The following is a 144,179-nucleotide window of genomic DNA, read 5'->3' on the forward strand; positions in this document are numbered from 1 at the left end:
TATCAACCATGGTAAATGCTGCACCTGATGTGAAAATTGCCCGAAAATAGGAGAAATAGGGCAGGAACAACACGTGCTATATAGCACAAACCGTAGAAGACTATAAGGCACGTGTTGTGCAGAAAACAGCACTGACAGAAACTCTGCACAAAATGATGAAATAGCCTGTGCAGAACTGCCTGTAGTGGAAACAGAGGCCGAAATGAGCCCAAATCAAAAATCTGCGAATGCTCGCCAAAGCTCACTAAATCAGAGAAAGTGAGCAGGCATGTGCTGGAGCAGCTAGCGACTAAACCTAGGAGGACGTAACCTGCTTTGATACCAATTGTTGGAATTAGGGTTGCAGAGAAACGCACACAGCTTAGAGAAGACGAAGGAAGCTTAAGGCACACAATAGAGAGTATGTTACTTAGTGTGCAATGGAAAGATAGATAGCCCTAGAGTGATGGGCGTATATACAATGCACGGGGGAAAAAACCTCCTAAAGAGGGAAAAAATTCCCCAGCGGTCCTAGTGTGTTCACACACATCACTACCACATGCATATGGTAACACCTCTTGCAAGCTCAGAGATCATGAGAAGAATTATTTGACTCATGATCTAGAACTTCTCGCTGTCATCCATGCATTGAAGCTATGGAGAAATTATCTTTTGAGTCACAAATTTCAGCTAGTTACCGACCACAAGAGCTTAAAGTGGATCTTTATGCAACCCAACCTCAACATGAGACAGAGGAGGTGGATTGAACTTCTTCAAGAGTACAATTTTGATATCAAGTATCGACTTGGGAAGGACAATGTAGTTGCAGATAGACTTAGTTGTAAGCCTTTCCTTAGTGCTATCTCTATACCCAATAATCCTATTTTGGAAAGGATTAGTGAAGCTTCTTCAAATGACCTAGAATATCAGCGACTATTAGCACAGATTCAACAAGGCAAAGGATCTAAAGTAACGTCTAGACCGGCTAAAGACTATTCTCATCAAGGGGAATTTCTTTATCTTGGTCAAAGACTTTATGTACCTAAGGAACTAGCATTAAAGAAAGCAATTTTATTTGAGGCTCATGATAGCCCAGCTTTTGGACATCCATGGTATGCAAAGACCTTGAACGCAGTCAGAAGAAGTTATTTTTGGCCAACAATGAAAGGTGATGTTCTTCGTTACGTAAAGCAGTGTTTACCTTGTCAGCGAATTAAAGCCGAATGAATCAAGCTTCCCGAGCAACTCAAACCTCCTGATATACCTCAAATAAAATGGGAGTGTATCAGTATGGATTTTGTCACCGGATTACCTTTTGTTGGAGGCTACATGTCTGTATTTGTGGTTGTCGATATGCTCACTAAGGTGGCTCACTTGATACCTACCAAGACAACCTATAGTGCTTCTAACATCAGTAGGGTTTTCATCAAGGAAATCTTTGAACTTCACAAGTTATCGAGAAGAATCGTCAGTGATAGAGATGTGAAGTTTACTTCGAAGTTTTGGACTTCTCTTTTTCAAGCAATTGGAACTGAGCTATGCTTCAATACATCATATCATCCTCAAAAATCGACGGGCATACTGAAAGGGTAAACCAAGTAATCGAGGATATTCTTAGAGCTTACTGTTCACAAGAGCGAAGGAAATGGATTCAACATCTTCCTTTAGTAGAGTATGCTTATAATTATTTTGATCATAGAAGCATAGGAATTTCACCATTCAAGGCACTCTATGGAAAAGTGTATAGCTCCACTGAACTTTTCTGACCCAACTATTAAAGTGGAGGCCTCAAAGCAAATGTTAGAAGACATGGAAGCGTAGACTAAAGCAATTCACAAGGATATTCAAGCAACTCAGGATAGACAGAAGAATTATGCAGACAAGAAGAGATCTAAAAGAACTTTTAAGTTAGGGGATAAGGTATTTCTTAGGGTTAAACCAAAGTGAAGTATCTATCCTTGGGAAAATTCAAGAATCTTAGCCCAAGATATTGTGGACCTTATGAGATTGTAAAGGTTGTAAGTGACCAAGCTTACAAGTTGCAGTTACCCGCAAACCTTAAAGTTCATGACGTTTTTCACGTGAGTTTGCTTAAACCCTATATTCTCAATCCCGATCATCTTGTAGATGCAGAACAAGTCGTTATTCCTACTCAAGGCGTTCTCGAGCTACAACCTGATTACATCCTTGAGACGCGGGAAAGAAAACTAAGGAATAGGAACATCATCGAACATCTAGTCAAGTGGAAGGATTTTTCAAAACAAGACGCAACGTGGGAAGATCAACTAACGCTTCAGAGGGATTACGCAGACTTACCCTTGAGATGAGGGCATCTCAATTCTTTCACTTTCGGTACAATGTAAGGTTTCCATCTTTCTTGCAAAAGGAATCCCTATGTAAAGTTTTGGATCCAAGTTTTTGAATCGCAAAAGTTGCTATTTTTAGCAGTTTCTAGTGATCAAATATTATTTTTGTATTGAAATTCTTATTGAACTTTTAATTTCGATCAAATTCATTTTTTGTGAAAATTTTCCATAAATAGAACGATTTTGACCACCATTCTGGTCTAGGACCGGCTAGTCAAACTATGCACCGACAGGTTTCCTTAAAAATAGGATCCGGACATCAGAGGCTGCTATTTATGGTAGGTAGTCGTATCTATTACCTGCAGGTCTATCTTGAGTTAACAAGTTTCATTGAATTTGGGTTAGTATAAGTCTAGTTAACCTAAGGTTAGCATTTTCTAAGGTATGTAGGGCATGTATGTGGATGTGCATGCATGGGTATGGATGGGCATGGATGTTCATGCATGGTCATGGGTATGCATGGGCATGTGTCCCCATCATGTATGGCCATGGTTCATGTGCATAGCTAGTCTTATGACAAGTGATACGTTAGGCATGGAGAGTGTAGCATGGAGGCTAAGCATGACCTAGATAAGGTGGAACATGGGTCAAGAGTGAGGTGTGGCATAGTATGGGCAATGAGGCATGGACTTAGGCCACCACACCCCCTCAAGATAGAAAAGAGCTAGCTCTTACCCCCCTTGTGGAACTCGATTTGTATGTTTGTGTGTGTGTGTGTGTGTGTGTGTGTGTGTGTGTGTGTGTGTGTGTGTGTGTGTGTGTGTGTGTGTGTGTGTGTGTGTGTGTGTGTGTGTGTGTGTGTGTGTGTGTGTGTGTGTGTGTGTGTGTGTGTGTGTGTGTGTGTGTGAGAGAGAGAGAGAGAGAGAGAGAGAGAGAGAGAGAGAGAGAGAGAGAGTGACACACACACACACAGAGAGAGAGAGAGAGAGAGAGAGAGAGAGAGAGAGTGAGAATAGGTAAGTGAGATGGGCAAGTGAGGACACCTCACTAGGGAACCCCACACCTGGCATGGCACTTGGAGGTGTGTGTGAGTGTGTGTGTGTATGGACTCTCTAGTTCCATTTTTAGCAAGGCAAAACGAACCTCCTTGAGGGGGATGCCTATATAAGAGTAGCTTCAACCCTCTCTAGTGGAAACACAATCTCCAAGACAGTGCAAGGAAGTGTTGCTGCTAGAGTGAATTTTTGTGAAGCCTTTTCTACATCATATAGTACACAAAGGATATCTTAACCAAGGGTAATTAAATTATGTTTATGCTAATCCTATTGCTCCATAGCCTCTTTTCTCTAGAGGATTCCTATGTTGAGCCTAATTATGTTAGCTGGCTACATCATTAAGCAATATATTCCCTATTATAATCCATGTGAGGTATTGTCAGTGGTTTCCATCCGTTGATTGTATTTCCATTTTTGGATTAAGGAGCACCTTGCTTCTTGAGGATATCTAATTTTTCTTAATCGAGCATAAGTTTATGCACATAATTATCATTGCTAGTTGAGCATGTTGTGGAGCTCTTTCACCTATGATTCTCTAAGATATGGCGAATCATTTTTCCTCTTTGTTATGTACCCAAATTGAAGTATAATTAAGGTGATTAAACCCTTGATTTGCCCATGAAATTACGGCATAATTATGAGACTTACTGTACACTAAAAGATGCATAGTTAGGGTGTTGTTTTGCACTAGCAAATTTTGCATAATCTATGTATGATTGTGTGGAAATTAATCATCTATTATGGTTGGTATTCGCATGGTTATAGTCTATCATTGTGTGTTATATTGATGCATCTAGTTAGTGCAATAATCTTGATCTCATATTGCATATGGGAGAAGTTTTGGTTATGATAATCTTAGGAAAAGTTTATGAGTAATTAGGACATAATCATCTCGTTGTATTATTGAGTTAGCTTGCACACTTATAGTTGTGAAAGCTTTGTAAATTAGCTTAGTATTTGTGTAAGATTAAGGCTATCCTTGTCAAGTTTTTTCATTGGTTTTTGTGGGAATTTTTGTACCACACATAGTCTCTTCGTTTTTCCAAAAGGATTAATCCTAGTAGTGAGAAATGGCTCCCAAAAGAACTCGATTTGGTGGTGCTAATGACCGCGAGGCAAGAACTAGCAACATGCTGACCAACGGTAAAGAGCCAATGAGAGAGGGAAATCCAGCCATCTCACAAAGCAACGAGGAGGAAATTCATGAGCTAGGATGGATTTTATTTTGTACCTTACATAAGCATTGCATTACGATAACTTTAGGAATGTCTAAACTTCCCCGAAATATGTTGGAAATCCAACTGACATAACGGCATAAGTACTTTAATGGTTTTATCTAAATTTAACTTTAAAGTAAATAGGAAAGAAATGCTTTATGGAAAGAGTGTTTTGAGGTAGGAAAGAATGGTTGTTAGGAAAAACTATCTCAACCAAATTTCATTCACTATTCCAATGTCGAGTTAGTTTGAACCCTATTGATCACAGGGCAGTAGCTCGCGAAGTTATCGCAGGAGCTAAATCCACGACTTGCTTTTTATACGGTGGATATGTCCATGGCTTGCTTTTGGTGCGGTGAATATATGATTTTACCCAGAGAGTTACTCTAGGAATTGGGTGGATCATGGACTGGTTGTATGGGCGGCCAGTTGACAACGGGTGGAGTTAACACTCGCTAGAGGTCCTTAGGACTCCAGGACATTGCAATTTTTAATGAAGTATTGTATTGTTGAGTACTTTTTCCTAGGAATGATATGTTTTGGTGCCGATTTTTCTTGATTGAAGGGATTGTCTTAAGGAACTTGTGTCGAGGAAATATAAAGAAGGAATCATAAGTGTTGAACAACAATGTTTTAGTAATTGGGCCACACAAGGATTTTGTGTGAGTGCGGGGTGGAAAGTGGGGGCTTGGCTCGGTGTGTCAAAGCCTACGAGACGGGTGGTCCCGATCAGTCGGGAACTCTCTACCCTGTGTGATAGAGTACAAAATTAGATATCTTATTATGCTAGAGCGGCAAGAACTCGGTGTACGTGCCTCTGAAAGGTACGGGGAAAAAGGCACCGAGGTTTCTTCTCCTCCTAGAAGATGAGATGAGGACCGATAGTACGTAATTATGCTTCCCCTATGGGACGGAGCTAGATTCCTTTCACTGGTGGCTTGGACTCAACTCACTAAGTGATGAGAGACCATCCACTGGTTTTCTTCTTAGCCAATTTTTGTTTGCTTCCGCATAGGATGTAGCGATCGTCAGGTGTCCTCCTGTTCCGTCAAGGTGAGACAGAGAGGTATATCATACTCAACCTATTCCTTGAAGATCTACAAGAGCAAGTAGACCTCCATAAAGGTTTATTCCTTCCTTCAACCATCTCTTGATCTCAGATTTTGGAGAGCCGAAATCATAGAGGAAGCTATGTAACACGAATCCAAAGAAGAATGGATAAATAGCATGCAAATGGAGATGGAGTCATTACATCACAACCAAACATGGGAGTTGGTTGAGTTGCCTAAAGGTAAGCGGGCACTTCATAACAAATGGGTATACAAGCTGAAGGAAGAAGAATGTGGGAAAAAAAGGTACAAGTCTAGGCTTGGTAAATGGGTTTTTTCAAAAGAAAGATATTGATTTCATATTTTCTCTTGTTGTAAAAATGCACTCAATTAGGCTTGTCTTAAGCCTTGTGGCTGCTCATGATTTAAATCTAGAGAAAATGGATGTAAATACGGCATTCCCTCACAGTGACTTAGAGGAGGAAATTTACATGCTTCAACCAAAGGGGTATGAAGTAAGTGGTAAGGAGAAAATGGTTTGCAGATTAAAGAAGAGCTTGTATGGTTAAAGAAAGCATAAAGACAGTGGTACTTGAAGTTTGATCGATGGATGCTGGATCATGGATTCAGAAGGTGCAACTCAGATCATTGTGTCTACACGAAGAATTTGGGCAATGGGAAGTTCATCATCCTAATTTGTAGGTTGATGACATGCTGATTGCAAGTGCTAAGATGCATGACATCAAAGACCTATGGTAGGTGACAAAGATAGTCGAAGGAGCACTACTGACTATGTCTTCACGGTTGGAGGCGCAGTAGTAAGCTGGGCTTCAGGCTGCAAAAAGTGGTCTCACTTTCTACCACGGAAGAAAAGTGTGTAGCAATGACAGAGGTAAGCAAAGAAATTTTGTGGCTTCACAAATTCTTAGAAGAGCTTGGATTCAAACAAGACAATTGTGTCTTGTACAGTGATAGCTAAAGCGCTATCTATCTTGCAAGGAACTCAACCTTTCATTCAAGGACAAAGCACATGAGGTGATATATCACTTCATATGCACACTTTTGGAAGAGAGACAGCTAAAGCTAGGAAAGGTGCATACAAGTGAAAATCCTACAGATATGTTTACAAAGGTAGTCAAGAAGGAGAAGTTGAGCTTTTGCTCATCTTCAATTGGCATTCAAGGATAAGCAGCCAAGATGGAAAGCAATCACAGGTTTGGTTTGGAGATCAATCTCCAAGTGGGACATTGTTAAGTATGGAGCTTGATTTACCCCTTGTAATTTTTTGTATTGAAAACACACATTTGTAAGGCCCTCGTTATGAGAAGAAGCCATCGTGCGTGAAGAAAAATCACTCGCCAAAAACCAAAATTTTGATGGCTAGTCTCGAGCATATTCCTTTTCGTCGGAATATTATGGTCGGATTGCAGCTGGAAAATTTGGTCAAAAAACGGTCGGTCGTTGACCGGTTGGCCGGTAGTTAATGGCCGGTGGTTGAAACTCAATGGCCGGTGGCCGATTTCAAAGGCGGACTTGTCTTCTCAAGGGTGCCCACACATGGGTAGATTGGAGGGTTCGTTTGGACTGGTCTACACAAGGGTGGCTACACACGGCTGCCTCTCATTAGAGAAGGCAACCCTTTTGGCCTATAAAAGGAGGCCATTTCTACACACATTTTGGAGTGTGAAGTTGATGAAACAAGGTGGGTGTGAGGTGGTCAGAGTGAAGCAAGGCTGGAGCTCTATTAAGAGTATAATCCCTTTGTAACCTACTTCTTGTTTGAAGTACTAAAGCCATTGAGTGACTGCTTTTCTGTGGATGTAACCCACATTGGGTGAACCACATATATCATGTGCTCTCTCTCTCTCTCTCTCTCTCTCTCTCTCTCTCTCTCTCTCTCTCTCTCTCTCTCTCTCTCTCTCTCTCTCTCTCTCTCTCTCTCTCTCTCTCTAATCTCTTGTGTATGATAATTTTTTTCTCTTTCCATTAAGTAGGCTACTCAAATATCTATCTAGCTACGTTCTATTTCCTAACAACTACCACATGTATATGGTGACAAATCCCCCTTGGGAGTGATGCGGTGAACGGATTTGATTTTCCTGCGAGCTTTCTTTGGCAAGATTTTTCAAGAAATGAATCTTTTTTGCAAGCTTCCCCAATATTGAGGAAATTTCTATTTTTATAAATAGAATACCACTATCAAGACGTCCATAAATCATGAAGGAAAAACTATAATTGACGGTTTATACTAGCCTATCAAAAGTATGGTTGGGTGATGCTCAAGTTCTAAAATCCACTCCCTATCAATAGAGACAAGATAATTGCATGAATTATTTCATGATTTTGGTTCAGGAAGACATTGCATGTTCTAGTCTTTCTTAGAAATCAAACATCTTTATATCAAGCCATGCTAAAGAAGACCCTTGAGACAAAAAATGCAAATTACATAGCTAGACTCATCATTGGGATCATGTAATTATTAAATACATGTTTGAAGGATAAATAAATTTACCAGGGATTCTAGTTTAGTACATTTTTTGTGTGATCCATGCAAAGTCCATTTTTTCCAACAATTATTATTTTTGGAGCATTACATAATGAACTACTCAAAGAGTTACATGTACTTACAAAAAAGGCTATTTAATAGAACTCCATAGCCATTGCCTCTCAATCAATATTTATGGAATCTTAAATATGGGCACAAAATTCTTTCTTTCGAGGATGTGGCAACGTATTTGACACATCGTTTTGTGACAATGTCCGTTGGCCAGTGTATGAGCATATCCTCATTCTTATGTAAGCCTGATACCCGCAAGTATTCAAAATAGAGATGTTTACATGCAAGGTAAGGCTTCCATTTATCTTCTCTCTGCATGAAATTTGGACATGTACACCAAGGTTCTACCTTGATGTGCACAAAATATTCCTCTCCACTCTCACATGCCAAGTGAAAAATAGAGTATGGTGGGGGATCCATTGCACTCTCATTGTGACTGTTGCTATCATAGAATTAGCAGTACAAACCCTATTCCTTTCCTCCTGGGGTATTCCATGATGCCACTTGGTTGACCTCATTTTTTTTATGGTAGCATCTTTGTCCCTCTTGTCACTCTCCATTTGGCTTGCTGCTTATTTAGAGGATTCCCCTACTCCTGCCAAAAAAGGTAGATCATGTCATAAAATCTAATATCTAACCAACCTAAATGAATTTATCATATTAAACTGATCATTTAATGTGGGAGAATAAACGGGAACAAGGGTCCAAATGAGAGATGTTCTGTCAAAGAGCAAGGCTAGCTAAGGGAGCTTAAAGACCTTAGGGTTAGCTTCATTCAAGAACTCCAAAGGTTAGTGAAGCTACATCATGTAGCTATGAACTTCCACAAGTCTACTTGTCAATGGTGGGCTAGCCTTCATGGAAACAACGAGGCCCAAAAGACATGGAAACACTATGAGTTTCCATCATGAAGCAATTTCTTGCAAGTGATGCAAATGACAAAGTGCTTACCGAATGGTGGAGCTTGAAGCTTCTCTCCAATGAGTCTATCCACAAATACGTGCACAAGTTTTGGGATTTACATGATATCAAGGCTACTGTCTTTCAAAAGATATACTTTGCCAAGCAAAAGCAACAATTTTGTGCGGATTACCTGAAGAGATGGCCGAGTACGTCAACTCCCAACGGCTTGGTTCTATCACCGAAGTAATCCACCACACTATGGTTGATTCGTGCATCAATTTCCAACAAGGGGCTAGAAGGAATGCCAAGCCCATGGAAAGCAAAGACAACAGTGATGCAAAGGGGAAAACCAATGCCCAAAATTCTTCTCAAGGAAACTTAACAACAACAACAGCAATTGGTCCAAGGATAAGGGAGTTTACAAAGGTAAAAATAAACTCTCTCTAGAAGAGCTTGAAGATTTTTGTAAGGACCACAAATGTTTTAAGTGTGGGGAGAAAGGACATGGCTATTCTTCTTGCCCCAAGAGAAATGCCCGCAGTGAGATTCCTAGAGCTTCCACGATTGAAGCTCCAAAAGAGGATGCTCATTGCAAAGGATCACCTCTCTCCTATGCTTGGGGAAAAGTAAGGGAGCATGATGCATTCATCTTGTTTGACCCTGGATCTACTCACAAGTTCATATCAATGGAGTTGGCCACTAAGTTGGGCATTCAAGCTTTCGAGATGGGAGATACTGTAACTACCGATGCATCTTTCAAAGGATAGCAAGTCTTTGTTACTCCCTTGATTGGGAAGTTGAGGCTTCATATCCAAAGCTACGTCAACAAAGAAGACTTTTTCATCTCTCCTCTCCAACATGAGGATGTTATCCTAGGGGCACCATGGTTCAACCGCATGGCTTCCAACATGAAGTTCCCTGAAAGGAGAATCCTCTTCACCTATAGGAAAAAGAGCATGTATAGAGATGCTAGTGAGTATGGTCATACTATACCACTTGTAAATTCTTGTGCTTTTGAAAAAAATCAATAAAAATATGAGTTTTTGCATACATAATGTTTGTAAAAGAGTCCCTAAAAGGTCCTAATATTTCATCAAATGTAAATGGTAGGAATCAAGAAGAGTTAGATTTGTCTAATTTTCTAAATGGATTCCAAGATGTGTTCATCGATGATATCCCTATGGACTTACCTCCAAATTGAGGGGATGATGACCATCAAATTGAGATCCTACCAGGAAACTTACCGCCTAACAAGCCTCCTTATCGAGATTCCCCATCTCAACAAGAGGAGATCATAAGGCAAGAATTGGTATACAAATGAATGGTGAGGCCTAGCTCCTCTCCCTTTTGTTCACCAATCCTTTTAGTACAGAAGAAAGATGGTACATACCACATGTGTGTGGACTATTGAGCACTAAACCATATCACTATCAAAAACAAATTCCCGTACCGTGGGTAGAAGATCTGTTTGATAAGCTACAAGGCTCTACCAACTTCAGTAGGATTGACCTTAAAAGTGGCTATCATCAAATAAGGATAGTGAATGAAGATATTCTAAAGACCGCATTCGGAGGCACTGTTTTCCCTTCTCCAAGTTTTGACCTTCCGCTCCAACCCTCTTGGGGGGCTAGCACACATACTGAGTACATTCTCTCCAAACCTCGCCCCTGCAGCCTTATGGCTCACAGGGTCCTTTGTTGTGGGATGGCAATTCTCAAAAGCAAAGCAGTGTGCAAACTTTGCAGTGATCTCCCCATAAGATGAAGAGGCTTGGTATACCTTATGGAACAAGAACCTGCAATCTTCAACTAGTCTCGATTGCACATGATTCAAGTAAACCTTCACATTCTTCTAGTAGTGTTGCTTGAAAACAGTTATCCATTGGTCATCAGGGAGGTCTTCTTCCATAAGATCCTTTGGAAGAACACCCTCCATGCTCAGACCATACTCCTTACGCAGCTCTTCAAGTTTATAGCAAAACTTGGTCAGAAGAGGGTATTCCTCCATTTTGTTTTTGCCTGCAATGTGGAAACGCAACAGAGAGATTCTCAACTACTCTTTAGCACATGGATGACCTTGCCAATGCAAACGGACGCCACCCGTCATCTATTAAGAAGCCTCGTCCTATGCAAAGTGGTAGTAATCTTTGTACAGAGGTAGACCCCCCACATAGTCACGTAGAGACACTTGACTATGTTACATACCTAGAAATTATTCTTGAGAGAGTGCAAAACATGTGCAGCTGCATCCGCTAAGTTGAAAGAGTTTAAATCATCTCTACAGCAGAACAAGGAAACTTTGTTGAGAGCGGAGGATTCTAATGTCATTGCAAAGTGAAAGCTTCACCAAATTTAAACAATGAGAACATGAAGAAGCTTGAGAAGGAAGTTGATCTCCAACAAGTAATTCTTCACATCCATGCCTTGAGAAAGTGATTTTGGTATTTTTGGTAGATTTCTAATAACTTATATTTGCTTCTACCTTGATAGTTCTAATACATTTGGTAGTTTGTGGCAGTTTCTGATACTTCAATTTAGTTTTTCAGTATTGGTAGATTCTGGCAAGTCTAGCAGTTTTGAAATCCTTTGTAGTTTGTCGTACTTGTGAAATTTCTTAGTATTTCTTGGTATCTGTAAATCCTACTTTGGTAGGCTTGTCAGTGTCTGGTCCTCTTGCTTCTGTATGGTATTTGCATATTTTAGGTAGATTGGTAGCTTCATGTAGATTTTTTAAATTTTGTTTATGCTATTTTGGTAGTTTCTATTCATACCGGTATCTTTTTGGTCTTTCTAGCTCTACTTTATTGTTTTGGTATCTTCTATCATATGTTGTTATTAGATGTTTGGTAGTCTGGTAATTTTGTTGTTTTGGTAGTTTTAAATGTGCTGCTAGTACCACTAAACCCTTACTATATGCTTTTGGTAGTTTTTGGTCACGCTTTGGTAGTTTATGGAGTGGATCTAACAAGGCTGTTTTGGTTATGTTTGAATAGTATATTTTTGTCATGGGTGTATTCATAATGCTTTTGGTACTAATTGGAAGCTAAATTTGGTACTAATTGGTAGCTCATGGTTCTAAATTTGTTCAATTCTTAGGACATGGTTGTCTTCTGTCATTGATGACTTGGTAGTTTTGGTAGTTTTTTGGTACTATTTGGTAGATGCCTTGAGGATTGGCCGTTAGCTTTTGGTACTAACGAAAAGCTTTTGGTAGAAAAAATTTTCCCCCTTTGGTGGTTTATGGTTTCTTTCTATCAATGGTGTTTTGGTGGTATTGGTAGTTTTAGGTAGTTATGGTAGCTTTTGACAATGTTGTTTGGTGGCTGTTACGGTTTTTTTTTCCCTGCTTATGTTTCAACTACTAATTTTGGTAGCTCATGGTTTTGATTTGCTTCTATTTTTTATAGTGTCTTTTGTCATTGATGACTTGTGTGCGCGTTTGTCGCACGTGTCAATGCAAGGAACTTGCCAATACACTGTGTGTGAGCCACAAATGGCTCCAAGCACACAACAAGCCTAAACTAGTAAGCTCAAAGATGGCGTTGGTGTCACTCACCACTCTACGCTTCTTGTCGTGGAGGATTCCTCGCTGCGAAGAAGAGGGAGATGCTGCTATGCCGCGCTCAACCACCTCGCCGCCATCGTGCCGCCGCAATTCTCAACCTCACACTCCCTCTCTCTCTCACACACACATACACACACAAAGAGATGAAGAAGAAGAAGATGGAGATGGAGCAAGAGAACTCTTCAATCGCACACTCCCTCTCTCTCTCTCACTCATACACACACACACAAGGAGATGAAGAAGAAGAAGATGGAGATGGAGCAAGAGCACTCTTCAATTGCACAAATGAGAGAATGAGTAATTTTTAGGTTTAGTTGACTTTTATATGAGCTCGCCCCATTCACACTTGGGCGCCCATGCTTAGCCAACTAATCCCTTGAATGTTCCAGTTAGAGTGAGCCTCTCATCGGCGATCACTCTTACCCTTTTCCTATTGGACCGACAAGCCCGGTACCTGACTCTACCAAATAAATAATACAACATCCGTCGTAGGTGATAGGAATGTGCGTGAGGGTTAATATGCCCCGCTTCTTGATGTAGATTCCATCCTCGGAAGCTATTGAGTTGAAGCTCGTTCGTTGAGGTGGAAGAGCATTTGAGATGAATGTCTTCATTCACTACAAAATCAAACAACATTGGCACGTGCGACAATGTGCGAGAGAGAGTGTGTGATTGAGCATTGAGGCGGCACGACGGTGGCGAGGCGGTTGAGCGCGGCATAGCGGCATCTCCCTCTTCTTCGCAGCAGGGAATCCTCCACGATAGGAAGCGTAGAGCCGTGAGTGACACACCAACACCATCTTTGAGCTTACCATATTAGGCTTGTTGTGTGGTTGGAGCCATTTGTGGCTCGTACACAGTGTATCGGCAAGTTCCTTGCATTGACACATGCGACATACGCGCACATTTTTGGCACCGTTGCCGGGGAATGCCATACGCTAAGCTTGAATGGCACTCTGTGCTTCTTTTGTGGTGAAATTTCAATTGTAGGAAGGGTAGGGAAGGAAGGTGTGTGTGTTGAGAAGAAGGATTTTGTGTTGCTACTGTGTGCGAGCCTCTTAATTTTCCTCGGCAGTGGCACCAAAAATGTGCGCGTTTGTTGCACGTATCAATGCAAGGAACTTGCCGATACACTCTGTGCGAGCCACAAATGGCTCCAAGCACACAACAAGACTAAACTAGTAAGCTCAAAGATGGTGTTGGTGTGTCACTCACCGCCCTATGCTTCTTGTCATGAAGGATTCCTCGCCGCGAAGAAGAGGGAGACGCCACTATGCCGCGCTCAACCGCCTCGCCGCCGTCGTGCCGCCCCAATGCTCGATCTCACACTCTCTCTCTCTCTCTCTCTCTCTCTCTCTCTCTCTATCTCTCACGCATACAAACACACACAAGGAGATGAAGAAGAAGAACATGAAGATGGAGCAAGAGCACTCTTCAATTCCACAAATGAGATAATGAGTGATTTTTAGGTTTAGTTGACTTTTATAGAGCTCTCCCATTCACACTTGGGCGCCCATGCTTAGCCAACTAATCCCTTGAATGTTCCAGTTAGAGTGCGTCTCTCATCGGCGATCACTCTTACCCTTTTCCTATTGAACCGACAAGCCCGGTACTTGACTCTACCAAATAAATAATACAGCGTCCGTCGTAGGTGATAGGAATGTGCGTGAGGGTTAACATGTGCGCATTTGTCACACGTGTCAATGCAAGGAACTTTTCGATACACTATGTGCGAGCCACAAATGGCTCCAAGCACACAACAAGCCTAAACTATTAAGCTCAAAGATGGCATTGGTGTGTCACTCACCGCTCTACGCTCCCTATTGTGGAGGATTCCTCGCCGCAAAGAAGAGAGAGAGACGCTGCTACGCCACGCTCAATCACCTCGCCGCCGTTGTGCCATCGCAATGCTCGATTGCTCTCTCTCTCTCTCTCTCTCTCTCTCTCTCTCTCTCTCTCACGCATACACACACACAAGGAGATGAAGAAGAAGAAGATGGAGATGGAGCAAGAGCACTCTTCAATTGCACAAATGAGAGAATGAGTGATTTTTAGGTTTACTTGACTTTTATATGATCTTGCCTCATTCACACTTGGGTGCCCATGCTTAGCCAACTAATCCCTTGAATATTCCAATTAGAGTGCGCCTCTCATCGGCGATCACTCTTACCCTTTTCCTATTGGACCGACAAGCCCGGTACCTGACTCTACCAAATAAATAATATAGCATCTGTCGTAGGTGATAGGAATGTGCATGAGGGTTAACATGCCCCCCTTCCTGATGTAGATTCCGTCCTCGAAAGCTATTGATTTGAAGCTCGTTTGTTGAGGTGGAAGAGCATTTGAGATGAATGTCTTCATTCACTGCAAAATCAAACAACATTGGCATAGTAATTGCATTCTCATAAGCAATTAAAAAGCATATGCAGTTGTAGGCAGACAATTTGATTGGTAACAGAATTTTAAACCATTTTTCAACAAAATAAACATTAAATTGCAATATAATCAAACGCATAAACAGCTGTAAAGGTAAAAAAATTAAACAAGTCTGGGGTCGCTAACTTAACGGGGGTCGAAAGGCACTAAAGATCCACTATTAATACCATGGGTAAGCTTCTTAATTTTCTCTGGTCAATTAAGTTGTTTAATCGCGAGATCCAAGTATTTCATGTTCGAGGACTGACTAGAGGCTATACCTAGAAGACCTTGTAGTTAAGCTACGATAAAAGGAATTTCTCATGAAATCATCGCCTGACTGATTACCTTTTCTTTGACCCCCCAAAGTCTTTTCACAGTGATTCAATTTTGATGTGTGTGCTTATTTTGTATGCCTTGGGTTTTTTGTTTTTCAAGGAAAAGCGCCCACACTGGGAACCTCTAGGGCTCTAGTACCATACGCGATACATGTAAGTGAAGTACCAATTGAAGCTGAGATTTCTCTTCCAGCTTAAGATTTTACATTGTGGCACTTTGATTTTTTTTAATAAATTTTTTTTGTTTGTTCGTTTTCAGCATTTTAATTTTGTAACTTTGGGGGGTCATATAACATTGTTACACCTCCCCAGGCTCATCACACCAGTAAACTCCCTTTATAATACTTAAGCTAAAGGTCAATAGGGTCAATCCCACTAGAAAGCCCTAGTACATTTCACACAATGCTGCCTAAATCGGATTAAGAACCTAAGTAACCATTGATTATTAGGAAGGCATTCCCCATGGTATTAAGAGAAGATCTCTAACGCCTAGCTTGGTGAAACTAGCTTAGGCGGACTGCTTGATTTTTAAACCTAAACAAGTGATTATGACAAAAATTACATTGAATTTAATGTTTGATACTAAACAAAGGCACTGAATATTATGCTACCAATCACAATCAAAGCAGACAAACATGGATGCAAAAAAGATAAGGGCCACTGCTAATGGACAAGAAACACCTGTTTGTGTTGATGGTTGCGCTTGATTTGAAGTGTGAACGAGAGAAAGATCCCATGAAGGTCCAAATCCTAACCACAGCAACACGTTCCTGTACACACTAGGAAACACAAAGAATACCTCTAGGAGGCACATCAGTGGGAAAAGGTACCAACACTTATTGAACACAATTAAAAAACATAAGGCACCCTAACCTAATTATTTGCACTCTCCCTAGAGAGTCAAGGGAATAGGATATTGTAGAGATTGGGGAGAAACCCTAAGGCTAAACCCCTATCCTCATCGTCGAAATAAACAAAGTCATCATCCATGAGACCATATGTGCCATCCATGACTACATCCGTGTAGTCATGTAAATCTTCTTCTTCATCATAGGTACCCATGTTTACTAAGAAGGTCACTAGACGCCTATAGTCATCTTGGTCAAAAGGGTAGGCTTGTGCAATGGGAGATACACTCTCTACTAAGTATGGATCAGTCATGGTCAAGAGACGTATCAGCCATTCTAACTCCTCAAAATTCCTCTCACATGCTAGCGTACCTACCAAATCCCATTCACAGTCAAGCACCGAAAAGACCACGTGAAACATTTGTGAAAAGTAACAAGGATACCTCTCATCCAAGGCAGGAGTGGATGACTCTAGCGTACTAGTCATATCTGTACATACAAATAGATGATAGTTAGAGTGCAAATATTACAAGGGTCATGTTCTTGTGAATAATGTGTTTTTATAATTTTGTGTTATGGCTCTTGCTCTTTTACTTTTTTATCTTTTTTTGTGAGTATAAGGCTTTATATATACATTCCCTAAGATTGGGGATTAAGAGGTCAGGGAGGAAGGTTGAGAGGGAAGCAAGTGAATGATGGATGTCAGCAAACACTCTCCCCTTCCTCGGGGAGATCATACCTTTTGGAATGATGTTGAGGCGGTCCGGGGCGGGCAACAAGAAGAGCAACCTCTAGACACCCTTCAAGGCTCCCGTGCTGCTCAATGGGGCTGGGGCACAACACAACACAAACCAAAACAACAAACCCACAGCCAAATCCCAACTACACAAGGGGCACCACCTAGTTTAAGAGTGAACTAGGACGCAAAAGAGGAGAATCGTTAGAGCAACCCACAAACAAACAAGGAATTTACACTAACCCTAACACCAATGGAACACTCTCGCACACTAAAACACGAGAGAGAGAGAGAGAGAGAGAGAGAGAGAGAGAGAGAGAGAGAGAGAGAGAGAGAGAGAGAGAGAGAGAGAGATAGTGCTCGGGCTTCTTTGAAACGTATCGGCAATGATCAAGCAAACACAACTATATATTTAAGAAAGAGAGAGAAAGGGGGAGGGGGTGCTTGTTGCATTAATACCTTCTTACAAATCTGTCATGACAAATCAAAGTGAGATTATTATTTTTTCAACATAGCTTGCGTAAATTTCACCACAACACATCACAAGAAAAGCCACCCCAATCACTATCTTAAAGCCAGGGGAGTCCTCTCCACCCTGTCGCCCTCTTACAGTATGTGGGATTTATGGCTAGATTGATGACAACACCAGAGACAAGCTATCAAGAACTTAACAAAAAACACCAAGACACTTACGCATCATTGTTGTCCATTACTTCACGTTGGAAGGGAGACAAAGTATCCAAGCTTAGTCCAAATCCACCCTCCTTGATTCAGCAAATGTTGGGCTTACACTAGTAGGAGAAATGATAGATTTCCTACTCTCAATTGAATGATCACTCTCTCTCTTACAATGGCATAGAGTTCCCTTGCTAATTCCCTATTACAACACATGTACATTCATAAGACAATGAGCTTCCACTCAAGAGCTCCTTCTAGAGAGGTTGAGCTATAGCATAGTGCTCTTGCTTATGGCTCTCCCTTTTGTGCTAGCTACACCCTCCTTTTATAGCAATTTTGAAGGCTAGGGTTACTCCTCTAACCATGGTTGGGTTAGATTTTCAGCAATTTATCTAATTTCTTTTGCTTGGAATTATCAAGAAGTTGGTGGGGAAAGAGAGAGGAGAGAAATGGAGGTGATAGGACTTTTCATAGTGGGTTAGTGTTAGTAGAGTTAGTATTAATTTACAAATGGAATTGGATATTTACAATGGGAGTATCCATGTAGGATACAAATAAGGAAGAAAAACTCTTAAGAGGTAAGAAAAGGTGGATTTCTTACAAGGTTGATGCTCCAAGTGTCTTGAGTAGGGCCAATTTTGACGCTTGTTGACGGTCCACTAGCTTTGACGGTACATTTTTTCTCCACTCTTGACCTTCCTTGAGAGACAAGGTAATTGAAGCTGAGTAATCAACCACCATGATGCTGTCTTTTAAGAGAAGAGGCTGAATTTTGTGGTTTTTTTGATAGATATGGGTAAATTGGAGGAGGAAAAATGAGACTAGGTGGTCAATTTTGGAATGGAATTGTGTGTGAGAGGTATGAGTTCACCATGGTTTCTCTTATTCTTCAAGGTTGAGGAGAAGGTGAGTAGGGTGCAGAGAGGAGTGGTGAGAGAGGTGGGGATGATGAGTGGAGAAGTGTGTGTGAAAGAGGAAAATGATAAAGTGGAAGAGAGAGTGTGGCTGCATAGCATGGGAAAACTGGGGTCCACTAATAAAATCATAGCTCACAGCTCGTAGCTCAAAAAAATATGAAAAAATTTGAGGCTAAAGTTCAGCCCACGAGCTACAACTTTTGTTTGTATCACCTTTTCAAATTCGGAGAGCAAGTGAACTTTAAAAATTCAGCAAAACCGATCATTTTTTTCCACTGCACAAGGTCCTTGTGGGGTCCTTCTTTGGATGATTCTTTTGAATACCTCCAAGAGTGAGCCCTCCATAGTGCATGCCACCTACCCTTGACCTTATTTGGTAGGTCTATAATTGAAGATAGTGTTGAGATTATGATATAAGTGAATAGTACAACTAAGAAAATCAAATATTGAGGGGTCTAAAAAATATGTACATGTCAAATATAAATAATATAAGTGGAAAAAAATATAAAGGGGTCAAAAGAAATCTCTCTTATTATGAAGCTACCATAAAAAGATAAATATTTTTGGTGTTCTAATTTTTTAGAAAAAAAAAACAAAATAGATGTAGGAAGGGAAAAATCACAATAGTGAAAAAATATACACATAAATAAAACTAGTTTTTTTGGATTTTTGTTGGGATGGAGTTACACCAAAAATAAGAGAAGCTTACATGAAATTATTTCTATATGGAATAAAGAGTATGAAAAATGGTAAGAAAAATTGTGGTAATGGTGAGGCAATGTACAGAGCATAAATAACACACACCTAGGTAGAAATATTTAAATAAATACCAAAATAATTATGAAAAAATCTTTTATTTAGGCCCTATATACAAAGAAATATTTACATACGCATGGGCCATAATATACTTATTTTTATTTTTTTTATTTTTTTTGTGGCTCAACTAGCCCAATGACTAGCTAATTGAGGGTTTTTTATTTCAGTAAGGAGATATGGGAAAAGTCCTCTAACTCACACGCACCTATATACAGTGAAATGGTAGGGATAGCCACAGTGTTTGGGTGATTTTGGTAGGGTGAGGTAACTCACTGTGGAAATTACAAAGAGCCGAAAAACGGCTATCAATGTCATCACCTTTTGAAACCAATTGTTTCAAGTTGTTATGGGTGAAGGCTTTAACCAATATTTTTTGACCGCCCTATGTGTCTCATCTAGTTGCAAGGGTGGTAAGGTACTCTCCCATGATTTTATTTGCAACATTGTTGTAGGTGGTGAACTTACAACGGGAGGTGCAAACTATTTCTTGCTTGTATGGATATGTACAATGGTAGGTGGAGGTTGTGTTGAAGCTTCTATTTCCGTATAGGATCTACATGAAGAGCAAGAAGCTTCATTTGATTTCGTTGTTCCTGAGCTAGGTGGAACAAATCGTTCTTTCTTTGGTACCCAAACTAGCTCTAGAGCAGGTGTGTAGCATTCCATGATTTTTTCCTTTCCACGATCTTCAATTTGTTTCGGAGCCACAGGATTGAGCTTACATGGGCCCGGTGACAAGTAAGAGCACAATTTACGTTTTGGCACCCAGATTTGATCATTTCCTTTATAGTAGCCTTGGGCTTCCAGTAATTTTTTAGGAATCTAGTGCAACTTTTCTTTATATTTCTTGGGGCAAATGGGATGTCTCTTACCAGGCTCCTGTCGTTTAGCACTAGATATGGTCGCTAAAGAAGCTTTAGGGACCCACTTGTATGTTTTCTTTGTTATATGGGGATGAGTCTTATCAAAAGCTATATGCATTGCTTGTACCATATTTAGAGGTACGGGCATTTCATCCCCCTCAGGTGTTACCCAGGCCGTGCCCTTGTTTCCCCAAGTGTCTATGGTTGTTTCTGCTAGGTGGACCCAATCCACATTGTCCGACTCAGTCGTCCCAGGTAGTACATCCATATAAGGAGAATCTCTCCAACATCAATGTCCGCTTTACACGTGTAACAATACTGCAATGGGACCGAGTGAACTGTGCTGTCAGATATATGATCAATTATAAACCTGTTTCCTAGAGGATGTGCTCGACCAGTTACAAGATCCACTCGAATGACAGAATCTTGGAACTACAAGTAGACATGGTTTTTAGACCAATCATGCACCATTTTTGCTTCCCTCATAAAAGGACGTCCTAAGATCATCTCCAATTCCATAGTGTGCTTGGAGAAATCCATAACAATGAAGGTAACTCTTATTTTATGTCCAAAGACCTTGATCTTGAGATCTTCTAGCATCCCAATAGGTTTAACAATTGACCCATTGGCAGGTGAGGTCTTCCCATAGTTTCCCAGCAATTTTTAGTCACAATGCTAACCCCAGCTCCACCATCAAGGATTCCCTTCACAGTTAATCCCTTAGTAGTAATTGGTATGGTCGCATTGGATTCATCACCCTTAAAATATTGTCCCAACTTGTTAACAGGTATTTCTATAACAAGGTTCTCATCTAGGTTGGGTTGTGGATCTAAGTGTTCCTCCTCTATTGGAATCTCCCCAGCTCCATCCATCTGTGCAAATTGTGGTAGCCCAAACTTTAATTCTCCATTGAGGAGGGCTCGAAGAGCTGAGACTAGCTTAGGGTCTTTATATATTTTGGACATGATGGTGGTTCTAACTTCTAAAGACATGAAATCCATCAATTTGGCAATGTTTAACGGCGCCTTTTAGACTTTAGTCCCTTGATGTGGGGAAGATGGGATCTCCATTTCTTCGATAGGATCAGGTAGTCCCACTGTAAACATTCTTTCCATCAAGAAGTGAGTACGCTCACTTTCCCATGACTTTAAGTCACTTTCTTCTTGGATGACACTAGGTATGGCTAAGGGTCTATGGACTTGGTGAGGTTGTTGTTGCGTAGAGAACATAGTGTCTGTATTCTGGATCTGCCTAGGTGCTGGTTCTAGATCCCTTTGGGTATCTTCTACCAAAATCCTTAATTGCTTGACTCGCTCGATCTTCTCTGTAGGGTTTGGATAAGTTCCTATCTTCTTCTTGGATCCTGGCCATTGTGGCTCATGAAGATCTTCCTTGTTGGTTTCTATCTTAGTGGTCATTTTGGTCTCCATGGTTTCACGTGAATAAGAATCCTCTTCAGCATCGTTCATATATACAGGGTCTCCACCAGTCCCTATGTTGGTCTTTGAACTGGGGTCTGACTTTGCTGCTTTTTGCGATCTCTTCCTTCGTGTTTTCTTCTTTTTCAGAGATTGGTCAATTGATGTCGTGTCTCTTTCCTCAAGGATATAATTTTGTTTTTGGAGCATCGATCATGTGAGTACGTTTACTTGTACCACAGGTGTACTTTGTGATGGATCCTCGGTAACTCCAATCAAGTTTAATGGCGTGATCTTTGGTGCATTTGGATTATTTGGACATTGGGCAATCAAATGATCTACGCCACATTGATTACACATGAGTATTGGCATTGTAGACGTGCTCTCTTGATTGGTTTGCATTAGTGTGGCATTCTTTTGTGGCCTAATAGGACACTCGGCTACATGATGTGGACCTCCACACTCATAGCATTGAAGAGGTGGTCTCTTAGCAGTGTAATTGATATTTTGGCCTCTTGCCGCAAGAGCAACTACTTGATAGACTAGTTTGACTTGTTCACAATAGTCCTCCATGTAGTATTGTGGACTTTCTTCAAGCACATCCATTCCATAGGCAATATTAGGGTCCATATCTTCCTCACAGCCTTCCAAACAAGCAATAGATGACTCACAACCCACTTGATTCACAGAAGTGATCCTCAGATGTGGTGGTTGCGGTCCTAGCACTGGAGGTGGTAAGGCTGTTGTTTGAACAACATTTTGGACCCTAGGGACCATGTGTTGTGATGTTTGTTAAAGAGGTGGGGCCGGCATCAATGCAGGCACATGAGGTGTATCTGTCCATGCTAAGGTTGGTCTATTGTCCATCACGTGCGCTTAAATACTATGCAATCCTTAGCTTGATGACCATACCTCCCACAGGCATTGCAGTTCCCATTGAATTTTACTCTAAAAGTAGGGCATTCATTGGTACTATGCGGTCCATAGCATACTGATCACCATTGTTGCTCCCTTCTTGGATACATATGATTGTTTTGTGGAGCACGATTGTCTCTAAGACTCTCTTCAATAGCCTTGGTGAGATCTTCTAAAGTCATCTCAGATATCTTTGGCTCCTTAGCAATAGGCTTTAGGGTCATTGGTTGATGCCCTGATGCTTGCAAGATAATAGATTTAGGCTCAATAGACACTCTTCCTCCTTGAATCAAATTAAATTATACTCCAATTGGATCGCATTGGTGGTGACTGCTTCCCAAGTGGTGATACCTCTAATGACTAGGCCATTGTAGATATCCTCATGTCGTAATCCCCTAATGAATCTATCAAGCAATTGATTATTATTGAAGCACTCATTTGGAATACAACGAGAATTCAAATGGTTCAAGCGACTAATAAAGTCTCTCACCGACTCTCCTTCCTCTCATTGGGCTTTTTGGAGCTGAGAGGCTACACCCCAAAGCACTCACTCTCGTGTGCATTCTTTCAAGAACAGTCTCCTAAGAGTAGGGTAAATCGTTTTTTCTTCCACCCTCAGGGTTCTATACCAATCCCCTACCTTCCCACTTAAGGTTAGGCTTAAAGCATTACTCTTATGTAGGTCATTGTGTTCTCCTAGAGAATCGCATATTTGTTCAGACACTTTGATATGCTTTCTCACATCTCTGTCTGCACTAAATATTTGTGTGAGCTTGGCTATTTGTACTGCCTTACTTCTAGGCTCTCTATCAGGCGTGTTACGCATATTCTCAGCAATAGATCGACCAATAGCTTGAGCAAATGTTGCCAAGTCACCTAAGTGAGCAGGCACCGTGGGTGGAGGTGCTCCAGAGACTACATGTGGAGTAGGTATTGGCATCGGGCTTGGCGCATAGGAAGCCCTTGGGTTCCACATTGGGTACGATGTTGTGCCATGTGGTGGTCCATAGTTCATATGTGTGGCCCTAGGCATAGTAGACGTCGGATGTGACATGCTAATGCTAGCCGGTATGGTCCCATGGAAATAAGACAAGGTGCTATTATAGACAAGAAAGAGATAACCCCAATCATACACTCTACTCAAAAACATGTGTGTGAGCTACATATACTCTCACCAGGTTAGGGCAATTAAGTTTGGCATCCACTTGCTAGATGCCACAACCAATACATACTATCTTCCCCCCAAGATCTAAGAGTCCATCTACCATGCTATAACCTATGAGGTAGCATGATGGCATTTACTTTTTATATGAGTCATATTTTTCCTCTGTAATAGCAATCTCAAAATTTCTAGCTTTTCTTATCAAATATTTAGTGATATTGTTCATTTCCCTTTCTCATGGCTTCAAGATTTGACTTGTTCTAGCTTACTGTCAACTACCATAGCGCTGGTCTATTTTGGCATCATGGTTAATCAAGTTGGTCTCTTTTTCTTGGTTATACAAAATAAGTGCAATTTTACATCCTCATTGGATTTTTTATACACTCTCTCCTTCTTTGTCAAATGGTTGTGAAGCATGCAAAATAAAATTTATATGTTAACTGCTATATAGTAAAGGTACACTCAGGTACTTCATCAATTGCTCAAAGTTCATGCTATATATCATGCATCCTATATAGAAAACCTTTAACATTTATCCATAGTTCATATAGGACACACAATTAAATCCATCATAGATAATCAAGCCTGCACAGCATGCATTATATGATAGCAACACTATAATATAGTGTATTGATAATGATATATACCATGCACCATATAGCATATATATCACAGTTTAGCAATATACCATATAGCATGCACCATGTAAGCTTTCTATAGTATTTATGGATAGTTAATAATTCATGCACAAAAATATTAAAGTTTTTCTATGCCTATAGTGCATGCATGGAGCTACAATAGTTTATCAACTTCTAAAACTACACTAATATCCAAGCTATCATGCTTCACATGACAAACTTGTAGCACACACCATGAAATGCAAGCATAAAAACCTTTATGCACATAGTAGAGTGGCCCAGCAATAGCACACACGTTCTACTATATAGCACATATTATCTGCTATATACCACATACTATCTACACATACTCCATGCAATGGCACATATTATATGCTATATGGCATATATTATATGCTATATAGCACATACTATCTACACATACTCCATGCAATGGAACATGGAATGTGCTCATCAATGATACATACTCCATGCAATTCAAACCATCACGCAATACTTCACATAACTGAATGTAGAATGATGCATACATTGTATGATAAATAGTGCATCAATAGCACATAATATCTTTCAAACAACAAACATACTATCTACCCATACTCCATGCAATGGCACATGCAATGTGTTCATCCATGCCCAATTGATGCCTCAATGATAGTCTAGTTATTGTGCAAAAAAATAAAATAAAAATACACACTAAAATGAGGCAATATAAACACCTAAATTGAAAGACAAATCACTCGTGAATTAATTCAATATTGATTCATTGAGCATTGGAAATGAGTCCAATTGACTCAATTTGTAGACACGAGGTCGCATTCACGTATTCTTTCAAGGGGAGAAACATAGGTAGATGCCAATGTTAGCCTTAAATCTAATTCTTAAATCTAGCAAGTCTACAAGAGCGGTCTCATAGGTCGCACACACTCATGATTTTTTATTGCATCCATGCAAAGAAAACACCTATCAAATCTAATATTTGGGCAAAATTTGGCTCCACAAGCAGCCAATCCCACAAGTTCTTTCTTTTCCACTATCTTCAAAGGCTTCTCCCAAGCCCTTTAAGGTCCATGCCTACAAGAATACCCTCAACCTCCCAAGGGCTATACTCCATAGAGGATCCTCTCACTCCAACAAAAAATATAAAAGGGGAGGGATTCCACATGCGACGGACCAAGCTATGGGAATACCTCATGAGGAAACAACTATGGATTGTTGTCAACAATCAAGCCATTCACTTATAATGTCACCCTCCACAAGCAGCCAATCCCACAAGTTCTTTCTTTTCCACTATCTTCAAAGGCTTCTCCCAAGCCCTTTAAGGTCCATGCCTACAAGAATACCCTCAACCTCCCAAGGGCTATACTCCATAGAGGATCCTCTCACTGCAACAAAAAATATAAAAGGGGAGGGATTCCACATGCGACGGACCAAGCTATGGGAATACCTCATGAGGAAACAACTATGGATTGTTGTCAACAATCAAGCCATTCACTTATAATGTCACCCTCACTAGAGCTCAAATTGCACAATCACATGCAAAAGATGAACAAGCTCTAGATATAACCATCACTTCTCTACATGATAACTATATACACTTCACAAATAATTGCACCATAGCATTTTTAGCATGGATAATCCTCGAGGAAAAATTTGGTCCTAAGCAAAATCAAAGTAAAATGAAAATTATTTACAAGCTAACTATGCTTCAAGGGGAGGACCTCTCTAGCCTAGTAAATAAGTTAAGGATCATAATCATGCAACTCACTTATTACATTGAGTGCTAGGTCCCAAAACAAGACAAATTAGTTGTGCTTTTGAGTTCTCTACTTGATAACGTATGACAACATAGTCACGGTTCTAGAGCAAAAGGATCCCACACCTTCACTATAACAAGTCATAAGTGCAATTCATTTTAAGAATAAAAGAAGAAAGCAAAGAAGACCACATCAAATGGAGGAGCATATCTTCCATCATCATCCAAGGCATCATAATCATCTAGGTCAAATAACAATAAGAAGAAGTGTTACGAGTGTGAAAAGCTTGGAAAATTTTCCAAGGAGAGCTACACGTATAAGTATTGTAGCAATTGTGGTATCAAAGGTCATCCATCATCAAAATCCAAGGGATGTAGTCTACCTTGAATCTTTAGTCTTTCAACCTTGACCTTTTGACATGAAAGGCATTGCTTGACATAGTGAAGGATGTTACCCTTTTGCGCTTGCCAATAATAAATTTTGTGAACAACGTGGAAGGATTTGGCATAACCTAGGTGTCTTGAAGTTGGGCCATCATGTGCTTCATATAAGATAGTATTCCATAAGGTGGAATCTTTAGATATGCATAAGTGATTCCTATACTAAATCCATTTGTCTTCAAGAGTATAATGTGTTGGGGTAAAGGTGGTGTGCCTTACCCTATGTTGGATACTGGATCTGACTACCCACACTTCATCCTTATTGCTTGTACATATACAAACTATAAGGATAACTCTCACTACCACTTTTGTACAGAGGCTGATCCACCCACACAGTGCCATCTTTCCCCTTCCCCTTCTCACTCGACACAGTTACGCATTGCGCACCTCAGAACTGGTATCAAAGCAAAGGTGTAGGAACCTTCTCTTTGTTTTCAACATTACTCTCTTCTTGATGAGCTATGGATTGCCTTCTTTGCAAGGTCTCGGAGCTTCCATGGAAATGGAAGTGTAATGAGGATCGGTGAGAAAGGAAGTGAGCTTGTGTGATGAGCTTGAGCATTGGTTGCAACATATTTTTTCGATGGTGTGTGCACGAGATCTTGTAGGAGAGTGAGGATCTCTCTTTGAGCTTAAGAAATCTTGGCTCAAAGTTTAGAGGAGTGGAAAATTGTAGCATGTAAATAGAAGTTGAATGGGAGGTTCTTTTTTCTAAATCTTGGACAATCGAAAGCCTCGCAAATAAGAAAAGAAGTTCTGAAATTTTCAAAAATTTGCAAGGCCAGTGCTAGAGATCATGGAGCAGTACAATTTGAGGAGGGAGAATTGTGGAGGGTATGGTAGCACTGAATTCTAGCTCAATCAAACCATTGCACTGCAAAAGGGAAACATAACAAGAAGATCTGAGGCCTTTTTAGTGGTGAGGTTGGATTTAACCTTAGCATTGCAAAAGCTCATCAAGTAGCACTTCTACTAAAAGCAAGTAGCATTGGAGGATCTTGAAGCAAAGCAATGGGGGAACTGATCTACAATATTTTAACACTATTGCAAAAAAATGTTGGTAGATATGTGTATCTCTCTCTAACACACACACACACACACACACACTATAATACGTCTCTCAAGTATGGATACCTTACTGATCACTCACATGGTTGTCCACCATATCTATTCTTACACCCTTTGCAAGAATCATTAATTTTCATATGATTGATGAGAGGTTGACAACCTTCTCCATGGTGGGAATTCTTGTGTCTTATGAGCGCATGCGTACACACATACACACACACACACACACACATACACACACATTTAAACCAACTTACCTTTCAAACTCTGACAATTACAATAGAAAGTGTTTCAAATAAGCTCTTTTCCTAGGTTGGAATGATATTTTTTATAAAGAAGACACACATTTCTTTGTTTTTAAGTTGCTTGTAATCTGCCAGTCTCGATACATAATATGTATACTATAAGAGGAGGGATATTCCCCACATTAATGCGGACAAGATATTGCTTATAGTTTTTCCCGCTTCAAAATGAGTCGGTATCTTGACCATTTGCACTGTTCGATCTAAAAACCTTGAATTAATTAATCTTTGCAATTGCTAACTGGATCGTATCCTGGCTTACCACATGAAAAGGCTTTAATCACAGTTGATACCCACTATGGTTGGCAAACCGTGAACCTACCCTGGAAATTCTCAATGCCAGATTGCATAAACTGAATCTTTTGATAATCTATTCTAAGTACAAGCAAGATGCTATTTGATTTTGGCTAAGCTAATGATACGGTCTTTTTACATACTGAGAGTCTTCTTACTTTGATTTAAGCTAGTTTTAAAAAAAATTCTTATATCAAAAGTACATTAAGCCTGAATCAGCTGGTAGATTCTTTCTTGACTGCATAAGTTAAAAAAACTTAAAGATTGAGATGTACACATAAGCCTTTGTTAATTTGATACTAATTGTACAATCCTCCTATTGAGGGCCTCAAGGGTGGTTGAGTTCATAAGGTTTTTTGGATTCTATTTGTAGCAAAATGATATCTCAAAAATTCTTAGATCTGATTGATTTTTTGAAAAACAATGTCTTTTGGAACAAAAGAAACATATTGAGAGGTCTTACTGGATGGTTGATTTAGAATTACACATTGTTCTCAAACTTTTTGGTATAGTGAAGCACATTGGATAAACTAAATGATAATGCTGTTTTCCTATGAATGCATGATTACTTAAAGTTGTTTACATTGCTTAAACGCCTTAAACCTCCTGTGAGGGTCTCCAGAGGGATGGCAATTACTGGGGTTTTTTTACAAATTCTTCGAAATACAAACAAGATGCTACCTAATTTTTGGCTCTTATGTTACATGCGACATATGATAGTCCGTAGGGTAAACTGCAAACTAATTCTGCAGGTGTGACATGGATAACAACTGGACCTATTTCTGACACCTGCAATACACACAAGTATAACCAGTTCCAATTGAATGCTTTTGTATGGATGCAGGTAAGAGAGCTGGATCCTTCTCCTCGTAGGATTGGTGGAGGTTTTTCTCTAAGGATTGTATATCCTTTAAGTGGATCACATCAATAATAATACTTGAAGATAGGAGGTTATACATCCAAACAATTTTTCATTCATTGGTATTTCAAGCTATTGTAAACTAATATGGTAAACAAATGACATGATGCTATATACATGGACTTACCTTTCTATATAATTTCAGTGTCCATAGGTCATTACCTTTGTACATATATCAACTTTGATCTACTCCATTGTATGGTTCAATAGTTTGTATAATCAAACTATTGTTAGATTTTTCATTTCAAACACACACTTTTGTTTCTAGCTAGCTTTTGGTCGGGCTAGCACCATACAATGGTAGTAGATCAGTTACATTAATATTAACTTGACCCACCTAATCCAAAGGGAGTGGTTGGGGCTCTTCATCTCCTAAATTGGTCAAGCACCTATACAAGTTTACGTACAATCAATGGCCACCAACTGACAGGAATCAAAATCTAATTGATTTTTGTCTTGCAGCATCGGAGTATATTACAATGGCCTAGATGATGACATATGGGTCACAAATTGGGTTGAAAAACCGACCAAAAACATGGATTCCAAGTAGTATGTATACCTTATTTTACCACATTTTCCTCCTTGGAGGACTCCCTTGTTGGACATTAATTTGATACTCTCGTATCAAACCACTTGCAATACATTACAGATGAGTGATGTATAAAATTTGGACCTTTCTTAAGATTCAAGTACTACAATTGGTGGGGGATAGGTCCACTTGGTGGACTATCCTCCACCAATTGGACCTCTCTGGGATGGGGGAGGGCCACACACACACACACACTATAACACGGCTCTCAAGTATGGATACCTTAGTCACTCACATGGTTGTCCACCATATCTATTCTTACACCCTTTGGAAGGATCATTAATTTTCATATTATTGATGAGAGGTTGACAACCTTCTCTATGGTGCGAATTCTTGTGTCTTATGAGCGCATGCGTATGCACATACACACACACACACACACACACACATTTAAACCAACTTATCTTTCAAAGTTTGACAATTACAATAGTAAGTGTTTCAAATAAGCTCTTTTCCCAGGTTGGAATGATATTTTTTATAAAGCAGACACACATTTCTTTGTTTTTAAGTTGCTTGTAACCTGCCAGTCGATACATAATATGTACCCTATAAGAGGAGGGATGTTCCCCATTCTGATGCAGGCAAGATTTTGCTAATAGGTTTTCCCGCTTCTAAATGAGTCGGTATCTTGACCAATTTGCATTGTTCAATCTAAAAACCTTGAATTAATTAATCTTTGCAATTGCTAATTGGATTGTATCCTGGCTTACCAAATGAAAAAACTTCATTGAATCGTGACCAAATAAGAAAAAATGGGGCATGTTCAATAAATGAGCATTACCCATGTTATTACTTATCAATGCACCGAATGATGATATTTCCTACTTCTTATATAGAATTTTTCTCTATCTGCTCGATCGTTCTGCACATATGAATGCACACACACACACACACACACCCTTGCCAAAATCTTGTCGCGCACACTCTTGTTCTGTGTGGTTTCGACTGAATCATAGGACTTGCATTGTTTTCTAAGCTTGTTAGAATAGAACATAATATTCTTCTTGCGTGGCCTGGTTTGGTCGCTTTCTGCTTGCTCGCATGAGGTATCTCCTTTGCTAGGCCCAAGCCTACTCACTCCCATGAATTGAAATTCTCTCTCTCTCTCTCTCACTCTCTCTCTCTCTCTCTCTCTCTCTCTCTCTCTCTCTCTCTCTCTCTCTCTCTCTCTCTCTCTCTCTCTCTCTCTCTCTCTCACACACACACTCGCATCTTGCAGAGCATCTGTAGAGATACCGGTTTGCAACATCAAGCAAGAACAAGCTGTGACATATACATACTATCATCTTTATGGAGTATTCAAGGATCACAAAATTGGGCATAGATTACTGCATCAATAGCAACACTCAGGTAGGTGTCGTTTTCACCTACTTAGAATTCAGTTATGGTTACATGATTTTTCAATGGTAATACATATATGTATTGTTGTAATGATTGGGATGACTAGTGGTGATAAGAGTCACACAATCTTGATTTATGCATCGGGAGCTATGTATAGGTTATCATGTGGTAGGTGCAAGGGAAAAACCTTAATCCTCTTGTCTAGGGTCTCATGAATGTTGACATAAAACTGGTTTTTTTTATCATACTTTGTCTTTTGCAAGGGAAAAACATTTATCCTCTTGTCGGAGGTCTCATGAATGTTGACATAAACTGTTTTTTTATCATACTTACACACTTTGCTTGACAAGCCATAACCCTCCCGTGGGGATATCACTGCGATAGGACATACATTGAGGTAAGGTTATCCACTAAAATTGAATACGTACAAGAGGACATCAGAACAAAAAGGAAATTGCTATGAGGATGGGGCATATTTTTCTAATATAGTGGAAACTTAACTTTTTATGTTGTTGGATGGGGTTGACACTTACTGGAAAATTGGGCTTTAATCACACTTGATACCCACTATGGTTGGCAAATCGTAAACTTACCGTGGAAATTCTCAATGCGATATTGCATAAACTGAATCTTTTGATAATTTGTTCTAAGTACAAACAAGATGCTGTTTGATTTTGGTTAAGCTAATGATACGGTTTTTTTACATACTGAGAGTCTTCTTACTTTGATTTAAGCTGATTTTTAAAAAATTCCTTATATCAAAAGTACACTAAGTCTGAATCAGCTAGTAGATACTTTCTTGACTGCATAAGTAAAAAAATTTAAAGATTGAGACGTACACATAAGCCTTAATTTGTTAATTTGATATTAATTGTATAATCCTCCTATTGAGGGCCTCAAGGGTGGTTGAGTTCATAAGGTTTTTTGGATTCTATTTGCAGCAAAATGATATCTAAAAAATTCTTAGATCTGATTGATTTTTTGAAAAACAATGTCTTTTGGAACAAAAGAAACACACTTAGATCATATTAAGAAGTCTTACATGATGGTTGATTTAGAATTAGACATTGTTCTCAAACTTTCTGGTATAGTGAAGGGCATTGAATAAACTAAATGATAATGTCATTTTCCTATGAGTGCATGATTACTTAAAGTTGTCTACATTGTTAAAACGCTTTAAAACCTCCTGTGAGGGTCTCCAAAGGGATGGCAATTACTGATTTTTTTGACAAATTCTTCAAAATACAAACAAGATGCTGCCCAATTTTTTATAAAAAATGAAGCCTAATTTTTGTCTCTAATGTTACATGTGACATATGATAGTCCGTAGGGTAAACTGCAAACTAATTTTGCAGGTGTGACATGGATAACAACTGGACCTAGTTCTGAAACCTACAATACACACAAGCATAACCAAATCTAATTGAATGATTTTGTATGCATTGAAGTGTTCGCGCCAGATAAAGCCACAACCTCGAGTCTACTATCGACGGCCGACACAGTGACTGATATGATGTATGATCTTTCATTGCAGCCTTCTCCAAAAGTGTCGCACCTCCTATACCAGAGGATTATGTTTTTGCCTAGCTTCCACATGCAAACATTCGAAGAAGCTTTCTACACCGGCTTTTTCACCCACGAGAGTAAAATATTCGGCCCAACCTTGACCATTGGCAACCTACGATACGAATCACATTTGCAGATGCTCAAGACGATAGGACTTTATTGACCAAGCATAAAAGTCATGTCAGGGACGACATGAACGCGGAGGGGGGGAGTGCTGAGCCAGCAGAGGATCACACCCACATTTTTGCTCACACTCATCATTTTGCAACCATTGATTGTAATAAATGTCTTTCCGACATTAATTTTGATTTGAGCCATTCATTAAGTAACGGGACTCAATTGAGTTTCCAGCTTGTAATTCCGAAGTAATATCACTTGCTGATGTAATTAGTTAGAGATGTTCTCACCTCCAAGGCTAAGGTATATAAGCCAAAGTTTTTGTAACCTAAGGGGATTCAGATTATTAATCAAAGTGAGTTTTTGGAGCGCCGTGACTGTGTCTGAGAGAGAGTGAGAGAGAGAGAGAGTCTTATCTACTTGCTACGCGAGCTACGGAGCCGCCATTGGAGAAGCGACACCGCCATTGTGTTAGCAACGGCGAGAGCTACGCACAGATACCAAGAGTGCGCGCTATCGGCTTCTATGTGTGGTAAGTTCCTACGAGCTTCGGTGTGAGTTTTCTTCCAACTCGTGTGTCGGAATGGAGCGTGTAGCATATCTATAGAACCACAACGAGTAGAGCTACACATTGGTACCATCGGAGTCAAGTTTCGATCACCTGTATTTTTCGGCCTGTCTTCATACGCGTTTACCGCACGGAGTGGTTATAGGTTGATTTTGCAGTTCAAGTCTTTAGGGTGTTGTTCTTACCTAGTGTATAGACTTCCCCTTGAGTTTGAGATCGATTCAATGATTCTAGATCCTGTTTCGTATAGCATTCGTTCGTAGTACGGATTTTAGTCACTTGCGTATTTTAAAACTTAGATTTGATTTCCTTAGTAGTGATTGTCATTAGAAGGTCGAGTAGGTGATTTGACACCCACCTAGTTGTTTCCATGCGCCTGCGGGTCAAGCTTCGTCCTCGTCTGACAAATTCTGTTGTTGGTTGAGTTCTCGCTATTTAGCTTCCGCTAGCGGCGTAACCGCCTTAACATTTGGCGCCGTTGCTGGGGACGAGAGACCTAAGTAGGTGACCTTAGACTAATCCTACGAGGTGAGTCGTATAAACTACTTTGTATACTTTAGTTAGAAAAGATCTAGGAGTGGTGGACTCCGAAGATCTCGAGAGATACTAGGAAGTGGGGTATTCCTGGGTCTTCCGTGTTGACAGTATTTTTAGTTTAGCTTAGATTTGTTTGTTGTTTTGTTGGTGTTGAGTAGTTGTTGATAGAAGAAGAATTTGCTAGTCCGCGAGTGACAGTGGATATCTTTAAAATCACAATTACCAAACCCATTTTATGATTAGGAATAGCTTAGGTAGGACTTCATTTGATCCTGATCTAGAGCTAGTAATCATTGGAGTATTTGCTTGATATGGTTGATTGCATGTTAGATCACTAAACCGTCGAGTTGGTAGTGAAACTTGCAATAAACAAAAGTCAGAGAAATTTTCTATGTATCTGGGAGTTTCTGAGCACTAGATGAAGCTTTAGGAAGGATTCTGTGCCAAAAAAAACTGGAAATCTGCAACTTTAGACATCATACGCGTATGATGTTTAAATGACCAAACAGAGACCAAAACAAAAATTTTGACTTTACCAAAGTGTTCAAAAGGGGGGTTATACCCTAATTTCAACTTAAAACAAGAGCATTAACACTCAAAGAAACCCAAAAAGACAAGTCGGAGTCCAAGAAACGCAAAGAAGAGGAAATGTTGGATTCAGATCTTGTTTTTACATTCACACCTGACAAAAACACTTGAAACTCAATTGTAAACATTGGAGAAGGCTTAAAACCAAGAATAGTCAAAATCTGGGACAAAAGACATCATACGCGTATAATGTCTTTTGGCACATCCACTGCTTATTTTTGATATCTGACCTGACAAGATTGTTACAGGCACTGTAGGAAGCATAAATATCAAATTTTGACCCAAATTGATGAAAAAGACATCATACGCGTATGATGTCTTTGACCTAATTTTGGACATATTTTGATACTTTGCCAACACAGATCCATTGTAATAGCTGTCTAGAGGTTATATTTCAAGTTTCATCCCATTTGGATCACAATTGACCCAAAACAAGTCAAAAGCGGAAAATTGCCAAGAAAAGCCTAAATTAGCCATAACTTGCTCAAACAGAGTTCAAACTGAATTTTGTGAGTGGACAGAGCATAAGGGGGCTACTGAGAGTGAGCATAACCAAAATAGTCCAAATCTGTGAAAAAAGACATCATACGCGTATAATGTCTTTTTCAGCATAACTGCAACAAAATTCTCACTTTATGAAACAGAAGTTGTCCAACTGACAAGATTAAACAATTGACCAAGTATCAATCAGTTTGGATCAATTCTGACCACAAAAACTTGGGGAAAACAAATTGCCGAGACGGAAAAGTTAAAGTCCTTTAGGGGAATTGATGAATTTGAGATCGGGCAGGAACCTCCAGAATAACCAACCAAAACAAGGGGAACAAGGAAGTGTCATATCAACCGAGGGAAGTGTAAACCAAAGTTGGGTGCAACCATTAGAGCCGATCTTTGAAGGAAGTGTCTCTGATACTTCTTCGGAGAGATCTTACGAGATTTTCACCGAACACTTGGAACACTTGAACCTGAACAACAGAGAAAATATGGCAGCAGGATCATCAAACCCTTCCGCCACAATGAATCTATTGTTCATAAAATACCAGTACGACAATGAGCAAGGTGCCAAGATCTACAAAGATGGAATGGACCGCTATTGTGTAAAGATAGAGGAGAGACCTAGTGAGTTCAAGGACTTAGTGCCTGTGAGCTATAGCGGAGATAGATATCTAGATGACGAGGGTACCATGTACTTGGTAGTCCTAAACCCTAACATTGTGGACAAGTGGGGATTGATGGGCACCAAAGCCAAAGTAGATGAAGAACTTGAGGAGAAGGCACCAATAATGAACTTCCCTGATGCGAGGTTAAGAAGAGAGAATGAAACTACAAGGATCAACACTGATAACATCTATGTGGGGCTATACAAATATAATAATGGGGAGCAGGATCTCTATTATAGATGTGAAGAACCCTACACTGGAGAGTTGACAGACCGAAAAAGACTTTATGTCTTTACCTACACAGAGGGATCGGAAGTGAAAATTGCCGCTTACGACAAGTATGGGAGGCAATACTCAACAATGGGCAAGAAAGAATTAGAAGGATATACATACTTTGGGGGACCACTACATCAGTATTATGTTACTTCTAGCTCACAAAGACCAGCACCAACAAATGGAGGGCAAAACCCAATGACGACAGGAGGACAAAGAACTCAGGTTGCTGACTCTTTCAACCAACCTCCGTACTCGAAGCTTGGACCAATGGGATCATTACATTCCAGAGAGTCAATGGATACGAATCGAGGTAGTGCAGTTCCAATCCCCACATATACCACTCAAGGTCCAAGGTTCGAAGCGGAACCATCACATTTACCTCCTAGTAGTAGATTCAGGGCAGGGGAACCGACAAGGGTAACCCATGAAGTCCATGATGCTAGAGAAAGCTTTAGCTGGGACACAGGAGCAATGAGATTGGTAGCAGACCATAGACGTATGAGACCATCTCAAGTAGCGAAGTGTATGCCAAAGAAGTATGGTGGTTCAGGAGATCCGTATGCACATGTGTCACTCTTTAAGCAAGTCTTAAGAGCTGAGAAGATAACAGATTTCCATACACAATACGAGGGATTTGGTCTTGCTCTAGAAGGTACGGCATTGACATGGTTTCAACCGCTGAACATAGGGGGATTCCATAACATTGACCATTTGCTAAGAGATTTTGCTGAGGAATTCTCAAAACGAGGGATTAAGCACAATACGGTCTCACAAATATATGCTTTTAAACAGAGAGAACACGAAAAAGTGAAGGAAGCTTCACTTCGCTTCAAACAATACATTGAGAGATGTCCAGTACGTGAACGACCACAAGATGACAGACTATCTGTTCTCTTTATTGAGGGACTGAGGAACGACACTCTCAAGAAGGACTTGCACTTGAAAGCTTGTACAAGTTTCGAGCAAGTAACGAGAGAGGCATTGTACTTAGTGGATAACTGTACAGTTTATGGAGAGGTGTCAGCGGATACAGATTTTGCATCCAGTAGCTCTTCCTCCGTAGCGAGCGAGACTACCACTAAAAAGAATGTTCAAACAACAACCATGCCAAATGTAGAGCAAATGATAGAAGATGCTCTAAAAAGGATGGCACCATACCAAAAACCATTTCCAAAAACACTGAAATGGTGTGCTATTGAACAAAAATGGACAAACCACCCAACAGAGGAGTGTTATTACAACAAAGGGTATGTAAGGGAGCGTCAGTATGCACCTCATGCTCAATTAGCACCACCTCAGGTACATCTAGTACCTCGATACCCAACGGGAAATGTACCAGGACCTATGGGGATAGAAAGACCGCAACCGGTATTGGGACAACAACCACCTTTACCAGGAGCAAGACCAGTGGGCATTAGATATGCACCAACCTTAGAGAATCAGGAAGAACAAGCCTTAGTGCCTGTTCAAGCCTATTATGAAGAATCTGGTGCACACATGTCTCCAATTGTGTATTACCCACCAGAAGAACCCAAACAACCAGAACCATGGGGCATGATTGGGAATGTTGGAACACCAACAGTTACAAGTGCTTCTGATGAAGAGAGATACAATTTGGATGCAAGAACATTGATGTTCATAGCTCATGGAGGGTTAACAGGACAAAGACCATCCTATCCACAAAGGACGAATCAAGTGGGACCAAGACCAGCACTAGGACCCTGTTACAAGTGTGGAGGTGACCATCTGATGAATGTTTGTCCACATACGGAAATAATTAGAATTAACGCTTATTGCACCGAGTGTGGGGTTACTCACTTCATTGAGGATTGTTCAAAGAATCCAAACAAAGTGCAAAAGACGACATTGAATATGCTAGAAACTATTCCTACCAGCTGTGGGTCTGAAAATGAAACTCTGATACCAACGCAAGTTGTTACTAGAGCTCAAGCTAAGAAAACCACTAGAGAACCTGAGAATGGAAAGTTAGCGACTGAAATGGTTAGTCAAGGACCGCGGAGTCAGAGAAACACATGAAAAGCTAGAAAAGTACGCATGAAGTTGAGAAAAGAACGTGAAGACGCTATTCTAGCTGAGGAACTAAAGATAGATTAGAAAAACTTGAGAGTCAAAACGGGAAACGAGAGATGAGCCCGGAAAGAACGAAACAAAAGAGTATGAAAGAAACAACGAGCTTAAGCTCAGGGGGATCAGTGCTAGTTGACAAAGTACACGAACCATTGGACGCACTGATGAGAGCTTACGAAGCTAGGTTAAAGAACAACCAAACACAAGAACAGAGGTGGATGACATACCCAAACGCGGAATTGGAAAAGCAGAGACTTGAAATGTGCCAGAGAATGATCGAGACTGCACAAGCCTTATTAGAACCACCAAGAGAAACAATGAATTGTGGAATGGAAAACCCAATTCAGCAAGAGACTATCATTTCACGGGTAGCTGAAAAGACTCCCAGTGCACAAAAGCCTGAAAATACACACAAGGATGACCGCATAGTATTGAACACAACCGATCAGGAGATAGAGAGTTTTCATCCAGTCATACAGAGGTCTTACAGAAGAGATGAGGATTACAATGAATTTTGGAAACAAGTGAGAGAGGCAAACTTTGCAAACGAGCTAAGTTGCCAAGCTAATCAGACAAATTGGGAAAAGGACATCAAGAATCCTCCCATAGTGGAATTTGAGGCAGGATCTCAAGTGGACTTGGATCTGCAATCTTACTGGGGAGATGGGGGCTCTGTTAGAACAATGGAGAGCAAACCTCACTCACTGAATACCTTACCTTCATACTTAGGAGAGTATGAAGCAAAATCCGAGATTAGAGCACTTCCCTCACGAAGAATCTCATCAGAAAAAATCATGGACTCGCAAGGATTGATAGAGATCTTGTCAACACCAGTGACATGCACTATCACTCTAGCTGAGCTTTTGAGGCTAAGACCACATATGTGGACCACTGTAGGAAAATGCTTGGAGAAATTTGGGATAAAAGACCCAACATCGAGACTGCAAGAGGGTATACAAGAGCTGAGCAAACCACAAAAGAACGCTAAGCCTGTACCCTTAAACAAGGTCGGAGAGTATTGCGAAGGTGAAGAGGGGAATACAACCTTACCAGTTGAATTCCAAGGAGTGAACACGATGGCAATACTAGACAGCGGAGCTGGGGTAGCCATTGCTACAAAAGAAATCTGGAAAAAATGGGAGAAACCAGCAATAAGGAAGACTAGGTTGAAACTCCAATTAGCAGATGGACACATGGAGAAACCTATGGGGTTATTAGAGAAAGTCGTAGTGACTTCTTGCGGAATTGAATACGAACATACTTTTGCTATTGTCGATTTTGGCAAGGAGAATAACTATGATATCATACTGGGAAGACCATTCATGAGACAGTTGAAAATGGTCCAGGATTGGGGCTACGATCACATATACCTGAGAAATATGGAAACCACTACATGTGTGAACCTGAAAGACCATAGCTACAAAGATGTGAACCGAACATCGGTGGAGGAGTTTGATTCAGCTACTTTGGCGGGATCCGAATTTCCAGCTTGGTTAGGTAAACCCAAGGAGTTATGGATGTGTGGAGCTTCGAAATGTGGAAGTCTGAAACGAGAAGAATGTGTTTTAGAAAGGGGTATCGAAGACGAAACTTATATAGGAGAACCCTTTCCAGAGGACACGCTTGAACCATTAGAATGGACACACATTCTAGCAACCCTAGATGTTTGTGCAATGCCGGATGGTCCCACAACAAAATTTTGCGACAAGGACGGGTACGATGTGGTTCCGTACTTCATGTTGAGAACTGTACTCGAAAAAGAAAATGAAAAGAACGATACACTGGAAAAGGAAGATGAAGAAGAGGTGTTTCACGACATTCCCGATCATCCAGAGTGGGGAAATGAAGCAGACAACGAGTCAACGGACAATTCAAGCGGAAACGAAGAAACTATAACGGATGTCCGATTTTATGATTTTCCGAACCTAACTAAACAACGCCAGAAACGCTATAGAGCAAAGAGAAAAACAAAGGGGGTTAGAACCAATCCGATGCCTAGAATAAGGGGAAAAAATCAATTCCTAATGCTAGTAAAGGCAGAAGATTGTGTTAAGGACAAGGTTTCTGGAAGAATGAGAGGCAATGATCAAAAGAGCTTACAAAAAGACAAAAGAGGCTCAAGAAATCAAGTTCAAAGGAATGGAACGAAAACAGAAACAGAAAAAACAGAAAAGAACAAGCGCAACAGAGAACACACGGAGTCCAAGTTAGAACATAGAAACAAGTACAGAGAGCTCAAGAAAACTCTGAAAGAAGTTTGGACAACAGAATTTGAGAGTGGAGAGGACGAAAACGCCAAAATCAAGGAAAACATGGATGTTCCCTCTCACTATAGAAAATTCACAATAGAGGATAGGAAGGTGGTATTAACCCAACCTATTCGAGCGAGAAGGGAGAACGAATCTTATGACGGACCGGAGGATGCAAAAAAAGTTGATTTAGCAGCTCCAGGGGAGACACCTAGACCGGTGGACATAGCCACGGATTTGTCTCCAGGCGAGGAAGAGAGACTTTTGAGTCTTCTCAGAGAGTATAGGGATGTGTTTGCATGGTCTTATAAGGACTTAAAGGGAGTTGACCCATCAATATGCCAACACACAATCCCACTAAAACAAGACGCAAAGCCTAGCAGACAGAGACCATACACATATAATGATACGTTTGCTAAGCGAATCAAAGAAGAGATAGATAAGCTAATGGAAGCTGAATTCATATACGAGATTGAACACACCGATTGGGTATCTCCGATTGTGGTGGTACCCAAGAAGAACGGAAAACTCCGAGTGTGTGTCAACTTAAAGAAAGTGAATGCTGCAACAATCCGGGACAATTATCCCCTGCCGATAACTGATCATGTTCTAGAGCGTGTATCAGGGAAAACAACATACTCTTTTCTTGATGGTTTTTCAGGATATAACCAGCTAGCCATAGCACTGGAAGATCAACATAAAACAGCTTTTGCAACGGAGTGGGGAATTTATGCTTATCGGGTTATGCCTTTTGGTCTAACCAATGCTCCCGCAACCTTCCAGAGGCTGATGACGCATGCTTTCAAAGAATACTTAAGGTTGTTTCTAGAAATATACATGGATGACTTATGTGTACATTCTCTTCTGAGAGATGAGCATCTAGAACACCTAAGAAAAGTATTTGAGAAATGTAGGACATATCGCATTTGTCTCAATCCTGAGAAATGTGTGTTTATGGTCCGACAAGGCAGAATTCTAGGACATATTGTCTCACAAAACGGAATATCCACGGATTTAGAGAAGATAAAAGTTATAGTGGATATGCCTAGACCAACCAATGCGAAACAAGTACAGAGCTTTATGGGACATTGTGGATATTATAGACGATTCATTTACATGTACGCTATAATAGGCCAACCACTTTACAGGCTAATAGTGAACTTTGAATGGACAGAGGAGTGTGAGGAATCGTTCAAGAAATTGAAAGAGGCACTCATTACTGCTCCAGTCTTGAAATCACCAGATTGGGAGAAGATATTCCATGTGCACATAGATGCTTCGGCATATGCAATAGGATGCATTCTGGCTCAGCCAGAAGAAGGAAACATGGATTTTCCTATCTGTTACGCCAGTCGACAGCTCAACAATGCAGAGAAGAATTACACCACAACAGAGCGAGAGGGATTAGGAATGATATATGCTGTGAAGAAATTTCGGCATTATCTTCTAGCCAACAAGTTTGTGTTTTTTACGGATCACCAAGCCTTGCTCTACCTAGTGAATAAACCATGCAATACCGGGAGAATAGTGAGATGGTTCATTATCTTGCTGGAATTCGACTTCACGGTAGTAGTAAAGAAAGGAAAAACACATCTTAGAGCTGATCATCTTTCGCGATTGACGAATAGAGAAGACCCTATAGGAGTAGATGACGACATGCCAGACGCGTACTTGTTCAACATAGAAATGATACCGAAGTGGTCTCAAAATGTCGTTAACCTATTAACCTATGGAGGAGAGTTCGATAGAAGAGAATACAACCAGAAACATATTGCTATTCAGCAATCCAAGAATCTTCAATTGGTTGCAAGAAGGTTGTATCAATTGGGAAATGATCATGTTTTACGACTATGCATCAATCCTGAGGAATATAATATATATCTGCGCGAAGCACATGTTCAGGAATGTGCATTTCATTGTTCAAGAATGAACACATATAGGAATTTGTTACAATTGGGAGTCTATTGGCCAGGAATGAAAGAAAGCGTACATGAATATGTCACTGTATGTATTGTATGTTCATCAAAACCGCCAGCAGAGTATTCGAAATTATATCAGATAATGATCGCTCCAGAATGGAGTCAATATATTGTTGAATATCTCACAAATAGAACTTTCCCAGAAGGAACGTCAAAAGCTCGTCAGAAATCTGTAGAGACAGAAGCTAGAGATTACGCTTTAATAGGAGATCAACTCTATAAGAGAGGTAAAGGCAACCAGATTAGGATTTGCGCATCAGAGACTGAGTATGTGATAATACTAGAGCAAGCTCATGGAGGAGTAGGTGGAGGCCATTTCTCAGGTGATAAGACAGCAAAACTTGTCTTAGCCGCAGGAATATGGTGGCCAACATTACATATGGACGCTGAGGAATACGTTAAACGGTGCGATGACTGTCAGCGGACCAAAGTACCACTTAAAAGAGATGATATTCCGCTTAGACCAATGATGGGGGCAAGAGCTTTTACAAAATGGGGGATTGATTATGTCGGACCCATTTCACCTCCTGCATATAAGACTCATGCACAATACATCGTTGTGGCTACAGACTATCTAACAAAGTGGGTCGAAGCAAAGGCAACTCAAAAAGTAGATGCCAGGACCACGGCACAATTTCTATATGAATACGTCTTTGTACGATATGGATTGCCAATAGAAATTGTGAGTGATCGAGGCACACATTTTATAAATGAAGTGATAGAGATCCTTCTAGATGAATTCATGGTAATCCATAGGAAATCAGCCCCGTATCATCCACAAGCAAACGGACAAGCTGAAGCAACAAACAAAACCATATGCACGGTCCTTACGAAGATTGTATCTGAGTCGAGAACTGACTGGGACCAGAAGTTGCATTCAACATTATGGGCATATAGGGTAGCATATAAAACATCAATAGGAACGACCCCATATAACATGGTTTTTGGGCTAAATGCTATCTTACCAATAGAATTCTTGATTTCAACCTTAAGGGTGGCTAAGGATCTAGAGTGGACAGGGCACGAGCTTTCTGATAGAATAGATGACCTGGAAAAGCTAGATGAGCTTCGCCTAAAAGCAGTGGCTTCTATCTACGCTCAAAAAAGGCGACAAAAATTTTTTTTTGATAAGCATGTGCGGACTAAAGAGTTTAAGGTTTGGGACTATGTCCTAGTTTACACTCTGAAACAACATGCTAAGAAGCTTAAAAAGCGAGGGATGGGACCTCTGGTGATTAAAGATCTATCACCAAGCGGAGCCGTCAAGCTTGCTACATTAGACGGAGAAGAAATGCCCAATTGGATTAGTGGATGCAGAGTGAAAAAGTATCTTTTGCCGCTAACCCAAGACATGCTTCTCAAAATACATCAAGAAAAGCTGCGTGTCCAGACAAAGAAAATGATTTTGGAGGAAGCGCAAGCCGAGGCAAAGGAAAGAATGGAGAAAAGAAGACTACTACGTCAGAAACAGCGCAATGAAGGAGCAATATGAATAAACGCAGTCAGTATAACAGAAATGGATAATGACAAAGAAGAACCCATCATTGAATGCAAAGTAGGAACCAACCAAATCAAAGCCAGAGCACTATTGGATTCAGGAGCTCAAGCTAACCTACTTTCACTCAGTTTGTATAGACAATTGACAAATGACACTAAACTACAAACTGCCAAGCAAGAGTTAAAGAGTTACTCTGAGAATTCAATCAAAACTGTCGGATGCACAGTTTTACATATACAGATTAACCGTTATGTGTATCCTCATATGTTTTACGTGGTTGAAGACCAAGCTACACAACATCCATTATTGCTAGGACAACCATGGCAGAAGCAATACAATGCAATGATTTACTGGAGTTCTAAATCAGTGCTTATCAAATACGAAGGTGAAAGTCAATCAGTTAAGTTCACCAAAGGATCAGAGCCAACTCCAAAGGACGAATCCAAAGACAAAGGTAAACAACAACCAGAGAAAAAGAAGAAGCAATGGCAACCAAAAGTTTCTTTACAACCGGATTACTCTTCGACGAGGAATTCTCAACAGTGGATAAGGAAGACAAGCAATAATATAACAGCTCAACCTTGGGAAAAAACGGAGTCAAAGTTGGTATGGAGACCAAAAAAGGTTGTGCCAGAGAACACAAAGGTGGAAAACAGAGTCTTCAATACCAGACAACAGAGTGATTCCAGACAATCAAGAACAGTGAAACAGATCTGGATTCCAAAGAAGTTCATGACGGCACAAAGCTATAGCAAGCAAATTTGGATCCCAAAGATTTGTAAACAGGAACTCCCTTCAGTACAATCAACGGAAACTCCTAGGTATTTCAAGTCGAGGAAATCAACACAAAGAACAAAGCAGGTTTGGGTCGCAAAGAGTTTGTGGCAAGCACAAGTGAAGCGGAAGCAGATTTGGATTGTAAAAAAGAACAACAAAGTGAAGAAGAATCCATCTACTGATTCTACTACCGAAGTGCCAAAACCAATCCAAAACCCGACCACCAATCCTTCAATCAAACAAAGAGCAGCTTTATTGGAAAGACTGTTGTATCATCGCTCTACAATTGCATTTGGAACTTATGACCAAAACAACTACAATGCTTCGCCCACAGACACTTCATAGTCGTCCGGGAGGACTCAGACTAGGAGGGGGGGAGGTATACAGGTATACAGGAGTTACAAAGCAGCTACAAGCGCCAAAAACAAAGAAAAACAAAAATTATATTACAAGGGCAGTGTCTTACATGATTTTGTAATTTTTATGTTTGATTGCGGATATTGATAATATTTATGCCCTTATATACCTTGTTTTGCAACAAGAAGAGATCAAATGATGAATTTGGGTCTCTAGACGTGTAAATATCACTAAATAAGAGTGTGTTTGGAGCTAAAAAGTGGAAAAAAGTGGTAATCCAAGTCCAGAAATCACAAATAAGTGTATATTCATATCCACAGGGTTACCAGCTATTTATTGTGTATGTTTGGAATTTTTTGGCTTCAATTTTCTATTTTCCTTTATTTTTTATGATTTTCTTAATAAAAATAAAAGAAAAATAAAAAAGCAGGTGAAACGAGATCGGAAAAAAGAAAAGAATAGACGGTGATGGTCCTAATGACAAGGGCAACCCATGGTAAAAATTGGGTACAATTCTGAAAAAGTTGCGGAAAGCCCGAAATGACACAATTTTGGCAAAGTGGACAGATTTCTCAGAAACAGGTCAAACGGAGTCCAAATTGAGAAATTTCAAATCCTAAAGTGCATTTCACGACGAGATAGGAGCACATGTCAAATTTGGCAACAAGTGATCCGGGAAGTCCGAAGTTAAGTATTTTTCACTTCACTTTCAAGCTCATTTCCACTATTACCTTCTTGGAGAGAGCAAAGAGCACACAGGAGCATCCAACCTTCTACAGCCTTCTACGACTGCTACGAGAGCTCAGAGGACACCAGACATGAGAGGTAGACTCGTTGCCATAAGCTTTTGATGCTTATCGTTAACTTTGTCGCGAAAACTGACCAAAACCAAGAAACAAGAGTAGACGGGGAATGGGGAAGAACGCTAGGTAGGGGCACAACCGCCTAACCAAACCTTGCAAGAACTTAGAGGTGGGTTACCCTAGCATAGAAGATGGGTTTCTAACACTCAAAGCTCGAGAAAGAACGACTTGAAAAACCCTAGGTCAACAGAGCCTGCAAGAGGCAAACAGGAAAAAGTTGTCGAAACGACACAAAACTTCTCAGAAAGCTTAACAACATCGAGGGCAATGCAACCATGGAGTATCTCCGGGTTTGGATCACCAAAAGTAGGTCGGAACAACCAATTCGGCTGCAGACACACAAAGCGTCATTTTGGCATAACGGCTAAAATTGACGACCAAATGACATGAAACTTCACAATCAGCTTCAAATATACATGGATGACTTATGTTGCAAGCAAAACCCAAAAGAAAGCTGATTCACTTACCGATGGTGAAAAAGACGCTTTCGGGCAACCAAATGGAGAAATATGGAGAACGGGGAGCCAAAGTCAAGTTCAACCAAATAGATGGCTTCACAACATATCCAATGAGCTGGAAATGCAACTCTCGAGAAGAAAAGTTGAAGAAATTCAACTCCAAGGCAAAAAGACGACTTCGGAGACTGAAATGCCTATAAGGGGGCTTTTTAGCTAAACTGATGACTTTTTAAGTTGAAAACTAGTTAGCAGGGCTTAGGGCACTAGCACAAAGCATTCTTTGCACAAAAAGACCAACATTTCAAGAAAAGACATCATACGCGTATGATGTCTCACAGCATGAATTTCACATCCATTTCAACATTTGAGTGCATAGCCTCATTCCACATGTTAATCACATCCTATGAACCAAGTATCATGAGAATTGGAGTTAGAAAACCCAAGGAAAACCAAAAAGACACAAAGTAGGCCATAAAATTGATTTTTGGTCCTAATTTTGTCAAAATAACTCCAAACTCATTGAAACTTTGTAAGATTGTTGATTAACACATCTACAAGCTATCTGTAACCAAAAAGCACCATTTTGACACAAAAGACATCATACGCGTATAATGTCTATTTGCACTTACAGAGCCAAAACTGCTCATTTGACATCATACATCCACTATATATATCTAATACATGCTACATATGAAATTTGGAACCATTTGGTCAAGTGGATCACCCCATTAGCCCAATTGAGAGAAAATCCTTCATCCAAAGCCTATTTTAGCCCAAAATCCAACATACTCAAGTCCAAACCAAGATTTGAGTAAGGACAATCCTTCACTAGTACATGGGGAGTCCACAGAACCAATCCCATGAAAAATTGATGAAAAAGACATCATACGCGTATAATGTCTCCAGAGCCATTTTTAGCCCAAAATCTATCCAAACTTCATAAATCCACTGAATAAGCCTATCTAAAGCCAAATCCAAGCTTATAGAGAAATCTGGTCCAAAAATACACTAAAAGACATCATACGCGTATGATGTCTCACTATGTGATTTTGGCACCTCAGGGCTTCAACCACCAAGCAGAAGTGATCTACATGCCATTTGAAGGTGAACCACCAAGTTTTATCCAATTTGGATCATAAAATCCAATTCCCTTTCAAAATTTTGCCAAGAGCCTGAACTGGCCAAAACTTGACCAAATGGGATCCAAACTCAAATCAAAGCATATGATACTCATGTATACACTATCAGCTACAAGCACAACCAATATGAAGTCATTTTGACACAAAAGACATCATACGCATATGATGTCTCCAGCATAATTTTGAGCCCATTTTGCATATTTTTTCACCTACCTTGCATCCTTAGGCCCTGAATAGCTCATGTTTCAATTTTCAAGTCATTTGAATAGTTAAAAGCTTCATTTCGGCTTTCAGTACTAAAAAGACGCTAACTTCTGAAATTGGAGTTACAGGATCCATGGATTCCGCCAAGTTATCGGCAACGAAGAGAAAAAGACCGACAATCGAAGATGCTCTTGCAGAAGCGGAACCCTTTGACATTCCAGCAGAAACCCTCAAGCCAACCAAAACTTGGGTGGAGGAAGCAGTACTGGAACAAGAGGGAATAAAGATCTACCAGGGGACTTTCAGAGATCCTCAAGGGCAAGCGGTGGATATACCGATGATCCCACAAGAATTGGTGGATTATAGCAGGTCAGAGAACATCAGCAGGTACCTGGAAAGGGCAGACTTGCACAGATTCTTCAGCTCGAGACCATCAGGTGTAGATACAAGAAGAGTGTATGAGTTGGCAACCTCCATTCAGAAGGATGGGAAAGCCACATTGACAGCAATAGATGGAGAGAAAGTAGAGGTACAGATCACTCCACAGCTCATTGCAGATGCATTGAAGCTGCACAACAAAGGGAGCTCTGTCAGGGAAAGAAGGGAGGCTATAGAGGTTTACGGGTCCAAGAAACAGAATGCAACCTATGGAGATATGGCAGACCAAAGAGCGGCAACCCTTTGCCGACTGTACAACCAGTTTCTCCATATTTTCAGTAAAAGACCGCAAAAGTATACGACACCACCCCATGCCATTGCAACTACCATCACATGGGCATTGAAGAGCAATATGCCAAAAGAGGTGAATTACGCTCAACACATCCACGAGCAAGTAATTGCCATGCACAACGAGAAGCCAAAGTATATAGGAGGAGTTGAAGTTCTGACAAGAATAGCTTATGAATCTATTGGAGCCAGAGATCAATGGCCAAAGGTTCCCTCCCAGAATGAGTGGCTTAGAGAAGCCGATGAGGAGGAAGAACAGCCTGAAGTATCCAAGAGGGCGTCCACAAGAGCACGCAGGAAACTAGAAATAGTTTCAGAACCTGAAGAGGATGTGGATGAGCCGCTTATGAAGAAAGCAAAGAGGAAGGTTGCTCCCAAGCAAACCAAAAGTCAAAAAGCGGCGATAATGGAAAGACTGGTGGAGCAGTTTAGAGCGGAAAGAGCTCTAAAGGGGGACTTTGAAGAAAAGTGGGTGCCAGACCCCACTAAAGTCGGAACTAGCTCAGCCAGGCCACATGTTGATCAATATGATCAATATATTAGAGCTTATGAGGAGTCAGAGGCTATACTGGAGCAGCAACCTGTCGAGCCATACACTGAAGAGGAAGTACAGCTTTTAAAAGCTGAGCTGAAAAAGGACGACAAGGGGAAGAAGAAAGTAGATGAGTCTACTGAACCTCACGAGAAAGACGGGCAAGCAAACAAAGGGAAAGCCAAGATGACTGAGGACAATCAGCCCTCCTTTACTGATGTACCAAGCGCGAAGAAGACGGAAATCATTGTGGAAGAGACCACAGTAGAGATGGACACGGCTGGTATGGAAAAACTGGAGGCCGGGACCAAGGAAAAGGAGATAGATCCAGTTCAGCAAAAGAAAAACGATTATGAGGATCTGGTAGCGATAGGGTACACTGAAGCAGAGGCCCTTGAGGCATTTTATGGGATCACCCTACAAAAACAAGATGATCGGAGAGGGACGGAGAAAAAAACAAGGAGTACAAAAGAAAGTGAAGAGAAACTGGACGAACAGAACGTACTAGAAGAGCCAAAGCCAATGGAGGTGGTGGCAGAAAAAGCTTTAGAGTTGACAGATGAAGATGAAAAAGACATGCACATGGTGCATGAACTGCTCAGCAAGATCAAAGAAAGATCCAAGGCAAAGGAAGTGGAGATTGAGACAGCCAAACAAAGGGAAGCCGAGTTGTAGAGGAAATTAGAGAATGCTATGACTGAATCTGAAAGTCATAAAGCATCACTCTACGACGCGGAAAACGAGAGAGACGGCTTGATACTCCAGCTAGCCAAGGCTTCAAGAGAAGTAACAAGTGCACAGGAAGCAAGGGAGCGGATGGAAGACGACTTGGAGGCTGCTAAAGATGAGCTCATTGAGCTAAGGGAAAGATTCGAGCTCCAAGAAAGAACAATCACTAGACTCAGGACTACCCCTAGAGCTAGCAGAGCAGGAACCGAACAAGAAGGAACTCTCGTACCAGCTTTAGAAGACCAGATCCAAAGCTTACAAAGAGAGCTAAGATTAGAGCAAGTGCAAAGGTTGCACATTGCGGAGGGATCATTGGCAGCAGAGGAGAGGCTCACTTTAGAAAATCAAACACTAAGAACAGAGAATGAGACCCTCCGCAAACAGCTCCAAGATCTACAAGAGCAACAAAGAAGAGAGACAGAGACACCACAAGAAGAATCAGGTGGAGCAGCCATAGAGCTACCAGAAACTGGAGAGGCAACCACAATTGAAGATCCAGCCCCAGTTCAAGAGGTGGCCTCAACTTCAGGAATCTCTGAAGAAGAAGAACAAAGGCTCCATGACCAAATAGAAAAGTCAACAGAGGAGAGTGCCAAGGCGGAAATGGAATGGGAGAGGAGACTCCTAATCTCCATTAGACTTCAGGGACTAGACACAAAAGTGCTCCATGAAGAGTGGATGCAACCCAGCTTGCCTTTCCCTTTGATGAAGTTTGAAGTGATAAAAACGAAAAAGAGAATAGAGGAGGAGCAGTATGTCGCTCTTTACGAAGGCGACATCACAAAAGAGGAACAATCAAAGAAGATTGTAGATTCGCAGCCTAGATGGAGGAAAGGTTGGCTGAACAAATACCCAACCTACCTCATCTACTTGGTAGAGGCACCAAAGGAGATTTGGGAGGATGCAACCTTCTGCCCGGTGCCAAGAGTCAGAAGCTGGAAAGAGCATGGCAGGATTGCAGAAAAGAAGCCAAATTGGCTTAATTACCCCAGGATGCCAGGACCAATGGCAGGAGAGAGAATAGGTAAAGCCTACATGATGAAAACCCTAACGGGCACCATCAAGCTCTTTACTGGCTCTCTTGACCTTTCGTGTCAGATGCTCAAGAAAATTTGTAGGACTCTCTTAGCTTGCATTGAAGTGTTCGCGCCAGATAAAGCCACGACCTCGAGTCTACTATCGACGGTCGACACAGTGACTGATATGATGTATGATCTTTCATTGCAGCCTTCTCCAAAAGTGTTGCACCTCCTATACCAGAGGATTATGTTTTTGCTTAGCTTCCACATGCAAACATTCGAAGAAGCTTTCTACACCGGCTTTTTCACCCACGAGAGTAAAATATTCGGCCCAACCTTGACCATCGGCAACCTACGATACGAATCACATTTGCAGATGCTCAAGATGACAGGACTTTATTGACCAAGCATAAAAGTCATGTCAGGGACGACATGAACGCGGAGGGGGGGAGTGTTGAGCCAGCAGAGGATCACACCCACATTTTTGCTCACACTCATCATTTTGTAACCATTGATTGTAATAAATGTCTTTTCGACATTAATTTTGATTTGAGCCATTCATTAAGTAACGGGACTCAATTGAGTTTCCAGCTTGTAATTCCGAAGTAATTTCACTTGCTGATGTAATTAGTTAGAGATGTTCTCACCTCCAAGGCTGAGGTATATAAGCCAAAGTTTTTGTAACCTAAGGGGATTCAGATTATTAATCAAAGTGAGTTTTTGGAGCGCCGTGACTGTGTCTGAGAGAGAGTGAGAGAGAGAGAGAGTCTTATCTACTTGCTGCGCAAGCTACGGAGCCGCCATTGGAGAAGCGACACCGCCATTGTGTTAGCAACGGCGAGAGCTACGCACAGATACCAAGAGTGCGCGCTATCGGTTTCTATGTGTGGTAAGTTCCTACGAGCTTCGGTGTGAGTTTTCTTCCAACTCGTGTGTCGGAATGGAGCGTGCAACATATCTATAGAACCACAACGAGTAGAGCTACACATTGGTACCATCGGGGTCAAGTTTCGATCACCTGTATTTTTTGGCTTGTCTTCATACGCGTTTATCGCACGGAGTGGTTATAGGTTGATTTTGCAGTTCATGTCTTTAGGGTGTTGTTCTTACCTAGTGTATAGACTTCCCCTTGAGTTTGAGATCGATTCAATGATTCTAGATCCTATTTCGTATAGCATTCGTTCGTAGTACGGATTTCAGTCACTTGCGTATTTTAAAACTTAGATTTGATTTCCTTAGTAGTGATTGTCATTAGAAGGTCGAGTAGGTGATTTGACACCCACCTAGTTGTTTCCATGCGCCTGCGGGTCAAGCTTCGTCCTCGTTTGACAAATTTTGTTGTTGGTTGAGTTCTCGCTATTTAGCTTCCGCTAGCGGCGTAACCGCCTTAACATTTGGCGCCGTTGCCGGGGACGAGAGCCCTAAGTAGGTGACCTTAGACTAATCCTACGAGGTGAGTTGAGTTGTAGGTACCAAAACTTGTCTACATATTTGTGGATAGATTCATTGGGAGAGAGCTTTAAGCTTCGCCATTCGGTGAGTACTTTGTCTTTGGCATCGGTGGCCAAAAACTGCTTCATAATGGAAGCTCTTAAAGCTTTCCATGTTCGTGGAGCTTCACCGTTGGCTCATAGGCTAGACCACCATTGTCTGGCGGACTTTTGAAAGTGCATAGCTACATGGCGTAGCTTAGAGGACTCCATGAAGCCCTCATCTCCAAACAACGCATCGAATTGTTGGATAAAGGCCATGACTTTGTCCGTAGCACCAAAGGTACCATCATAGGTAAGGAAAGAGATGCTCTTCCCTCCCTCTTTGAATTTCTTCAACCTGGACGACCTCATCCATGCGGCATAGGATTTCCTATGGCCTCTTCTTTTTGATGGTTCAAAGGTTGCACCATCACTTTCTTCAGAAGGTGGAGAAGAGGGTGACCTCTTTCTCGCCTTTTTCTTGTCCTGATCTTTGTCGTCTTCACCATAGCTTTCATAAGAGGAAGAGGATGAAGAAGATGGAGAAGAGGGTGTCCTCTTTCTCGCCTTTTTCTTCTCTTGCTTTTTATCATCCCTCTTTGAATTATGGCGTGGAGAAGAGTGTGATGGTCTTCTCCGCTTTGGTGGTGATGGAGAGCGTTTAGCCCGCCGTCTTCGTGGAGCCATCTCCGCCGAGGTGGCGGGAGACTCGGTTCTTTCTCGTTCCTTCAGTGGAGGCTCTTGAGTTCTCCTTTGGGAAGTAGATGCATCATCAAGAAGTAAATTCTTGAGCCCTTCATATGGATTCTCTTCTTCTTCCCGAATCGGAGAGAGACCTCTTTTGGTAGTCTCACAAGGAGGCTTCCTAGGTGTTCTCTCATCATGGTGATGAGCTTGGAGAATCCCGTGAGCACGGAGCTGCCGTTGCACTTCCCTTTGGAGAGATGGATTGCCCATGGCTTGTTGAAGCCTAGAAACAAGATAGTTAACAAGCATTGAAGCATCATTAGTAGCTTGCTCATGAGCAAAATCAAAGTTATCAACATTAATTTCACTCTCTTTACTATTGTCAGCCATTCTAACAACTTTTAGGTGTAAACTTTTTAGGAGTACTTTGGCACTTCAAGCCCTAGTTGCTACTCCTCTTTACCCCTTTAGAAAAAGCACTCAAGCTACTGTACCCACGGCTCGAATACCATTAATTGCAAGGAATAGCAAAGAGGGTCTTTCGACACCAAAACAGCACCGGCTCCTGTCAAGCTTCTAATAGCTCAATAGTGGTTAAGCCGTAGGCAAGCCCCGTAGGACTCCACTATTAAGACCATAGCTCTTGATGTTGATGCCCCGTTAACTGCACAAAGGCAGGCGCACTGCAAGGCTGAAAAATCCCTATTCTACTTACTCACAGGCAATTAATAATACCAACCATTTGTAGCTAGCTTGAGGACCTCCCTTCTTGAGCAAGAAAAGAGAAACCTTGAGCTCTGATACCAATGTAACAATTAATGGCCTAATAACTTATGTGTAGCAGAAATTAGCATGAACATAGTGGGCATTTCATTAGAATAGATTCCTAATGAGAATTAGAAGAGTGCTTGGGTGGAGAGAGCAACAAAAAGCATAACACCTAGTTAGATAGCATCGACAATACTTTCAAAAGAGAGAGAAATTAAGCTATTGACAACTGTTGAGGACCGGATTTTCATGGAGCCGGTCCCCCCTCCAAAAGGCTTTGTATTATGGTTTCTCCCATCAAGAGAGACATTGTACAATACAATTCTTTGTGTTCCTTCAAGACTAGCTAGTGCAATGAAGATGGAAACTTCATGCACTAAGCAAAACACTTAACAAACACAACTTGAATTATCCCCGTTCTGAGACCCAAGACCTCATACACCTTCGAAGATGGTGAGAGCTAGCAGGGTATGAGAGTAGATTGAGAGGAAGAAGGAGTATCTTACGAGAAAGATGTACATCTCCTCACATAATCACTCATATGTAGCATAGCTTAGCTTAGTAATTAGCTTGGTAGAGGAGATGAGCATGCATTGAAGCTTGGCTCTTGGTTGGATTTTCATCCACATGCCAAGAGAGTGTTGATGTAGGCTTCTATCTCACAAGCTTGGAGTAGGTGATGAGTTCTCCATTAAATCTTGGGAAGAGATAGTCTTCTCTTTCTTCACACATGAGCTTGTGTGAGTGTGTGTGTGTGTGTGTGTGTGTGTGTGTGATAATGCCTTGCAAAAATCAGCCCCCTCTCTCTCTTGGGCGAACCCTCTTGCTAATTGCTCTTGCTGAAGCCTCATTGGCCCTCCCCAAGTCAAGCCAATTACAATTAAGCAGCATAAGTGATAGCCTTCTAACATGTGTCCCCCTTTCCCCTTTTGTGAGAGCTTTAGGTAATTAAATAATTAAGCTAAACTCTCATTGGACCCCTTTGCCTCCTGGCCAATAGGAATCAGGCAAGCCATGGGGCTCCTGAATGCTCATTGGACCCCTTGGGAGACTGCCCAATAGTCTTCTAGGAGACTTAATTCTCATTGGTTTCTTTTATTAAATGTTTTTAAATTAATTAAACTAGATTTACTCTAGCTTAATTCTCATTGGTCCACTTCAAGGGTCATCCAATAGAAATTGGGCACACCTTGTGGGCATCTGGCCTAGGGAGCTGACATGTGTCCCTCATTCCCTTTGTGTAAAGGGAGCCTGTGTGTGTGTGTGTGTGGCTTTCTCTCTCATCCCCTACCTTTAGGGCTCGCCCCCTCCCATGTAGGGATGTGCAAAGACTTTTAGGGCACACACAAAGCATCCAATTTTCCCTAGGGTTGACCTTTGGACACAACCTTTGAATTTTGGAACCTTAGCATTTTGGAAGTCTTAATGGGTTGAACCTTAGGGTCTTTTTAGCCCATTGTTGCACATGGCTCTTTTGCAGATGGCCCCCCCTTTGGATCCCTATTTTCCCTCCTTTGGATCCCTACTGTGGCCGGTCTTCTAGCTTAACCAATATTCTAGCTTTTTTCTCCCCTGGCCTTCCCCATATTAAATGATCAGTTTAATATGAGAAAATCATTTAGGAGAATTAGATATTGATTATTATGACAGCTGGATCCTTATCCTCGTAGGATTGGTGGAGATTTTTCTCTAACGACAGTATATCCTCTAAGTGGATCACATCAATAATAGTCCTTGAAGATAGGAGGTTATACATCAAATAATTTTTCATTCATTAGTATTTCAAGCTGTTTGCGGGTCGCCGCGATGGACGTCCATAGCATAGCTCTCATGCATCAACATAAAATTATCGATACAGGGGAAGCGACTCGGATGAGGCATGGAAACTCACTAGGGTGTCAATCCTAATGAAGTGAACTCGAAGAGATGCAACTACTAACTCTACAAGCAAATCAATCGCACTAAAGCCAAGTAATCTGCCTATGTCCTTCTACACAGCTCTACAGTCATCACGCCCGTTCACCATGCAAATCATATCGGAATCGCACGAAACTTGAAGGGAAGCTACAGGGGACTATCAGGAACATATCCTATCACTGTCACAGCATTCTGGAGAGGTACAACGATCGCGATCGTTCATCCCACAGTACGCAAAAACAGTAAACGAATGATCTTAAAGGGTCGTTTTTAGGTCCCTAAAGCCTCTCCTAGGGTCAAAACAACATAAAATACGCATATAAACACTCAAAACAGCGATTTAAGGCCTAAACAGACGTGTTTGAAACCTTCACCGGATCTTGAATGCTTACACTTGAATGAAAGAGCAGAGTAAGAGGAACACAATGCAAGAAACAAAACTGAATTTGGATTACCGTAGCCGCAATGGCGAAGATTACAAGTTTGAACAAGAAGGAGCTCTCATTCGTACGCTGTCTTCTCAGTTTTTCCTCCAAAAAAGATTATCCAAAACTAGCTCTCTAATATACAATTGCTCCCAAAAGAATAATCATACATCCTTGACAATTTCCCGGCTTAGAGATGCTTCTTTACAAAATAATTTTACAATGGTTTCTCAGGAAATTATGGTCCTTCTGGCCACGGCCACCTGTTGCCTCTTCCGCCAAACACTCCCCCCTTCCTTATCCTTGCACGCCCTCGTTCATGTTCAGTGCTTTGGCCGTTGATGTGGCTCTAATGAAGCGAGTGTCGCTGAAAAGCTTCTTGTTCGCAGTACGGATTCGAGGGCTTCTTGGTGTTGTCTGAATGGATTTTCTGATAATGTGTGTTGGTATGCCACGTACCTTGCCTTGAGGTCCTTCTCCATGGGATGGAAAATCCTTGAATCCATTTCGAAGAATCCTGTGACGAAGGCCTCTTCAAACGTTTGCAAGTAGTGTGATGGCAGGTACATTACCCTAGAGTACATGGCCATCAAGATATGTCATGGCGGTGAATCCTGTAGATTCCAGCAGATGCCTCTATGTCCTTCCAAGAATAGATTCACGGATGCTCGTCGCCTTCAGTGTCTTTAAACACCTGGATGCAGGTGACGATCATCCGGGCTATCTTTACTAACATCTGGAAGGCCAAATCAGGGACATCCCGTAGCAAAGTCACTGTTGAGTTCAGTGTGCTGACCATGTACGCCGCTATAGGGGGTTGCTGCGCTATCAGAATCGGGTAATTTAGCTTGTGCTGCCTTGACCCCTTCCATGTTGTGAAATCTTTCCAAGTGCGTCGTCCAGGGACAAGGCAGAATGTAGGATCTATTTGTATATGTTGAGGTGCATTGTGGTAATTTGTTAAATCCTGTGGTCTTTTGTCCAACCACTTCTGCCTCCACTTGGGGTGGTCATCGACAAGCACCTGAGCTTCTTCCACTGTGAGTGCAATGCCCTCGTAACCCCCTTCTTTGTTTTGTGGCAAGGCTGGCCGCATCTTTTCTTTCCACAAATTCGCTTCATGGCACAGCAGAGGAAATGGGAGGTATTGGTGGCCAAACCCTTCCACCTGCTCTTCTGGTTGTAAATATGCCAGGGCTGCTGACTCCAGTATCTTCTTTTCATAGAGCATATATTCCTTGGCTGGCCCCTCTGGCATGTCCTGAATGCTTTCACTGAGTTCATCTCGTATGTCCAGATCGGGTCCTTCAAATTCCTGCTCCTGTTGCCCTTGGTGTGAGGTTCCAGGCAAGTCTGTCGCATGGTGTCTAGGCAGCAGTTGCGGTTGAGTCTGTGCCTTGTCTGCTTTGATCTGCTGTTGGACAAGCAGATCTTCTTTTTTCTTTAGCAATGTGTCACCGATCTGTCTCTGAATCTGGAGTTCGGCGCTTGCTTGAGCGAGTTGCTGCTCCACTTCTTTTAATTTTAACTCGTTTGCCGCTGTCTGGGCCACCATTCCTGATACGATCAGCTGTCTTTGAAGCCTTTCTTGCTCTAGCTCTGCTTTTAGCGCTGCTATAGTGTTCGTTGTTGTGGCATTGTCAGATGTGGAGACCAATGCTCCAGCAGGTTCCTGATTAGCCATCAAAGCCGTCAGAGTGCCCTTGATAGTGCTGTAGGAGTTGCTAAGCCTTTGAAATCTTGCACTTTCGTAGGGAAGCTGCTCTGTCACTTTTTGGACTCTAGCCGTCAGCTCTTGGCACTCTTTCTCTTTGGCAGTCAGGTCTGTCCTGACGTCCACCAAATCTTTGATCAGAGACTGAGCCTGCTGCCGCTCAAGGTCTCTTTCCTCCGTTGTGCATTCTAGTTGTGTTCTTAGGCTGTCTAACTCTTCTTGTCGTGATTCTTGCTTTTGTCGGGCTTCCTGTACCTGCCTTTCTTTTTTAGTCAACACCACATATTGACACTGGAATTGCCGTTCTAACTCTCGCAGTGTTTGCTTGTAATCAAATCTAGTCTCACTACTTGGCATGCTTCTTGGTATCTGATGGATTCTGTAGGTAGTAAAGCTTCCTTTTGCAAGGTTGAAGGGGGAGGAGTTGGCTGTTTTTTGTTCGATGGAGAAGGGGGAGGAGGTGGAGATTTGGGTGATGGCGGAGGTGATTTTCTAGGCGAGGGAGGAGGTGATTTTGGCGAGGGAGGAGGCGAACTCGATTTTTCTCACACATGTCTCCTTTTGGAAGTTTCCTCGCCTTGTTGCGAAGCAGATGCTTTCGCTTTCCTTTTCTTTAGAATCCTGATTATTATTTGGCGGGTGAGATCTGCCGCGCGTCGCGCTTCCAGATTCCTATCTCTCTGGATATGCTTAAGCTGTTCAGCTTGATTCTGCTCTTCAGCCGCGTCTTTTTCCTTCGTTTGTTCCGTGGACTGTGAGGATATGTCCACTTTAGCAGCCTTTTGTTCTGCTTCCAGTCTTTGCTTCTCAGCCCGTAGGCGAGTTGCATTTTCTACCCTTTCTTGCCTTTCCCTTTCTAATCTTCATTTTTGTGCCTGGTGCGTTTCCACTGCTCGAGCCTGTCTGTCAGCCCGCAATTTGGTGCGTCTTTCTTCGACTCTTTTCTGGGCTTCCGCATATGCTTTTTGCATGTCCGACTACGGTATTGCACTTCTCTCTCCTCGTTTTCTCTCAAGCGGCTTTGTTGAATCTTCCTCCTCGCTTTCCTCAAACTCTGAAGGCACTTTATCTTTAGACTCTTGCGACTTCCCTTCGTCATCTGTCTCCGTTTTCTCTTCATCACTAGAACTTTTATTGGTGGCCTTTGCTGAGCGCGATGATGTAGCGCCAGGTGTTGTCCTTACAGAGTGTGCAACCAACTTAGCTTTCTGGATCAATGCCGTTTGTGAGCTGGCGGCAAATCCTCGATCATTCCCAAAGCCTGGTATGCTATTCTGGTTAGCATCGGCCCTGCACTCATGTAGGTTTTGTTTTTTGCCGAGCTTTTCAAATTTGCTTCGACCAAGATTTCCAAGATGTAAGAACCATAATCGCATCGGATGGTTCTGTTTTCGACTGTTGCTAGAGCCATGACCACTGCAATGTGCAGGATCGGCTCGGTGTAGCGAGGAGGCTTTTGAACTCTGAAATGTTGAGATATCAATCTCATCGGCAATTCCAGCTCTCCGTAGATCATGTCAGTGTATTTGTATTTGTTCCCCTTCACTTTGACGAATGCCTTCTCATTGTCTAGTGACTTTGTCTTTGCTAACAAATCGTGTTGTCCTGGGAGGAAATACAAGGCTTCATTGATGATCTCCTTCGTGATCTTTACTTTAACCTTTGACCCATCTTTGTCTGTGAGCATTGTCTGCCCATCATATTGTATTGAGCTCATGAGTTCGTGGGCCCTCATGTAATATGTTCCCCATGGCTGTAATCTGAAAAATTGTTCCAAGTGTATCGCCCGCACAACCTCTATTACTTCCGGCTTTTGGTGGAGAGTCCATATCTCCCGTGGCATGATAGTTGTCTTTACCAAGTCGCCATCAGCATCCTTAAACTTCGAGATGAAGATGTGGGCAGGGATTTGAGCCAGTATTTCATCCGAGATGTGAGCCTTCTCATTTGTGGCAAGCTCCTCCACTTCATATGGTGCTGCTGTCCACTACCTGTCTTTCTTTGGGCGAGGCATTCTGTGTCAGGAGAATCATAAGCTATCAGGATTTTCTTTTCGCAATCAATCGCATTTAGACTTTTTAGTAAAAACAGTTCAAAAGTTAAAACTGATCATAACTTGAACAAATTTCATCCATTCTTGTCCATATTTCACTAGTGGGACTAGGAAGGCTAGAGCTATGACTGATAAAAATTTGAGCCAGTTCTGGATCTAAGGTACACCGATTGCGATCGTAGTACAGAGGCCAAATTTGGATTTGATCATATGAGTGGGTTGCTGATAGTTGGAGGGTCATTTTGGTCCACTCTGTGTGTCTTTTGGACCACTTTTGAGTTTAGAAGTCCCATTTTTGGGTTACAAGGGAGTTTTAGACTAGACTCTGATTTTTTATGAGTTATTGATGTCCAATTGGCTTGAAACTTGGATGGTGGCTTGAACAAGATGTGTACAAGGGATCTGATTTGTTTTGGTCAAATTTTGGATTTGAGGTACACCGATCGCAATCGTAGTACTTGCACCAAATTTGGGGGAAACTAGATGGTCATGATCTCCTATGCTTGCCTAGCCCACTGATGATTTATTTCAAGTTTGGACTTAAAATGAACAATTTAGAGCGATTTTTCACTATGTGACCATATTTTACTAAGTCTAACCATATTTGGTTTTCCTGATGAATTTTGGTTGGATCCTGGAGTTAGTTGAAGTTAGTTCTAGAGCTCCCACTGCTCCCATGATGTTCTGCTACTATCAGCCTACTCCATTGTCTGATTTTGACCTTATCAGGCACTTTATACCCTGTCTTAGGAGGTTTTCAAGATTTGTGCATTTTTCAGGCATTTCTTTGTAAAGAATGAGGATGCAAGAGAGCTACACAAGACAAGCACAAAGCACACAGAGATGGAAAGCTTCTTCTTCTTTTTCACAGAAAAGAGAGTACAAAATGACTAAGTGCTAAAGCTGAAAAGTAGCACATATGTACATGCGGTCACTAAGTGTGAACTCGCTAGAAGCGTACTAGGCTGGCACTATAAGTGTAGTCCAGCTGTAGAATCACTGGCAGAGATCCTCCGTGTCGGTCACCTAACGCGCCAGTGAGTAAATGCAGTAAGCGGCCAAGACCCGTAGTGGATGCCAGCTCAAGGTGTAGAGCTCGACATCTCAACACTCCCCCTCGAGCTCTGCATGTCGCAGAGTCCAAGCATAGTCCGGAAACGTCGAAGCTTCTCAGCTCCGAGGGCCTTGGTAAAGATATCCGCTATCTGCTCCTCTGTGTTGACGTAGACCAAGTCGATGTCGCTTGCCAACACTCGCTCTCGAACGTAGTGGTAATGGACCTCTATGTGTTTGGTCCTAGCATGGAACACTGGGTTCCTAGCCAACTGCATGCTGCTGAGGTTGTCACAATGAATGACAATCTGCTGGTCCACTTGCACTCCCAAGTCCTCAAGTAATGTGCGTAGCCAAGCTACCTCGCACGCCGCAACTGCTGCACCTCTGTACTCGGCCTCTGTGCTCGATAAAGCAACCGTAGGCTGCTTTTTGCTGCTCCAAGTAACAGCAGCACTCCCAAAAGAGAACATGAAGCCACTCGTAGATCTCCTATCAACAATGCTACCTGCCCAAACTGCATCTGTATACCCATACAATGCTAATGGTGCATCTGCTGCATAGAACAATGCGTAGTCAAGAGTCCCTTGCACATACCTAAGTGTGCGTCGTACTCCATCCAAATGTGGCTTCCTCGGAAGCTGCATGAACTGACTCTCCAAGCCTACTGTGTAGCTCAAGTCTGGCCTTGTGATATTCAAGTAGATTAGACTACCCACCATCTTCCTGTACATATTGACATCCTCAACAACATCACCCTTCTCTGCACTCAGCTTTGCATTCACATCCAAGGGAATGGAAATCGGCTTACAATCAGCCATACCATACTTTGACAACATGTCCAAAGCATACTGTCTCTGTGATAGCCATACACCCTCTGGAGTCCTGATCACCTCAATGCCAAGAAAGTAGCGCAACTCGCCTAAATCTTTCATTTCAAACTCCTGTTTGAGAAGACCCTTCACATGGTCAATCTCCATAGCATTGTCACCAACAATAATAAGGTCATCTACATATATAGTAATGACCACAATCCCCACATCACTCTCACGTACATAGAGTGAATGATCAGCATGAGCTCTCCTAAAACCAATACTGACAAGATACTTGGCAATCCTGTCATACCATGCTCTAGAGCCCTACTTCAAAACATACAAAGCTTTGAGAAGTCTGCATACATAATCTGGGTAACCTGGATCGACATAACCAGGTGGCTGATCCATATACACTTCCTCTTGCAACTCACCATTCAAGAAGGTATTCTTTACATCCATTTGATGCATAATCCATCCTCTAGATGCAGCCACTGCTATGACAGCTCTCACAGTCGTCATCTTTGCCACTGGAGCAAAGGTCTCCTCATAGTCTATGCCATACGTCTGTGCATAACCCTTTGCGACCAGCCTTGCCTTGTGACGCTCAATGTTACCATCAGCCTTATGCTTGGTTTTATACACCCATTTACAGCCAATAGCTTTCTTGCCACTTGGCAATGGCACCAACTCCCATGTGTCATTTGCTTCCAATGCAGCCATCTCTTCATTCATTGCATCATCCCAATGCACATTTCCAACTGCATCCTCAAAACATGTGGGCTCCACATCCTGTATCACCTTAGCCATGTAGGCTTGGTGATGCGCTAGATACCCATCATAAGTCAATTTTTGAACTGGATTTCTGACTCTATTAGATCTGCGCGGTCCTTGGTCACTCCTTTGCCCTCTAGCATCTTCTTGTACTTTCCTTACACCAGGTGTCCTGACAGCCGGAATTCCAAATTCCTCATCAAGACTTTGTTCAGAACCATCTGAATCCATGTCTACATGTGAAAAACCTGATGATGCATCAACCATAAAGGGAGGTTCGTCAACCTTTTCCTTTCCTTTTCGTGATACATTCCCTGTACCTATTGGTGGAGTAACCTGCGTACGTAGTCTACCATTCCATGGTTTCTCAACAGAGCCACGAGAAGAGGACTCTTGTGGTCCACTCAAAACCTGTGACTGTGGCCTCACATTTTGTACAACCACATCATCTTTTACATCAGCCCCAATAGTGCCATGTGCATTACTGTACCAGCTGCTCATCTCATCAAAGACTACATCTCTGCTCACTCGTAATTCTCGTGTAGTAGGATTGTAGCACCTGTACCCCTTTTGTTCAAGGGAATATCCCACAAGAATACATTTCTCTGCTTTAGGATCCAATTTCCTACGCAACTCATCTGGTACATGCACGTAAGCTATGCAACCAAACACTTTCAAGTGTGCCAAATCAGGCTTTGTACCTGTAAACTTTTCCTCGGGTGTTACATCATGCACCGCAGCTATAGGTGTCCTGTTCATAATGTACATAGCTGTATTTACAGCTTCAGCCTAGAAATGATGAGGCATGTTCTTCTCATTCATCAATGCACGTGCAACCTCTGCAATGTGCCTGTTTTTCCTTTCTGCGACCCCATTCTGCTGTGGAGTATATCTGCATGTAAACTGCCTGTGTATACCATGCATTCGCAAAAAATCTGAAAAATCATTGGAGAAGTACTCTCCCCCTCCATCTGACCTCAATGTCTTGATTTGCATATCTGTCTCCTTCTCAATCATGACTTTGAAGTCTTGAAAGTGACCAAACACTTCACTTTTGTTACGCATGAAGTAGACCCATACTTTCCTTGTATGGTCATCAATGAAAGAGACATAATATTTGCAACCATGTATACTTGCAGTATCGGTTGGACCCCAAACATCTGTGTGCACCACCTCAAGTGGCCTTTTACATACATTGCGCTCATGTGGAAATGAGCCCTTTGACTGTTTTCCAAACTGGCATGCTGCACACACTTTATGCATACCATCCACCTTGAATTTGGGCAAACCTTTTACAATCTGTTTTGATTGCATGCTGCGCAATCTCTGCTCATTGACATGGCCAATACGTTTGTGCCAAATGTCAACATCAGCCACAACACCTGTGCCCTGTGCAAATAATGCAGCTTTTACCTCAGGCATGTCTACATTCAGCGTAAACATTCTGCCCACACATTTGCCCTCTGTGATCAGCTTACAGCCATTCTGGAAATCTTCTACATAACAGCCATTTGGATTGAAGCGAACCTGCAAACCCTGCTCAACCATTTGTCCAACAGAAACAAGATTCTTTGTAATGTTTGGGACATGAAGTACATCTGCTAAGTACTTTGATTTCCCACTCTTCGTATTTAGAGGTATGTCCCCTACATGAGCAATGGGGTGAGCTGTATCATCTCTTGTCTGCACATAGCCTGACACATCTGGTTTGCGCATATCTCTAAACCACTCTCCACGAGACGTCATGTGATTAGAGGCACCTGAATCCACATACCAAACATCATCTTGGGTGGAATTCTCTGCAGTCATTGTATTCATTACATGCTGCATAACAAACATGCGCTCGTTTTTGCTGTCATCTGCATCTCTGCTAGTAGATGCATAGTTGCCCTATTCTCTCTTTCTACTTGCTTTTCCCTTTGGACAGTCACGTGACATGTGACCTCTTTCACCACAAGTCCAACATTCTCTACTATCTGGAGTATGTTGCTGCCTGCTTGATCCTACACCACGACCTCTTTGACTCCCCCTGCCTTGAGACTGGTTTCCCCTGCCACCTGTATTGTTTTGATTTGATTGACCTTCCAGAAATTGGCCCCTGCAACCCCTTGGGCCTCGACCACGACCTCTACCTCTACCTCTGTTGGAGTTAGAATAGAAGGCATGTTCAGAATTATTTCTGCCATGAGAAGAAGATGTGTCAAGGTTCTTCTCCTCAAGAATAAGCATAGAAATCAAATCTTGGAACACGGGGATGTCGTCTCTTGTATTCATGGAAGACCTAAAATGTACATACTCATCTCCTAGACCATCCAAGCATGCACGGACAATGTCATCGTCTTCCACTGACACTTTAATAGATCCAAGAGCCTCAATGATACTCTTGATCTTCAAGGCATAATCATTGATTGAGAGGTTGTTCCTCTTAACCTGATTTAGCTCCGACTTTAGTTGAAGCTTCCTGGCCTTGGTGTTCACCTCGAACACTCTGCCTAAGTTTCTCCATGCAATGGCGGGGGTTTCAGCATCCTGTAGATAGCCCATCATGCCATCTGTGATGCTCATAGACAGCCAATACATCACTTTGCTCTGGCCTTGTTGCCAGTCCCTCAAAGCTTTCCTTTGTTCTGCTGTAGCATTTGCCTCGGGAATCTCTGGTTCCTTTTCATTGTCTCCTTCTACATAGTCCCAATAACCTTTTCCTTTTAGGAAATTTGTTATTCTGAACTTCCATGCAGGGTAGTTATTTTTCTCAAGCTTCTCAGTAACAATCTGACTGAAACCGTCAGACATCTTGAAGCACTAAGACAAAATAGCTGCAATCTGCAAAAACTTGCAAATCTGCTGAACCTGCTATCGTGGTTCCTGTAACGCTTTCTACACTCAACGAGTGTCCACAATCAAGCGTTTCACAACCACTGTACTTGTACAGTAAATCTCTGTATACTGCACTTTGGAGACCTGTTCAGAAACTTGTGCGAAAAACCCCTAAAATTGTTTTCGCTGCGCGAGGCGCCTTCGGCATCTGGTCGTGGATTGCGAACGAAGGGATTGTGATGCTCTTGCTCTCTTAGCCTCTCTTGCCTGCACCAGGCTCTGATACCATGTAAAGAATGAGGATGCAAGAGAGCTACACAAGACAAGCACAAAGCACACAGAGATGGAAAGCTTCTTCTTCTTTTTCACAGAAAAGAGAGTACAAAATGACTAAGTGCTAAAGCTGAAAAGTAGCACATATGTACATGCGGTCACTAAGTGTGAACTCGCTAGAAGCGTACTAGGCTGGCACTATAAGTGTAGTCCAACTGTAGAATCACTGGCAGAGATCCTCCGTGTCGGTCACCTAACGCGCCAGTGAGTAAATGCAGTAAGCGGCCAAGACCCGTAGTGGATGCCAGCTCAAGGTGTAGAGCTCGACATCTCAACATTCTTGGATATCCATGTGATGTTTCAGCATCCTTAAGTGATCCTTGGCTCCAATTCTAGCTTTGTGTGATCAGGTGAGACTGAAATTACCATATCTGTACTTGCAGGAGATATTGAGATCCATCCGAGGTTTTCTGCAGCTGTCCTGACCCTTAGTCGGACAAGTGTTCCTTCCAAACCATCCATCATCATTTTTAACCAGATTTGGGTAGTTGTAGGTCAAATTTTCCCTTTTTGGTTGTGTTTGACAATTCTATGAGCAAAATTTGTGCATTTTCCTTGAAAATTCAAGAGGGTGTACTTTTAACTGAGTTCCAAGCATGGGCCAACTAAAAAGTTGCAAAACTTGCAAGTGGGGGCATCGATCGTGATCGTACCATGGAGGCCAAATTTGGTTTTGACACTAGCAGGTTGTAGGCGAGGTTGAGGGGAGGTGTTTTGCAAAATCTGTCCCAGTTTTTGTCAGGGAGGTACACCGATCGCGATTGGTGTACCATCACCAAATTTGGTTTTGACCACATGGCTTTGTTCCTGACCTTGTGGGGAGCACATTGATGTGTTCTGTGGCTGAAAAAAGTTCTGTATGGAAGCCTCTACTCTTTGACCCAATCCGGAGCTTTCAATATTGGAGCGGAAATTAATCTCTACTTCAACGTTTGAAAAGCTTCCTCGCACTCTTCTGTCCACTCAAATTTAGTTATCAGCGCGTAAAGTGGTTTTGCAATTATAGCGTATGAGTAGATAAATCTGCGATAATACCCACAATGACCCATAAATGCCTGTACCTCTTTCACCCTTACTGGTCGTGGTAGATCAACAATGATGCTAATCTTCTCCATGTCTGTCGAAATCCCGTTTTTGGACACTATATGTCCCAGTATTTTGCGCTGTCTTACCATGAAGACGTATTTTTCTAGATTTAGGCAAATCCGATACAGCCTGCATTTTTCGAACGCCTTAGTCAAGTGTTCTATGTGCTCCAGTCTTACAAGGGAGTGAACTCACAAGTCATCCATGTAAATTTCTAAGAATTGTCTTAGATATTCTTTAAAAGCATGACCCATTAGCCTCTGAAATGTAGCTGGTGCATTGGTTAGGCCAAAAGCCATTACTCGGAATGCAAAAATACCCCATTCAGTTGCGAAAGCTGTTTTATGTTGATCCTCTGGCTTTATTACGAGTTGGTTGTAACCCGAAAAGCCTTCTAAGAAGCTGTAAGCCTCTTTGCCTGCTACCCTTTCTATTACATGATCAGTAATGGGTAGGGGATAGTTGTCTCAAATTGTAGCAGCGTTTACTTTCTTGAGATTGACACACACTCTCAACTTTCCGTTTTTCTTCGGGACCACCACAATTGGTGAAACCCAATCGGTGTGCTCAATTTCGTAAATAAACTCTGCCTCCTTAAGTTTATCTATCTCCTCCTTGATCTTTTTAGCAAATGTTTCATTGTAAGTATAGGGACATTGTCTGCTGGGTTTCACGTCATTCTTAAGGGGTATCGTGTGTTGACAAATACTAGGATCCACCCCCTTAAGATCTTTGTACGACCACGCAAACACATCTCTATATTGTTTAAGAGTAGCTACCAAAAGCTTTTCCTCTTCATCAATAAGATCCGTGGCAATATATTCAGGTTTTGGATCTTCTCCTGGATCCGCTAGATCTATTCGTTTGGCTTTTTTCGGACCGTCATACGATGTACCCGGTTCTTTCAATTCCCTCATAGATTGTTGCACTATGATTTTCCTATCTTGTATGGTATATTTCTTATAATGGAATGGTGCATCTATCTTGTCAGAACTCGTGTCCTGTTTTGTTCCAAAGTTGGTCGTCCATATGTCTCTAAGGGTTCGCTTGAGCTTGTTGTACTCTGTTTTCCTCTCTGTTTTGGTCATTCCGGACCCTGTTTTTCTTTCCTTTTACGACTTAGTCATCCGCTTTTCGTGTCTGTTATTCTTGTTGTTTTCCCATGGTTTAGTTTTGGTAAACCGGCCAGTGACCTTGTCTTTGACAAAATCCTCATCTTTGACAAGCTTTAGATATCCCGTTCTGTCATTGACAAGAGGCATTGGATTATGCTTATTCGCCCTTGATTTTCTGGCTCTCTTGGATTTATACCGCTCCTGTCGACTACGTTTTTGGTTATGAAACTCGTAAAACCTGTCCTCTCTCATCCTGTATTTTTCGTTCGTCTCTGATGCACTTGATCTTTCATCATCAGCCTCTATCAGTTGGTTTTCGTCGTTCATTGATGGAAGGTCACAGCATAGTGAATCCGTGAATTCCTCTTCTGTTTGAATCCTATCGTTCACTACAGATACCTCATCAGTTATTCGTTTATACCCAGTCTCACGTGGAGGTTCCTCCTGTTCCTCATTCTCTGATCCCGACTCAAGGACAACGCTAGCCATTTGCAACGTCACTAGGTCGTATCCTTCTTCGTCACAAAATTTCATAGGTGTGCATTCGTTAACACATACGTCTAAGGTTGACAATATTTGAGTCCACCCGAATGGCTCAAATAAATGTTCCGGGAAAGGTTCTGAGAAATATGCCTCGTCTTCTACGGATCTTTCCAGAACGCATTCCTCTCGGATTATCTCACCACAATCGGATGCTCCACACATCCAAACATGCGCTTTTGTTTGCATCCACGCATGTATTTCTTTTTCATTTACAGTGGTAGAATTAAATTCTTGCGTTGGTGTTTTCGCAACGTCTCTATAGCTATGATCCTTCATGTTGATTTTCGTTATTAGTTTTTCTTGCCTTAGGTAGATTTGATCGTAACCCCAATCCTGTATCATTTTGAGTTGACGCATGAATGGTCGTTCCAAAATAATGTCAAAGTTGTTCGTTTTTTCGAAATCCACCACGACAAAGGTGTGCTCATAGTTAATTCCACACGAAGTTACAATTATTTGGTACAGGATCCCCAACGGCCTCTCTACATACCCATCTGCGAGTTGCAGTTTCATTCTAGTTTTCCTGAGAGCTGGACGGCCCCACTTCTCCCAGATTTGCTTTGTAGCAATCGCCACTCTAGCTCCACTGTCTAGGATAGCTATTGTTGTTATATCCTGATACTCAACAGGTAATGTTGTGTTACCCTCCTCTCCTTCACAGTAATCTCCGACCTTGTTTATGGGCACTAGTTGGGCTTTGGGTTGACTTCCCCGTTTGTTTTCTTCTCCCAGAGGGTTTGTCGGAAGAGGAATATTTACTCCCTTGTGCTCCATATGTTTTGCCATGTCTTCCCACAAATGTGGTTTGACTCTCAAGAGTTCAGATAGCGTGATGGTGCATGTTATAGGTGTCGACAGCATCTCTTGAAGACTCTTTGAGTCAACCATATGTGGGATAGTTCTCATCTGGGATGGAACTAACCTTATCTCCGATTGTGCCTCATGTTCACCTATAAATGAAGGCAGGTTTTTCAAGGATTGGGCTTTGCTTTGCACCGAAATTTCCGTTTCCGCATCCCCATACAACGATTGTATATCGGCTGGAAAAAATCTGTTATCCATGTTAATTTCAGGAATTGGAGCAGATTGTAATGTCGCGCTTCCATTCTTTCTGTTTGTAATGGTTTCCCATAAGTGTTGTGGCCATTGTTCTTCAACCTCTGGAATTGGCATCATCGTCATTGATCACTCGTGTTTGGCACAACTCGATGATCCAATGGAAATACTGTTTTAGGCTTGGGTTCGTTTAATCGTTTTGGTTCATCGATTTTTAGTTTTTCTCGCTCTTTGTGAATCAATACTTCTTGTTCTGGGGTTCTAGCTATCTCAGGTTCCATCATCGCCTGGGCTGTCTCAATGAGGTGTTTACACATTTCCAAATGCTTCGTTTCCGCTTCTGGTTGAGGGTAAGTCAACCATCTCTGCTCTAAGGTTTGGTTTGTTTTTAGCCTTGCTTCGTATGCTTGTAATAGAGCATCTAACGGCTCTAGCACTTTGTCAACCAAGACTGATCCTCCTGAGGACGCTTTCCTCGGTTTGTTGATGGCCTCAATTGTCTTACTCTCTCTCTCTTGTTTGAGTTGTTCCCTTGTTTCATGCAACTCGTTTCGCATGGCAATTTGCGTTTTCAACCTTCTCGTTTTCATCCTGTCTCGTTTTGCCTTCCAGGATTTTCGCTGAGTTCTAACGGATAAACTCTCATTTTCTGTTGGTATGGGCAACTCGACCTTTTCCTCCAAAGTTTCGCTTTTTCCTAAGTCCTTGGTTTGGGCTCTGGTTATCGCGTTGATTCGAATCATGGGATCGGTTTCTGATCCGCTGCTAGCGCTTGGTATCACCCCCGCAATATTCATAGTCGCTTTTCCCTTGTTGTCCGCATTCTTCGAGCAATCTGGTAATATGTGATTCACGCCACATCCGTCGCAAAACCCAAAAATTTTCACTCTTTCGCCCTTGAAAGGACAGTTACGCTCCCAATGATCTGTACTTCCACAGGTATAGCACTGTCCAATTACTGGTTGATTTTGAGGAGGTGGTCCCGTAGGTTGTCCTGCTCTATTGGGATATCCTCTTGGTTTGTAATTTTGGTTCGCAATGAAAATTAACGTTCTCTCGTCTACCAAATATTGATCTCTCGAAAGTTGTGCTATATACGTTGGTGGTGCTATACCCTCACTATTTCCCCACGGTTGATATGCTTTGTCTGCGTATATTTGTGATTCGGGTTCAGTTGCGTAAGGCTCATTTGGTTCCTCATAATAAGACACTTGAAGTGTACTATTCGTTCCTGGTGATGCTTCACAAGGTTGAGCGTATCTAATCATGGCCCAATTTTCCTGTGGTAATGGAGGTTGTTGACCCAACACAGGTTGAGGTCTGTCTGCTCCCGCTACCAAATTCATATTTGGTCCAACTTGGTACCTTGGAGGAGGTGGTTGGGATGGTCCTGCTGGAGGTCCATACGATCTTTCCCTCACAAAAGTTTTGTTATAAAAACACTCTTCAGTGCTATGATTCGTCCATTTCTGCTCTATGGCACACCGTTTTAGTACTCTTCCACTCGCAACTGGAGCTTTAGGCTGTTGTGTGCACCATGGCGTCGGATGATCCCCCCCGCATGCGTCACACTTCCTCGTCTGAGACTGTCTCATCACCGGATTTGATCTCACATGTTGTTGCATTCTCTTTGTTACCTCCTCTATCAATTGATCAGCTGTCGACATCAAGGACGCCTGAGCATCTTTCTTGGTAGAGGGTTTGCTCTTAATCGATGAAGAGCCACTGGCTATTGAATCAGTATCCTTGGACACTTCCCCATATGCTTTGCAGTTGTCGACAAGATATAATGCTTCCCTCGTAACCTGCTGAAATGTGCTACAGGCCTTCAAGTGAAGGTCCTTTTTCAAGGTTTCATTCCTAAGTCCTTCAACGAAGAGCACAGACAATCTCTAGTCCTGCAGTAATTCTCTTCTCGGGCATCTCTCAATGTATTGCTTGAATCTCAAGGTCGCTTCCTTCACTTTTTCATTCTCCCTTTGTTTAAAAGCATATATCTGCGATACAGTATTATGCTTTATACCCCGTTTTGAGAATTCTTCTGCGAACTCGCATGATACATGTTCAATATTCAGAAAAATTTCAGGGTTTAAAGGTTGAAACCATGTTAAGGCCGTCCCTTCCAAGGTCAGCCCGAATCCCTCGTATTGAGTATGGAAATCAGTGATTTGTTCCGCTCTTAAGACTTGTTTGAAAAGCGATACATGGGCATATGGATCCCCCGAGCCTCTATACTTCTTTGGCATGCACTTCGCTACTTGGGACGGTCTGATCTGTCTATGGCCTGCGGTCACTCTCATTGCTCCCATGTCCCGACTTAATCGTTCTCGTACATCAGGGAGGTCGTAGGTTGCTCTCGTTGGCTCACCCGCCCCAAATCTACTACTAGGAGGCAAATGTGATGGGATGGCTACAAATGTCGGACCTACAGCTGTATGTGTAGAGATAGGAACCGTACTACCTCGATTCGTAGCCATCGATTCTCTTGAATGTAACGTTCCCATGGGGCTTGGTAACGAATAATGAGGTCGACTGAAAGAATCAGCTACATGAGTCCTCCCTCTACCTGTGGTTAACGGTTCTGGCACAACAATTGTAGGTGTTGTTCTAAGAGGGCTTGGAGTGACATAGTAATGGTGAAGTGGTCCCCCAAAGTATGTATAACCCTCCAATTCTTTTGTGTCGATTGCTGCATATCGTCTTCCATACTTGTCATATGCGGCAACTTTCATTTCCGCTCCCTCGGTGTAGGTGAAGACATAAAGTCTTTTCCACTCAGTCATCTCCCCAACGTAGGGATCCTCGCATCTATAATAGAGATCTTGCTCTCCATTATTATACTTGTATAACCCCAGGTAGACATTATCCGTGTTGATTCGCATCGTTTCGTTTTCTCGCCTTAATTTCACATTCGGTAAGCTCATTGTTGGAGCCCTTTCCTCATGTTCCTCGTCTATTTTGGCTTTTGTGCCCATCAATCCCCACTTGTCTACAATGTTAGGATTTAGGACTACCAAATACATGATACCCTCGTCATCTAGGTACCTTTCTCCGCTATAGCTTACAGGCACTAAGTCCCTGAACTCGCTTGGTCTATCTTCTATTTTCACATAGTAGCGGTCCATACCATCTTTGTATATCTTGGCACCTTGCTTGTTGTCATATTGATACTTGATGAACAACAGCTTTAGCATGGCCGAGGGGTCTGATGGTCCTGCTGCCATGTTTTCTCTCTCGTTTAGTTTTATTTGCCCCAAGTGTTCTGTGAAGCACTCGGAAGATCTCTCTGAAGAAGTATCGGAAATGACTTCTTCGAGGATCGGTTCCAATGGACGTACTATCCCTTGGTTTACACTCTCCTCCGTTGACGCGACACTCGTTTGATCCGCTAAATTTAGGTGTCTAGTGTTGATTTGTTTTCCCGATCTGAAAAACATGAAGAAAGTGGGATTTACTGACCGAATCCAAACCTCTTACCTGGAGATGGAAAAATCTTTCAATTCCGGCGACTGCATGGGCTGTTACTCAATCGGTCTCTGCAAATGAATACATTAGATAGCTATGAGATCATTGTATCATTCCAATTGTTAGCAGATTCAACACTTCAAAATGATCTTAACACAATTTTGCTTGCAGATTATTGACAATATGTCCAATTTGAGTTTTGAAAATCCTGGTATCTTGTGTAACCTAGGTTTATGATTAGGTCAAAAATGAGCTAGATCTGGGCCAGAGGTACATCGATCGCGATCGTACTTCTGGGTCCAAATCAGATGAAACTTTACCAGCTTGTTCACTAGGCTATTTTAAGACTACCTGCCAGACACTTTTGTATTTGGACTCAAAAAAGTCAAGTTTTTATCATTTCTTGGTTGGAAGTGTCTGTTTCTCCCATATTTATCGGTTTGACTGGATTTTGATGTTTGATTTGGGATTTGAAGGATACCAGGGGTTGTTCTGTGTACAGGCTATTCCTCTGTATGGTTCCTTCCCATTTTTGATGTGTTTTGGTCAACTGAAAGTCAATTTCTAAACCAGTTTAGCAATTTTTGACTTGGATCTATATTCAGGTGGTTTGATAGGTATCTTGAGGTTTCTGGCTCTACGGCCTTTAGACTTTTATGTTTGTAGACACCCGGGGATTCCACGGATGAATCTGGTCAAAATCTGGCACTTAGGTACACCGATCGCGATCGTACTTCTGAGTCCAAATCAGACCATATTTGGCATGCTTGTAGACACTGATGTTTCAAGGCTATGCCCTAAGACTTTTTGCATTTGGATCACCAAAAGTCAAGATTTTGCAATTTCTGGGTCTGTCATGCTAGTTTTACCCAAGTGGCGTGATTCCCTTGATTTTTGATTTTTTTGGGTGTGGTTGCTTTAGACAAACTTGTTTAGAATCTTATTAGAAAGGCACATGTCAAATCTTGTTCACTTATGAGACTGAGGTACACCGATCGCGATCGTAGTACCAGAGCCAAATCTGATGAAATTTTGTCTGCTCCCTCTGACAAGTGTTTCCTTGTGTTTTGTGCTACCACTCTGTTGTTTGAATCAATGTTAGCCCTGTTTGGTCATATTTTCAGAATTTCAGAGTCTTATGGCTTTTCTGGCCAAGGTTATGGTTTTCTGGTTCTTCGACTCTAACTTTTGCCCCAATCTGATTGGAATGTGAATTGATTATCCTACTCCTAAGTACAGAACTAAAAAAAACATAAGAATTTGAATCAAACACAACAAACACGACGGATTTCGGGTGAGATTTCAGTACTCAATCGAATTAGAGAAATTGAAGAGCAAAAACGCTTAAACACGTTCACTCACAGCTCCCTAAATCTCCTAAGAGAGGATCTGGCCGGTCCACTGGCTCTAGATTCCCCTAGGCCCTAAACTCTTGTCTAGCAGCCTAACTGAGGTGTGAAATGGATTTGTGGATTGATCTTTTTTAAGGATTCTAACTGCGCACTGGGTCACTCATCACCTAAGGTGCATTCCCAGGCAGCGGCGCCAATGTTTGCGGGTCGCCGTGACGGACATCCATAGCATAGCTCTCATGCATCAACATAAAATTATCGATACAGGGGAAGCGACTCGGATGAGGCATGGAAACTCACTAGGGTGTCAATCCTAATGAAGTGAACTCGAAGAGATGCAACTACTAACTCTACAAGCAAATCAATCGCACTAAAGCCAAGTAATCTGCCTATGTCCTTCTACACAGCTCTACAGTCATCACCCCGTTCACCATGCAAATCATATCGGAATCGCACGAAACTTGAAGGGAAGCTACAGGGGACTATCAGGAACATATCCTATCACTGTCACAGCATTCTGGAGAGGTACAATGATCGCGATCGTTCATCGCACAGTACGCAAAAACAGTAAACGAATGATCCTAAAGGGTCGTTTTTAGGTCCCTAAAGCCTCTCCTAGGGTCACAACAACATAAAATACGCATATAAACACTCAAAACAACGATTTAAGGCCTAAACGGACGCGTTTGAAATCTTCACCGAATCTTGAATGCTTACACTTGAATGAAAGAGCAGAGTAAGAGGAACACAATGCAAGAAACAAAACTGAATTTGGATTACCGTAGCCGCAATGGCAAAGATTACAAGTTTGAACAAGAAGGAGCTCTCATTCGTACGCTGTCTTCTCAGTTTTTCCTCCAAAAAAGATTATCCAAAACTTACAGAAAATGACCTTTATAGATTAGGTCTTTGCAAAAATGGCTTGTCCGGCCGTAAGCCCCTAATCTTAAAACTGGCTCTCTAATATACAATTGCTCCCAAAAGAATAATCATACATCCTTGATAATTTCCCGGCTTAGAGATGCTTCTTTACAAAAGAATTTTACAATGGTTTCTCAGGAAATTATGGTCCTTCTGGCCACGGCCGCCTGTTGCCTCTTCCACCAAACACAAGCTATTGTAAACTAATATGGTAAACAAATTACATGATGTTATATAGTGATAGCCATTTTTTGGCTCTCCGTAATTGCCATAGTGAGTTACCTCACACTATCAGAATCACCTAAACAATGTGGCTATTCTTACCTTTTTAGCTCTCATATGAGCTCTCCATGTACATAGACCATCTCTATGCCTCTCTCTATTACATCCAAAGTACAATTCCATCTTACCCCTTCTCTATATACATAAAATTCAGCATGTAAACCATGCTTAACCTCTGCAAATTAAGAGATCTCATCAACCGAATTGTCATTTTTATCACGATAATCAACCTTGGTGGCAGTGGCGTAAAGAAGAGAAGACAAAGAAGAAGATCGATAGTTATTTTGAGAACATACACAAGTAAGTCCAAAACTTCTTCAAGCTTCACCATCACAAGGATTTCCTCACTTCATTCAACCATCCACCTCATTCTACCCATTGTAAATATAACATTAACTTTCTAGTGATTACAAACACTAACCACTAACATACTAACACAAAATAGCCATTGACCTAACCATAAAAGACCCCTCACCTCAAGACATGTGCATAGTAACTCTCTCTCTCTCTCTCTCTCTCTCTCTCTCTCTCTCTCTCTCTCTCTCTCTCTCCTTCCTTAAAACTCTACTTTCACCTTGTCTACCATCAATAATGCTCTCTTTTGAGCCCACATTCATGACTCAAGTAGACAAAGAAGGCCCGTAATGTTTTGATATTTAGGAAAAATCATAATCCTGATTTGTTAGCTTGTAAATTAGGATTGCCAATAATCTTAATGAGGGGTCTGCAACCTATAAATACGCCTCTCTCCTTCTTGTAAAAAAATTTTCAATATCTCACATAGCACCCCAACACTCTATGCGTGAGGAGAGACTTAGACGTAGCAACCACTTTTTGAGCTTCACTTTTGGTGTGAGAGAAGCTTTCAAGCTACACATTGCAAGTGAGAGAGTGTGAGTTCACAATCTCAAAACCACTATTGTATATGTTCCTCCATCATCAGTAACTTGAGGTTTGGTGCATCAAAGGCGTAATTTGACGTTCAAATCTTCGTCCTTCCACTTGTGCAATATGGTTTGGTGAATTCAAGGTGACTTGTGTATTTTGAGTTTCTATCGTTTGATCGTGTTTTAAAAAGTGTTTTAGTGTGTTTTCACTGCCAATTTTGTGTCCATTGTAAGAGGGTATTGTGGTGAGAGGTCTCCCACACCCTAAGACAGTGTGTGTGTGTTGGCAATGTTTAGCATTCACTAAGCATTGAGTTAACTTTGTACAAGCTCTATGATAGCATCATAATGAACCATCTCCATTTGCAAGTCATAGACAAGGTATTACATAAGTTTGATTCCTCTCTCTGTCTCTTTCCTTTGCTCTAGCTCTCTCTCTGCTCCATTTGGTGTGTGTCTTGGTGTGAGATTGCTTGTTTGTGTTTTGGTGGTGTATCTTCTTGGGTGTGACAAAATCTCTCTTCTTGCATCCTAGTTCGCATACCATAACTAGGTGGTGCCCCTTCACTTATTTGGCTGTGGGTTTGTTGTTGTTGTTTCTTGCTTGTGGTTGTCCCAGCCTCAATTGAGCAGCAGGGAAGCCTTGAGGGGTGTTTAGAGGTCGCCTCTCTTGTTGCACGCCCTGGACAGCCTCAATTTTGGTGCCCCCACTGAGGAGGGGTTGTGTATGTTTTGTGTAGGCTCAACCTTTAGGATAATCAAGTAGCTTGCATGAATCACGCAAATTTGTATGATCCTTTTATTCCCATTGCAAGGCAAAAGGTGCACATAATTGTTAGTACTAAGTTGCAATTTCAACGAGTAATTCGTAGAATTTTGGGCCTCTTAGGTTGGCCGAGATAAACGCTTCAGTAAATCTTTTTATTTTGCCTCTCATTAGGTACGACCTTAGTTTGGACGTCTATATTTTTGTTTTGTTTTAAGAATTAAGTCATGCATAGACCATGGATAATGGCCCAGGAATAGAAGTTTTTTCCTTCCACACATTAGAATAAACGTTGCAATTAGTAGAAAAATCCATTTTTAACAACGTACGGTGTTCATGTTTGGTGCCCAAAGAGTAGGAGAAATTCTTGCGTCACCAAACCCTGTCATCCTACCTCTTGTTGACTATCATAGGTCATTTGATGTGCATATTTTTATTTTGTTGTAGAATAGATTGCAATTTAGAAAACATTATTGTGTAAATCTTTTTAAGAAAGAAAAACAAAAATGTGTCGTCACTTTGAAATTGATTCAATGGAGGCCCAACGCCAAATGTCCGGATATCCTCTTTTCTTTGGAGAGCCTGGAGAGGATACAGAATTATTTTTAGCAAATTTTAAGATGTCTTGCCGTATTAAGAGGATAGTAACTAATCAAGAACGTATAGAAATGTTTGAGGTGGTCCTTAGGAAAGATGCTAGCCCTTGGTTTGACTCTTTGCTTGAGGAAGTTAAGGGTAATTACACAAAAGTTGTGAATCATTTCAAGAGATACTTCTTTGATCCCCAAAACACTCAAAAGCTATGGCAAGACATTGTTTCTCACAAACAAAAAGACTTAGATGACTAATACATGTATAAGCAAGAGTTTCTACGTCTTTGGGATGTATGGGTGAGAAATGTTGCTAACCCTGGTGATGGTGCAGAGTTCCTAAAGAAGGAGAGGTTCATAGCCGGTCTCTTTCCCACCCTCAAGATAAAAGTTGAGGCGGGTGCACCTGCTACCTTTGATGCAGCTGAAACTAGGGCTGTTGAGAAGCATAGAAAACTCAAGTGCCTAAGGGGAGAGGTTCCAATAGAGGGTCCTAGACCTAAGGGAAAATTGCAAGCATCAACATCTAGAGAGATTCCTGAGGTAACAACGGAGGTAATTGAAAAGTTAAATGAATCCTTAAGCAACTTGTCAATCCACCTTGCACAAGTTGTAGGTCCAAAGGGACAAGCAAAGAAGTCTGAAGAGCAAGATCCATGACCTAGGAGAGTCTTGCAATGTTGGAATTGCGGAGAGTCTGGACATGGGATTTATAATTGTCCTTGGCCCCGTGGGGAGCCAGGGAGACCTAACTTGAATTATCCTGTGATGAATGCAAGTGAAGGAACTAGTCAACAACCACGGCTTCTACAAAGGCCAAATGGAGCAAGACCACCTCCACGAGGAGTGGAAGGAGTTCCGCCTTTGCTAGACCCAAATGTGCATGTGGTAGAGGTGAAAAATTCCAATGAGGTGGACATGGAAGCAAATGGCATTAAGAGTGGCCATGGAAAAGGTAAGGAGAAAGAAGGAGTCATGTCACAAAGTGACCATGGACAAGAAAAGAAGGCAAAGAAGACCAAGGAAACCAAAAGGACTCGACGTCGTATCAACCTCCAAGACTTCCCTCTTGGACATGGTATGGCTCCGTACAACTTTTTGGAAGACATGACAGGTAAGGGTCCTTATATCTCATGGCCTCAATTTCTTGCATTATGTTCACAAGTTAGGAAGGATTTAACAAGGGCAGTTAGCACTAGGAGAAAGGTAAAAGAGAGTGTGCCTGTTGTAAAAATTACACAAGCTGAAATGAATGAGGACATTACACCGGTGCTAGACTGTTACATCAAAGGAATATTGGTTAGGAAAGGTCTAGTGGATGGGGGTGCACAAATTTGCATCATGACAGAGGGACTCATGCAAAGACTAGGCATGCACATCCATGAGACACCTGAAATCAAAGTCAAGATGGCAAACAATAGCAAGGCTAGATGTGTAGGCATTTGTAAAAATGTTTTTGTGGAGGCCTTTGGCATTAAGAAGGTGGTGGATTTTTATATTATGTCGACCAAGGGAAGTGGTTATCCGTTTATCCTAGGAAGACCATGGCTAATGAAAATGCGAGCTTTGCAGAATTGGGAGAGTGGAAAATTAATTTGCAGGAATGACAATCATAAGAAGGTTGTCTTTGACATGAAGGAGCAACACTAAGAAGAGCTCCATGAAGAATCATCTCAAAGTGAGATGGAAGAAGATTGGGCCGATAACACTTCAAAAGAAGAAAGTAGCGGCAGCATTACTGAAGAGGAGTCTTCCATCGAAGTCATGGGGGTAAGGTTTAAGCCAACCAACCAAGAGACCTCCTGTCAAGGTTTGGAGGAGGTAGGTTCCCAAGAGAACCAAAATGTGGAAGATGAAGGAATGTTAGAAGGTATGTTGTCTACAACACTTACAAAGGATGAAATAGAGGAGTTCAAAGGTGTGTTAAGGAAATTTACTAAGCTTTTTTCTAAAGACTACACTGACGTGCGTGGAGTAGATGATGTTACCCACAAGATCAAGCTAAAGCCAGAGGCCAAACCTAAAGCTCAAAATCTACGAAGGCTAGGAGTCATCAAGGAGCAGGCTTTACTTAAGGAGGTAAGAAATCTTCTAGCAGCAAGTTTTATCTATCCAGTGGAGAATTCGGAGTGGGTCTCTCCCGCTGTTTTCACTCCCAAGAAGAATGGAAAGTGGAGGGTGTGTGTGGATTACCGTCCACTAAATGAGGCAGCAAAAAGAGATTACTTTCCCCTCCCATTCCAGGATGAGATACTAAATGAAGTAGCTGGTCACAAGAAGTACACCGTGTGTGATGGCTACTCAGGTTAGTTTCAAATAGGGATTGCATTGGAGGATCAATTGAAAACAACCTTCATCACTCCTTGGGGTTGTTATGCTTTTAGAGTCATGCCTTTTGGCTTAACAAATGCTCCTGCAACTTTCCAACATTTCATGAACATGGTGTTTCAAGCATTCTTTGGAAAGTCAATTAGGGTGTTAATTTATGATTTTTGCATTTATAGTTCAAAATCATTACATCTACAAAGGGTAGAAGAAGGTTTGAAGAAGCTCTATGACATGGGAGGTCAACTCAACCCCAACAAGTGCCACATAGGTGAGGATGAAGTGATCTTGCTTGGTCACAAAGTTTCTTACAAAGGCATCGAGGTGGATCCTTCAAAGTCAAAGGCTCTTATTGAGTTACTGTCACCGAAGAGTCTTATGGAGGTCATCTCATTCATTCAAAAGGTGAAGTATATGTCATGCTTCATTTACTTAGCCTCGGAGTTACTTCACCCTTTACAAACGTTGACACAACAAGTCGAGTTTGTTTGTTCTGATGATCTTGAAGAATATTTTTGTAACATCAAAGTCATTCTGTTAGAGCTACCAACACTCATGCCTCCTCGTTGGGAGTACACATTCTTTGTTAGCTCTAGTGTTGGGAAAGAAACAATTGATGTTGTTTTGCTACAACAAGATCCCCACATTACCAGGATGCCGCCCATCTATTTTGCTAGTAGGGTCATGAATGCCTTGGAGAGAGGCTACATGGAGGCAGAACTCATGATGCTTTCTCTCATGTTGGCATTGAGAAAGTTTAGATCCTACTTGCTACCAAAACCTTTTGTAATTCTCACTGCAGAAAATTTGTTCCCTTGGGTGTCATCTCAAATGAATCTTAGTACTAGGATCTATAAGTGGATTATGGAGTTGCAAGAGTTTCAATACTCTTTCAAGGTAGAAGATAGTGTGCGTGCACAATTGGCAGGGATTCTCACTTATACACATGAGAAGGAGATTAAGGTGCCTGAAGTAAAAACCCTACCATTGCCACCACCAAAAGGTATTCCTATTGCTTTTACCTTGTTCTTTGATGGAGCTTTTCAACAAGTCACAAGAAAAGCAGGGGGAGGGCTAGTGTTGTTCAACCCAAGTGGAGAGGTGGTCATGAAAGAGAAGGTCAATCTTCCAGGGTCAACTAGAAACAATGAAGCAGAATATGACACACTACTTCATGGTTTGAAGATGTGCATTGACCAAGGTATAGAGCGTGTCATGGTAAAGGGGGATGCACTTCTCATTGTGAAACAGATTTTAGACATTTGGGCATGCAAGAATGAAAGCTTAAGGACAAAAGTTCATGCCATTTCTAGGTTATTTAATCAGTTTGAAGAAGTGCAACTATATCATATTCCTAGGAAACAAAATGAAGATGCCGATTTACTTGCACAACAAGTAGTTACATTTTTTGAGAAAGTAGTGCAAGTCATCATGGTGGAAGCAACTGTCACAAGCAACCAAGATACCAGGGATTGGAGTCATTGGATCCCATTATTGGCTACATTTTGGAGGGCGAGTTTCCACAAGACTTCACAAAAGCTCAAAAGAGGAGACTCATGAAGAAGGCAAGTTTCTATCTCTTCTTAGAAGGCTCCCTCCATCAAAGAGGAAAGGATCAAGTGTGCAGAAGAGTACCAACTATCGAGAAAATTCCAGCCATTCTAAAAGGTTTGCATAAAGAGGCATGTGGTGGTCATTTTTCCCAAGAATTAAGCGTGAAGAAGATTTTGCTTGCGGGATATGTTTGGCCAAGCTTGCATGTGGATGTCCAACATTGGTGTAAAAGTTGTCACAACTGTCAGGTAAATGGAAATAAAAGGATGGTGCATGGTCCGAGGCAAATAGTGCTTGCAAATGGACCCTTTGAAAAGTGGGGCATTGATGCTATGGATCCTCTGCCTAGAACAAAGAATGGTAAACTTTACATTCTAGTGGTTGTAGACTACATGACTAGGTGGGTAGAGGCTCAAAGTGTGGCAAGGGTAAATGGGAAAACAGTGAGTAGGTTTGTCTACACTAATATTTGTTTTAGATTTGACACACCTCTAGAGATTGTTTCGGATAATGGTCCGGGGTTCAAGAAGGGTTTACTCACAGAAGTTTGTGAAGAGCTTCACATTCTACATCGTCATAGCACACCCTACTACTCATAGTCAAATGGTTTGGTGGAGAAGGCTAATGGTATCATTGCAAGCATCATTAGAAAGATGGTGCAAAACAAAAAAAAGTTATGGGATGACTTCTTGGATGGTTCCTTGTGGGAATATCAAACCACATATAGGGAGGCAACAAAGTTCACGCCATTTCACTTGGTGTATGGTCAAGAGGCTTTGTAGCCTATCGAGTTCAACAGCCCAACAATACGGCTTCATGGCAGAGGTGCACAAGATGATCAAGAGGTATGGATGGATCAACTTCTTACACTAGTGGAGCTTGAGTGGAAAAGAGAAGCAGCTTACAAGTGCTACAAAAGAAAAGCTACACAAGAAAAGGAGAAGCTTGACAAGAAACTTTAGGACAAAGGCATCAAGGAAGTAGAGCTTGTGCTAAGGTATGACAATCGCCTTGACAATCATTTTGATGCCAAGTTTGAAACTAGATGGCAAGGGCCATACATAGTCAAGAAGGCTTTCAATTCAAGTTACTATCAGCTTATGGACTTGAATGGTAAAGAGCACTCCAGGAAGGTAAACAAGTATCGCCTGAAGCCCTATTTGAGTCGCCTTCTACCAAAGGATCTACTAAAGGACTGTCAAAGAGCGACTATCTCATGTAAGTTTTATTGCATGAAGCATGAGTGTGACAAGAAGCCACACAATGAAAATCCTGTCAAGGGACCAGATATCATAGAGGACTCAAAAGCACTCTCTTTGTAAAAGATGCTTTATGATGGTACATGAATATACCATCATCCGGGGGGAGGGCTAATGATAGCCGTTTTTCAACTCTTCATAATTGCCATAGTGAGTTACCTCACCCTACCAAAATCACCTAAACAATGTGGCTATTCTTACCTTTTCATTGTACATAGGCACGTGTGATTTAGGAAACTTTTCCCATATCTTCTTAAAACCCTCAGCTAGCTAGTCACTGGGCTAGTTGAGCCAAATAAATGAATAAAATTAAAAAAATAAAATATATTATGGCCCATTTGTGTGTATATATTTCATTGTACATAGGGCCTGAATATAGGAAATTTTCATAATTATTTTGGTATTTATTTAAATATTTCTATCTAGGTGTGCGTTATTTTTCTATGTATGCTATGTACATTGACTCACCATTACCTTAATCTTTCTTACCTATGTATTCCATATAGAAATATTTTCATGCAAGCTTCTCTTATTTTTGGGTGAGAATCCACTCCAAGGAAAAACCTCAAAAATACCTTTACCATCAGTCATTGCCTTTCACTAAATTCCTATTTCCTAGAGGCATTTTTTCTTATCTCTTGTAGATAAATATACTTCAATAAAAACAAATGAGGGTCCCCTCATTTGATTCCTTATATTTTCATATATCTCTTTTTCCATTTTATATTTATATATAGCTGACACTATTCTAGATTCCATGAATAGTTTATATATACTAGCTTGTTTTTTCCCATCATATCCATGTATTATATTTATGCATAATTCACAACCATGCATATTTTCAAACCCCTAAGAATCAATTAGGTCATGCTCTCATGCAAGAAGGGCTCACCTTTGGAGCTATATGCAAATTCAACAAAAGGGGGGCCATTGAAGACTTTTTTGTGAAGAAAAACAGGTATATGGTGGGATTTTTTATATCCATCTCCACTCCGAATTTGAAGCGATGGTCAAAAGAGAAAATGTGGACAAACAGCTGAATAATCGCCTCAAAGATTTTGGTGATTTTTGGAGCAACCAACCGTGAGCTAGGATTTTTTGAGTGGATCCCAGTCTGCCACTTTTCTCACAAGTAGCCCATAGTCTTCTCTCACCTCTTTCCACACTTCTACACACACACACTCATTCCTCTAATTCCCTCACTCAAACCTGCACCTTTCATGGTTTCTCTCACCTTCTTCACCATTAACCTCCCCTCTTACTCCTATAGCTCTCATATGAGCTCTCCATGTACATACACCATCTCTATGCCTCTCTCTATTACTTCCAAAGTACAATTCCATCTTACCCCTTCTCTATATACATAAAATTTATCATGTAAACCATGCTTAACCTCTACAAATTAAGAGATCTCATCAACCGAATTGTTTTGATATTTAGAAAAAATCATAATCCTGATTTGTTAGCTTGTAAATTAGGATTTCCAATAATCTTAATGAGGGGTCTGCAACCTATAAATACGCCTCTCTCCTTCTTGTAAAACAATCTCCAATATCTCACATAGCACCCCAACACTCTATGCGTGAGGAGAGACTTAGACGTAGCAACCACTTTTTGAGCTTCACTTTTGGTGTGAGAGAAGCTTTCAAGCTACACATTGCAAGTGAGAGAGTGTGAGTTCACAATCTCAAAACCACTATTGTATATGTTCCTCCATCATCAGTAAATTGAGGTTTGGTGCATCAAAGGCGTAATTCGACGTTCAAATCTTCGTCCTTCCACTTGTGCAATATGGTTTGGTGAATTCAAGGTGACTTGTGTATTTTGAGTTTCTATCGTTTGATCTTGTTTTAAAAAGTGTTTTAGTGTGTTTTCATTGCCAATTTTGTGTCCATTGTAAGAGGGTATTGTGGTGAGAGGTCTCCCACACCCTAAGACAGTGTGGGTGTTGGCAATGTTTAGCATTCATTAAGCATTGAGTTAACTTTGTACAAGCTCTATGATAGCATCATAACAAACCATCTCCATTTGCAAGTCACAAACAAGGTATTACATAAGTTCGATTCCTTTCTCTCTTTCTTCCCTTTGCTCTAGATCTCTCTCTGCTCCATTTGGTGTGTGTCTTGGTGTGAGATTGCTGTCTTGGTGTGAGATTGCTTGTGTCTGTTTTGTGGCGCATCTTCTTGGGTGTGAAAAAATCTCTCTATTGCGTCCTAGTTCGCATACCATAACTAGGCGGTGCCCCTTCACTTGTTTGGTTGTGGGTTTATTGTTGTTATTTCTTGCTTGTGGTTGCCCCAGCCCCAATTGAGCAGCACGGGAGCCTTGAGGGGTTTTTAGAGGTCGCCTCTCTTGTTGCCCGCCCTGGACCACCTCAATACATGGACTTACCTTTCTATATAATTTCAGTGTCCATATGTCATTACCTTTGTACATATATCAAGTCTGATCTACTCCATTGTATGGTTCAATAGTTTTTATAATCAAACTATTGATAGATTTTTCATTTCAAACACACACACGCACTCTCATAAAAGAGAATCTCTCAGCAAAGGGTCAGTTGAAGCTCTTTCGAAGGAGAAGAGAAGGGAGTTATGACATCTGGTTTGATAGCTCATCATCCACAACATTTGATTTGGTAGCATTGGATAGAGAGAGAGAGATATATATATATAATCTCTCTGATGTTCACAGATATTGATGATGACAAAAGGAATCAAATTGTCAAAGTGAGAGAGGGATTATCTTTGGCATGCATACATGAGTCCCTGGCTTCTGAGAATCTTCATTTGGCCTCCTCTATGCCTCTCGCCATCAAGATCTTCGACATTGGTATAACAAGGGAGGGTGATAGAGCATTTTTTGGCTCTTCTCTCTGGTGTAGCCTCAACATCAATGGATTTCTCCTTTGACATTCCCTTTACATCTTCTCTCTAGGGTGGTCTCTTTACTTTTGTAGAGAGAGAGAGAGAGAGAGAGAATGGCTTTGGCTTTTAGCTTAGCTCTTGACATCGTTATGCCCATCCTCAAACTTCTTGATATTGATTGCCCCACCCGTCAGAGTTTGACATCCGGCCATTGGCATCAAAGAGTTGCAAGGATCCCGACATCCAGGTCTTTGACACACACTTGCTCTCAGTTTTGGCATCTTGCTGGCTTAGCTTTGGGCCTCGAGCGAGAGAGAGAGAGAGAGAGAGAGAGAGAGAGAGAGAGAGAGAGAGAGAGAGAGAGAGAGAGAGTATCTTATGCTCTTCTCTGACATACCTGACCTAGGTTTTCCCATCAACTACCCTATCTGGGCTTACGCTCAACCACCTTCATCATCGACATCTTCAGACTGCTAAATTTCCTTCTGTGCTTGTCATTCCCCATTTGTCCATAATATAGGGATTTTGCACAACTAGATACATTATTCCCTTATCATCAAAGTATCAATCACCAATATAGTCCACATGCACTAGGTCCTTGAACTCACTAGGTCTCTTTTCTAACTTTACAAAGTAGTGATCCATACTGTCTTTGTAAATTTTTGCACTATAGTCATTCTCAATTTGGTATTTCAAGAACAACAGTTTCATTGTTGGTGCTGGCTGGGATGTTCATGCTCTCATGTTAGCATTGGGAAAGTTTAGACTCAATTTTGGTCCTTTTGGTGCTAGAGAGAGAATGCCATCTAGCCACCAATAGATTTTGGCCTACCAGAACGGTAGCTCTAATAGAGGTAGGCCGCATGTGGTGTAAATCACATTGAATGCAGGTTCACTTTTCTAAAAGAAATTTTGCATACACTGAAGGTGCAACTCTCTTCCTGACATTTTCTTTGTTATCTAGAGTACAATGCCGCTTGTCTTCTCTATGTTCCATTAGAAAGCTTGTAGAGAAAATAGCAATGGAGAACAGACAACCTTGTCAACCATCTACATCTATCAAGTTAGTGAAAATATTCAAGTGAAAATATTCAGCAGCTTCAACTTGGACCATGGTTGATGACTATCCACTACAATAACCATTGGCAGATGGGTTCTTCTACAGACAATAATAATGAAGTGGCTGGGTAACGAATTCATCAATGGCTATGAAGGACGTGTGAAACGATTTTTCCTACCTCAGATGGGGAAGTCAATAAATGAAGTGCTCATTGAGCATGCATATATGCACTCTGAGCTGCAGTTCCGAGAGGCACCATTGGGGTTTCTTGCTAATAGACCTAACTGTGCATTTACTAAACTTGATTCTTCTGTGAATTTTATTCTGAGATCATTATCTTACCGTTTTCTTTTGTAGATATTTACTAAGTTGCATTTATACGTCCATATATGTTGACGGCGAAACACAAAAGAAGTTCCCCAACTTGTTCTATCACTATTTTTGAAGCCGAATGACATTTTTTGTAATATTTGAGTAGCCATTAAACTTTGTGGAAACAGGCCTCTAAGGAGGAATGTATATAAGTTAAATTTTGTAACCGGCAAATTTTTTTATTAATCAATTTTGTGTTTCATTGTGCGTTGTGTCTGAGAGAGAGAGAGAGAGAGAGAGAGAGAGAGAGAGAGAGAGAGAGAGAGAGAGAGAGAGAGAGAGAGAGAGAGAGAGAGAGAGAGAGAGAGAGAGATTTATTCTCTTCCCTACATGTTGTACAAAAGTTCCATTGCAAAAGCAACACCGCCAACGTGTTAGCAACAGCGAGGGCTTCCATCCAACGCCAAGAGTGTGTGATTCCGACGATGTTGCAAAGCGAGCTCCTACAAGCTTCTGGGTGAGTTTTCTTGCAAACCGGGCACTGTCTGTTTGGTGAGTTCTTTGAACCTATGGGTTCAGGGAGAGTATAGCTATGCGCTGAGACCATGTGCAATGAAAAATGGTAACCTGTATTTTGATGCATGTCTTTATTCTGGATTGTCACAAGAGGTAGTTAGAGGTTGGATACCAAGTCATAGTCCATAGGGTATTGAGCTTGTGATAAGGAGAGTATATCCTGTGACTTTTGTGACATTTCAAATGCATTTGGCCTGGTTTCGACTAGCATGAGCATCGTGGGTTGGATTGCTTTCAATAGTGCATAAGAACACTTAGATTTGATTTCCTTGATTAGAGATTGTCATAGAAGGTCGAGAAGGTGCTTGACACCCATCTTCTTGTTTCCATGCACCTATGGGTTAAGCTTTGTCCTCGGCCGACATAGAGTTGTTGGTTTTGTCTCGCTATTCTAGTGTCCGTTGGTGGCATACCCGCCAACATTGGCACCGCTGTCGGAGATCAAAGCCCTAGGTAGGTGACCTTAGACTAATCCTATGAGGTGAGAGTTCCTCTAGTGTGCCAAAGTATTCTCTTTTATCTTAGTTTAGTTAGGACCTATAGAGAGGTGCTAGGAAGCATGTGTCTTGCCTTGGTAACCCGTGTTGATGGTTTTAGTTTAGAATTGTGTCGGTTTTGGACTTTGAGTGGTTGATGAGGTGACAAAGGAATTAGCTAGTCCGTGTGTGTCAGTTAAGTGCTTATCTACTCACAATTGCAAAATCCCTTTTTTTTATGTTCAGGAGTAGCTTTGGGTAGATGATTTGATCTTGATCTAGAGTTGTCCATCAATGAAGATTTGCTTGTTTTGATAGTTTGCATTGAAATCTTGAAAAGAGAATGATTCTTAGTCGAAACAATGCAAAAAAAAAGTTCACAAAAATGTTCTGCATGACTGAGGGTTGTTGAGAGCTTAAGAAGACATTTGAGAGAGCTCTGCACATGAAAATTTCAATTCTGTAAGGTTAGACTTTATACGCGTATAAAGTCTCCAAGGCTAAAAAGAGACCAAACCTGTGGAAACTGATTGTGCCAGAGTGTTCAAAAGAGTCTTTATAGCCTAGGAACACCTTGAGGGAGAAATTTTGGCATAGATTTGGGAACCAAAAGCCAAAAGACGGAGTGGTTGTAACGGAAAAAAAAAAAAGCAAAATGTTGTGTTTGTGAGAACTTTTGAGCTTTAAATTTTGATGAAAACACATGTACATGTTGCTGATAAATAGGGGAACTTAGGATAGAAACAGATATGAAATCTAAGATGATAGACAATATACGCATATAATGTCTCTAGCTTAGATTTGAGCAGTAACACGCATGTTTGTCATCACTAAAGCACTTGGAAGGTAGCTATAAGCTTGATTGCAAGATTTCACACCATTTGGTCAGCCAACCTGACATTTGGAGAGAATTTTGCAAATACTAGCCAAATGCAAAGAAAAGTGGTGAATTGGTGAAACATTGGCATCAAAACCTGATTTTGAGCACATATGCTTTGTGTACACTTAAAGGAGAACCTTGGCCAGAAATTTAAGTTCAAACTGGTCAAAAAGACATTATACGTGTATGATATATTTTGGCCCAGATTAGACTTAAATTGTACAAGTATGTATTCCAAGTGTCCTAGAGCATTGAGGGAGTCCATAGCTTAAATTTTATTGCATTTGGACCAAAATCTGAGCTTGAAAAGACTAGGAAACAATCCAAACATTCTACACACCCATTTTGGCCACAACTTGAACAAACTTGATTCCAAACTCAAGTCAGAGAATATCTGTGAAGTCCCTAAGTGTTGGACTACCTCTGGAGCAAGATTCATTTCAATAATGTCCTCTATAGATTCATATAAGTATTTAAACTCCATGGTAGTATGCACACTCTATAAACCTATCATTCATAACTAACCTCCACTAGTCATCTCCCAATGCTGGGTCAACAATGGTCAATGCGTGTTTCATCATTCTTTTAGAGGGTCCATCTATTTCAAAGAATTCTTTTTTGTACTGGGCTTGGCACTCTTAAGGGGAGCATTGATTCTTTTTCAGCCATAATCTATTCAAATAGTGCCCACATTTCTAGGTTTAAGCACTTGATGAGAGAAGCCACATCTACAAAGATTGGAGTTGGTGCAGAATCTCAATTTTGCTAAGGCTAAAGAACACTTGTGGATATAAGTTTTTTCATGGCATGCTATTTCTAGGACAATCCACATATCCAAATAAAAGATGTCACGTATTCAAAATGTCAATCAGCGAACCCGGGTCCGCCGGTGTCAAGCTAGTCAATAAAATGTGACAAGATGAGAATGGAGACTTGCAACAGAGCTGGGTTTGCTTTGATCATGTACGGTGGGTTGTGGGATGGACAACAATGGTAGCACATGTTTACAATGGGTCAAAAAGACATTATGCACGTATAATGTGTTTTTGATGATATTGAACATTTTTTGAACTTCAAACTACACAAGGGGTATGAGCACACTACTATAAGCACAAACCTATAAAAACTTCTTCATTCTAGTTAAAAAGACTTTATACACGTATGATGTCTTTTTGACCCTATTGACTTCAAAAGCTAAACTTGGGCATATCCTCGGGGGGTTCACTATGTGTAAAACTACCATATCACGTGCGTTCAAGACATGTTTGTAAAACCCCTTATCTGTAAATTTTGTTAGGAATATAATGTACCCTTTTCTTTTAAAATCTGTAAATTTTTTTCAAATTTGAAAAAATAATGTCCTTCTATATATTTTTTTTTGTAAGTTTCAAGAGCTTTAAATACCCTTCTGTTGAACTCACGTGATAGATTACATTTTTCTTAGGTGACCTCCCCGGGGGTATATCCTTGCATTCTAAGGGACCTTAGAAGCCAATAGCATCTCGAGAAGAAATAATACTATTTTTGTCGGATAGACTTTATGCACGTATAAAGTCTAAGGGCCAGATTTAGAGCCTATTTGATTAAATTAAGCCTGCCAAGTGTTCTACTTAACTCTAACGACACATTTTACCACTCAATTCAGTGAGAAGAACATACACAGGGAACCAATCCTTCCAAAAAAAACTTTGAACTAGAAGTACCCGCATGTTCTTACTAACCAATATTGAATGTTACTAAAGTGAGAATCACTATTGACAAAAATTTGCAGAGTCTAAAGTTTTGTACAAATAGCCAGCAACAAAGCCCATCAAGTCAAGACCAATCACAAGTGCAATTAGTCAAGCAACAGAAGAGATGGAATAGCCAGAGTAAGGAACAACTAAACGAACTTTTAAGGTAAAAGGTTTGGATTGGTAGTGGTGTGTTAAGGAATTGATGTATTTAAGATTAGGAAGAAACCTCCAAAGAGACCAAAGATCACAAGGAGATCTGGTCAGCTTAGTGTCTACGGAGGAGAGTGTGACCCAAGCTAGAATAGATCCACTAGCACCAATCATAGAAGACAATAGTAGGACCAACACCTCTTCTGAACAATCTTTCTACCTCATGGCTAACCAGAACACCGTGCTTAACCGACCAAGCCAAGTAGGAGGAGGTAGCACCTCTAAGAACCCTCCTCGGACAATGAGGTTTACAATCCTTTACTTAGAAGGACCAAATGCCCATGGGGATCTAGTATATGCTGATGAAAGGGGACAAAAAAGCATATGTATATTCTTGCAGTAGTCTCCATGTGTCTGAGGTATATGTGATTGTAGCCCCAATCTTGGACCATCTCTAATTGTCGCATGAAGGGTCATCCAAGTATTATGTCATAGTTATTTTTCTTGCCAAAATTCATGATTGCAAAGGTATGTTCGTACTCGATTCCGCAAGACGTAACAACTACTTTTTTCAAAAGCCCTATGGGTCTCTCCATATAACCGTCAGCCAATTGTTGCAGTTTCATCCTGGTGGTTTTCAAAGCTGGTTTTCCCCATTTCTTTGATACATCCTTTGTCGAGATGGCTACACCAGCTCCACTTTTAATAATTTCCATGGGGATGACACCTTCTAATTCAACTGGGAGTGTGCCATCTTTCCCTTCACGGTATTCTCCTACCTTGTTTAAGGATACTAGTTGAATGTTTAATTGAGGTTTCTCTGATTCCTTGATTTTTTCCCACATTCATGAATTCGGATCCCTTACACCAAACTTTTCGAGACATTTTTCTACTATATTCCACATATTAGGTCTTACTCTGAGAAGCTCAGCGAGAGTAATGGTACAAGTCACTGGAGTTGATAAGATGGTTATCGACTTTGCTTCATACTCTCCCATATAAGAGGGCAAAGTTCTCAGAGATATGGGTTGGCTATCCCAAGATTTCACAGATCCCTTGTCTCCCCAATACGAGTGCATCTCTAGATCTGCTTGAGGTCTTGCCTCAAACTCTTCTATAGGATGAAGAAAGTCATCTTCTCCCTTACTGGTTTTGTTAACCCTTTGCCTTAGTTCATTAGCTTCATTGGCTTCCCTTATCTGCCTCCAAAGATCATTCAATCCCTCGTCCCCTTTATACAATTCCAGTATGATAGGTTGAAAACCTTCTGATATTTGATCTGTTGTGTTTAGCACTATCCTAGGTTTTCCAATTGAATGTTTAGGTTTCAATTCAATTTTCAAGCTAATAGTTATTCTTTCAGATCCGTGTGTTGGAGGGTTCCTTGGTATTGATACTGGAAGTTCTACCTCCTCCACTTGTTTCCTTGCAGTTGGCTCTAGTAAGGTTTGCGTTGTTTGGATCATCTTTTGACACATTCCCAGTCTCTATTTTCTAACTCAGCATACGGATATGTCATCCATTTTTGTTCCTGAGTTTGGTCGATTTTAAGCCTTGATTCATATGCTTTCAAGAGTGCGTCTAGATGTTCATTTACTTTCTCTACTAGCACAAATCTGCCTGATCCCGCACTTTTGGATTCCCCTTTCTTCTCAAGCTCTATGTTTGATGGTGTTTCTGGTGTTTGAATTGTTTGTCTTTCAAGTTTTTCCAGTCTGTCTTTAGTTCATTGTAATTCTTCCGTTGGGACATTTTGTTCTCTTTCTTTCCAATCTTCTACGCGTGCTTTTCTAGCCTTCCATGTGTTTTGTTGACTTTTTAGTTCAATGCTAGGTGCTTTCAATCCTGGTTCTTCATTTACAGGTCCTCCTTTCTCTTTTTGAGCTTGAGATTGTGTGATAACCTGTATAGGTATTACTGTTTCGTTTTTTGAACCACTGCTTGAAGGGATTACGTCCAAAATGTTTAAAGTTGTTTTAACCACTTTGCTTGGATTTTTTGGACAATTGGCGATCAAATGATTGATGCCGTTGTCTTGACAATATGCATTGACGCAGACAATTTCCATATGAGGACACTCTTTCATAAGATGGTCGGCCCCACATTTATAGCATGGTCCCAGCGGTTGTCGTGGAGCTCCTTGAGCACCCCTCTATTGGTAAGAAGGTGTTGGTCCATTGACGCCTCCATTGGCTATGAACAACAATGTTCTCTCGTCCAAACTATATCTACTTTCTCCTGCAGCATGTACCGTTGTTGGTGGTCCAGCATTGTCGATCATGCTCCATGGTTCCGGTGCTCTCAGCTCTTCTGGTGGGTAGTATGTTAGATAATCCATTGTTCCACTTGGCTCTTTGTAATAGATATGTACAGGCACTAAGGCTTGTTCCTCTGGTTCTTCCACAGTGGGTGTATATCTCACCCCTATTGTTCTTGTCCCTGGGAGTGGTGGTCGTTGCCCCAAAACTGGTGAGGCGGTCCGGGGCGGGCAACAAGAAGAGCGGCCTCTAAACACCCTTCGAGGCTCCCGTGCTGCTCAATTGGGGCTGGGGCAAGCACAATCAGAGACAACAATAACCCACAGCCAGAAACCAAATAAGAAAAGAGGCACCACCTAGTTGTAGCTGCGAACTAGGACGCACGTGAAATCTCCTTGTACTCAAATGCACAAAGAGAGGGGAATGCAAGATAGCCACACACACCAAACACAAACATTCACCACGCCAGAGAGAGGTTTAAGCGCAAAAATCAACTTGAGAAACTCAGTCTTAGCCTTAAAGACTAGATGCACACAAAGCTTGATGAGAAATAGAGAGACAACACAAACTTGACCTTGTTGCCAATACACAAATTGTCTTAGGGTCACGGGAGCCCTCTCACCGAGCACCCTCTTACAATTGAAAGTTTTGGCAAACAATTCAACAAGCCCTCAAACCACCAAGCATAAAATGGCACAACAAACATCAAGGACAATATACCTTCAACCACCTGATGATCCAACTTATCAAGTCAATTTGGAGATAAGAGTCATAGTTGCAGCATACAATTGCACCCAAAACTATAAATCTTTTTTATGGACAAGAGTAGGCTACAAGTGTGATTGCAGAATATAGTATCACTCCACTCCTCTAGATGGCATAACTAACGTCAAGCTTCTCCATGAACCTATGTGTAGTGATGGAATAGAGCACTCACAATGCACACACTCTACACAACTAGGCTTGAAGAGTGGTGTGTTATGTGTTGAGAATGGTGTGGTGTGGTGTAGTGTGATCATGTGATCATTTACAAGGGAGAGAAGGGCTCTATTTATAGGTTTTAGAAGCCCCGATTAGGATTATGCCTAATCAAGTTTATTTGAAGGAATAAAAGATTATGCATATTTTTATTTTTTTTAATGAGGGTGGGTCTCTCTTGTCCTTTGAGTCACATGGATGTGGGCTCAAGGGAAGAGAATTATTGAGGATGAAAGGAGAGAGGGATTGAGTGAATAATTTGGGAGGGCCTACTCTAGTAGAGGGTGCATTTTACAATAAGGTTAGTGGTTAGTAGTTAGTAATTATCACTAAAAAATATTTACAAAATCATTCACCAAATGGTGAGATATATGATGAGAAAAGTTAGAGAAGGGATAAGCTTGTAAAGCAAGGTTGAAGCTTGGAGAAGTTGACATTCACCTCTTTACAACACCGGTAGAAGAAGCGGTCAGCATGGCGAAGTAGCGCGTGTCGATGAAGCTATGTTATCTTCAAGCCTTGGAAAATTCATGATAAAAGCTTTCATTTGCAGAGGTTATCCTTGGATTTTTGTTGATTTTTGAAGTTCTTTACAAAGCTGAAGAGAGTATGGTAATATGGACATATATGTAGAGAGAAAGGGGGACACATAGGGTGTAGAAATGGAGGATGAAGGCTATGGAGGTGTGAGAGATGTGGCAATGGTGAAAAGGGTGAATTAGGATATGGGAGTTGCAGGTTTGGGAGTGGGAAGGAGAGGGAGGAGTGTGTGTGAAAGAGGAAAATGATAAAGTGGAAGAGGGAGTGTGGCTGCATAGCATGGCCAAACTGGGGTCCACCAATAAAATCGTAGCTCACAGCTCGTAGCTCAAAAAAATATGAAAACATTTGAGGTAAAATTTCAGCTCACGAGCTACAACTTTTGTTTGTACCACCTTTTCAAATTCAGGGAGCATGTGATCTTTAAAAATTCAGCAAAACCGACTGTTTTTTCCACTGCACAAAGTCCTTGTGAGGTCTTTCTTTGGATGATTCTTTTGAATACCTCCAAGAGTGAGCTCCCCATGGTGCATGCATGCATTCCACATACCCTTGACCTTATTTGGTAGGTCTATAATTGAAGATATTGTTGAGATCATGATATAAATGAATAGTACAACTAAGAAAATCAAATATTGAGGGGTCTAAAAAATTATGTACATGTCAAATATAAATAATATAGGTGGAAAAAATATAAAGGGGTCAAAATAAATCTCTCTCATTATAAGTCTACCATAAAAAGATGAATATTTTTTGTGGTCTAATTTATGAGAGTAATAAAGAATAGATGTAGGAAGGAAAAAATCACAATAGTGAAAAAATATACACATAAATAGAACTAGTTTTTTTGGATTTTTGTTAGGATGGAGTTACACCAAAAATAAGAGAAGCTTGCATGAAATTATTTTTATATGGAATAAAGAGTATGCAAAATGGTAAGAAAAAATATGGTAATGGTGAGTCAATGTACATAGCATAAATAACACACCATAGGTAGAAATATTTAAATAAATAACAAAATAATTATGAAAAATCCTTTTATTTAGGCCCTATATACAATGAAATATTTACACAAATGGGCCATAATATACTTATATTTTTTATTTTTTGGCTCAACTAGCCCAGTGACTAGCTAATTAAGGGTTTTTAAGAAGATATGGGAAAAGTGCCCTAACTCACACACACCTATATACAGTGAAATGGTAGGATAGTCATAGTGTTTGGATGATTTTGGTAGGGTGGGTTAACTCACTATGGTAATTACGGAGAGCTGAAAAACGGCTATCATTAGCCCTCCAATTGCCGTTTTTCTTAGGAGTGACAACAACGTGAGAGACCCACTCTGAATTCTCCACTGGATAAATGAAACCTGCTGCTAGAATCTCTCTTACCTCCTTGAGTAAAGCCTGCTCCTTGATGACTCGTAGCCTTCGTAGCTTTTGAGCCTTAGATGTGGCCTCTGGCTTCAACTCAATTTTGTGCTGAACAGCATCTACTCCACGCACTTCGGTGTAGTCTTTAGCAAAAAGCCTAGGAAATTTCCTTAACACACCTTTGAGCTCCTCTCTTTCATCCTTTGTAAGTGTTGTTCAGGCGGTCCGGGGAGGGCAACAAGAAGAGTGGCCTCTAAACACCCTTCGAGGCTCCCGTGCTGCTCAATTGGGGCTGGGGCAGCACAATCAGAGACAACAACAACCCACAGCCCGAAACCAAGCAAGAAAAGGGGCACCACCTAGTTGTAGATGCGAACTAGGACGCACGTGATATCTCCTTGTACTCAAACGCACAAAGAGAGGGGAATGCAAGATAGCCACACACACCAAACACAAACATTCACCACGCCAAAGAGAGGTAAAGTGCAAAAATCAACTTGAGCAACTCAGTCTTAGCCTTAAAGACTAGATGCACACAAAGCTTGATGAGAAATAGACAGACAACACAAACTTGACCTTGTTTCCAATACACAAATTGTCTTAGGGTCACGGGAGCCCTCTCACCGATCACCCTCTTACAATTGAAAGTTTTGGCAAACAATTCAACAAGCCCTCAAACCACCAAGCATGAAATGGCACAACAAACTTCAAGGACAATATATCTTCAACCACCTGACGAGCCAACTTATCAAGTCAATTTGGAGAGAAGAGTCGTAGTTGCAGCATACAATTGTACCCAAAACTATGAATCTTATTTATGGACAAGAGTAGGCTACAAGTGTGATTGCAGAGTATAGTATCACTCCACTCCTCTAGATGGCATAACTAAATTCAAGCTTCTCCATGCACCTATGTGTAGTAATGGAATAGTGCACTCACAATGCACACACTCTACACAACTAGGCTTGAAGAGTGGTGTGTTATGTGTTGAGAATGGTGTGGTGTAGTGTGATCATGTGATCATTTACAAGGGAGAGAAGGGCTCTATTTATCAGTTTTAGAAGCACCGATTAGGATTAGGCCTAATCAAGTTTATTTAAAGGAATAAAAGATTATTCAAATTTTTATTTTTTTTAATGAGGGTGGGTCTCTCTTGTCCTTTGAGTCACATGGATGTGGGCTCGAGGGAAGAGAATTATTGAGGATGAAAGGAGAGAGGGATTGAGTGAATAATTTGGGAGGGCCTACCCTAGTAGAGGGTGCGTTTTACAATAAGGTTAGTAGTTAGTAGTTAGTAATTATCACTAAAAAATATTTACAAAATCATTCACCAAATGGTGAGATATATGATGAGAAAAGTTAGAGAAGGGATTAGCTTGTAAAGCAAGGTTGAAGCTTGGAGAAGTTGACATTCACCTCTTTACAACACCGGTAGAAGAAGCGGTCAGCATGGCGAAGTAGCGCGTGTCGATGAAGCTATGTTATCTTCAAACCTTAGAAAATTCATGATAAAAGCCTTCATTTGCAGAGGTTATCCTTGGATTTTTGTTGATTTTTGAAGTTCTTTACAAAGCTGAAGAGAGTATGGTAATATGGACATATATGTAGAGAGAAAGGGGGACACATAGGGTGTAGAAATGGAGGATGAAGGCTATGGAGGTGTGAGAGATGTGGCAATGGTGAAAAGGGTGAATTAGGATATGGGAGTTGCAGGTTTGGGAGTGGGAAGGAGAGGGAGGAGTGTGTGTGAAAGAGGAAAATGATAAAGTGGAAGAGGGAGTGTGGCTGCATAGCATGGCCAAACTGGGGTCCACCAATAAAATCGTAGCTCACAGCTCGTAGCTCAAAAAAATATGAAAACATTTGAGGTAAAATTTCAGCTCACGAGCTACAACTTTTGTTTGTACCACCTTTTCAAATTCAGGGAGCATGTGATCTTTAAAAATTCAGCAAAACCGACTGTTTTTTCCACTGCACAAAGTCCTTGTGAGGTCTTTCTTTGGATGATTCTTTTGAATACCTCCAAGAGTGAGCTCCCCATGGTGCATGCATGCATTCCACATACCCTTGACCTTATTTGGTAGGTCTATAATTGAAGATATTGTTGAGATCATGATATAAATGAATAGTACAACTAAGAAAATCAAATATTGAGGGGTCTAAAAAATTATGTACATGTCAAATATAAATAATATAGGTGGAAAAAATATAAAGGGGTCAAAATAAATCTCTCTCATTATAAGTCTACCATAAAAAGATGAATATTTTTTGTGGTCTAATTTATGAGAGTAATAAAGAATAGATGTAGGAAGGAAAAAATCACAATAGTGAAAAAATATACACATAAATAGAACTAGTTTTTTTGGATTTTTGTTAGGATGGAGTTACACCAAAAATAAGAGAAGCTTGCATGAAATTATTTTTATATGGAATAAAGAGTATGCAAAATGGTAAGAAAAAATATGGTAATGGTGAGTCAATGTACATAGCATAAATAACACACCATAGGTAGAAATATTTAAATAAATAACAAAATAATTATGAAAAATCCTTTTATTTAGGCCCTATATACAATGAAATATTTACACAAATGGGCCATAATATACTTATATTTTTTATTTTTTTGGCTCAACTAGCCCAGTGACTAGCTAATTAAGGGTTTTTAAGAAGATATGGGAAAAGTGCCCTAACTCACACACACCTATATACAGTGAAATGGTAGGATAGTCATAGTGTTTGGATGATTTTGGTAGGGTGGGTTAACTCACTATGGTAATTACGGAGAGCTGAAAAACGGCTATCATTAGTCCTCCAATTGCCGTTTTTCTTAGGAGTGACAACAACGTGAGAGACCCACTCTGAATTCTCCACTGGATAAATGAAACCTGCTGCTAGAATCTTTCTTACCTCCTTGAGTAAAGCCTGCTCCTTGATGACTCGTAGCCTTCGTAGCTTTTGAGCCTTAGGTATGGCCTCTGGCTTCAACTCAATTTTGTGTTGAACAGCATCTACTCCACGCACTTCGGTGTAGTCTTTAGCAAAAAGCCTAGGAAATTTCCTTAACACACCTTTGAGCTCCTCTCTTTCATCCTTTGTAAGTGTTGTTCAGGCGGTCCGGGGAGGGCAACAAGAAGAGTGGCCTCTAAACACCCTTCGAGGCTCCCGTGCTGCTCAATTGGGGCTGGGGCAGCACAATCAGAGACAACAACAACCCACAGCCCGAAACCAAACAAGAAAAGGGGCACCACCTAGTTGTAGATGCGAACTAGGACGCACGTGATATCTCCTTGTACTCAAACGCACAAAGAGAGGGGAATGCAAGATAGCCACACACACCAAACACAAACATTCACCACGCCAGAGAGAGGTAAAGCGCAAAAATCAACTTGAGCAACTCAGTCTTAGCCTTAAAGACTAGATGCACACAAAGCTTGATGAGAAATAGACAGACAACACAAACTTGACCTTGTTTCCAATACACAAATTGTCTTAGGGTCACGGGAGCCCTCTCACCGATCACCCTCTTACAATTGAAAGTTTTGGCAAACAATTCAACAAGCCCTCAAACCACCAAGCATGAAATGGCACAACAAACTTCAAGGAAAATATATCTTCAACCACCTGACGAGCCAACTTATCAAGTCAATTTGGAGAGAAGAGTCGTAGTTGCAGCATACAATTGTACCCAAAACTATGAATCTTATTTATGGACAAGAGTAGGCTACAAGTGTGATTGCAGAGTATAGTATCACTCCACTCCTCTAGATGGCATAACTAAATTCAAGCTTCTCCATGCACCTATGTGTAGTAATGGAATAGAGCACTCACAATGCACACACTCTACACAACTAGGCTTGAAGAGTGGTGTGTTATGTGTTGAGAATGGTGTGGTGTAGTGTGATCATGTGATCATTTACAAGGGAGAGAAGGGCTCTATTTATCGGTTTTAGAAGCACCGATTAGGATTAGGCCTAATCAAGTTTATTTAAAGGAATAAAAGATTATTCAAATTTTTATTTTTTTTAATGAGGGTGGGTCTCTCTTGTCCTTTGAGTCACATGGATGTGGGCTCGAGGGAAGAGAATTATTGAGGATGAAAGGAGAGAGGGATTGAGTGAATAATTTGGGAGGGCCTACCCTAGTAGAGGGTGCGTTTTACAATAAGGTTAGTAGTTAGTAGTTAGTAATTATCACTAAAAAATATTTACAAAATCATTCACCAAATGGTGAGATATATGATGAGAAAAGTTAGAGAAGGGATTAGCTTGTAAAGCAAGGTTGAAGCTTGGAGAAGTTGACATTCACCTCTTTACAACACCGGTAGAAGAAGCGGTCAGCATGGCGAAGTAGCGCGTGTCGATGAAGCTATGTTATCTTCAAACCTTAGAAAATTCATGATAAAAGCCTTCATTTGCAGAGGTTATCCTTGGATTTTTGTTGATTTTTGAAGTTCTTTACAAAGCTGAAGAGAGTATGGTAATATGGACATATATGTAGAGAGAAAGGGGGACACATAGGGTGTAGAAATGGAGGATGAAGGCTATGGAGGTGTGAGAGATGTGGCAATGGTGAAAAGGGTGAATTAGGATATGGGAGTTGCAGGTTTGGGAGTGGGAAGGAGAGGGAGGAGTGTGTGTGAAAGAGGAAAATGATAAAGTGGAAGAGGGAGTGTGGCTGCATAGCATGGCCAAACTGGGGTCCACCAATAAAATCGTAGCTCACAGCTCGTAGCTCAAAAAAATATGAAAACATTTGAGGTAAAATTTCAGCTCACGAGCTACAACTTTTGTTTGTACCACCTTTTCAAATTCAGGGAGCATGTGATCTTTAAAAATTCAGCAAAACCGACTGTTTTTTCCACTGCACAAAGTCCTTGTGAGGTCTTTCTTTGGATGATTCTTTTGAATACCTCCAAGAGTGAGCTCCCCATGGTGCATGCATGCATTCCACATACCCTTGACCTTATTTGGTAGGTCTATAATTGAAGATATTGTTGAGATCATGATATAAATGAATAGTACAACTAAGAAAATCAAATATTGAGGGGTCTAAAAATTATGTACATGTCAAATATAAATAATATAGGTGGAAAAAATATAAAGGGGTCAAAATAAATCTCTCTCATTATAAGTCTACCATAAAAAGATGAATATTTTTTGTGGTCTAATTTATGAGAGTAATAAAGAATAGATGTAGGAAGGAAAAAATCACAATAGTGAAAAAATATACACATAAATAGAACTAGTTTTTTTGGATTTTTGTTAGGATGGAGTTACACCAAAAATAAGAGAAGCTTGCATGAAATTATTTTTATATGGAATAAAGAGTATGCAAAATGGTAAGAAAAAATATGGTAATGGTGAGTCAATGTACATAGCATAAATAACACACCATAGGTAGAAATATTTAAATAAATAACAAAATAATTATGAAAAATCCTTTTATTTAGGCCCTATATACAATGAAATATTTACACAAATGGGCCATAATATACTTATATTTTTTATTTTTTTGGCTCAACTAGCCCAGTGACTAGCTAATTAAGGGTTTTTAAGAAGATATGGGAAAAGTGCCCTAACTCACACACACCTATATACAGTGAAATGGTAGGATAGTCATAGTGTTTGGATGATTTTGGTAGGGTGGGTTAACTCACTATGGTAATTACGGAGAGCTGAAAAATGGCTGTCATTAGTCCTCCAATTGCCGTTTTTCTTAGGAGTGACAACAACGTGAGAGACCCACTCTGAATTCTCCACTGGATAAATGAAACCTGCTGCTAGAATCTTTCTTACCTCCTTGAGTAAAGCCTGCTCCTTGATGACTCGTAGCCTTCGTAGCTTTTGAGCCTTAGGTGTGGCCTCTGGCTTCAACTCAATTTTGTGTTGAACAGCATCTACTCCACGCACTTCGGTGTAGTCTTTAGCAAAAAGCCTAGGAAATTTCCTTAACACACCTTTGAGCTCCTCTCTTTCATCCTTTGTAAGTGTTGTTCAGGCGGTCCGGGGAGGGCAACAAGAAGAGTGGCCTCTAAACACCCTTCGAGGCTCCCGTGCTGCTCAATTGGGGCTGGGGCAGCACAATCAGAGACAACAACAACCCACAGCCCGAAACCAAGCAAGAAAAGGGGCACCACCTAGTTGTAGATGCGAACTAGGACGCACGTGATATCTCCTTGTACTCAAACGCACAAAGAGAGGGGAATGCAAGATAGCCACACACACCAAACACAAACATTCACCACGCCAGAGAGAGGTAAAGCGCAAAAATCAACTTGAGCAACTCAGTCTTAGCCTTAAAGACTAGATGCACACAAAGCTTGATGAGAAATAGACAGACAACACAAACTTGACCTTGTTTCCAATACACAAATTGTCTTAGGGTCACGGGAGCCCTCTCACCGATCACCCTCTTACAATTGAAAGTTTTGGCAAACAATTCAACAAGCCCTCAAACCACCAAGCATGAAATGGCACAACAAACTTCAAGGACAATATATCTTCAACCACCTGACGAGCCAACTTATCAAGTCAATTTGGAGAGAAGAGTCGTAGTTGCAGCATACAATTGTACCCAAAACTATGAATCTTATTTATGGACAAGAGTAGGCTACAAGTGTGATTGCAGAGTATAGTATCACTCCACTCCTCTAGATGGCATAACTAAATTCAAGCTTCTCCATGCACCTATGTGTAGTAATGGAATAGAGCACTCACAATGCACACACTCTACACAACTAGGCTTGAAGAGTGGTGTGTTATGTGTTGAGAATGGTGTGGTGTAGTGTGATCATGTGATCATTTACAAGGGAGAGAAGGGCTCTATTTATCGGTTTTAGAAGCACCGATTAGGATTAGGCCTAATCAAGTTTATTTAAAGGAATAAAAGATTATTCAAATTTTTATTTTTTTTAATGAGGGTGGGTCTCTCTTGTCCTTTGAGTCACATGGATGTGGGCTCGAGGGAAGAGAATTATTGAGGATGAAAGGAGAGAGGGATTGAGTGAATAATTTGGGAGGGCCTACCCTAGTAGAGGGTGCGTTTTACAATAAGGTTAGTAGTTAGTAGTTAGTAATTATCACTAAAAAATATTTACAAAATCATTCACCAAATGGTGAGATATATGATGAGAAAAGTTAGAGAAGGGATTAGCTTGTAAAGCAAGGTTGAAGCTTGGAGAAGTTGACATTCACCTCTTTACAACACCGGTAGAAGAAGCGGTCAGCATGGCGAAGTAGCGCGTGTCGATGAAGCTATGTTATCTTCAAACCTTAGAAAATTCATGATAAAAGCCTTCATTTGCAGAGGTTATCCTTGGAGTTTTGCTGATTTTTGAAGTTCTTTACAAAGCTGAAGAGAGTATGGTAATATGGACATATATGTAGAGAGAAAGGGGGACACATAGGGTGTAGAAATGGAGGATGAAGGCTATGGAGGTGTGAGAGATGTGGCAATGGTGAAAAGGGTGAATTAGGATATGGGAGTTGCAGGTTTGGGAGTGGGAAGGAGAGGGAGGAGTGTGTGTGAAAGAGGAAAATGATAAAGTGGAAGAGGGAGTGTGGCTGCATAGCATGGCCAAACTGGGGTCCACCAATAAAATCGTAGCTCACAGCTCGTAGCTCAAAAAAATATGAAAAAATTTGAGGTAAAATTTCAGCTCACGAGCTACAACTTTTGTTTGTACCACCTTTTCAAATTCAGGGAGCATGTGATCTTTAAAAATTCAGCAAAACCGACTATTTTTTCCACTGCACAAAGTCCTTGTGAGGTCTTTCTTTGGATGATTCTTTTGAATACCTCCAAGAGTGAGCTCCCCATGGTGCATGCATGCATTCCACATACCCTTGACCTTATTTGGTAGGTCTATAATTGAAGATATTGTTGAGATCATGATATAAATGAATAGTACAACTAAGAAAATCAAATATTGAGGGGTCTAAAAATTATGTACATGTCAAATATAAATAATATAGGTGGAAAAAATATAAAGGGGTCAAAATAAATCTCTCTCATTATAAGTCTACCATAAAAAGATGAATATTTTTTGTGGTCTAATTTATGAGAGTAATAAATAATAGATGTAGGAAGGAAAAAATCACAATAGTGAAAAAATATACACATAAATAGAACTAGTTTTTTTGGATTTTTGTTAGGATGGAGTTACACCAAAAATAAGAGAAGCTTGCATGAAATTATTTTTATATGGAATAAAGAGTATGCAAAATGGTAAGAAAAAATATGGTAATGGTGAGTCAATGTACATAGCATAAATAACACACCATAGGTAGAAATATTTAAATAAATACCAAAATAATTATGAAAAATCCTTTTATTTAGGCCCTATATACAATGAAATATTTACACACAAATGGGCCATAATATACTTATATTTTTTATTTTTTTGGCTCAACTAGCCCAGTGACTAGCTAATTAAGGGTTTTTAAGAAGATATGGGAAAAGTGCCCTAACTCACACACACCTATATACAGTGAAATGGTAGGGATAGCCACAGTGTTTGGATGATTTTGGTAGGGTGAGTTAACTCACTATGGCAATTATGGAGAGCGGAAAAACGGCTATCACTGGCTACAATCGTTCAACCCCAACTGGTCTTGGCAAATTTCCTATAGTAAATCTAGGTATTGGTGGTACTTGAGGTGGTGCTACTTGCGGTTGGGGAACATATTGTCAAGTGCAGGGATAGATAATCAAGTTACGCAAGCCTTTGGAAGCACAAATCACCACCCTGCAAAAGAAATTACGCGGCTAGAGAAAAGAGAACGAATGCATATGGCAGTAGGATCTCTAGCCACGGAGGAAAAACTGAAAGCTAAACACAAAGCACTTCAAAAAGAACATGAAAAACTCCAATAACACGAATGGCTACATGACAAGAAATGTTGGTTGAGCAAGCATAAGAAGCTATTGAAAGAGATACGTTGGCTCAACAACAGATCATCAATCTCTTTCACAAGCTCTCATCATCACTAGTCAGACACTTGTCAGACAAAGCACCTTGTGTTTCCACTGCCTTACATATGACTTTTTAGAACAAGCCCTCCAATCACCCTTAATACAAGCACTACAAAAGCCTGATAGATCCTAGTCTTCAATTGAGTAGATTCCTAGTCAAAATACCCACATATACTATGCAGTGATTGCGACCCCTTTATTGTATCACAACCCCATGTCTTTAACATATCCAATTACACAGTATCGACCAAAATTTTCTTTGTATGTCTATTATTCCTTGGGTTGACTATGAGCACTTTGTAACATTATACCAAAATTTCCTTTCTATGTCTATTATTCCCTAGGTCGAGTGTGCATGAGGAAGCACCCTACAACACTGTTCTAGAACAGGACTCCACAACATTTGCAAAAAATTGAAGAATCAAACCATCACTCTCTAGTTTCTCATGTATCAGTTCCCACTTCACCATAGCACCAACGTCATTGTGCTCGCTCTTTCCATGGCCTGACCCAAAAAAGTTCCATGTTTATCCAAGCTTGTCATTTTGTAAAACCTGCCAACAAAATAGAATGGCCTAGAGATTTGAACTATGGAGTTACTCCATTAGGCCATAGCCAAATCTTTTTAAATTTCAAACATTCATCTTTGAGACACTAATTATACACGAGAAAACAATGTTGGATGAAGACGGTATCAGGCTTCTTATCATCTGAACAATATAAATGCATCTCTTTGCTTATGCTCTCATTCTTGCCACTTCAATAGTACATGATGTGAACTAGGATTGTACAGTGATTTGTGTGGGAATGTATTGATTGTATCTCATTTTTTGCTTGAATGAGTAGTCCTCTAGAAAATCAACAACTAATATGATGTCATTGCCAGGAAACATCTTTGATCACTCTCTATATTAATCAACCTACCACGAATAGGTAAAGTTTTGGTTGATCAAGATATTGGCATGATCTTCTAACATCTTTGTGAACTCATTGTTAGCCACTATCTTACTAGACAACACTTTGATTTTCCTACCCTAGCCATCTTTGTTTCACATGGTGATATCTTCAAACACTTGAATTGAGACGGTCTTTGTTGTCTCTACATGCTCATGGAGATAGAACCTATTTGACACCACATTTTTTGTATTGTCCTGTAAGACATTTGCATTGGTAAAAATTTGAATCCTCCTCCTTTGTACAAACACACAATTTTCACAACTTTGTGATACCTAATATTGTGCTCTAAGCCTACACATTTGCCTACAATTGATGACTTGCAAACCTCACAACCAAAAACATAACTTCCCACCATACAAGCCATTAAGCTCATTTTGTTGAAATCATCTTTGAAAAACAAAATTTGAATGTGATACACATAGCAATATGTTACTTGATCGTTAATCTTTCTCACAAACCACGGTTTCAACTTCTCAAAGGATATTTGGCCAATTTGTACCTCTCCATGAGTGACTCTAAACCTCAAAAAAATACGATGTTGATAAAAAGAACATGAGTTAGTGTGTTGTAACCAAAATCCTTGTAGTACATGCTATGAATTAAATAAAACAATGAATAAGATGTATAGCTAAAACACTTACTATATAACACTCTTAGGAAAGATATGTTGTTGGCGGATACGTCGAGAGCGGATGCTAGTATAGCAAGAACAAGACCAAAAACTTTATGTCAGCCATGGAAGAAGCTTAACTAGGCACATGGAAACAAGGAGATGAATGTCAATCACCTTCTCAACCTTCTAAGACAATCTCTACTCAAGGAAATCAAATCTAATGTTTTATGCACTAGTGAAAGCAACTCTACCTACGATGCCCATGGCATCCAAAATCAGACCAAATGCATTCGAAAAGTCACAAAACTTGTAGGAAACGCTCTCCTCATCAAGAGATCATTACCCTATGGAATATGACTTGATATCCTACCTCAAATCACCTTCTTGCGACAATCGCGTATAAAGACAAGCAGTAAAATGCAAGTCACCACTTTTTGTTTTGTATGGTCCTAATCTGTAGCTCTACTCACCACCATGAACCCATAGGTATAAAGAAATCACCAAATGGACACACGGTTTGCAAGAAAACTCACCCGAAAGCTTGTAGGAGCTCACGACGACACCAAAATCATGCAAGCTTTTGGCATTGGATTGAAGCCCTAGCTGTTGCTAACGCATTGGTGGTGTTGATTTTGCAATGGAGGTTCCGTAGAGCGCATAGGGAAGAGATGAAATCTCTCTCTCTCTCTCTCTCTCTCTCTCTCTCTCTCTCTCTCTCTCTCTCTCTCTCTCTCTCTCTCTCTCTCTCTCTCTCTCTCTCTCTCACACACACACACACACACACACACACACACAACGCACAGTAAACTTAAGATTTGATAAATTCAAAAGTTGGCTCAAGGTTACAAAAATTGGCTTATATACAATTCCTCCTTAGAGGCATGTTCCCACAAAGAATTTTGGCCACTTAAATATTACAAAACATGTAATTCTGCTTCAAAAATAATGATACAAAAAGTTGGGAAAAGCTCCTTCAATGTTTGGCCGTCAACAATCCCCCTTCCCCATTCATGCTGTCTCTGACATGACAAGTCTTGATCTCCTACGTCTGGTAAAAGTTGTCTTTGTGTCGATGGAAGCATAGTCACCTTGGGCAATATAAGGTACGAGTCATACTTGAAGCCCAAGGTGACTATGGGGCCGAATTTTTTGCTATCATAAGTAAAGAAGCCATTGTAGAAGGCTTCCTCAAAATCTTGCATGTGGTAGCTTGGTAAGAACATTATCCTTTGATATAATAGATGTAACACCTCTGGCAATGGCTGCTTTGACAAATCAAATGTCATTATGGTGACAGTGTCTCCTGTGACAGGAGGGTTGAGTCCGTAGCTTTGGACGGCGCGAACACTTCAATGCAAGCCAGGAGGGTTTTGCATATTTTCTTGAACATCACACACGTCAAGTCAGGGGAGCCAGTGAAAATCTTAATGGTGCCCTTTAGGGTTTTCACCATATAAGAGACACTTATTCTCTCTCCTTCCTTGGGTGGTAGCATAGATGGGTAATTGAGCCAGTTGGGAGGTCTCTTCAAGATTCTGAAGTGGTTTGCCCATGTGCATACATGAGAGATTGGGCAAAATAGAATGTCATCCCTGACAATTTTTGGGGCTTCCACCAAGTACTTTACAAATCTGGGGTACACAAGATGGTTATCAACCCTTGAGAGTCCATCCCCTTCCTTGCAGAGATTTTCTATGATGTTACAACTTTCACATCCGCTTTTGCTTCATACTCTCCCATATAAGAGGGCAAAGTTCTCAGAGACATAGGTTGGCTATTCCAAGATCTCACAGATCCCTTGTCTCCCCAATACGAGTGCATCTCTAGATTTTTTTGAGGTCCTACCTCAAATTCTTCAATAGGAGTAAGAAAGTCATCTCCTCCCATACTGGTTTTGTTAACCCTTTGGCTTCTCTTATCTCCCTCCAAAGATCATTCAAGCCTTCATCCCCTTTATAAATTTCCGGTATGATAGGTTGAAAACCTTTAGACTTTTGATATGTTGTGTTCATCACTATCTCAGGTTTTTTAATTGATTTTTTGGTTTCAATTCGGTTTCTGGAGTAAAATTTGTCCTTTCAGATTCATGTGTTGGAGGGGTTCTCGGTATTGATATGGGAAGTTCTACCCACTCCTCTTGTTTTCTTGCAGTTGGATCTATTAGGGTTTGGGCCATTTAGATAATCTTTGGACACATTTGTAGTCTTTGTTTTTCTAGCTCTGCATAGGGATATGTCATCCATCTTTGTTCTTGCGTTTGGTTGATTTTAAGCCTTGATTCTTAGGCCTTCTAAATGTTTGTTTACTTTCTCAACTAGCACAGATCCTTCTGAACCCGAACTTTGTGATTCCCTTTTCCTTTTAGACTCTATGTTTTCTGGAGTTTCTGGTTTTTGAATAGTTTGTCTTTCAAGTTTTTCCAATCTGTCTGTGGTTTGTTTAAATTCTTCTGCTAGGGAAGTTTGTTCTCTTTCTTTCCTAACTTCCACGCGTGCTTTCCTAGCCTTCCATGTGTTTAGTTGGCTTTTTCGTTCGATGCTAGGTGTCTTCAATCTTGGTTCTTTGATTATGGGTTCCCCTTTCTCTTTTTGAGCTTGAGCTCGTCTGATAATCTGTATAGGTATTACTGTTTTGTTTTCTGAACCAATGCTTGAAGGGATCGCCTACAAGATGTTTAAAGTTGTTTTAACCGCTTTATTTGGATTTTTTGGACAATCGGCGATCAAATGATCGATGCCACAGTCTCAACAATACGCAGTGACTCTGACAATTTTTGTATGGGGACATTCTTTCATGAGGTGGTCGCCCCCACACTTATAGCATGGTCCCAATGGTTGTCATGGTGCTCCTTGAACTCCCCCCTGTTGGTAAGCAGGTCTTGGTCCATTGAAGCCCCCATTGGCTATGAACATCAATGTTCTCTCGTCCAAACTATATCTACTTTCTCTTGTAGCATGGGCCGTTGTTGATGCTCAAGCATTGCCGATCATGCTCCATGGTTCTGGCACTCTCAGCTCTTATGGAGGGTGGTATGCAAGACAAGCTATAGTTTCACTAGGCTCTTCATAATATATAGGTACAAGTACTAAGGCTTGTTCCTCCGGTTCTTCCACAGTGGGCATACACCTCACACCTGTCGGTCTTTTCCTGGGAGTGGTGGTTGTTTCCCCAAAACTGACTATGGTCTTTCAACCCCAACTAGTCCTGGAAAATTTTATGTCATATATGTAGGCATCGGTGGTATTTGAGGTGGTGCTACTTAAGCCTGGGGAACATACTATCCTTCTCGCACATAACCTTTATGTAGTAGCATTCTTCAATCACGTGATTTGTCCATTTAATTTTGATGGTGCACCACTTTAGTTGCTTAGCATGTGGCTTAGCAAATGGGCTAATCCTCTTCAGCACCTCCTCTATGAGTCGCTCTTGATTTACCGCTGGTTCATTTCATTGTGCTGATTTCATGGACTTAGTTCCACTTTGTTGAGATGATGAATCATCTTCTCCATCTCTTTGATCTCCGTCCTTGTAGATTGCACAATTATCTACTAGGAATAAAGCCTCTTTGGTTAGCTCATTCAGAGGGGCTTTTCTTCATATGCAAATCCTTTTGAAGATATGCATTTCTCAGTCCCTAAATAAATAACAAGTTGAGTCTAGATTGAGTAGGTAATTCTTCCATTGGGAAGAATTTTACGTATCATTTCAATCGTAGGGCTGCCTTCCTGACAGATTCTCCCTCTTCCTGCTTGAACTTATGGATTTGAGAGACGGTATTGTGGGCTATCCCTCTTTGGGAGAATTCCTCAACAAATTCATCAAATACTTCTTGGATGGTCTTGAAATTCCGTCTTTCAACATAATCAAACCAGGTGGCGGTCTCTTCCTCCAAGGTGAGTCCAAATCTAGCAAACTCTGTATTGAAGTCCCTGACCTCTCTTCTGCTCGTATCACTCTCAAGAATGTTGCCACATGATCTCTAGGGTCTCTTTCCCCTAAATATTTCTTATTAACCCATTTTTGGACTTGAGAAGGTCTAACACGTCTGTTGTCTACCAGCCTAACTATGGAATCTCCTCGTACCTCTCCCCTTACAGGTTCTCGTTCGTGTCTCACTATGACGTTAAATGCTTCTTCCATTCCGTATCCTCTATAGGACCTTTCAACAAGTGGTTCCACTGAAAATCTTCTTTCCGTCTTGATTCTCTCCATATAGGGGAATCCTGTTGTGGCCGGCACCGTTGTTGGTCCCTTGCTCTCCTTGGGATAAGAGTAAGAACAAGTGGGCATTGGTGAGACTATAGGGGTCACATATGATCCGTTTGTAATTGGGACTTCTCCTATATGGAACTCTTGTTCCCTCGTTACTATGGGTCTCAACCAAAATTCCAATGTTTTAGGATTTGGGTTGAGATATGAAGGAAAAATCGGCATTTCAACCACTCTAGCTTGTCTAGTTGGAAATCTTGTCGTATCCTCTACTTCCTCAAAGGGATTTGTAGACTTGCTAGGGGTAGGTTTTAGTCCTTGATTTGCAACTGGATCTGTTGGAATTACTCTAGTGACTATCAATATCGCTACCTCCACTTTCTCTATCGGCACATACTCCCGTCCGTATTTGTCAACATATATTATGAGACTCCCTTCACCTAATTCATAAGAGAACAAGTATAAAGTCTTTTGTGTGCTTAACTCAAAGGCGTAAGGTGCTAGACACCAGAAATATGTTTTGACCCTCCCATTCAGGTACTCGTAGATTCCTACCATTCCTTGGTTAGTCACTACTTTAGTCACCTTCTTGTCAAATACTAGGGTGGCATTAGGAAGGTCTATCTGAGGAGGTATTTCAATGATTTCAAAAACCATCTTCCATTTTACAACATTGTCCCCATATTTGTTATAGTTCTCCGAGTCCTTAACAATGAGGTAATGTATTCCCTCATCATCACTGAATCTATCCCCATCATCGTAAACTAGAAGGGCGTCCACTCCTTCGGCTGGTTTTTCTTCAAAACATATTCTTTGACATCTCCTTTCATCAACATATACAAGATCCCCATGGGCATTTGGTTCTTCTAAGTAAAGGGTTGTAAATATCATTGTTCGAGTGTGGTTCTTGGAGGTGCTACCTCCTCCTACTTGGCTTGGTCGGTTAACAGTGGTGTTTTGGTCAGCCATGAGGTAAACAGATTGCTCTGAAGAGGTTTCGATCCCACTACCATCTTCTATAATTGGTGCTAGTGGATCTATTCTCACTTGGGTCACACTCTCCTCAGTAGAACTAAGCTGACTTGATCTTAAATACATCAATTCCTTAACACACAACTATCAACCCAAAACTTTTACCTTTAAAGCTTACTCTATCGTTCCTTATTCATGCTAGTCTTTCAGCTCTCCAATTGGTTGACTGATTGTACTTCCGATTTTTCTTGACTTGTTGGACCTTGTTGATGGCTATCAGTACAAAACTTTAGACTCTGCAAATCTTTGTCAACAGTGATTCTTACTTCACTAATATTCAGTGTTGATTAGTAAGACCATGTGGGTACTTTTCATCCAAAGTTTGTTTTGTGGAGGGTTGGTTTCCTATATATGTTCTTCACATTGATTTGACTTGTAAAATGGTTTGTTAGAGTTAGTTGGAACACTCTGGCAAGCTCAATCCAACCAAATGGGCTCTAACTCTGGCCCTTAGACATTATACACGTATAATGTCTAACATGCAAAAATGAGAAGATTTCTTCTCAAGATATTCTCCACCATGCAAGCAACTCTCAAAAGCTTTCAAAATTGAATTTGAACCAATTTTGTGCAAGTTATAATCAGTCCAAGCCTGACTCTGACCCAATTTTTTTCCTTTGGCACTTCCTAGCCCAATTATGCTCCAAATTCCATGAAATCTTGGCTATTGGCTTCTAAGGTCCCTTAGAATACTAGGGTATGCACAGATTCAGATTTTGGAGTCAACAGGATCAGAAGACATCATACGCGTATAGTGTCTTTTTGCTCCAAATTAAGGTTTTTTTGCTGATTTGTGCTTATATACCCTGTATAGTCAAAATTTCAAAAAATGTTTGAAATCACCAAAAACACATCATACGTGTGTGATGTGGTTTTGCTCCAAATGAGATGAATCTTGCTCCAGAGGTAGTTCAACACTTAAGGAACTCACAACTACTTTTTGAATTGAAATTGTACCAATTTTGTGCAAGTTATAGCCAAATTGGGTGTGCAAAATATTTGGACTATTTCTTGGTCTTTTCAAGCTTAGAATTTGATCCAAATGCAATGAAATTTAGGCTATAGACTCCTTCAATGCTCTAGGACACTTGTACAATTTGAGTCTATTGTGGGCCAATACACATCATACACGTATAATGTGTTTTTTCTCAGATTGGATTTTTGTTTCTGCCCAAGGTGAGTCTTTTATGTGTACACCAAGTATATGTGCTTAAAATCAGGTTTTGATGTCAATTTTACACCAGTTCACCACTTTTCATTATTATTGGCTAAAATCTGCAAAATTCTCTTTAAATGTCAGAGTGCGTGTCCAAATGATGTGAAATCTTGCAATCAAGCTTAAAACTACCTTCCAAGTGCTTTGATGATGCCAGATATGCACGTCAATACCCAAATCTAGGCTCGAGCCATCATACGTGTATGATGTCTATCATCTCAGATTTCATATCTGTTTCTATTCTAAGTTCCCCTTATTATCAACAACCTTTACATGTGTTTACAGCAAAATTTAAAGGTCAAAAGTGTTCACAAACACTAGTTTTTTCTTTTTCAGTCACAACCAATTTTTCTTGCAGTAATTTTTTTAAACTTTCTTTTTTTTGCTAATTTGTGTTGTGCTAGAGGTGTCCCTCACACACAGAATTAGTTTGCAGGCGCATAGGACTATTCTGGCGTTGTGTAGACTTATAGGTCACACTTCAAGAATAGGTAGACACTAGCACTTTGTCTCGTGGTTGTGTAGACCTATCGGTCACACTCTAGAAAGAGTCATAGGGAGTGTAGAATCCCATTCATGATGTGTAGAGGTTACCTCCTTTTGCACTTCAAAGATGAGGTAGGAGTTTGTCACTTTGTGTTGTGTATGAGAGAGGCTCACACTTCAGAAGTTGACAAAAATTACATACATATCTAGAATATTTCTATCAAGTATAGTTTGCTTTACACATTGGATACAAAGCTAAACTATAGTATAAATAAAGTATACGTAGTGCCACATTTGAAGAGTGAAGAGTAGAGTTTAACTTTCTTTTCATCTACAAATGTATCAATGTCTATATTTTAATTGCACTATATTGTTTATGCTTTTGTTTTACGTATCCAACTCACCTAACCAATAGTAACAGATAGTGAGTGCTAAGTTGAAGCTTTGCTTTTCATTTCATCACTATCAACTAATACTCACAATAGGTGAGCAAAGATATACTCTCTACATGTTATTTGTAACTATGATAGGTAGCTTTTTCTAGATGTGTTGATTAATGGTTTGACTGTTGCGTTGTGTTAGAGACTTTCTTCTCTCACTTCAACACTAGCCTGATTGATTGTTCAATCTTTCAATCATTAAAATAGTAGTGTCCACTCTTGTGTTAGAGTTATTAGCTCACACAGTTGGGCTACTTTTACGTAACATATACTTTTGGTAGTCTAATAGGCTACTTTTATGTGACATAGACTTCTAGTGATCTATGTCCACTCTTGTGTTAGACCTGTTAACTCACACACTTGGGCTACTTTTACATAACGTAAACTTTTAGTGATTTGTTTTTGAAAGTATTATCTTACACTGCATTAGAGATAAATAGATTGTATATTTTTTAAATTAGATTATAATTTCTTATTCAAATATCATAATCTTTAAAAATAGTATATATTTCATTTGGTGCAACAAATCATTAACTTTAAGTCTATCTAAATATTCAACATTGATATTAGAAAACATGTCTATAAATTTAAACATGTTTGTATTATTCCCTTTTTGTTAATATATCTTTGCTTGTTTTAATAGCCATGTCAGAGACAAAGCTATCACAAGCACATCAAAAAGCCACCATTGAAGCTATTGTTCACTTTCTACATGGTGTTGAAGAGAATCAGTTACGGTGATGTTTTGAAACTGCAAAGCCTTTCATTTTCAATGACTTTATCAATATTTTGACAAAACATTGCTTTGAGCGATTACGGTAATCATTCTCCATAGTATCATTTGACATTGCAATTTTCACTGCATTCAAATGTGGGGACTTGTCAAGCAAGTCTTGGGACAAATCTTGGTTTCTTTTGATGCTCTACAAAACCCTAAACTCCACTCTCTCCCCCTAGTATGCAAAAGGATGCAATTAGTCCATCAATTACACACAAACATGAAAGTAAAAAGCAAGCTAGAAGGTCCTAGAAAAAGACAAAGAGAGGTTGATCCTATCGAGCTAGTCACTAAGGCAGAAGTGGCAGCTACCACTTAGGCTACCGTCGGTGCTACAAAGCGTAGCTGTGCAAACATGGGAGCACTAGCCCAAGGTGATGATCCACTATCATTGCATCTCCTACAAGACCGCCATGTTTTCCATTTGCAAGCACCCCAACTCAGAGAAGGAACATGGGCATATGTGAAGCAAGTTTGTGTCCTACATCCTGCCATCTCTAACCTTGTGTATGCAGCTAAAGTATTCAAGATCCAGCCACATGGGCCAATTGTAGCACAATAAGCCATGGAAGAATCCAATCCTTTAAATATATAGCACCGAGGCATGATTTTTCCACTTGTCATTGTGCGACACTCCCCATGATCAATGCTTATCTTCAAATATTGGAATGGAGACCATATGGAGTAGTGGATACAAGCATATCACTCCGATGGAAGCAAGCTTGCCATCAAAGAGTTCTTGTAGACAACTTGCAGTATAGAGTGATTCAAAGACAATATTTTACACATTTTCAATGCTCTTCTGTGAACATTGAAGTACTTACATCACCATGATTTTTTGCACAACAATCTTCACCCTCGCAACCTTATGTTGTATTTTGTTGACAAGAGTGTTTATTGTGGCATTACAGATTGGGGCACTTCTAGCTTGTTCCCAAATACAAGCCTCCTCTCTTTTCTAAAGCCACGGATGTATATTCTCTATGTTGGGTTTTGAAACGCATTTTAATTGCATTCCAGAGACAGTTGATCTGAATCACAGAGCCTTTGTAAAAAAATACATATAACACTAGATTTAGGCAAAGATAGAAATCCCCAAAACCGAGCTTCAACTTTTGATTTGTCCTTATGTATAAATGGAGCCCACATTGTTGGCATAAATGTTGTACCTTCTTCTTGTCTATGACAAAAAGATGAATGAATACAAGCATCCTTTTTTGGGTTGAAATTATCATTATGTTGTTAATTTAAAGCTAATTCAAGTGTCACATCACGATTTAAGTGACATTTTATGGCATTGTCTCTAAGTTCCAAGTTGTCATTATATTATTGAAGTTGGTTCAAGTGACAATTTACCTCATTGTCTGTATATTGATTTGAGAATTTCACCTTTCTCAAACTTTACCGGGTTGGTTTTACTTATGCTTAATTTTGGTGTTTGGTTTCTAGATATGGTTGAAGACCTTGATTATGACAAAGCACAACAGATTATCAGAGGAGAAAATTTGATGTGGTCGAACGTATTTATCAATTATTGCCAATATTCAAGAGGATGAATCAATGCTGGAGGGTGAGCCCTTGAGTCGCCAACAATGCAAAGAATTGTGTCCGAACTATTTTTTTTGAAATACTCTCTTCAAGACAAGTGAAGCTCTTTGACTTACAACGTGTGGGCTTGGAAAAAGTTCTTCTCTAGCGATTTATCTATCAATAATGAGTTGTCCCCAACAATAACCAGATTGTTATGTACTTCATTTAGCAATGCTACATACATTACATATTGGGCAAAAAGGTTAATTGGGATGCTAATCCTCCTAATGCAAGCATTGGGCTTGGTTGAATTTCTGACAAGGTTTCAGTACACAGAACGAACAAAAGGCACCCACCATTGCAAAACCCCAAAAGAGCCTTGTAAGGATCCCTAATTTTAAGTGATTAATGCTGAAAATGTGTGTGATTTAGGAGACAAAGCCATTGAATGAAGCTATTCTCATAGGCTTTTTTTTAGGCTGTCATAGGCTTTTCGTAGGTTGAAATAGATGCTAGGGAGGGAGGATAGGTACATTCTCTCTCTACTAAAAAGAGTGGTGGTCCTTATGACAATAACTACTCTCCCTCCCTTTCTTTTGCCACATCATCAAGGGTTTCCATAGCCTCAGTCCAGAAAAGCACTTTTTCCAAAAAAAAGTCAAAAAAATCTCACTTTTACTCAAAAATTATCCCCAACCTATATGTATACCTAAAAATCAATTTTCTCTATCAAAATCTCACTACTAGACCTGCAAAATATCAAACTTTCCACCTTTTTTATTTCCCTCCAAAATCACTCCCCTCTCTCTCACTCCTCTCCCTCTCTCTTCTCTCTCCTGCTTTTCAGCACACACTCTTCCTCCTTCCCTCTCCTTGTTGCATGTAACATTTAATGGCCTAGTAACTTATGTGTCGTAGAAAATAACATGAACATAGTGAGCATTTCATTAGAATAAGCATAGTAAGAGTGCTTGGATGGAAGGAGCAACAAAAAGCATAACACCTAGTTAGATAGGCATGAACAATACTTCAAAAGAGAGAGAAATTAAGCTATTGACAACAATTGAGGACCGGATTTACATGGAGCCGGTCCCCCCTAGTCCAAAAGGCTTTGTATTATAGGTTTCCCCCATCAAGGGAGACATTTTACAATACAATAATTTGTGTTCCTTCAATAACTTTCCGGTGCAATGAAGATGGAAGCTTCAAGCACCATGCACACACTTCAAGCACCATGCACACACTTATAAAAAACAACATCAATTCCCTCACGGTCTCGGACCCAAGACCTCACACACCTTTGAAGATGGTGAGAGCTAGAGGGGTATGAGAGTAGATTGAGAGGAAGAAGGAGTAGTCTTACGAGACAGAAGTAGATCTCCTCACACAATCACTCATAATAGCTTAGCATAGCTTAGTAATTAGCATGGTAGAGGAGATGAGCATGCATTGAAACTTGGCTCTTGGTTGTATTTGCATCACAAAGCCAAGAGTTGTTGGTGTAGGCCTCCCTTCTCACAAGCTTGGAGTAGATGATGAGCTTTCCATTCAAGCTTGAGAAGGAGAGCGAGAGTCTTCTTGCTTCACACATGAGATTGTGTGAGTGTGTGTGTGATAATGCCTTGCCAAAATCAGCCCCCTCTCTCTCTTGGTCGACCCCTCTTGCAATTTACTCTTGCTGTCACCCCATTGGACCCTGCAAAACTTAGCCAATCATAATTGAGAAGCATAAGTGATCGCCTTGTGACATGTGTCCCCCTTTCCCCTTTTGTGAGAGCTTTAGGTTTAATCAAATAATGCAAGTAAACTCTCATTGGACCCCTTTGTCTTCTAGCCAATAGGAATCAGGCAAGCCATTGGGCTGTTGAATGCTCATTGGACCCCTTAGGAGACTGGCCAATAGTCTTCTAGAGAGATTAATTCTTATTGGTTCTTTTATTAAGTGTTTTTAAATGAATTAAACTAGATTTACTCTAGCCTAATTCTCATTGTTCCACCTCTATGGCCATCCAATAGGATTTGAGTGCACCTTGTGGGCAATTAGCATAGGGAACTAACATGTGTCCACTATGCCCTTTGTGTAAAGGGGCTTGCATGAGTGTGTGTGTGTGTGTGTGTGTGTGTGTGTGTGTGTGTGTGTGTGTGTGTGTGTGTGTGTGTGTGTGTGTGTGTGTGTGTGTGTGTGTGTGTGTGTGTGTGTGTGTTTCTCTATCATCCCCTACTAAAAGGGCTCGCCCCCTCCTATGTAGGTATCTAGGTAGACTTTTGTACACTTACAAAGCATCCAATATCCCTAAGTTTTGACCATTGGACTTTTCATTGAAAATTGGAACCTTAGCATTTTGGAGGTCTTAATGGGCTGAACCTTAGGGTCTTTGAAGTGAATTGTTGCACATTGCTCTTTTGCAAATGGCCCCCTCTTTGGATCCCTATTTTCCCTCCTTTAGATCCCTACTGTGGCCGGTCTGCTAGCCTTACCAATAATCTATCTTTTTCTCCCGTGGTACTTTCCCATATTAAATGATCATTTTAACATGAGGAAATCATTTAGGAGAACTAGATATTCGTTATTATGACATTACCTCTCTCTTGAAATCATAGTCGTCCTTGACTATGGGACAAAGAAGATAAAGCCTATTCATTAGTCCTTTTTCTAGCGGGTAGAGGATCCCTATCTTACCCTACGCCATCCTTCCAGAATGGATGACTAATCCATTTGGTGCTTGAGAGCCTAAGGTTTCCGCAAGCATGTATGCGCATTAGTCCAATCAATCTTCCATAGTAGAGTGACAAGCTTTACTTGGTGTTTGGAAGACATTGTCTCCACAATAAGCATGCAGACTACTTAACCTTTGTGCACAATAAATAAAAAGAGAGTCTTATACGACAAAAACTTTGTTCATTTTAAACATTTGTACATTTTCTTACTGTAGGGAGGCATTGTAAGCATTGACAACGTTTAGGTTATTCTTTAATTGTATGCCTTGCATCCATCTAGCATCTTCAAAAGGATAATTCTTAAACTTAATAAGATACCGTTGAATAGTCTTACCGCCTCTTAATACCTTGTCTTCATGTCGGAGAATGGACTCGGGCTACAGCACCTCTTCTTGGTCCTCAATCTCCAGTGGGCCTTCAATAGTTGGTTCTTGAGGTGGCTCTCCTTTGTAAGACTTTAGTAGGCTCACATGGAAAGCATTGTGTATGAGCCAATGACTGGGCAACTTGAGTTGATAGTCCATCTCCTTGATTGGTCTAAGAATCTGGAAGGGACCATAGTAGCTTTTTGCTAGCTTAGCATAGTACTTTTGGTGTCCCGTAGGATTCTTGCCCGTCGTGTGCCTTAATCAAGCCTTGGGAAATTTAAGCAAGACCCAATCATTTTCTTTAAATGTTTGGGCTCTTCTGTGCTTATCAGCAGTAGCCTTTTGCCTTTGTTGTGAGATTGATATAGCATCCTTAATCTTTTGGAAAGATTCTTGTAGGTCTCGGTTATACTCATCTGCAGCGAAGATCTTCCTGTGTACTTCAAGTAGTAGGGGACTTTTGGATCTTCCCTCAATTACCTCAAAAGGTGCTTTCCCCGTGGAAGTATGTACAGTTTTATTGTCTGCATACTCCACTAAGGGTAAGTACTTCTCCCATTGGGACCTTTGATCTACTTGTGTTACGTAGGCTTCTAATAGATCAAGAATTATTAGGTTAGCTATTTCACTTTGGCCATCCGTTTGCGGGTGATAGTCCGAAGAGAAGTTTAGCCTTGTCCCTAAATTCTCAAAGAGACCGTTCCAAAAATTAGTGGTCATTCTAGGATCTCTATCTGACACTATGGACATTGGCAAGCCATGGTACTTGAAGATTTGTGATATGAAGAGGGTTACCATTTGATGGGCTTTGATATTCTTTTCGACAAGTATAAAATGAGATTGTTTGTTGAACCTATCCATATTCCCATATTCCCATGGATAGACTTAGGAAATCCAAAGATAAAATCCATGGATATGCTCTCCCATGGTGAATTAGGGATTGGCAAAGGTTGAAGCAATCCAGGTTGCTTCCCTCTATCAAACTTCGTCTTTTGGCATACCACACATTTAGAAACATACTCTTGTATGTTTGCTTTCATGGTAGGCCAATAGAAATATGTTTCAATTCCTTTTAGGGTAGATTGAATCCCACTATGCCTCGCATAAGGAGGAGCATGAGATTTATACATTACTTTCTCACGTAGTGAGTTAGTTACGCATAGTCTATTGCCATAGAGAAGATAACTATCTTGTAAGTAAATGGTTCCTCTTTCTTCCCTAGTGCAAGGGCTGAAATCACATCTCTAAAATCGGGATCAATAGCGTACTCATCCATCATACAAGATAGATCATTGTGAGTTGCTATGGGAACCGCATTAACTCTCAGCCGTCTTGAGAGTGCATCGGCTACTTGATTATGCTTGCCAGCAATGTGAGCAATATGAAAATGAAATTGCGAAAGGAAATTTTCCCACCTCATTTGTTTGTCGGAGAGCTTGGTCTGCATCATGAAGTACTTAAGGCTTTGGTGATCCGTCTGCAAGATGAAAGGAGTCCCCAATAAATAGTACTTCCACGAGTCTAAGGCATGTAGAACTGCGAGAAGTTCCTTTTCATATATGCATAGAGCTTGCTCAACAGGGTCAAGCCTTCGACTTTCATAGGCTATGGCATGCCCTTCATGGAGCAAAACAGCTCCAAGGAAATCACCACAAGCGTCACATTGGACATCAAATGGCTTTGAGAGATCCGACAGTCTAAGCACAGGTTGAGAGATAAGCTTTTCTTTAACCTTTTTGAAAGCATTGTTCTCCTTGGCAAACCATGTATATGGCTTTGAGAGATCCGACAGTGTAAGCATAGGTTGAGAGATAAGCTTTTCAAAAGCATTGTTCTCCTTGGCATACCATGTATACGTAACGTTTTTCTTTGTTGGGTCATGTAATGGTCCTGCTATTAGGGAGAACTTTTCTATGAAGCGTTTGTAGTATGCACACATACCTATAAAGCTTCTTAGTTCATGAAGATTCCTTGGATTAGGCTATCCTTTTACTAACCTCTAGCTTTGATGGATCCATTTGGATGCCATCTTGAGAGATAATGTGACCTAAATACTGAATCTCTTGTAAGAAAAACTCACTTTTCTTTCAATTAATATAAAGTGTATTCTCTTTTAAGACTTGAAATATTACCTGGAGGTGTTGTTTCTGTTCGTCTAGTGAATTAGAGTAGATGATGATATCATCAAAGAACACTCCATTGAAGGTTCGGTGAGGCATGAATAGCTTCTCCATCAAGCGGTTGAATGTGGTTGGTGCATTGGTCAAACCAAAAGGCATGACAATGTATTCGTAAAGACCAAATGTACTGCGAAATGCGGTCTTTACAATGTCTTGATCAACTATCCTTATTTGATGGTAGCCACTTTTTAGGTCAATTCTACTAAATTAGGTCGACCCTTGTAGCTTATCAAATAGGTCTTCTACCCGTGGAACGGGAAACCTATTTTTGATAGTGATCCTATTTAGTGTTCTATAGTCGACACACATATGATATGTGCTATCTTTCTTTTGCACTAATAGCACGGGTGAACAAAATGGAGATGAGCTAGGCCTAACCATGCCCTTCTCAACTAACTCATACACTTGCCGCTTAATCTCCTCTTGTTGAGCTTGAGAAACTCTATAAGGAGGCTTATTAGGCGGTGAACTTCTTGGAAGAAGTTCAATTGCATGGTCATCATTTCCTCGTTTAGGAGGTAGTTCACAAGGGATGTCGTCAATAAAAACATCTTGAAATCCCTTGAGAAAATTGGATAACTCTAATTCCTTGTGATTGATTATATTTTCTTTTGCATTAGGTTCATTTTGAGAATCTTTAACAAAAATCATGTACACGGAAATAGATCTCTTTAGTGACTTATTGAAAGCTTGCATATGTACAATGGGTATGGTGTTACCCAACTCCTTAGCATCTATGTACATATCTTTTTCCATGAACCTAAAGTAGATTTTCATTTCAGGGAATTTAACATTGGCAGCCATGTGATCAAACCATGGTGCCCCTAGGATTACATCCTCATGCTTGAGAGGAGAGATAAAGAAGTCCTCTTTGTCCACATAGCTTTGGACATGGAGCCTCAATTTCCCAATTAAGGGAGTGACTGAAGATTCTTGCCCCTTGAAAGCACCATCGACGGATAGGACATCTCCCATCTCATAGGCTTGGATGCCTAGCTTGGTGGCCAACTTTGTGGATATGAAATTGTGAGTAGAACCAGGGTCAAAGGGAATAAAAGCATCATGTTCTCTTACCTTTCCCCAAGCATGGCATAGAGGAGATCCTTTGTAGTGAGCTTCCTCGTCTTGGATTTCGACCAAGGTAGCTCTAGGAGGCTCATCACGGGTGTTCTTTTGGGGGCAAGCACGATACGCATGCCCTTGCTCGTCGCATATGAAACAACGGTTATCCTTGCAATAATGCTCAAGCTCTTTAGGAGAGAGTTTGTTTTTGCCTTTGTAAACTCCCTTCTCCTTAGCTTAGTTGTTATTGGAATTTCCCTTAGGAGACTTTTGGACATTGTCCTTCCCCTTACGCTCATTTGAACCTTTGTTTTCCATGGGCTTAAGATTTCTCTTAGCCCTTGTTTGGAAATTGATTTGTACAGCCACCAGGTTATGATGTATGACCAGAGATATGGTGCGTGGCCTTTGGGAGTTGACATACTCTGCCATATCTTCAGTTAAGCCTACACAAAACTGTTGTTTTTGCTCTCCAAAATCCATCTTTTTGAAGACAATGGCTTTGAGATGTAAGTCCCAAAACTTGTCTACATATTTATGAATAGATTCATAAGGAGAGATCTTCAAGCTTTGCCACTCGGTGAGTACTTTGTCTTTGGCATCGGTGGCCAAAAACTGCTTCATGATGGAAACTCTTAAAGCTTTCCATGTTTGTGGAGCTTCACCGTTTGCTCGTAGGCTAGACCACCATTGCCTGGCGGACTTTTGAAAATGCATACCTACATGGCGTAGCTTAGAGGACTCCGCGAATCCCTCATCTCCAAATGCCACATCAAATTGTTGGATGAAAGCCAAGACTTTGTCCGTAGCACCAAAGGTGCCATCGTAGGTAAGGAAAGAGATGTTTTTTCCTCCCTCTTCGAACTTCTTGAGCTTGGACGACCTCTTCCACGTGGCATATGATTTCCTATGGCCTCTTCTTTTTTATGGTTCAAAAGTTGCACCATCGCTTTCTTTAGAAGATGAAGAATTTGAGGAAGATAAAGAAGAGCGTGACCTCTTTCTCGCCTTTCTCTTGCCTTGTTCCTCTTTGTCTACACCATCACTTTCTTCATAAGAGGAAGAGGAGGAAGAAGATGGAGAAGAGGGTGACCTCTTTCTCGCCTTTTTCTTCTCTTGTTTTTTATCATCCTTCTTTGAATTATGGTGTGGAGAGGTGTGCAATGGTCTTCTCCGTTTAGGAGGTGATGGAGAGTGTTTTTCCCGCCCTCTTTGTGAAGCCATCTCCACCAAGGTGGCAGGAGAATCACTTCTTTCTCGCTCCTTTGGTGGGGGCTCTTGAGCTCTCCTTTGGGAAGGAGATGTGTCATAAAGAAGTACATTTTTGAGCCCTTCGTATGGATCCTCTTCTTCTTCCCGAATCGGAGAGAGGCCTCTTTTGGAAGTCTTGCAAGGAGGCTTCCTAGGTACTCTCTTGTCATGGTGGGGAGTTGGGAGAATCCCATGAGCATGAAGTTGCCGTTGTACTTCACTTTGGAGGGATGTATTGCCCATGGCTTGTTGAAGCCTAGAAATAAGGTAGTTAACAAGCATAGGGGCATCATTAGTAGCCTCCTCATTAGAAAAACCAAAGCTATCAACATTAATTTCTGTCATAATAATCAATATCTAATTCTCCTAAATGATTTTCTCATATTAAACTGATCATTTAATGTGGGGAAGTGCCAAGGGAGAAAAAGCTAGAATATTGGTTAAGTTAGCAGACCGGCCACAGTAGGGATCCAAAGGAGGGAAAATAGGGATCCAAAGGGGGGGCCATCTGCAAAAGAGCCATGTGAAACAATGGGCTAAAAAGACCCTAAGGTTCAGCCCATTAAGACTTCCAAAATGCTAAGGTTCCAAAATTCAAAGGTTGTGTCCAAAGGTCAACCTTAGGGAAAATTGGATGCTTAGTGTGTGCCCAAAAAGTCTTTCTACATCCCTACATGGGAGGGGGCGAGCCCCAAAGCTAGGGGATGAGAGAGAAAGCCACACACACACACACAGGCTCCCTTTACACAAAGGGAATGAGGGACACATGTCAGCTCCCTAGGCCAGATGCCCACAAGGTGTGCCCAATTCCTATTGGAAGACCCTTGAAGTGGACCAATGAGAATTAGGCTAGAGTAAATCTAGTTTAATTAATTTAAAAACATTTAATAAAAGAAACCAATAAGAATTAAGTGTCCTAGAAGACTATTGGGCAGTCTCCCAAGGGGTCCAATGAGCATTCAGGAGCCCCATGGCTTGCCTGATTCCTATTGGCCAGGAGGCAAAGGGGTCCAATGAGAGTTTAGTTTAATTATTTAATTATCTAAAGCTCTCACAAAAGGGGAAAGGGGGACACATGTCAGAAGGCTATCACTTATGCTGCTTAATCCCTATTGGCTTGACCTGGGGAGGTCCAATGAGGCAAAAGCCAGACTAACTTAGCAACTAGGGCTCGCCCAAGAGAGAGAGGGGGCTGATTTTTGCTTGGCATGGAGACTCACACTCACACACTTGACCATGTGTGAAGGGAAAAATACTCTATCTCCTCCCAAGCTTTAATGGAGAGCTCATCACCTACTCCAAGCTTGTGAGATAGAAGCCTACATCAACACTCTCTTGGCATGTGGATGCAAATCCAACCAAGAGCCAAGCTTCAATGCATGCTCATCTTCTCTACCAAGCTAATTACTAAGCTAAGCTATGCTAATATGAGTGATTATGTGAGGAGATGTACTTCTTTCTCGTAAGATACTTCTTTTTCCTCTCAATCTACTCTCATACCCTGCTAGCTCTCACCATCTTCGAAGGTGTGTGAGGTCTTGGGTCTGAGAACGGGGATAATTCAAGTTGTGTTTGATTAAGTGTTTTGCTTGGTGTATGAAGCTTCCATCTTCACTGCACTAGCTAGTCTTGAAGGAACACAAAGAATTGTATTGTACAATGTCTCTCTTGAGGGGAGAAACCATAATACAAAGCCTTTTGGAGGGGGGACCGGCTCCATGCAAATCCGGTCCTCAACTGTTGTCAATAGCTTAATTTGCTCTCTCTTTTGAAAGTATTGTCGATGCTATCTAACTAGGTGTTATGCTTTTTGTTGCTCTCTCCACCCAAGCACTCTTGTAATTCTCATTAGGAATCTATTCTAATGAAATGCCCACTATGTTCATGCTAATTTCCGCTACAAATAAGATTTTAGGCCATTAAATGTTACATTGGTATCAGAGCTCAAGGTTTCTCTTTTCTTGCTCAAGAAGGGAGGTCCTCAAGCTAGCTACAAATGGTTGGTATTATTAATTGCCTGTGAGTAAGTAGAATAGGGATTTTTCAGCCTTTCAGTGCGCCTGCCTTTGTGCAGTTAACGGGGCATCACCGTCGAGAGCTATGGTCTTAATAGTGGAGTCCTACGGGGCTTGCCTACGGCTTAACCACTATTGAGCTATTAGAAGCTTGACAGGAGCCGGTGCTGTTTTGGTGTCGAAAGACCCTCTCTTCTATTCCTTGCAATTAATGGTATTCGAGCCGCGGGTACAGTAGCTTGAGTGCTTTTTCTAAAGGGGTAAAGAGGAGTAGCAACTAGGGCTTGAAGTGCCAAAGTACACCTAAAAAGTTTACACCTAAAAGTTGTTAGAATGGCTGACAATATTAAAGAGAGTGAAATTAATGTTGATAACTTTGATTTTGCTCATGAGCAAGCTACTAATGATGCTTCAATGCTTGTTAATTATCTTGTTTCTAGGCTTCAACAAGCCATGGGCAATCCATCTCTCCAAAGTGAAGTGCAACGGCAGCTCCGTGCTCACGGGATTCTCCAAGCTCATCACCATGACGAGAGAACACCTAGGAAGCCTCCTTGTGAGACTACCAAAAGAGGTCTCTCTCCGATTCGGGAAGAAGAAGAGAATCCATATGAAGGGCTCAAGAACTTACTTCTTGATGATGCATCTCCTTCCCAAAGGAGAACTCAAGAGCCTCCACCGAAGGAACGAGAAAGAAGCGAGTCTCCCGCCACCTCGGCGGAGATGGCTCCACGAAGACGGCGGGCTAAACGCTCTCCATCACCACCAAAGCGGAGAAGACCATCACACTCTTCTCCACGCCATAATTCAAAGAGGGATGATAAAAAGCAAGAGAAGAAAAAGGCGAGAAAGAGGACACCCTCTTCTCCATCTTCTTCATCCTCTTCCTCTTATGAAAGCTATGGTGAAGACGACAAAGATCAAGACAAGAAAAAGGCGAGAAAGAGGTCACCCTCTTCTCCACCTTCTTCAAATTCTTCATCTTCTGAAGAAAGTGATGGTGCAACTTTTGAACCATCAAAAAGAAGAGGCCATAGGAAATCCTATGCCGCATGGAAGAGGTCGTCCAAGCTGAAGAAATTCAAAGAGGGAGGGAAGAGCATCTCTTTCCTTACCTATGATGGCACCTTCGGTGCTACAGACAAAGTTTTGGCCTTTATCCAGCAATTCGATGCGGCGTTTGGAGATGAGGGCTTCACGGAGTCCTCTAAGCTACGCCATGTAGCTATGCACTTTCAAAAGTCCGCCAGACAATGGTGGTCTAGCCTACGAGCCAACGGTGAAGCTCCACGAACATGGAAGGCTTTAAGAGCTTCCATTATGAAGCAGTTCTTGGCCACCGATGCCAAAGACAAAGTACTCACCGAATGGCGAAGCTTAAAGCTCTCTCCCAATGAATCCATCCACAAATATGTAGACAAGTTTTGGGACCTACAACTCAAAGCCACTGTCTTCAAAAAGTTGGATTTTGGAGAGCAAAAGCAACAATTTTGTGCGGGCTTAACCGAAGAAATGGCGGAGTATGTCAACTCCCAAAGGCCACGTACCATATCGGCGGTAATACACCATACTATGGTGGCCTCGCGAATCAATTTCCAAACGGGGGGTAAAAGAAATAATAAGCCCCCGGAAAACAAAGGTTCCAATGAGCCTAAGGGGAAGGACAATGTCCAAAAGTCTCCTAAGGGCAATTCCAACAAAGCTAAAGAGAAGGGAGTTTACAAAGGAAAGAATAAACTCTCTCCTGAAGAGCTTGAGCGTTATCGTAAAGATAACCGGTGTTTCAAGTGCGGCGAACAAGGGCATGCGTACCGCGCTTGTCCCCAAAAGAACAACCGCCAAGATCCTCCTAGAGCTTCTTTGGTTGAAATCCAAGAGGAGGAGATTCACCAAACTCACCACAAAGGATCTCCTCTATGCCATGCTTGGGGAAAGGTAAGAGAACATGATGCTTTTATTCTCTTTGACCCTGGTTCTACTCACAATTTCATATCTATGGAGTTAGCCACCAAGCTAGGCATACAATCCTACGAGATGGGAGATATCCTACCCGCAGACAGTGCCTTCAAGGGGCAAGAAGCTTCAGTCACTCCCTTAATCGGGAAATTGAGGCTTCATGTCCAAGGCTATGTGGACAAAGAGGATTTCTTTATCTCTCCTCTCAAGCATGAGGATGTAATCCTAGGGGCACCATGGTTTGACCGTCTGGCTGCCCATGTTAAATTTCCTGAAAGGAGAATCTCCTTTAAGTTCAGGGAAAAGGACATGTATATAGATGCTAGGGAGATGGGTAACACCATCCCCATTGTACATACACCAGCTTTCAACAAGTCAATAAAGAGCTCTATTTCCGTGTACATGATTTTTGTTAAAGATTCTCAAAATGAACCTAATGCTTTAGCAAAAGAAAATAAAAGCAACCAAAAGGAATTAGAGTTATCCAATTTTCTCAAGGGGTTTCAAGATGTCTTTATTGACGACATCCCTTCTGAGCTACCTCCTAAACGAGGTAATGACAACCATGCAATTGAACTTCTTCCAGGAAGTTCACCGCCTAACAAACCTCCTTATAGAGTTTCTCAAGTTCAACAAGAGGAGATTATGCGGCAAGTGCATGAGCTAATTGAGAAGGGCATGGTTAGGCCTAGCTCATCTCCATTTTGCTCACCTGTGCTATTAGTGCAAAAGAAAGACGGCACATATCGTATGTGTGTCGACTATAGAGCACTAAATAGGATCACTATCAAGAATAGGTTTCCCGTTCCACGGGTAGAAGACCTATTTGATAAGCTACAAGGATCGACCTACTTCAGTAGGATTGACCTAAAAAGTGGCTATCATCAAATAAGGATAGTTGATCAAGACATTGTAAAGACCGCATTTCGTACTACATTTGGTCTTTACGAATACATTGTCATGCCTTTTGGCTTGACTAATGCACCAGCCACATTTAACCGCTTGATGGAGAAGCTGTTCAGACCTCATCGAACCTTCACTGGAGTGTTCTTTGATGATATTATCATCTACTCTAATTCATTAGAGGAACACAAGCAACACCTCCAGGTAATATTTCAAGTTTTAAGAGAGAATAAACTTTATGTTAATCGAAAGAAAAGTGAATTTTTCTTGCAAGAGATTCAATATTTAGGTCACATTATCTCTCAAGATGGAATCCAAATGGATCCATCCAAGTTAGAGGTAATAAAAGGATGGCCTAAACCAAGGAATCTTCATGAACTAAGAAGCTTTATAGGTATGTGTGCATACTATAGACGCTTCATAGAAAAGTTCTCACAAATTGCGGGACCATTACATGACCTAACAAAGAAAAATGTTAGGTATACGTGGTCTGCTAAGGAGAACAATGCTTTCGAAAAGCTTAAAGAAAAGCTTATCTCTCAACCTGTGCTTACACTACCGGATCTCTCAAAACCATTTGAGGTCCAATGTGATGCTTGTGGTGATTGCCTTGGAGCTGTTTTGCTCCAAGAAGGGCACGCCATAGGCTATGAGAGTCGAAGGCTCGACCCTGTTGAGCAAGCTCTAGGCATATACGAAAAAGAACTCCTTGCAGTTCTACATGCCTTAGACTCATGGAAGCACTATTTATTGGGGACTCCTTTCATTCTGCGAACGGATCACCAAAGTCTTAAGTACTTCATGACGCAGACCAAGCTCTCCGACAAACAAATGAGGTGGGCAAATTTCCTTTCGCAATTTCATTTTCATATTGCTCACATTGCTGGCAAGCATAATCAAGTAGCCGATGCACTCTCAAGACGACCGAGAGTGAATGCGGTTTCCATAGCAACTCACAATGATCTATCTTCAATGATAGATGAGTATGCTATTGATCCCGATTTTAGAGATGTGATTTCAGCCCTTGCATTAGGGAAGAAAGAAGAACCATTTACTTTACAAGATGGTTATCTTCTCTATGGCAATAGACTATGCGTTACTAACTCACTACGTGAGAAAGTAATGTATGAATCTCATGCTCCCCCATATGCGGGGCATAGAGGGATTCAGTCTACCCTAAAGGGAATTGAAACATATTTCTATTGGCCTACCATGAAAGTGAACATACATGAGTATGTTTCCAAATGTGTGGTATGTCAAAAGACAAAATTTGATAGAGGGAAGCAACTTGGATTGCTTCAACCCTTGCCAATCCCTAATTCACCGTGGGAGAGCATATCCATGGATTTTATCTTTGGATTGCCTAAGTCTATCCATGGGAATACGGGAATATGGACGATAGTAGACAGGTTCAGTAAACAAGCTCATTTTATACCTGTCAAAAAGACTATCAAAGCCCATCAAATGGCAACCCTCTTCATTTCACAAATTTTCAAGTACCATGGCTTGCCAATGTCCATAGTGTCGGATAGAGATCCTAGAATGACCAGTAATTTCTGGAAGGGTCTCTTTGAGAATTTAGGAACAAGGCTAAACTTCTCTTCGGCCTATCATCCACAAACTGATGGCCAAAGTGAAATAGCTAACCTAACTATTCTCGATCTACTAAAAGCCTATGTAACGGAAGTAGATCAAAGATCCCAATGGGAGAAGTACTTACCCTTAGTAGAGTATGCTTACAATAACACTGTACATACTTCTACAGGAAAAGCACCTTTCGAGGTAATTGAGGGAAGATCAAAAAGTCCCTTGCTACTTAAGGTACATGGGAAGATCTTCGCTGCAGATGAGTATAGCCGAGACCTACAAGAATCTTTCCAAAAGATTAAGGATGCTATCTCTATCTCACAGCAAAGGCAAAAGGCTGCTGCTGACAAGCACAGAAGAGCCCAAGCCTTTAAAGAAAACGATTGGGTCTTGTTAAAGTTTCCCAAGGCTCGATTAAGGCACACGACGGGCAAGAATCCTACGGGCCACCAAAAGTACTATGCTAAACTAGCAAAAAGGTACTATGGTCCCTTCCAGATTCTTAGGCCAATCAATGAGATGGCCTATCAACTTAAGTTGCCCAATCATTGGCTCATACACAATGCTTTTCATGTGAGCCTCTTAAAGCCTTACAAAGGAGAGCCACCTCAAGAACCAACTATTGAAGACCCACCGGAGATCGAGGACCACGAGGAGGTGCTGCAGCCCGAGTCCATTCTCCGACATGAAGACAAGGTATTAAGAGGCGGTAAGACTATCCGACGATATCTTATTAAGTTTAAGAATTATCCTTTTGAAGATGCTAGATGGATGCAAGGCATACAATTAAAGGATAACCTAAACCTTGTCAATGCTTACAATGCTTCCCAAGAGTAAGCAAATGTACAAAATGTTAAAAATGAACAAAAATTTTTGTCTTATAAGACTCTCTTTTTCTTTATTTGTGCACAAAAATGAAGTAGTATGCATGCTTAGATCAAGTTTGCGGAGACGACGTCTCCCGAACACCAAGTAGAGCTTGTCACTCTACTATGGAAGACTGATAGGACTAATGTGCAGACATGCTTGCGGCAGCCTCAGGCTCTCAAGCGCCAAATGGACTAGTCATCCATTATGGAATGATGTCGTAGGGTAACATAGGGATCCTCTACCCGCTAAGAAAAGGACTCATGCATATGCTTTATCTTCTCTACACCATAGTCGAGGACGACTATGATTTCAAGAGAGAGGTAATGTCATAATAATCAATATCTAATTCTCCTAAATGATTTTCTCATATTAAACTGATCATTTAATGTGGGGAAGTGCCAAGGGAGAAAAAGCTAGAATATTGGTTAAGTTAGCAGACCGGCCACAGTAGGGATCCAAAGGAGGGAAAATAGGGATCCAAAGGGGGGGCCATCTGCAAAAGAGCCATGTGAAACAATGGGCTAAAAAGACCCTAAGGTTCAGCCCATTAAGACTTCCAAAATGCTAAGGTTCCAAAATTCAAAGGTTGTGTCCAAAGGTCAACCTTAGGGAAAATTGGATGCTTAGTGTGTGCCCAAAAAGTCTTTCTACATCCCTACATGGGAGGGGGCGAGCCCCAAAGCTAGGGGATGAGAGAGAAAGCCACACACACACACACACAGGCTCCCTTTACACAAAGGGAATGAGGGACACATGTCAGCTCCCTAGGCCAGATGCCCACAAGGTGTGCCCAATTCCTATTGGAAGACCCTTGAAGTGGACCAATGAGAATTAGGCTAGAGTAAATCTAGTTTAATTAATTTAAAAACATTTAATAAAAGAAACCAATAAGAATTAAGTGTCCTAGAAGACTATTGGGCAGTCTCCCAAGGGGTCCAATGAGCATTCAGGAGCCCCATGGCTTGCCTGATTCCTATTGGCCAGGAGGCAAAGGGGTCCAATGAGAGTTTAGTTTAATTATTTAATTATCTAAAGCTCTCACAAAAGGGGAAAGGGGGACACATGTCAGAAGGCTATCACTTATGTTGCTTAATCCCTATTGGCTTGACCTGGGGAGGTCCAATGAGGCAAAAGCCAGACTAACTTAGCAGCTAGGGCTCGCCCAAGAGAGAGAGGGGGCTGATTTTTGCTTGGCATGGAGACTCACACTCACACACTTGACCATGTGTGAAGGGAAAAATACTCTATCTCCTCCCAAGCTTTAATGGAGAGCTCATCACCTACTCCAAGCTTGTGAGATAGAAGCCTACATCAACACTCTCTTGGCATGTGGATGCAAATCCAACCAAGAGCCAAGCTTCAATGCATGCTCATCTTCTCTACCAAGCTAATTACTAAGCTAAGCTATGCTAATATGAGTGATTATGTGAGGAGATGTACTTCTTTCTCGTAAGATACTTCTTTTTCCTCTCAATCTACTCTCATACCCTGCTAGCTCTCACCATCTTCGAAGGTGTGTGAGGTCTTGGGTCTGAGAACGGGGATAATTCAAGTTGTGTTTGATTAAGTGTTTTGCTTGGTGTATGAAGCTTCCATCTTCATTGCACTAGCTAGTCTTGAAGGAACACAAAGAATTGTATTGTACAATGTCTCTCTTGAGGGGAGAAACCATAATACAAAGCCTTTTGGAGGGGGGACCGGCTCCATGCAAATCCGGTCCTCAACTGTTGTCAATAGCTTAATTGCTCTCTCTTTTGAAAGTATTGTCGATGCTATCTAACTAGGTGTTATGCTTTTTGTTGCTCTCTCCACCCAAGCACTCTTGTAATTCTCATTAGGAATCTATTCTAATGAAATGCCCACTATGTTCATGCTAATTTCCGCTACAAATAAGATTTTAGGCCATTAAATGTTACAATTTCACTCTCTTTACTATTGTCATCCATTCTAACAATTTTTAGGTGTAATATTTTTAGATGTACTTTGGCACTTCAAGCCCTAGTTTCTACTCCTCTTTACCCCTTTAGAAAAGCACTCAAGCTACTGTACCCATGGCTCAAATATCATTAATTGCAAGGAATAGAAGAGAGGGTCTTTCAACACGAAAACAATACCGGCTCCTGTCAACCAGTTCATGTCAAGCTTCTAATAGCTCAATAGTGGTTAAGCCGTAGGCAAGCCCCATACAACTCCACTATTAAAACCATAGCTCTCGACGATGATGCCCCGTTATCTGCACAAAGGCAAGCGCACTGCAAGGCTGAAAAAACCCTATTCTACTAACTCAATTGCAATTAATAATACCAACCATTTATAGCTAGCTTGAGGACCTCCCTTCTTGAGCAAGAAAATAGAAACCCTGTGCTCTGATGCCAATGTAACTTTTGATGGCCTAGTAACTTGTGTGTAGCGGAAAATAACATGAACATAGTGAGCATTTCATTAGAATAGATTCCTAATAAGCATAGTAAGAGTGCTTGGATGGAGGGAGCAACAAAAAGCATGACACCAAGTTAGATAGGCATGAACAATATTCAAAAGAGAGAGAAATTAAGCTATTGACAACAATTTGAGGACCGGATTTGTATTATAGGTTTCCCCCATCAAGGGAGACATTTTACAATACAATACTTTGTGTTTCTTCAATAACTCGCCGGTGCAATGAAGATGGAAGCTTCAAGCACCATGCACACTCTTATAAAACACAACATCAATTCCCTCACGATCTCAGACCCAAGACCTCACACACCTTCAAAGATGGTGAGAGCTAGCGGGGTATGAGAGTAGATTGAGAGGAAGAAGGAGTAGTCTTACAAGAAAGAAGTATATCTCCTCAAATAATCACTCATAATAGCTTAGCATAGCTTAGTAATTAGCATGGTAGAGGAGATGAGCATGCATTGAATCTTGGCTCTTGGTTGGATTTGCATCACAAAGCCAAGATTTGTTGGTGTAAGCCTCCCTTCTCACAAGTTTGGAGTAGATGATGAGCTTTCCATTAAAGCTTGAGAAGGAAAGAGAGAGTCTTTTTGCTTCACACATGAGATTGTGTGAGTGTGTGTGTGTGATAATGCCTTGCCAACATCATCCCCCTCTCTCTCTCTTGGTCAACCCCTCTTGCAATTTACTCTTGTTGACACCCCATTGGACCCTGCAAAACTTAGCCAATCATAATTGAGAAGCATAAGTGATAGCCTTGTGACATGTGTCCCCATTTCCCCTTTTGTGAGAGATTTAGGTTTAATTAAATAATGCAATTAAACCCTCATTGGACCCCTTCAGGAAATCCATTGGGCTGTTGAATGCTCATTGGACCCCTTGGGAGACTGGCCAATAGTCTTCTAGAGAGATTAATTCTTATTGGTTCTTTTATTAAGTGTTTTTAAATTAATTAAACTAGATTTACTCTAGCCTAATTCTCATTGGTCCACCTCTATGGCCATCCAATAGGATTTGAGTGTACCTTGTGGGCAATTGGCCTAGGGAGCTGACATGTGTCCACTATGCCCTTTGTGTAAAGGGGCTTGCATGAGTGTGTGTGTGTGTGTGTGTGTGTGTGTGTGTGTGTGTGTGTGTGTGTGTGTGTGTGTGTGTGTGTGTGTGTGTGTGTGTGTGTGTGTGTTGTGTGTGTGTGTGTGTGTGTGTGTGTGTGTGTGTGTGTGTGTGTGTGTGTGTGTGTGTTGGTGCGTGTTTGTGTGTGTGTGTGTGTTTTTCTCTCTCATCCCCTACTAAAAGGGCTCTTCCCCTCCTATGTAGGGATCTAGGAAGACTCTTGTACACTTACAAAGCATGTTTGTGTGTGTGTGTGTGTGTGTGTGTGTGTGTGTGTGTGTGTGTGTGTGTGTGTGTGTGTGTGTGTGTGTGTGTGTGTGTGTGTGTGTGTGTGTGAGAGAGAGAGAGTGTTTGTGTGTGTTGGTGCGTGTTTGTTTGTGTGTGTTGGTGCGTGTTTGTGTGTGTGTGTGTGTGTGTGTGTGTGTGTGTGTGTGTGTGTGTGTGTGTGTGTGTGTGTGTGTGTGTGTGTGTGTTGGTGCGTGTTGGTGTGTGTGTGTGTGTGTGTGTGTTTTTCTCTCTCATCCCCTACTAAAAGGGCTCGCCCCCTCCTATGTAGGGATCTAGGAAGACTCTTGTACACTTACAAAGCATCCAGTATCCCTAAGGTTTTGGCCATTGGACTTTACATTGAAAATTGGAACCTTCGCATTTTGGAAGTCTTAATGGGTTGAACCTTAGGGGGTTTGAATCCCATTGTTTCACATTGCTCTTTTGTAGATGGCTCCCCCTTTGGATCCCTATTTTTCCTCCTTTGGATCCCTAGTGTGGCCGGTCTGCTAGCCTTACCAATAGTCTAGCTTTTTCTCCCCTGGTACTTCCCCATATTAAATGATCAGTTTAACATGAGAAAATCATTTAGGAGAATTAGATATTAGTTATTATGACATTGCAGGTCCACTCCATAGCTTTTTTTCAGCTCTCCCCTCATCGCTCTCCACTCCATAGCCCTCCTTTCCACTCTGTAGCTCTCTTGCATCTCTCCATCCTATAGATCTCCACTCCATAGCTCTCCTCTCCACTCCATAACTCTCATGCAGCTCTCCATTCCATAGCCCTTCACTCCATAGCTCACCTATCCACTATGTGGCTTTGCTATAGCTCTCCACTCTTGCTTGAGGTCAGCTTTATTCCCCTTCCCTTGGAGCTAGGCGACATTTCAAACCTCCCATCCACAGCAAGATCATCAAGTTTGGAAACGATTTCTCTACATGTTCGGTTACCAAAGGACTTCGCAAGAATACTTGCAAACTGCACAACAACGTTGTGGTGAAGGTCACACCAAGGTGGACATTTGGGTGCATGATTTCCTCTAACCTAGTGATCCATCCATCAATGTGTATCCAACATTCAATAGCCTTGCTTCATTCTTACAATATGTAGGTAGAGGGGATGAAGGTCTTCTTCAATACTGCAAGCGATTGTCGACTTTTGGAGATGATAGCGCACAATGGTATTTGCATCAATGTCAACCTCTTTCCCATACCACTAGTGGATTGCACGAAAGGATCGTTCATGCAGAGGAGGAAGTGGAAACTATTAAGCTACAGGTGGAAAAGAAGGATGCTAAGATTGCCAAGCTTGAAGATAAGATCCTGCATATTAAAAAGACGCCCTTAGGTGCAAGGGAACGTAAGAGGAGCTTCAATGCCATAGAGAATTTAGCCCACGAAGGTGGTGCTCGAAAGAGAAGGGTTACGGCTACAAGGTGCATTTTTATAGGCTCCAATTTGTGCTTCTGTGGTAATATTTTTGTCCATTCTTTTAGGAGTTTTGTGATAATGGTTTTTTTCATTCTTCTAGGAATTTTATCCAAGAGCTATGTGGTGGCCATGGCCAAGAGGATCGCATCCATTTGTTAAGTTCATGCCTCAAGAAATCGAATATTGTAGCCCTTTTACGAGCACCAAATGCAGAACATTTAAACAATGCTGTCACAAAGGAGGTGATGCAAAAGTTTTCAAATTTTGTGAGCGATGTTGAAGTACATGAAGCTGGAATTAGTACTAAGGGCTACATTGCCTTATATAGTCTCCTTAAGGATGCTTTAAGCCTAGTCCAGATGGACACGATGTCATTTGGCCCAGGTCTCCAAAATGTGGCCGGGAAGTCACTGCCCAAGGGAATGGGTTCCATGCCTTCTAATCAACCCAACAATGATGAGCGAAGCAGTGATGATGAAGATTATGATCCGGATGAAGATGCCCCCCATCCACCTCCCAAGAGCCGTTGCAATTCAAAATTCTACAAGAAGCCACAAAGAGCACCGCCACAAGGAGTTCAAAGGCCCCCCCACAACGCCGACCTCAAAGAGCACGATGGTTCTATCGAGTGTTTGCTGAAATCCGACATTACCAGAAGATAGAGGATTTGCTTATCAGGAAAGCACCATTTGTACGAACATGTAAGGAGGTGCTACAAAGCTACAGCACAGAGCTTTGGATGTCTATAGTTTCCCTCGAATCAATTCAGGAGGCTTTAAAGTCTTATTTGGTCAGTCTCTTTGAGGACACGTTCTTATATGTTGTCCATGCCAAGCGTGTAACAATCATGGCCAAGGACATGCAACTAGCACGTTCTAAGGCATGAGTGATACTTTCAAATGTCAAAACCTCTTTTTGTAACTAACTGTTGTATTGGAATAAAGTTTGCTTTGGAACCCTTGTTACTGGATTCAAGTTTTTTTGGGAACTCAATCATGTCTCTTTTTGTCGCTCTATGTAAACTTAATATCTACATTTCATTTCTATATTTTTCTACATTTATTTTGGTAAATGGTTGAAGGTGAGATGATAATCAACTGTACAAAAGGTTCTCCAGATGGCCTGCATATCTTAGATGATGGCAACTAAAAGCTAAAATAATTTCGTGTGTGACTGGCTTGAAATTGTCCATTAGGTAAAAACTTTGCCCTGCATTTGCCAGAATATGGCTATTTTGGCCAAGTTGGTTGTGTCTACAAGGCAACGAGATTTGACTCTCGCTGCCTTGTGGACACATCCAATTTGGCCTAAATTTCCACATTCAAGGAACCTGTAGTACTATAGAAATGTAATTTATATGCCATTCTTTGGACAATTTTTTTTAATGTACACAATTAACATTCAAATAGTTAATACAGATCACAAATGATAAAGTTTTCACAAATTGCTTGGTCATTGAACATGATCAAATCGGTAAATTGAACTTTGCAAAAGATCATGGATAAGAGAGATAATTTTCATTGAAAATGCTTGTACATCCAGCTTGACTATCTTTTGATAGGAGGTGCTTTGCGATCTCTCTACGACATTCTACAGCATTGGGTAGGATGGATGTAAGCACAGAAGCAATTATAGCTTGGGCACTCTCAACCCTATGCGTCTCATGACCTTGCCGCAAAAACCAACGCCAAAAGTGGCAATTGCAAGTGACTCTTTCACCAGAATAATTACATGGGCTATTAGAGGGATGGTGGCTAAGCATAGGATTTTACTTGCGGCCTTAAGCACCCACAAAACAAAATGGCCGTTGGGGGAGAAATCATTGTGTATGATGCACACATCCTACATTGGTAATTATTTTCCAATGTAGTGTGAAAGGGCTGCTTAAGCCCCCCCCCCCCCCCCCCTTCGGGCTAGCCCACAGGTCCATGTCCAAAACATCCTGCAAAAATGGAATTAGCCAAAAGCAAAGAAGAAAGGTTGAATTATCAACGTACAAGATGCTTAGTATTACCTCTTGTTGTTTATCCTCATCATACATAGTTGGTGTGGCTTCAAGGTTGATAGAGGATTTGTTCTCATCACCTTTGTGGGGGCTTTGCAAACCAGGTGAGGCGGGACAGATAGGAGTTTGGTTGGCAACAACGTCCTCTCTCATGAGACGCAGCTGTGTGTAGCCGCCCTTGTGTAGACAAGTTCAAATCAGACCCCTAAATCTTCCCATGTGTGGCTACCCTTCAGAAGACAAGTCCATCTTTGAAATTGGCCACCGGCCATTGACTATCGGCCAACGGCCAACCGGCCAACCGATCGACCGTTTTCCGACCACTTTTTGGTCGTCATCCGGCCATAAAATTCTAGCAAAAAAGGAATATTTCTATGAAACTTTTGGTTTACAGCGAGTGATTTTTCTTCACGGACCATGGATTATCCTCATAACGGGGGCCTTACAAATGTGCGTTTTTAATACAAAAAATTACAAGGGGTAAATCAAGCTCCATACTTAACAATCTCCCACTTAGAGACTGATCTCCAAACCAAACCAGTGATTGCTTTCAATCCTCGCTTCTTATCCTTGAATGCCGATTGAAGATGAGCAAAAGCTCAACTTCTCCTTGTTGACCACCTTTGTAAACATGTCTGCAATATTTTCACTTGTATGCACCTTTCCTAGCTTTAGTTGTCCCTCGTCCAAAAGAGTGCGTATGAAGTGATATCTCACTTCAATGTGCTTTGTCCTTGAATGAAAGGTTGAGTTCTTTGCAAGATGGATAGCTCTTTGGCCATCACTGTACAAGACACAATTGTCTTGTTTGAATCCAACTTCTTCTAAGAATCTGTGAAGCCACATAATTTCTTTGCTTGCCTCTGTCATTGCTACATATTATGCTTCCATGGTAGAAAGTGAGACCACTTTCTGCAACTTTGAAGCCGAGCTTACAGTTGTGCCTCCAATTGTGAAGACATAGCCAATAGTACTCCTTCGAGTATCTTTGTCAGCTGCCATATCTGCATCAGCATACCCTTGCAAGAAAATATCAGTGCCTCCAAAATATAAAGCATTTGTTGTCCCTTTTAGATACCTAAGTATCCACTTCACAGACCTAAGTATCCACTTCACAGCTTGCCAATGCTCTTTACCTAGGTTGTCCATGAACCTACTCACAACTCCCACTGCATGTGCAATATCCAGCCTTGTCCAGACCATAGCATACATAAGAGAATGACCAGCCAAAGGTGTAGAAACTGATTTTTCATCTTGCATTGCAAACCTTTCTAGTACCTTCTTGATGTAATCCTCGTGAAATAGCTTTATTGTCTTCTTCGTCCTGTCCCTTGATATATTCATACCAAGTATCTTCGTTGCAGCACCTAAATCTTTCATTGAAAAAGATTTAGACAACTCTTCTTTTAAGCCTTTGATGTCCTGCATGTTAGCACTTGCAATCAACATATCATCAACATACAACATTAGGATGATGAACTTCCCATCTCCCAAACTCTTTGTGTAAACGCAGTGATCTGAGTTCCATCTTCTGAACCCGTGATCCAACATTCATCGATCGAACTTCAAGTACCATTGTCTTGATGCTTGCTTTAAGCCATACAAGCTCTTCTTTAATCTCCAAACCATTTTCTCCTTTCCTTTTACTTCATACCCCTTTGGTTGAATCATGTAAATTTCCTCCTCTAAGTCACCATGAGGGAATGCCGTATTTACATCTATTTGCTCAAGATTTAAATCATGAGCAGCCAGAATCCTTAAGACAAACCTAATTGAGTTCCTTTTTACAATAGGATAAAATATTTCATTGAAGGAAATACCTTTCTTTTGAGAAAGCCCTTTTACCACAAGCCTAAACTTGTACCTTTTCTTCCCACCTTATTCTTCCTTCAGCTTATACACCCATTTGTTCTACAGTGTTCGCTTTCCTGCAACTCAACCAACTCCCATGTTTGGTTGTGATGTAATGAGTCCATCTCCACTTGCATGCTCTTCATCCGTTCTTCTTTGGATTCGTGATGCATAGCTTCTTTGTATGATTCCGGCTCTCCGAAATTTGAGATCAAGAGATGGTTGAAGGAAGGAACGAACCTTTCTGGAGTTCTACTTGCTCTTGTAGATCATCGGGGAATAGGCTAAGGCTCCTCATTTGGTTGACGTTGTTGCACTTTGTCACCGTTTGTAGTTCTTGAGTCTTCACCCTCCTCAAGCTCCATGTACTCATCACATGTTTCTTTTGTTTGTTATCTTTCCAAGTAATCTTTGTACATATTTTGTTCGTTAAAAATTACATCCCTACTCCTAAAGATTTTAACATCTTCAGGATTCATAGGCGATACCCAAAGTCACCTTCTCCATAGCCAATGAAGAAATACTTTTTTGGACTTTGCATCTAGCTTTGACCTTAGGATTCTATCTAAGTGCATGAAAGCCTCACACTCAAACACTTTGAGAAATGCATAATTCACCGGTTTACCTATCCATGCCTCTTCTAGAGCTCCCCCATCCAATGCCGTTGAGGGTGACTGGTTGATTAAGTACACAAACGTACTTACAGCTTCGCCCAAAGCTCAAGTGGTAGGCCTGCATGTAGCTGCATGCTTCCTACTCGCTCCATGATTGTTATGTTCATCCTTTTGGAAATTCCATTTTTTTAAGGTGTCCTTGGGGTTATCATTTGCCTCCAAATGCCATTGCTAGCACAAAATCTTTCAAAAGCCTTGGCTGCAATATTCACGCCCATTATCGGATCTGAGGCATTTAACCTCAGTACCTGTTTCATTCTCCACAAAGACTTTCCACCTTTGAAATATGGAAAACACATCGGATTTATTATTCATGACATAAACCCATGTTTTCTAGTTGCATCATCTATGAATGTTACATAATACAATGAGCCACCAAGGGATGGTGTACTTGCGGGAAACCAAACATCAAAATGAATCGATTCAAGTTTTTTTTTCTTTCATTTGCTCTTTTTAGGAATTTTACCCTCTTTTGTTTACCATAAACACAATCTTCACAGAACTCTAAGTCCACTTCTTTCAAACCTGGTAGAAGCTTCTTTGATTGAAGGATTTGCATTCCTTTGGCTTGAAGGATTTGCATTCCTTTGGCACTCATATGCCCAAGCCGGTAGTGCCATACCGACTTCTGTAGTTGTTGCACAAACTAAAGATTGTGAGCTGACAGTACACAAGTACCAACCTTTTCACCTTTGGCAATCACCAAAGTTTGCAGGCGCATAGGACTATTCTGAGGTTGTGTAGTCATCCTTTCACCAGAGGAGCATGAAGTCATTGTGGAGTTGGCAAGCCAAGGTGAAACTCCTGCAAGCTTATGGTTGAAAGTGTTAGAGCTTGAGACATAGCTCAATATCACCAAAAGAGAGCTTGCCCTAGCTCAAATCAATCTTGCAAAGTACAACAAAAAGCTTGGTCCTCTTGGATAAGAAGACGTTGCAGCTACCACAGCCAACCTCAATGATCCTTCTATTGATCACACACGTGCAGTACACAACTTATTAATTGATTATGTCAAAAAATTGATGGTATGTAGTCAACCATATCCAACAACAATTTTCCATTGTAAGCACACTTTAAAAAGAGAATATAATTCATTGTTTAGATCTTTGGAATAAATTTTTCATACGTTACACCTACAAATGATAAGAAATGTATCCTGAACAATATTTCATCGCATTGGGCCATCTCAAAATGTGAGCATAATGCTCTAACATAGTGCGATGGTTACTAGCGATCAATTTTGGATTGTAGCTACATTTTCATGATTCTTTTACAAATTACATTTGTAAAAACAATTTGTATTGATCGTTGCATATCTTCTTAGAAGTGTGAGCAACTACTCATAACACAACAAGGTGATAACATTATTGTAATTGAAGCACTTCTAGTCGTACAAGATAAACATCAAGTACGGTCAAGAAACTTTAATTAGAAATATTCCTCAAAGTGTGAGCAATTGCTCTGACACAACAAGGTGATAACATTATTTTAGTTGAAGCACTTCTAATCGTACAAGATAAACATCAAGTACGGTAAAAAACTTCAATTAAAAACTTGGTCAAACTTCTATTATGTGTGAGTACCCACTTTAACACAAGGGCTCAGAAAAATTCCTAATTCTATATTCATTTTGAAGTGTGAGATAACTCAAACACAAAAAAATTGAATGATTTAAACCTATATAAATGTATGGAATATATAACATAATAACATGAAAGCTTAGACAGAAGGTAATACTACAACCTAAATTGGGAAAATAAAAACCAAAAACATTAATTTATATCCCGTGCAGGTCCATATTTGAGTAAATTTTCTCATCTCTCAAGCAAAAAATCTAAGCATGTAATTTTTGGGAGTAAAATCTTAATCTAAGTGAATCAACTGATTATCTCTAGTGCGCGTAAACACTTTACTCTAGCACAAAGGTAAATAATCACTATTTACGATACGTACCCATCTTCAAGTGTGAGTATATACTTCAACACAATGATAGACGATTTCAAAATTGCTACCATATACATGTGGTAGTGATGTGTGTGAACACACTTAGGACCATCGGGCATTTTTCCCTCACTAGGACGTTTTTTCCCCTGTGCATTGTATATACGCCCATCACTCTAGTGCTATGTTATCTTTCCATTGCATACTAAGTAATACTACTCTCTGTTGTGTGCCTTGATATTCCTTCTGCAATTTCATTGAGCTTTGGTGAGCGTCAGCAGGTTGAAAATTACTTTGGGATAGCTCATAGAGATTGGTCTGCTCAGATTTTTGATTTGAGCTCATTTCGGGCTCCATTTCCACTACAAGCATTATTGCACATGCAATTTCGTCCTTTTGTGCAAATTTTTTGTCATTGCCATTTTTTGTAGAGGAATCTCAAAGCTCGAGCGAGATTTTTCGAGCAATCCTTAAAACGAGCGAGATAGGGCAAGGCACATATACAAAACAAAAGCAAAACATGATTTCTTAGGTGACTTCAAGCACAACAACAAAAAATTAATTCAAGTTTGCACCTATTTTTAATGGTAAATCAACCACAATTTTCTGACCGACAAAACCTTTTTAGAGAAATTTAGTGGAAAAACCTTCTCTTAAATTTTCCATGTTTATATGAGCATTGCTCAAAGTTTGTGGACTGCTTGGGATTCCTAGTCTGCTGACTTGTCCATCATGCCTCACACCAAATTACCAACCCAATGTGTGATGCCCTTATGCTGAAAGGATTTTTTGGCAACTTCTAACTCTAACTATAACAATGGAGAGAGGCATCTCTCGAAATTGCCACATGGCAATTAACAGGAAGTGGGTCCGTAACTATGATTCTCTCTATTTTCTTCACGATTGTTTAGAGATACCAAACGTCAAATTTGAACTGAGCCTGCCCTCGATGACATTGGCACCCTCCTCCTTAGTCCGCCCCATGGACCTCCATATCTGTGCTACACAAGAATGGATAGGCATCATTCTCTCTCTCTCCCTCCCTCCTTCCTTTTAATGGGGTTTAGTCATTCCCATTCGACATGGAAGAAAATAGCAACAAAGAGAAAAGCGAAGGAAGAATCTTTGGCAGAGAAAATTTTCTTCCATTCGGCATGGAAGAAAGTAGCAACAAAGAGGAAAGCGAAGGAAGAATCTTTGGCAGGGAAAGGATAGCCTCTCTCTCTCTCTCTCTCTCTCTCTCTCTCTCTCTCTCTCTCTCTCTCTCTCTCTCTCTCCTTTGAAAATTGCCTTCTGCTTACTGTCTCATCATGCCCAGTAAAGAAGACCTCCGACATCTGCCTCTTAAGCTGTGTCACAAGAGGGTGACTCGTCTATGATAGGCTTAGACAAGACACACATTGGCAATCGATATATTACTTTTTTTTCCCTTTTTTTGACAAAGCAAGACGCACATTGACGACCACTATACCATTTCTTTTTACATTTTTTTTGATGAAGCAAGCAACAACAGCAACTAGCACATTAAATAAGTAGCTAGGTTTGTTAAAGCTTGCTTATAGGAGGCAC

This window comes from Adiantum capillus-veneris, chromosome 24 (assembly GCF_014529385.1).
Source record: "Adiantum capillus-veneris isolate H3 chromosome 24, ASM1452938v2, whole genome shotgun sequence".
NCBI lineage: Eukaryota > Viridiplantae > Streptophyta > Polypodiopsida > Polypodiales > Pteridaceae > Adiantum > Adiantum capillus-veneris.